The following is a 144179-nucleotide window of genomic DNA, read 5'->3' as shown; positions in this document are numbered from 1 at the left end:
GGTTAGGACCTAGGACCCGTGCATGTTCTTCCGATGAAAAGGGGAATAGTACCCGAGTTTCATTAGAAGAACAATAACCAAAGGGGTTCTTTTGCTCTAGGCCTAGAACTTCATAATTTTGCTCTGTTTGTTTTAAGGCATGATCCTTATAGATATCTGGGTAAGGGTTATGGTTACAATCGGGGAAGGTATTAGGTACCCCTCTTGCCCGGACGAATCCGGTCTCTTAACTTAGTTTGGCATTTTTCAAAGAATATTAACTAGGATTACTTATCTTTTTATCCTTTATTCGGATTATGCTTAATTCCAGGATGTAAATAAAATGAATTTACAAAAAGACCGAAAATAAGCGATAGTTATCCTTATTGAGATCGTATGTTGTTGTATGAGTCCCGGAAGATCTCACAACTGATCACAATTAGGTTAACTTAAATCTAACGGAAAAGACAATGCGGAAAGGAAAAGAAAGGTAGAGGGATTTATATCATAAGTTCTGAGGGCAATGTGAGCTGGAGATCTTATGATGTCACCACCTTGTACCTTACTTTTAAAGAAAATTACATAAAGCTTGGTAAATAAATGTAAATTTACCAAAGTCTGAAGAGAAATAGGCAGAGTAACTGCGCTATTCTGAAAAAAGTATCCGTGATTGCGAAGATTTCGGCGGTGAAACGACATTATTCGGAAAAGGGTTTCTGAAGTTGACGAGAAATTGGCGGCGTAACGGCGCTAGTTGGAAAGGAAGGCTCCGATGTTGCAGATAAATCGACAGCGTAACGGCGCTAATTTGACAAAAGGATGCTCCGAAGTCGCCAAGAAATCGGTGGCGTAACGGCGCTGTTTTGGAAAGGGGCTCCGGAGTTGCCGAAATTTCGGCAGAACAACGACGCTATTATCAAAAAATAGCTCGTTGTTGTGCGAAGTTTGACAGAACAACGACGCTATTTAAAGGATGTCGCTTTCAACTTTCAAAATTTCGGCAGAATGCCGACGCCCAGTGTGAGCTACCTAGAGTTTCTCTACTTTCTCTCTTCTAAAAGCAAAGTAGGGTTTTTTTTGGAAATTTAGAGGGTTTGGATTGGAAATGGCCAGAGGGGAAGAAAACCAGGGTTTTCACTTCAAAACAGAGGAGAGAGGAGGGGAACATAACCACCAAAAACACTATCCTTTTAGCTTACCCACTATTTATAGTTTTGGGGTGGGGGTATAATTTGGTAATTTCGACCAAATTTCGCTGGGGACGAAATTGAATTTCCCCCCAGTGAAATTTGGTGTCATCTGGATGATGTCATCTAGATTACATCATTTTTTGAGGGATGCGATGCTTCGTCTCTTCTTCGTCTCGACAAATGTGATTTTTCATCATTTATCGGTGAGTTTCGAATGTTCGTAACTTCTCTGATTGAATTCTGAATCACGCGCGGTCAGATCCATTTGATTCCTCATTCTGTGGACTTTCCAATGAATCTAATATCGCTTGCTTTCGGAAAACGAAGTGTCCTTTGCGTAAAACCAGAAGTTTTTGACTCAAAGTTAACTTACCGATTGAAATGCAGTGTGAAAAATGGCTTACCTGTTTATGTCGTAAAAGGCGGGTGCTGTGTAAAAACAGGCTTTTGGTTTGCCGGAAAGGTAGGTGCTGTGTAAAAATAGGTTTTCCGGTTGTAAAAATGATTTTTGAAAATCATTTTCTTCTGAAAGTACCCTAATAGAGAGATTGAGAGAAACCGAATTGGTGCTCTGGGACTCGTCATAAGGTTCTTCCTTGTGACACCTATCATTAGTACCACCTTGACAAAATTGGGTGTCTACAGATGCCCCTCTTTGGTAAGGGTGCAAGGCACCTGAATGCCAAAGTAAGGAGACAAAAATTTTTTGTCACTGGAGACTAATGATAAGTTTGCAAGACTCACATCGGATCCTAAGGCGTACAGTCCTCACCGAGGAATCTTACTGTCAAGTCATCGAGTGGAAACCTCTCACCCCCAATTTTTGAGGTTTTGAAAATACGACTATTAGAACGAGTCTTGGGTGAACATCGTTACTAACAGCCAGGTTGGTCATCGGAAGTCAGGTTTAGGGCCTGACTTGGAGAGGGACCTCGAGGGATGCCGTTCTGACATCTAGTACAGACACTGATAATAAAAATACCGAAGTGGTACCTGGTGATTGGATGTGATGCGATATTGTATTTTAATAGTATTGATTTTGAAAAGATGTTCCTTTGACATCTAGAGTTGTTGGTCTTTAGGGTTGGCCAAAAGACTGGCATTTGTACCGATACGAACACTTACAAGGGTTATGAGTTTTGACGAGTTACCGTGTATAAATAGACTTACTCGGGTTTCGAGGGTTATGCCTGAACATTGATTGGTTGCGAATGAACCAAAACATCGGGAGTTGGCCTGACGAGGGAGTGAGTCAGGGCCAACCGAATCAAGCAGGTGAGCGAGTGGACCTGTGTTGATCAAGGATTGGCCTGGCAAGCGAATGAGCAAGGGCCAATGGAATCAACCAGGAGAGCGAGTGAGCCTGGGTTGATCAGGGATTGGCCTGGCGAGCGAGTGAGCCATGGCCAATGGATTCGACCAGGTGAGCGAGTGAGCCTGGGTCGATCAGGGATTGGCCTGGCGAGCGAGTGAACCAAGGCCAATGGAGTCGACTAGGCGAACGAGTGAGCCTGGGTTGATCAGGGATTAGCCTAGCGAGCGAGTGAGCTAGGGACAATGGATTCGACCAGGCGAGCGAGTGAGCCTGGGTCGATCAGGGATTGGCCTGATGAGCGAGTGAGCCAGGGCCAATGAATTCGACCAGGCGAGTGAGTGAGCCTGGGTCGATCAAAGATTGGCCTGGCGAGCGAGTGCGCCAAGGCCAATGGATTCGATTAGGTTAACGAGTGAGCCTGGGTCGATCAGGGATTGTCCTGGCGAATGAGTGTGCCAGGGCCAATGGATTCGACCAGGCGAGTGAGTGAGCCTGTATCGATCAGGGATTGGCCTGGCGAGCGACTGAGCCAGGGCCAATGGATTCGACAAGGCGAGCGAGTGAGCCTGGGTCGATCAGGGATTGGCCTGGCGAGCGACTGAGCTAGGGCCAATGGAATCGACCGGGCTAGTGAGTGAGCCTGGGTCGATCGACGATTGGCCTGGCGAGCGAATGAGCCAAGGCCAATCTAGGCCGACAAGATTGAATCTGGACAGGATGTAATAGTCATGCAATCAGGCCAGTAAAAGGGAATTTTTACTTAGACGAAATAGTTATCCATCTAAGATAAAAAACTTGAATCTGATAAGGAACTTGGGTGACGAATTTAATAGATTCCTCTGGGGATTGATTATCTTTTATTTGCAATTGTTTGCGTTGTTTTGAAATAAAGTGCATTTTGTGTAAATGGTCGCCATTCTAGGTGAGTATTTACACAAATTGCCCCTAGTCTAATTCTTTTGACAACTTGATTTGAGCATTTTGCATTATTATTGAGAGCTAATCTTGACTTTGAGCATTTCGCATTATCATATGCAAAATGCCCCTTGCATGGTTTCTTTAATGATTTAATCATGCATTTGGTATTATTAGTCATATTCTTATGACTAATAATACAAAATGCCCCTAGTGTATCTATTCCCATAGACAAGAGAAAGTTAATACAAGGTAAGAAACAAGAGTAGCAATCTTATTGCAATGAAAGGGAGTGTAGACACCCTCATTTTGCTACACTTTAACCAACAATAACCTAATATATTGATCCGTGGAATTTCATTGGTAAAGTATGCATCCTCAAATTTTCTGAAAACCGAAATGATAAAGAGATCTACCTGGTGAGATGATTAGATCCGAAAAATTGAAAAATACCCTGATTGGTGAATTTAGTGTGTTAAATCCATGTGAGAGCCCCTCTATCATGGATTTATATGTTTTCGGTCATTAATATCTCGATCTGACTTTACGGATCATCAATCGGGACAAAATAAGCTAGGGTACTTCACAGCCCGGGACCTGATTCCATTCCGAGACCCGATTTCCGTAAATCGTTAGATCAAGGGCAGATCTTAACCTGGGTGTCTTTCCTTACTAAGAATTTGTGATCATTTAGTCAAAATAGGATCGATCAAGGTTAATCTCAAATTCAGATTAAACATTGTGTCACTTAATTGAGCAAAAACCCAGTGAAAAATCACGGATCAATGTGGGTGAACGAGAGCCGTCGAAATAATTTAACCAAATTATCAACAACAGTGCTTTCAGTACTTTAATTGTTGTCAAAATTCATATTTCAAAGGTTAGGATCATTCATAAAAAATTGATTAAGTTGGTTGGATCAATCGGATCGTCAATTTGATCAACGGTTGGAAAAACGATTCGCTGTTAAAAACCGACGGCTCGCATTGGTCAAAAATTCTGAAAATAATATTTCTATGGTAACATTGGGCTTAAATGAAAGAGGAAAAATCAACGATTTTAATGGCGAAAGAATTATCGAAATCGGACTTCAACATCTCCTGAAAACCGCATTTTTCGATTTTTACATTCAAAATATTTGAAAAATCTTTTACAAGATTCTAGGAGATTTTGAGGCATCATCTCATCCATTCTTTCGATCGAAATTGATCTCAACCACCCAATCTTATTCCATATCATTGCAAAGATTTCAGAATAGTTGGAGACCCTATCTCGCCCGTTCTTTCGATCACATGGAAATTGCAGTTAATCGCAACCATCCAAATCGTTGCCATTCTCTACAAAGGCAACCAAATTGGACATTTCCCTTACCTTGAAATTTGCTTCCAAAATCTACAAAGATTCGAAGGACAAATGGCATCATCTTGGACCTTGAATTGTTCCTAAATCTTTAGTACTTGATCCTGTCCGCATAAGTGCCTGCCATTTTTAACATAGCCATGGCTTAAATGGAAGATGCCAAAGAAGAGGGAGAATATTCTAGAAAAATCCGATCTTGGCCATTCTTTCCCCTTCCTTTTTCCATCACTCAATCTCCACCTTACACCTCTAGGCCCTAAAGATGGCAACCTGGCCCATCCCTCACCTATAAATACCCATGCTCTCTTCTTTCAGAAAAAGAGAAAAGAAGAGGAAGAAGACTAAAAAAAAACTACGAGAGAAATCCTCCATATCCCCGCCTTCAAATCTTGTCATATTCAAAGGATACTATTCTCAGATTTTTCCAGGATTATTTGATATTTTTTTATGTATTTTGGCACGATTTTTAGCATTTAATTGAATTTAATTCAATATTATATGTGTGTGCTCAAAATCACGATCTACATGAGTGTTTCAATTCCGATTCGTCCCGAAATTTAATACACTGATCTATTTAAATAGACTAAAACAACCATCGGATTGGATCGGACATTGAATCAAAGGATTTCGAAAATTTGAGTGATGAGTGGAATTTTATTTAAAATAATGGCTGAGAAATTACAAAATTCGAAAAAATAGCCATCTTAGGATGATCTATTTTTTGGAATTTTAAATTTTTCTTGTGTTCATCATATCAGAACAAGATTAAAGGACATTTTCCGGAATCGTAATTTTCTCGAAAATCGTGTTTTAAAAATGGAAAACTCTTCAAAAATATTTTTTCGACGAAGAAAAATAAAATATATACTAAATGGATTTTTAAATTAATGAAATTTCGTGGAAAAATAATATGGTACTGATACATTCTACCATGAATTTGTAAGAATTTTTGGATTCTGTTTGATATATTATTTAATGCTTTCTTTGAAAATTATCAGATTTTGTGAGAATTTTTACTGATATCCGATCACCATTACAATTCACAAAATTATTACAGTAGTCTTATATTTTATATTGCTTGCTTTTGTAAAAGTTTCAATTTATTTCGATCTTGTTTCCTATGGGATGTAGTGTTAATTCATAATCTGGTCTGAAAATTGAAAAATCCGAAACTGATAGTAAATAATTTCTACAATTCATCCAAACCTCACAGCATGCTATGTTTACCTATATCTTACTACTGTATAAATTTTAATGAATTTAGATTTCTATTTCTAGTAGTTTCTGTCTTATTTTTACAATCTGGTTTCGTTATTGTTAAATCAAAATTAAATATGAGCTGAATGTAAAAATCTGTAAAAATCTGCCAGTAAGCTACATCCCATCATGTCTTGCTTCTGTAGAAGTTTCAATTCATTTCGAAATCATTTGCAATAATTTCACTTGTAAAATCACTCATATGGTTTAAAATTGATAAAATCCATTGAAAATTCGAAATTAATTAAAAATCATCATAAAGTTTCTAAAGAACCTTGAATTTTTGTCATATATTAATTCCTAAATCCATTGAAACAAAGATTTTAGGATCTTTAGATTTCCCTGGAAAAATGGCCAGTGCATCCATAATCGTATCCCTATTGCACTCGATCTTTGACAATTTGAACATTTAAGCTATAGCATGTTGTTGGCTCCGAGGTTACTGTCCACGGAAATCCGGAGATATGCCAGGCAATAAGATGCTATAACTTAAGTATTAAATTGCACAAGGAAAGAGCGCACGATTCCCTTCCTTGGATGTTATTCTAGGCCGAAATTGGTGAACCCTAGAGCCATTGGTAATCCTTAAATGTCCAGAAACTGAAAATCCTTGAAATCTGAAATTCATTAACTTCAAGAACTTGAATCGATTTGTCTCGAGTCTTTCGGAACCATTGGATTATGGTTTCCGATATAAGAACCATTAGAGCCCAATTTAGGAACACTGGTGTCAGGTCGTGTCCTAGGTTTTAGGGAGTCTTAGGTTTTAGGGAGTCCTAGAGTTAGGAGTCCAGCCTCATCACGGACGCTTGCTATGGATAGCAACCGTACCATAGGTCTAGTTACACTAGTCGCCCAATCTTTCCCTAGGACAAGCCTAGTAAACTAGGATGTAGGCTAACCTGCATTAGTCTAAGGAATAACTTGCATTTAGATAAGAATCATATAGCATCTTAGATGAAATCCTAAAACTGCTCCTAAAACTGTTGAAACAGTCAATTCCGTCTAGGTCGGTGTCTTAGTCGAGTTAGGCATAAGTAGCTTAGCTTAAGTGCACCGAACTACGTCGACTCTGATCCCAGTGAGGCTTGGGTACGTAGGCAGCTTTGATGTCTAATGGCATATCAACCGCGAGTCGGCTCCACAACAAATTGTGGGGTTTTGTATATTAATTTTCTTGTAAATGCTTAATTAAATCACTTAGGATTTTTTCCATTAAATTAGAATTTTAGGAGAACTCTCACTTAGATTGAATTCAAACAAATAAAGAAATCAAGTTACACACTTAGGATCTACATTGAAATTAGATTTTAGGATGCATGTCACTTAGTTCGCACATTAACAGAGAATTGAATGAGCCATTTAAAATGAATTTAAAAGAGTTAGCTTTTGGAATTGAAGACCGATTATCGGGCAGGAATGGTGCATGTGGTGGATAAATCCCCATACCTTCCATTCTTGTAACCAGGTAGCGAGTCTAGATTTCTGGTTAATTTTGGGTCCTAGATCCCACATCTAGGTGGCGACTCTGTCAGTCTCTTTTGTGTGGAATTCGGATTGCCTTAGTAATCCCAAGTTCACATAAAAGATGAATTAAAATCAATACTAAAAAGCGCACGCCAATCGCGTGGGTACGAGAGACCAAGAGAAGGCGTGGCGGCTCGCCCTACCCCTCTCATGGGAACGGGTCCCACAGTTTGGCGACTCTGCTAGGGATCACCTAACTTCATCAAAGCTTCAAAGGACAACTCATTTGAATTTAATTTAACTGGCTCATAAAAACTCTATACTTGTTAGATTAGTTTGTCTTGTTTTATCTTCTCATCACATTTTACTTGAACTTAATTTAACAAAACCTGAAGGCATCATAGATTGCGCGAACTATTTGCACACACTTAAATCACTTGCATCTAAACCCCTGCATCTCACATGCACACACGTCCTATTTTAGGAACTCGGAGTGTTATCTAGCATGGTTGATTGGGATTTCATCACATGGTGCCTCTGTGCTAGAGAAGCATTCCACCCTTAGCCTAGCACCTTATGGTGCGTAAACGGATCTCTTGTTCACATACTGATACGCCGGACACTGGTACAGTATATCGAACACGGATTCGCGCTAAGGGAACTCTTGGCCTTATCCCTAGATTAACCCACACATGCATGTAGTATACGATCACATGTGCATCACATGTGTGAGGCAGGAGCAGAATCTCACAATCTTTCGATTATGCAATCTCACGATCTGATCATGCCTGGTCCAGATGATCCAATCTTGCTTGTACCCTTGGTCTCTTCCTCCTCTAGGGGCTACCTTTTTCAAAATTATTTTGCTAAGTCCTTCAGAGTTCACTCTCAGAATCCTTGAGCTAGGGGCATTCCCCACGTGCTATCATGTCATCATTGTTGTGTTTATTTGTTTTGAGGAACCATCACTTTACTTCCCATTCCTTGTCTAGTCGTATCATAATTATCATGTCAATCATAGAAAGGAAAAATTCCCTGAATGTCAAGCTTACATCTCGTGTTTATTGTTTCTATGTCAGGATTGTTCACTGCTGAAAATTCAGGAAAGCTTCTTGGGTTTGAATCTATTCATGGCCAGTGAAGAAGCTAATTCCCCATTTTCTTTGGAAGTCTCTCTATCCACTTTTTCCTACCTATGGCAGATTCTAGGGAAAATTTTCAACTCTTTCATGTCACAGAAACCCTGGCCCAGCTCGTCCAACAGATGAAGGAATTGAAGGAAGAAAATCAATTCGTCAAAGCTCAACGTACTGAGAAATTTGGTCCAACCACTGTTGTTTCTAAGGGCAAAAATCCGAGCCTCTCCATGGTTATGGGTTCGGAAGAACTAATTGTGAACCTCTCTAGACAAATGGCTGCGCTAACAGAAGAAGTTCATCAGATGAAGTAACAAATGCAAACCTGGTATTGTCAGTCCCAAGGCTCTGAACATTTCGCTGACAAAAATACCAAAGCCCAAGATGTTGTTACCAGAAACTCTGTCTCTCTGCACCAGCAGGATTCTGTTGGGCCCTTAATTCTTGATTATGACCAAGAGCCACCATCTGAAACTCCTAAAAGAGAATTCACTGATTTGCCTATCCCACGATCTGGTATCCTGAAAGGGTTTAAGAAAAGGGAAAAGGGGATTAACTGGTCACAGGAGCCTATGGTAATCGAATATGATCAACCAAGACCTATACCTCAGAAAAAGCCAGGTAGGCAATTCGCCCCTCTCCCGCTTCCACCATCTGTTATATTGCAACAAGGGTTGGCTTCAGGTGATGTCTATTTACCTCGCATTAGGGATCCTCCCAATCCACTCCCCAGGACGTGGAAGGCAGATGAACACTGCGACTTTCACCAAGGATCAGGGCACACCACCGATCGGTGTATAACTTTGAGGCCTGTGATCCAAAAATTGATTGATGAGCGCAAGCTATCATTCCAGCAAACGCCAAATGTTATGTGGAACCATGCCGCACCATTGCCGGATAAGGCTTAGGCGCATCGAAGTTTGAGAAGCTCAGGTCTAGCTGCAGTAGAACAGGAAGAATCCAAAATTGAAAGTATCAGCCATGATGATGATTCAGAACGAACCAGCCTTCGCCGAGCCTTCAACGCCAAACAGTTGCAGCAGTTAAAGTTTTAGTCACTTATTATTTTATGTTGAGTCAGTCATCATGGTCAGTACAATTGTTGAGTTCGGTCTTACAGTTCAAGGTCAATGCCTAGTCCAGGCAAGTTATCTTCTGCTTCTCTTTTTATTTAGAGTTGTGAATCCTGAGCATGTTCAGGATAAGTCGTCAGATGTAATAGCTTTTTCTTTAAATAAAAATTTCAATTCCAATAGTTCACTTGTGTCTGTTTCTTAAGTATGCTTCTGATCTTAAAGTAAGACTTCCTCCTCAAATGAGGACAAAATTGACGAAACTCCACTTGAGTCACAGCAATTACTTGAACAAGAGGAGGAGCGCTAATCCCAGCCTTTCAAAGATGAAATTGAAGTGGTAAACACTGGCACTGAAACTTTGATTCAGTGAATGCCGATTGAAAATACATTACCCTCTGAAGAATATGAGGAATTAATAAACCTATTTCGAGAATAAAAGAGATGGTCCAGTAAACGCTACCATTAATGCCAGGGGAAAGACCCAGATAGAAGGTTCAAGAAAGAATGAAGTGAATATCACATGCTATACAAGGGGCATAGAGTGGAAACAACTTTCATATTTCCAATCAATGACCTTAGTTCTCAAACTCATAACATGAAGCCAACAAATTCAAGATAACAAGTTCAAGAGCAAGCATTGAAAAGTGATCATCAGATATCAAGAGTTACAAATACATAGATGGAGGATGTCAAAGAACAAGTTTTGCTCTATGAAAGTCGAAAGCACATATTAGAATCTTGAAAGAAGAAGATCCATTATCTCTTACCTGGAAATACCGTCAAACTCCGAAAAAAAAAAGAAGAAGAAATAAATAATCAGTACCAGATGGACTCTAGTAACCTAGATCGATTCCCAATCCGAACATCGGAAGGCCTCCTTTGGCCGATTAAATCCCAAAATCAGAACCCAATGTCAAAAGAATACCGGTTTGCAAACCCTTCGAGCCTGAATCAAATTTTCTTGAAAACCCATCAAACTAGGGGCATTTGCCCCGAACTACGCGAGACCTGATCCCTATACTGGGGTACGTAGGCAGCTCGGTTAAACCGAGTTCGGTCGATTCAAAAAAACAAAAAAGAAAAGAAATCCAATCCTTTCAGAAAAAAAGAGGGGGACAAGTTCCAAAAGAAGAGAACTCAATTATTCCACAAAGAAAAGAAAAAAGAAAAAAAATCAATTAACCTTCAAACAATTTATCTTCAAACTAAGGGGCATTCGCCCTGAACTACACGCGACCTGATTCCTATCTTGGGATATGTAGGCAACCTGTTCACAGGTTCGGTCGAAATCTTTGTTAAACCTTAAGCCATTCTTTGAAAAGCCCTATCCTACCTATAAAGTCCTTCTGGTGTTCAGAACTAATGATCTAGGTCCCGAGACACAATAAGTAATAAAAAAAAATGATGAAAAAAAAAGAACGGAGTTTGAAAATCTGCTAGACTGAAAACCTGAAAGGGCGGTCTAGGCAAAATTTAAGATCATTCCCCTGCTAAGTTGAAAACCCGAAAGGGCGGCTTAGGCAAAAGCTAAGGGGATAGCCTGCTGGATCGAAAACCTAGAAAGGTGGTTCAGGCAAAAGTTAAGGCTAGCACGGTCCGCCAAGTTAAAAACCCCGAAGAGGTGACTTGGTCACGGTAAGAGAACCATTATAAGAAGGCTACAGTCGGTATCAAGACTGAAGATCAATTGAAGTTCAAGCAAATTCAAGTGACATCCTCAAAATTGGGGGCATTGAAGCTAAGCAATCTTAGGGGTTGTAATTAAATCCTTGAGGCATTACTGTTTTAAGGAAAAAGTCCAGTGTTTACCAATTGAAAAGGAAAAAAAAAACATTCCTCGAAAGGATAGACTTACCAAATAAAACGTTAACTAAGTCAGAAGCATTACTGTGTCTGTAAGTGTAGTTAGTCAATCTTTGTCATTCTATGTTCACTCCTTCAGAGCTGCTCAATCCTTTGAGTAGTGCCTTTTATCTAAGTTTTCTCTTTAGAAAGAGTTAATCGTCGTTCTTATGCCCAAATGATGCAACTGTCTTGGTGAAGGAGGCCCGGCCTCGGCAACTCCCCGCGATCGTATGAAAGAGCTCGGTAATCTAGTCAAGCAACTTCATTTCAAAGAAGATCAACTCAGAAAAATTCAGAAGTAGAAACATCAGAAAGCCCAGCTTCCGTAAAAATATCATACCCCAGGAAGGCACCTTAAGCTTGGAAGAGCCTCAGATGCAATGGTGGTTGAGCCAATTTCTCAAAGAGATGAACCATTAAAATTCTGAATCTCCTTCCAGTTAGTTAAATACTATCCTTGTCACGAAATGTTTATCTAAACACCTGTCAAGAGGCAAATCTCACTTTTCCATGATTATATCCAAGAGAGCCGTTGTTCTAGATTACCAATTTCAAGTATCATGTTCAAGGTTTCAGTTATCAAAATCCCCAAAAGACAAGACCAGCAGTCTCTTTGAGAAAAATCTTGTTGAAGTTTCATAAAAGTGTTCCTAATCCATTCTTGTTAGTAATGGTTCTTTGTTCCTAAGGTTTGCCGTTTCATCATTTGTCAAAAGTCCTAGTTTCCAATATCTTCATCGGGCACGATCTATAATGTCCTCGATTTCATTGAATTCCAAAAAATCTAAAATTCATCAAATCCAATCTTACGTCAAATTCAAATTCATGAAAAATCTCTAAATTCTTCGTTGTTGAATTCATCAATCGAAGCTATCTCGTTTCTTTGAACCCGTCTGTGAATGGTGTCTCATCTTCCGGGTTCATTTGGGAATGGCCTGTTAACTTCTTCTAACCCGTTTGGGAGCGGTGCATCATTTTTTTAAATCCATTTGGGAATAGTTTCTTATATTCTTCGAGCCCGTTTGTGAACGGTGTCTCATTTTCTGAGTCCAGTTGTGAATGGTCTCGTGGTCTCTTTGAACCCGTTTGTGAACGGTGTCTCATTTTCTGAGTCCATTCGTGAATGGTCTCATGTCCTCCTTGAGCCCGTTTGTGAACGGTGCCTCATTTCTCAAAAATCAAAAATTCATCAAATCCAATCCCCGATTAAAAAAAAAATCCAATCCAACGTCAAATTCAAGTTCATGAAAAATCTTTAAATTCTTCGTTGTTGAATTCATCAATCAAAGCTATCTTATTTCTTTGAGCCCGTTTGTGAACGGTGCCTCTTTTCTCGAATCCATTTGTGAATGGTCTCGTCTTCTCCTTGAGCCCGTTTGTGAATGGTGGCTCATTTCTCGAGTCCATTTGTGAATGGTCTTATCTTCTCCTTGAGCCCCTTTTGTGAACGGTGCCTCATTTCTCGAATCCATTTGTGCATGGTCTCGTCTTCTCCTTGAGCCCGTTTGTGAACGGTGCCTCATTTCTCGAGTCCATTTCTGAATGGTCTCGTCTTCTCCTTGAGCCCGTTTGTGACCGGTGCCTCATTTTTCGAGTCCATTTGTGAATGGTCTTGTCTTCTCCTTGAGCCCGTTCGTGAACGGTGCCTCATTTCTCGAGTCCATTTGTGAATGGTCTCGTCTTCTCCTTGAGCCCATTTGTGAACGGTGCCTCATTTCTCGAGTCCATTTATGAATGGTCTTATCTTCTCCTTGAGCCCGTTTGTGAACGGTGCCTCATTTCTCGAATCCATTTGTGAATGGTCTCGTCTTCTCCTTGAGCCCGTTTGTGAACGGTGCCTCATTTCTCGAGTCCATTTGTGAATGGTCTCGTCTTCTCCTTGAGCCCGTTTGTGAACGGTGCCTCATTTCTCGAGTCCATTTGTGAATGTTCTTGTCTTCTCCTTGAGCCCGTTTGTGAACGGTGCCTCATTTCTCGAGTCCATTTGTGAAGGGTCTCGTCTTCTCCTTGAGCCCGTTTGTGAACGGTGCCTCATTTCTCGAGTCCATTTGTGAATGGTCTTGTCTTCTCCTTGAGCCCGTTTGTGAACGGTGCCTCATTTCTCGAATCCATTTGTGAATGGTCTCGTTTTCTCCCTGAGCCCGTTTGTGAACGGTGCCTCATTTCTCGAGTCCATTTGTGAATGGTCTTGTCTTCTCCTTGAGCCCGTTTGTGAACGGTGCCTCATTTCTCGAATCCATTTGTGAATGGTCTCGTCTTCTCCTTGAGCCCGTTTGTGAACGGTGCCTCATTTCTCGAGTCCGTTTGTGAATGGTCTCGTCTTCTCCTTGAGCCCGTTTGTGAACGGTGCCTCATTTCTCGAGTCCATTTGTGAATGGTCTTGTCTTTTCCTTGAGCCCGTTTATGAACGGTGCCTCTTTTCTCGAGTCCATTTTTGAATGGTTTTCTATCCTCCTTGAGGCCGTTTGTGAACGGTGCCTCATTGTCCAAGTCCATTTGGGAATGCTTCTTATCCTTGTTGAACCCGCTTGTGAGCGGCGTCTCATCTCCCTCTAAAAACCGTTTGAGAACGATCTTTGTCCTTTCCCTTCAGAATCCATTCGAAAATGATATCTCATTCTCTAATTGCCCGTTTGTGAACGGCGCCGCATCGAGTTTTTTTTTTATTATTCCAATTCTAGGATTTCATCTAGGGTCTTGCATTATAGTAGGTTGCATTGTGTCTAGGGAGTCCTTTGTCGATTAAAGCTACGCAAAATGGCTCTGTCACTTTTACTTTGGTATTCGATGACTACGTCAGCTCTACCAAAGATGGGCATCTGTAGACACCCTCATTTTGCTATACTTTAACCAACAATAACCTAATATATTGATCCGTGGAATTTCATTGGTAAAGTATGCATCCTCAAATTTTCTGAAAACCGAAATGATAAAGAGATCTACCTGGTGAGATGATTAGATCCGAAAAATTGAAAAAATACCCTGATTGGTGAATTTAGTGTGTTAAATCCATGTGAGAGCCCCTCTATCAGGGATTTATATGTTTTAGGTCATTAATATCTCGATCTGACTTTACGGATCATCAATCGGGACAAAATGAGCTAGGGTCACTTCACAGCCCGGGACCTGATTCCATTCCGAGATCCGATTTCCGTAAATCGTTAGATCAAGGGCAGATCTTAACTTGGGTGTCTTTCCTTACTAAGAATTTGTGATCATTTAGTCAAAATAGGATCGATCAAGGTTAATCTCAAATTCAGATTAAACATTGTGTCACTTAATTGAGCAAAAACCCAGTGAAAAATCACGGATCAATGTGGGTGAACGAGAGCCGTCGAAATAATTTAACCAAATTATCAACAACAGTGCTTTCAGTACTTTAATTGTTGTCAAAATTCATATTTCAAAGGTTAGGATCATTCATAAAAAATTGATTAAGTTGGTTGGATCAATCGAATCGTCAATTTGATCAACGGTTGGAAAAACGATACGCTGTTAAAAACCGACGGCTCGCATTGGTCAAAAATTCTGAAAATAATATTTATATGGCAACATTGGGCTTAAATGAAAGAGGAAAAATCAACGATTTTAATGGTGAAAGAATTATCGAAATCGGACTTCAACATCTCCTGAAAACCGCGTTTTTCGATTTTTACATTCAAAATATTTGAAAAATCTTTTACAAGATTCTAGGAGATTTTGAGGCATCATCTCGTCCATTCTTTCGATCGAAATTGATCTCAACCACCCAATCTTATTCCATATCATTGCAAAGATTTCAGAATAGTTGGAGACCCGATCTCGCCCGTTCTTTCGATCACATGGAGATTGCAGTTAATCGCAACCATCCAAATCGTTGCCATTCTCTACAAAGGCAACCAAATTGGACATTTCCCTTACCTTGAAATTTGCTTCCAAAATCTACAAAGATTCGAAGGACAAATGACATCATCTTGGACCTTGAATTGTTCCTAAATCTTTAGTACTTGATCCTGTCCGCATAAGTGCCTGCCATTTTTAACATAGCCATGGCTTAAATGGAAGATGCCAAAGAAGAGGGAGAATATTCTAGAAAAATCCGATCTTGGCCATTCTTTCCCCTTCCTTTTTCCATCACTCATCTCCACCTTACACCTCTAGGCCCTAAAGATGGCAACCTGGCTCATCCCTCACCTATAAATCCCCGCCTTCAAATCTTGGCCTATTCAAAGGATACTCAAAATCTCCATCACAGGTAGGTGCACTATTCTCAGATTTTTCCAGGATTATTTCGATGTCAATTTAATTTTAAATATACTCAATTGGTACACTTAGTCCTCTTACACAGTAAGATGGAGAGTATACCCTCACCTTCTAACTAAGACATCTAATCATTTGGCTTCATGCCTCATCAAGACCATGAACATGTCTATTTGCTTGATTAGTACTATATTTACTTAGGCATGTATTCTATAAAACAGGGGGAGAAAAGATTTTCTACAAAATGTTTCTTTTTACAAACAAAAAAAGGGGGGATTTTCACTTGTTTTATCTTTCCCCATTCTTTTTTATGTGACGAAAGGGGGCGAAGAATAGTAAATTGATTGTGTTTGCATGTGTGCTCTCTTGTTTCATTGGTATGTTCCATGCATATAATTTCCTTTGTCACCATGTTAGCCACTATGTTAGCTCTACCTATGCTCATCCTGTGCTCATTGTCCTGTTATCCAAATGAATATATAAATATCTTAATTTTCACACTTATGATGAGCATATATTGACGGGGAGGCACAATGTGCAGAATTGTTTTGTTAAGAGGGAGCCTTCAACCCCATAATCAATTTAGGTTTGTCATCATCAAAAAGGGGGAGAATGTAAGCCCAAGGGTACATACCTCTCTTTTTTTGCTAATGGTTGCTCTAGTGTTGTGATTAAGACAGGTCTCATTCATATCAACACTTGGAGCAAGAAGAACAAGGGCTAGTCTTGGAGAAAGTCAAGTCTTGGTGGGTATCTTTCAAGCCGTATGGTGTATTGAAGAATCAAGGGATCCACAAGTGCAAGAACATGTTCGAAGACTATCTCAAGACAAGAAGAAGCTCATGCAAGCACCCAAGAAGATTGAAGATCAAGAAGACTCAATGTTCATATGTTTAGAATGAATAGGAGTCCTCTTGGCATTAAATGTTTGCATGTTTTGATATTTTCAAATCATCTTTAAAACCGTTTTTCTAAGTGCATTAATGTATTTCAAAACACATGTTTAAAGCCTAAAGACCAAGGCCCTAAGTCCCTCTCACAAACATTTTAAATCAAGTTTTTAAAGCAGGGCCGGTCGACCGGGATAGTCCGGGCGACCGCGGGATGCTACTTGGAATGCCAGGGCATCTCGAATTTTATCGGGCCGGTCGACCGGGCCAATACTGGTCGACCGCAGAATGATTTCTCAAAATTGAGAAATCATCCAGGTTAGTCTCGGAGGTAGACCGCGGCACCCTCGGTCAACCGCTTAATGTTTTTGAACTTAAACTTTCAAATCTTGAATTAGTCCTGGGCGGACGACCGTGAGGGTCCGGTCGATCGCGATATTGTTTTTGAGCCAAAATATTTTTCGAACAGGTAGCCCTCGGCGGGCGACCACGGTGACCCCGGTCAACCGCGACAGTTTAGAATTTGAAAATAAAAAAGAGGTGGCCGATAAGGGCGGGCGACCACGGTGGCTAGGTCGACCGCGCCGGTATCGCGAAAGAGTCATTGGGGTCTGCAGAGGGTAGGTGAAACCATTCGGTTTTATTACAGTTTTGCCCTTGATTCTTCTCAAATGAACTAGGGCTATTTAAACCCCATCAAAGACCCTCATTTATACCTTTTGAATCATTATCAAACCCTAGAGCTTCTCTTTCAAAATTAAAAGAATTTTTCATCAAATCTCTTGAGCATTCAAACTTGCATTCATTTCTTGCCAAGTGGTACTCCCCTAAGCATTTAGTTTCAATCATTGGGAGTCTTGTGAGCTTTGAGAGTTGTATTTGCCTTAAAGAGGCTTGAGAGCTTTTCATTTTCTTTCTTCCTTCTTCTATTTGTATTTGGAATCACAAAGAGGAGTTTCTTGCTTCATGACCGTGGTGCAACGAAGAAGAACGTCCTTGGAGGCGGAGTTGTAATACAAGGGTGTGTCCCCTTGTGGAGGCGGTGATCGCTTGTATACGCTTTGTGAGGCGGCGTTGAGGAGCCTTGCCATAGTGGAGAAATTCCAAGGATAGACCAAGTACTTGGGTAGTGGAGTAGGTCAAGTTGTGACCGAACCACTATAAAATCATTGTGTGGTCTCCTTGCTTCCTCTCCTCCCTCTTGTGGTGTGATTGGTAATCTCTTTTCTTTTTCTATTTGAATATAATCTTGAACAAGGGTTAGAACTAATTAGGTAAATTTCACAAGCCCTAATCTTGTAAGTAGAAATTTTTCAAAACACCCAATTCACCCCCTCTCATGTGTTGCCCTTCGAAATTTCAATGAGAGATGTCAGGCTGAAACGTGTCACGCTGAATTATCTTATAGAACAAGGAATTATCACTTTGGTTTATGTGCGATCAAAGGATAATATGGCGGATGCTCTCACAAAGGGACTAACCAAAGATCGAATATTCAAAACTGTGGGGGAGATGGGGTTAAAGTTTGTATAGACAGGACTTAACCTACTTCCATATTATTTTGAATCTTCGAATCTCCCTTTTGGCCAAGATAGACACTTTATATGTTTCGATGATGTTTACAGTTGTTGTGTGTCATTCCACATTTGATGACATGTCATTTTTGGGAAAGGTTGTACATTCCAAACTTGATGATACAGTTTAACTCAAATATGGATAAGATGACTGTAACATTCCAAAAAGAAACATGAAATGGTTCTTTGCAAATTAAACTATTTGGTCTTGTTCTTTATTGAAACTTGACAATTAGGAATGGTTCTTTGCAAAAGAAGTTATTTAGGTCTTGTTCTTAATTGAAACTTGAGAATAATGCTTATGGAGAGTTATATTTTCAGCCATTATGGAATTGTACTCAGTTCTTCTTCAGGTAGAACTAGATACTTTCGTATTTTACACAAATGATTGGATTCATGTTTCATGAAATTCATATTTGGTAATTTACAGGGATTGGTGAAAATTAGGAGCTTGCCTCGATCTGGATTTTGATGAGGATGACTTACTTGATGAGTGAATCCTTATAGAGCTGTGAGGGACTGTTATATTCTTTTTAGTTGAATAAATAGTTCATTGACATGTGAAACCTCTTTGTTTGAGTTTAGATTATTTCTAAAACTCTTGGTTATTCTTAGAAGTATTCGTGTTTACAGTTGGATTGCAGTTCTTCTTTGATATGGTGATATGGATGATTCAATGTTTTGTTTGGACATCACATTATCTATCTATTGGATTGTGCTATATGTAGAACATAGGAGGAGATTGTTGGGTATATAATATAACCCATGTATGTTCTAATGTAAGCCCAATAAGATAATGGACCGGTGTAGTGGGCCTACATGAGCTAGAGTCCATTAACCAGCCATTAACCCTAGTGTATCTCTATATATAAGGGGCTGGAGGCAACAAACTTGGTATTCAAAACTAGATACCTTGGGTGTAATGCTTTAAGCATGCTTAAACCCTAATTCTCTAACAATTAATTCTAGTTACTTAATCCACCCTACTTGCCTAATATATCGTACAAGCAATCCAATAAACAGATCTTCAAAGATCTGACATATCCTAAATCCAACTAATTTATTCTACTATAGTGGGACCCATCTAGGCACATAACATTCCACCCACCATGAAATCAACCCTGTCCTCAAGGTTGGAGATTATACATTTGGAAGTTAGTGAAAAAAGAGATTTTGCGCAGGACTTTCCAAAAAACTTGTCTCTTCTCTTCTTTTTTCTTGCTCTCTTTCTTCTTCTCTTGGTCTTGCCATTGGTCACCATTTCGTATGTCGTCATCAATGGTTTAGGTAGCTGCATTTTGAAACCGATCTTATCATATTGTTCATCAAAACTACTTCGGTGTGCTTTTTCAGAATGATTTGGATGTTGACGTACGGATGGCTACGGATGTGAATCTTTTCGATGGCGTTGGACAGCTTGAGAAGAACGATGGACTCTTCGGCGACACCCTTTCTTTTGTGGCTTTTTTGCCTTTTTTCTATCTTATTTTTTTCTCTCTTCTTCTTTTCTCCCATTTTCCTGTTTCTTCTTTTCTTTTTCGTCACACAAGCCTTCACGACGTTGCTCCCGTTGAACTCTTCATTCAACTTCTGTTGGGTATATAATATAACCCATATATGTTCTAATATAAGCCCAATAAGATAATGGACCGGTGTAGTGGGCCTATTTGGGCTAGAGCCCACTAACCTATTAAAACCCTAGTGTATCTCTATATATAGGGGCTGGTGTGGACCCCGATCTGAGAGAGACGGGGGACGGGTCCCCACACGAACAGTCTCAGGATCATCCACGTGAATGGAGAGCTCTACCAAGGAACTCTCAAAAGAAGAATGCCTCTCACAGCATGAGTGGCGATACAAAGAGATATACCTCTCGATTCGGGGACTAGCCCAGATTCGAGGCGTACCTTAAACAAAGAAGAGTCGTCATCCAAGGAAGTGGGCCAAGGATCCCATACTATGCACTGTTGCAATGGATAACCAGAGATATAAAAAGAAGGTTCGTTCCTGGTTACGAATTTGGAAGGTCCGAAGAGCACCTCGTCTGCCCAAGTGCAACCACCTGGTCTCTTATGCCATTTGTTATTGATTTTGAAGAGTTTTGAGCGAAAGTCATATGAAATGGGAACATATATATCTCCGAGAAGACATCTACCTAGTCATACATGTCTCAGAGATGAATAATAAACACACACAAAATAAATGAAAAAGAAGTGTCGCCTAAGAATATCTAAGTTATGAGTGTCATATCTAATTGGTGTCTGAGTTCTGGTATGCAAACACATGCATGCTACAGCTAAAGGTATAGGATCTGTACATGAAAATAAGAAAACACAGCAAAACACACAACTCAAATCAATTCTATTCATGACTAGACAAGACAAATCCTAAAACTCTAATGCAGGACTTGACTCGGACCAGAATGGCCATCCACCCTGGCTGCACTACGTATCCCGGCCTTGGGAAGAATCGGAGTCAACGTAGTTCGATGACCTATTCTAAACTACGATGCCTAACCATCTAGAACCGCTATCCTAGACTTGATCCACTAGACTCGACTAATTTTTAGAGCTTTTTGTGTGATGGATTAAATTCAAGTGAATTGTAATTTTTAGGACTCTCTATGTGCCCTAACTAATGCAAGTTGATTAGCCTTAAGCTAATGCAGGTGGGCCCTACATCCTATGTGTAACTAGGCTGTGCATTCTAATGAAAACCATGGGCTGACTATATGCTTCCTAGTCTAGCCACCGGTTCGACTAAATGTCTAACCGATCAACTCGAGGCCTCCTAACTCTAGGGACACTCACACGACAGGACACACCATATCAAAACAAACAGGACAGACTCCTAACTCTAAAACACCCCAAACAGCTAGGACAGACTCCTAACTCTAGGGGAAGATCTTTTGAAAAGGTTTTGAAGAATTTTTGTATTTCTTGAGAATTTGAAATGTTTATTTTTAAAGGTTTGGCTGGACTTGGGATGTGGATCCCAAGCTGCACTACGTACCCTATGGAAAGGGATCAAGCCAACGTAGTTCGGAATAGAATTCCTAACTACTCCTAATGACTCAAGATTTTTGAGAATTTTTTATTTTTCAGATGTTTTTAATGCAAGAGGACAAATTCTTATCATCATAAGAGTATGACAGACTCCTGAATACCCCGCAAAGGTTGGACAACATCCTATGCTTTGCGGGGGAAAAGAACAGAATCACAGCTCTGCAAGGGTTGGACAGCATCCTATACCTTGCAAGGAACTGGATAAAATCATATGACTTGACGAGAGGTTGGACAGAATCCTAACCCCTACGATGATAGGACTGACTCCTGAAAGATTGACTCTCTAACTAAAGACAGACTCTCTAGCTAAAGACTGACTCAAATACGAAAGGACTGACTCCTAGTGCACAACCCTAAGAGGGGAGTGCTAATGAGACTAGGTTAGTCTCCTAAAAGAAATGGAGATGACAACTGATGCTTATGAGACATGGTCTGTCTCCTATGAAAGAGAAAACAAATAAGGGTGCTAGTGAGACTAGGTAAGTCTACTAAACACAGAGAACATTATGATCAATGAGACAAAGCCTGTCTCCAAAAGATTCGACTATGCATTCGTGAGACATAGCTTGTCTCCCTAAAAGGAGTAGGCTCCAGCTAGCACTATCATTACCCTTGCAATGAGAGGGGATTCTAATGTTTAAGGGATGCACATCTAAAAGACTTGGGCAAGTCTTTTAAATAAGAGAGAGGAGTGCTACTTGGACTAAGCAAGTCCCCTAATAATGGGCTTGGGCTAACGCCTTCATCGCCCTTGCGATGAAGAAGGCTAATGAATAACAAGGGAAAACATCTAAAAGACTAAATTAATCTCTATACAAAGGAAGAAAGAGGAGGGAATAGGGGTCACTATTTGGACTAAGCAAACCCCCTAAAAGATGGGCTTGGGATGACTCCTTCATCGCCCTTTTTCATATGCTTTTGATGTTCTTTGCCTTTAAACCCAACGGATGCTCATTACTGTATTTATTAAAGGCACAAGCTCAACTTCATTTGTAACCTTTGCTATGGTCCTCATCATTTTTATAACTACGAACTCAAATCAGAATTCAAAACCCAGGTTGATGAAAGACACTTCTGGTAGGTATAGAATAAGAGACTACATATAACCATGGATAGCTAACTCTAAAAACAAAGAAGACATCACACATTTGGATTGCTATCTTGAAATAGAATCATAGGCAATAAAGCAAACAATCCAAAAGGAGATGACTGATGATATATGAAGGAAATGAGGTCCATTAGTGAGCTCATATTTTTAAAGAGTGACAATTCAATTCAAATAGCATTTTCTAACCAATGGATCTCATCCCAACATACAAATTAGTTAAAACAAGCGACAAGATGGACTAGGCTTATGTATCCAAAAACAGAGGAGTAAGATTCAGATCAGCAATGCAACACAGTAGGAAATTATACATTACAGAAATACACTAGGCAAAAACCTGAATTTGAAAATAAATTGCATTCCCTGCACCATCATAATAAACATAATCTCTATCCAAATAATAAATAAAGGATTGGAAAAAAGATTACCTGAATTGGAAGAACTGACAATAACCAGATCAGATATGAAGATCCTAAACATGCTTTCTGGAGCTTCTCTTTCCAAAAAACAATTTCGATTGTAAGGAGAATGGAGCTTGCCCAAAAGATGAGCTTGAATTCGAGTTTTCCGCTTCGGAAAATTGCAGATCGAACAGGAGAAATGCCAGAAACGAGCTCAATCAGGATTTTTTAAAATCTCAAAAGTTCAAAAACATGCTCTTAGGCATTAACAAAAAGTGTGACTCGACCGCGAAATTTGACATTTTGCAGAAAAATCAACAGACAATAAGTTCAAAAGAACCGAAAGGTGCGAATCGAAAATCAAGAAGAGAAGTTGGAAGAATTGAAGAAGAACACCAGATCTCGCGCAGAAAACCAGTTCAAGAAGATCAAAGATGTACAAAATGAGATCAGAGAGTTTTGGATTTGATACCGGTAAAAACGGAGAAGAAATCGTACAAAATTCAAGATTACCGCTTCCAAATCGTCTCTCCCAAATCAAAATCATCAGATCGAATGATACCAGAGGAAAATCACAAAATCTCGGGGAAAGATTCAAGAAATCCTGATCGATGCTCCATTTTGACGAATTCAGAGCAAAAAATAGAGAAAGATCCAATAATAAAAAATCTCCTATCAAGAAGCAAAAGAGCGAGCAGCGTAAACAGAGATTTGCAACGGAGAAAAACAAAACAGAATACAAAAGGTGGAATGCATTCTCCGAAAACCGCTTCGAGAATCGAGATCTGCAAAATGAAAGCACTGGAGAAGCTAAAGAAGAAGACGAAAGAGAAGGAAATAGAGAAATGGAAAGGTTTTGATAGCTTAGCTGTGATGAAGCGCCCGTTTAACCCTCAGAAAGATTTCAGAGATTCGATGGTGGAGATAACAAAGACCAGGCACAGATCTGAAACTTTGAAGCAATGAATCCTTTATCTCTCTTAAATCCATATGAAAAACTACTCTGTAACTCCTCTTGGATCGAAGCTTGGCCGGAGCTCCGACAAGGTCGGTCGGAGAAGAAAGCAAGAATAGTGATAGGGTTTTACGAAATTTTTCTTTCCCTTTCTCGCTCTCCCTCTATGCTAGAGCTCTTTAGCAAATAAAAAAAAATGAGAGATCCCTCTTCACCGCTCTAGGTCGATGACATTTATAGGAGAAATGGTGGATGACGGCAGCAATGGAGTTAGGGTTTCTTCCCTTCTTCCCTCCGTCTCTCTGCTAGGATGTGTAGCCGGAGAAGAAGAAGCTCGTCGGAGATTAGATCCGCCGGAAAATGGAGATCTGCGGGAGAAGATAAGCAAGGGGATTAGGGTTTGGAAAATTAGGGATCAACGGCTGGATCTAATGGAAAAGAGTGTGGATCTAAAATGTATAGAGAAGGTAGATGTGGATAAGGCCGGCCAGAGCTCGGATCCGTCGGAAAATGGCGATCGGAGAAGAAGAAGAAGGGAGTGGGTTTTGTAATTTGGGGAAAATCTCTCTCTCTCTCTGCGAATTTTTTCCTCCCTCTTTTCTGATGATCTGAAATTGAAACCCAAGGCATTGACCGGTCGGAGCTTGCCGGAGCATGATCGAAACTCGATCGGAGAAGAAGAAATCGGAGTTAGGGTTTCGGGACTTTCTCTCGTTCTCCCTCTCTCTCTTTTCTCAGATCTGGAAATCAACCCTCTTCCTCGTTTACGAGCTTTGCTTCTTTTTTTATACTAAAAATGACAATTTTTTTATCTCCTATTGTTCCCAAGGACAGCCACTTCAAGTGAATTTTCAACTACTATTTACCCATCAGGGGGGTGTCTGGGTAAGGAACGAATCCTAGGGGAAATGATATATTCGGCCCCATTCCCTCTCTGGACAGCCCTTTCATGTGTATTTTGTTAGCTCTTTATGCACAAGAGGGTGTTCCGGGTAAAAACAGTGTGAATAACAAGGACTCCCATTTTCTTCTCCCGTACAACCCCATGAGGTATATTGATGACTATTTTTTTCTTTTTTTAGATTTTGGGGCATAAGGAAAGGAATCAAGGCAATTGAACGGGGGATACCGACGGGGTTCAGGATCATTCCAGCTCCACAAAAGTTTAAACAATGATCTACAAACGGGCATTTTCGGGTTCTTTTGCATTTTTGAGCTCAATTCTTTGGAGATTTCGGATATTTCGGAACTCAAATTTCGAGAATTTTATTGAATTTCGGGATTTTAGGGCCCGGTTAAAATGGGGTGTCTACAGCTGGAGGCAACAAACTTGGTATTCCAGATTAGATACCTTGGGTGTAATGCTTCAAGCAACCTCTTGCTTGACCTAATTACTCTAACAATCTTGAAGCAGTACATCTACGATTTTCCTCCACCGAACCAAAAAATTTTAATCATCTTTGTAGTGGGATTATTCCATCATTGGAATAAACTAGTGAAAAGAGAACCTATCAAAAGTTTTTTTTTTTGGGCAAGGGTTACTTCTTCCCCAAATCGAATTGGCCGTGGCTATCTCTCTCACCGTCTCACGGTATTGGTGGCCGTGTTTCACTCTCCAGCAGCAAGAACACTCTTTTGTTCCAAACATAAGGTTTGGATCTCACGTTTTGGAGAATATCCATAGTCATTCTTGGATTTCTTGAAGGTTCTCACAGCGAGTTGTGGTGGTTCACTCTCCAGCTTGGCCGAAGGTTCAGCCTATTACTCTCTCACGTTTTTTTGCAAGATCAGACAGAGAGGCATGTGTACCTCTCTCCATTGTGGGTTTATTTTTCCTCTTTCTAACGTGGGTTTCTTCGAATATTCCCACCATGGTCGACACTTTATGAGGGAAGAGGAATTCGTTTTGACTAACACCATTGATTTTTGCTTGTTAAGTCTGCAACAAGAACCGATTCTCACTTCTCTTAGTTGGGATCCAGATTTGAGCGTGGGTTTTGACTCCCTCAAAATCTCGTTTTGGGCGTGGGAGTATAGATTCCAACGTAGCCGAACCCCTTTTTTGGGTAGTTTTGGTTGGCGAAACCCATCTTGCAGACAACACCCCTTTTCTGCCGAAACTCATCCTCTCGTCTAAAATTGGAATTTGGAATTTTGTGTCCAAATCCCTGCTTGTCGTTGCTAATCTTGGTGGCCGGATTGCTTTGGTGGAGTACAAACCCTTGTTGCCGATTCTTGTTGGTGCAAATTGTTGAGGCCAAATTCTTGTGGAGCAGAATTTTGTGGACAAATTCTCTTTGGTCGAATTCTTCGTGGTTGAATTCTCTCCATTCAGGTGCACTCTTTCCAACTTTTATTTCATCTAAAATTATCAAATGGAAAAGAATTCTATGCCTTTTGAGATGGTCAAACTTCAATCCTTTGGTGGGTCTGAGTTTAACTCTTGGAAGCGAAAGACTCAATTCGGTCTAAAATATATGAATTGTTTTTACACCGTTTTGAGTACCTTTGCTGAGACGGATGAAGAAGTTGATGAATCTCAATGGCTTAGAGATGAGGATTTCTGCAAAGACTACTTGTTGAATTGTCTTTCAGATCGTCTTGCAGAAACCTATAGTAAATATAACCCTGCTAAAGCAATATGGGACAACTTAGATGCTCAATTCAAGAAGGAGGAGGAATTGTCCAAGACCTATCTGGTGGACAAATTCATGGATTTCAAGTTTCAAGAAGACAAGGAAATCACTCCTCAAGTCACTGATCTAGAGAATTTGAGATCTAAGTTGCATAATGAGAAAATAGTTGTCTGTGATTCATTTCTTGTGAGTGCAATTATATACAAGTTACCATCTGTATGGCACTCTTTCAAAACCGAGATGTATCAAAAAAAGGTGCAAGTGGGACTGGATGATCTCAAACGATTCATTCGAATCGAAGATGAGAATCGAGCTAGGAATAAGTTGGAGATGGTTAGACAACAACAGTCTGCTGCTAACGCGGTAACATATCCCAAGAAATTTCCTCGGAAATCTAAGTTACCTAAAAGTGAACATTCCAAGTTGGAGGCCAAAAAGACTATCTTTCAGAAAAAGAAGGGCAAGTGCCACAACTGTGGGAAATTGGGTCACTTTGCTGCAGAGTGTAAACAACCTAAGAAGGTTAAATCTGACACACCCCAAAAGGAAGCTCATATGATGGTGGACAGTGCTGCGCCTAAGAATTTTATTGCCATGTTAGGCAATGGTAAGGCCAGTACTTCTTCAGACTGGTGGTTAGATACAGGAGCCACCTGCCATGTTTGCAACTCAAAGAAACTACTTACGGATGCTGTTGGCGTGAAAGAGACCGTTACAGTGGCTAGTGGAGCTGAGGCAAAGGTGACTCACACTGGAACTGCGAACCTGGTACTTTCTTCAGGTAAAATACTAACTTTAAAAAATGTTAAAGTAGTTCCTGCTATTCAAAAGAATTTAATTTCTATTAGTCTTTTAGACAATGCTGGCATGTGTTCATCTTTTTTGGGTGGTAGAGTAACTTTAACTGTTAACTCTTATTATTTTGGTTGTGCTTTCTTAATCGATAGTATGTATAGATTGAGTTTAGCAAATGAAACCGTTAGTCAGGTTAGTTCCACTTTGATTGATCCTAAGTTGTTACACACTAGATTAGGACATGTGAACTATGGGAAAATGGTCACACTAAAACTCATACTATACCTTTAGATACATCGATTAGATTTGACAGATGTGAAGTGTGTGCACAAACCAAGATCACTAGAAAACCTTTTCGTTCAGTTTCTAGGAGCACACAACTTCTTGAGTTAATACATTCTGACCTCTGTGACTTTAAAAGTTTCACTACTCGAGGTGGTCGGAAGTATTTAATCACTTTTATAGATGATTTTTCTAGATATTGTCATATTTATCTCCTAAAATCGAAAGATGAAGCTTTTGATAAATTTAAAATTTTCAAGTATCGTGTTGAAAATCAATTGAACTTGAAAATTAAGCGATTTAGGAGTGATAGAGGAGGAGAATACACTTTGACAGAGTTCAAGGAATTCTGTGCCTCTCAGGGCATAATACTTGAAACTACTGCTCCTTACTCACCTCAATCTAATGGCATAGCTGAACGTAAGAACCGGACGTTAACTGAAATGTTAAACTCTATGTTATTGACAGCTGGCATACCTACTAGCTATTGGGGAGAAGCAGCTTTAACTGCAAATCACATCCTGAATAGAGTACCACACTCTAAGTTGACCACTACTCCTTATGATTTATGGCATAAACATCCTTATAGATATGACACTCTTAAGACTTGGGGCTGTATTGCTTATGTGAGGATACAAGACCCTAGGAGACCTAAGGTAGGACCTAGAATAAACACTTGTGTTTATCTAGGTGGTGCAGAAGATAGTGCTGCTAATCGATTTTTGGATCTATCTACCAATTTGGTTATAGAATCTAGAGATGCAGTATTCTTTGAGAATAAATTTCTCAGAGATCATGGTTTGAACCTACCTGGCGATACTGAGATGGTTACAGAATCTCATGTAGAGTTTGAAAAGAATATTTCTGACACCTGTCCTACACTGATTTCTACATCAGAATCTTTAAGAGTTTCTACAAGAGATAGAGTACCCAAGAACTTTGGTGAGGACTTTGTGACCTACCATGAAGAGATTGATCCGTCAACCTATAAGGAAGCGATGAGATCTAGGGACTCTTTGTTGTGGGCAGAAGCCATTGATGATTAAATGAGCTCTCTATTACAAAATCAAACTTGGCAGCTAGTCGATTTGCCAAAAGGGGCTAAGACTGTGGGCTGTAAGTGAATTTTGAAGAAGAAACTTAATCCTGACGGATCCATGGCTCGGTATAAAGCACGTTTAGTAGCTAAGGGCTATACTCAAGTCAGTGGGATAGACTACTTTGATGTTTACTCACCGGTCTGTCATTTGGCAACGATAAGAATTCTTCTTGCTTTGGCTTCTATTGAGAAGTATGTTGTGCATCAAATGGATGTAAAAACGGCTTTCCTTAATGGAGACCTAACAGAGGAAATCTACATGAACCAACCTGAAGGGTTTGTCATTGAGGGTTTCGAGAACAAAGTTTGTAAGTTACACAAATCTTTGTATGGTCTTAAACAAGCACCTAAATTGTGGCATCAAAAATTTGACAAGGTAGTAAAGAGCTTTGGTTTTCAGACCAGTTACTTAGATAAATGCCTTTACTTTCGTTCCGTGTCGAATAAGGTTGCGATTATTTGCTTGTATGTCGACGTTATGTTGATTCTTGGTTCCGATCTCTCTGTAGTGAGTGACGTGAAAACCACTTTGGCTCAAGAATTTGACATGAAAGATCTTGGTGTGGTTGACACCATTCTTGGTATGAAAGTAAGTTTTGAAAGGCAAGGGATTACTCTTAGCCAAGCCCATTATATTGAAAAACTACTTTCTACATGGGGATACAGTGAGTGTAAACCGATTGAGACACCATTTGATTATACCAAGAAGGTGATCTCTAATGAAAGAGACAGTGTGAATCAGTTAGATTATTCTAAATTGATTGGTAGTCTCATGTATGCTATGAGTTGCACTAGGCCAGACATAGCCTTTACAGTTGGCATGCTGAGTCGTTTCACTAGTAATCCTGGCCATGAGCACTGGGATGCCCTTATGAGGTTGATCAGATACCTTAAGGGTACTCAAGGATATGCTCTATGTTATAATGGTCATCCTCCTATCCTGGAAGGGTATTCTGATGCATCATGGGGCTCAGAATTAGGAGATAGTAAATCTACCAGTGGTTATGTTTTTACACTGGGTGGAGCCGTTGTTGCATGAAAGTCAAAGAGACAGACTTGTATTGCTCTGTCATCTATGGAATCAGAACTTTATGCTTTAGCTTCTACAGGAGATGAAGCAGAGACATTCCATTGACCCATTTAAAGATTAACTCTTTAAGTTTGTTCTGTGATAATCAAGCTACAATTACGATTGTGAAAAACTTACTCTTTAATGGTAAGAGGAGACATGTCAGGCTGAAACATGCCACGCTGAATTATCTTCTAGAATAAGGTATTATCACTTTGGTTGATGTGCGATCAAAGGATAATATGGCCGATACTCTTACGAAGGGACTGAACAAAGATTGAATATTCAAAACTGTGGGGGAGATGGGGTTAAAGACTGTGTAGACGTGTCCTAACCTACATTCATATTATTTTGAATTTTTTGAATCTCCCTATCATGGCCAAGATAAGCACTTGATATGTTTTAATGATGTTTACAGTTATCTTTATGTCATTCCACATTTGATGACATGTCCTTCTTGGGAAAGGTTGTTTCATTCCAAACTTGATGATACAGCTTAACTCAATTTGTATATGATGCCTGTAACATTTCAAATGGAAACATGGAATGGTTCTTTGTAAAGAAACTGTTTAGGTCTGGTTCTTGATTGAAACTTGACATTGATGCTTATTGATATTGATATTTATTTTTCAGCCATTATGAAATTGTACTAAGTTCTTTCTGTAGAACTAGATACTTTTAGTAAAATACATAAATGATTGGATTCATTTTAATGAAATTCATATTTGGTAATTTACAGGAATTGACGAAAATGGAGGAGATTGCCTCAATTTGGATCTTGATGAGGATGACTTACTTGATGAGTGAATCCTTATAGAGCAGTGTGAACTATTATTTTCTTTTCAGTTGATTAAATAGTTCACCTACATGTGAAACTGCTTATGTTTGAGTTTATATTATTTCTAAAACTCTTGGATATTCTTTAAAGTATTTTTGTTTTCAGTTGGATTACAAATCTTTATTGATATGGTGATATGGATGATTCAGTAATTTTGCTTGGACATCACATTAACTATCTATTGGATTGTGCTATATGTAGAACATATGAGGAGATTGTTGGGTATATAATATAACACATATATGTTCTAATATAAGCCCAATAAGATAATGGACCAGTGTAGTGGGCCTATTTGGGCTAGAGCCCACTAACCTATTAAAATCCTAGTGTATCTCTATATATAGGGGCTGGAGACAACAAACTTGGTATTCCAGATTAGATACCTTGGGTGTAATGGTTCAAGCAACCTCTTGCTTAACCTAATTACTCTAACAACTTCTTCAAACATGGGGGCTCTTCTATCTTCACACCGAGCGATAATGCCAACTTGTTGAAATTGGCATTCATATAAGCTAGATGCATTTTCATCTCTCTTATATCTTCATCCCATCAATCCATTATTTCTTCGATTTTCTTTGACATGATGACGGATCGTGCCGCTCTGATACCAAATGTTATGAACCCGAATAGTTCGTAACGTGATTGATCTTCTTAGAGGGAAGATCAGCCTCTTGATCCACTTCGAGGGAAGGATCAGTCCTCCTTTGTGCAAAAGACACAATTCTAAGATAATTTCTTCATTTCATTTTAGAAAAGCAAATGAGTGTTTAAATAAAACACTCAAGGGATAAACATAGAATGATCTAGAAAGATCTTATGATAACAATGAAAATAACTAAATAAAGACTAATCTAATCTTGGCTAGTATCCAAATTAATTCTAGTTACTTAATCCACCCTACTTGCCTAATCTACCGTACAAGCAATACAATAAACAGATATTCAAAGATCTAACATATCCTAAATCCAACTAATTTATTCTACTATAGTGGAACCCATCTAGGCACATAACAGTAGGTGACTCAACCCCATGGTTCATCGAAACTGTTTACGAAGGAGTGCCATAAAGAAAATGAGTAGTGCCATTATCAAAATAGGGTAGTGAAGATATCAGCTGCCTAGACGAAATCAATTTTGACAATTTCGAAAATTACTAATATTCTGAAAATTGCCCGATAAAAATACTCCATAGTCTAATATCAGAAAAAGGGCGATGATAAATTCGCACCCTGTCTAGGATAATTCACACCCCTCTAAGGCAAAAAAAGCATTAAAGTCTGCCCCATAATTCAGGTTTAAGGGGTGCGAATTATCCTACAGGGGGTGCTAATTTATCATCTCCCAGAAAAGATCCATCCTAAAAGAAATACTACATATCTATTATAGGGTGCACAAGCAAGCTAAAGATGAAGACAAATCAAATGAGACTAAAAGAAGGAAAAAACAGAGTGATGAGCCAAAGAAGAGGCAGCTCATCTCTCACCCATCTCCACCATACAAATTCCAAAGCCAACCTCCACCTCACATGCCATATCCCTCTTACATAGCCTCTTCTCACCTCACCCTCTTTAGCCTTAAATATACAGGCACACCCATATACCCCTCCAAAGAACACTCCAGTCTAATAGTGGGAGAGAGACACAGACAGTAAAAAAGCACAATCCTCCCTCTGCAATGGCTTCAACCACTCTCCTTAAGTCTTCTTTCCTCCCCAAAAGAACAGAATGGTTCGCTGGCCATTCGCTCCGCCAATCCCCCAATTCTCAGCCCACTGTTGTCACCTTCACTGTCCGCGCAGGTGCCTACTCCGAAGAGCTTGTCAAGACTGCGGTATGCCTCTCTCCCCTCATATCTACTGTTGTTCCTAGCAAACAAGTGTAGGTCATGCAAAGCCAATTCTTTGCAGCCAAAACTCAGTGAGTCTTGAAATTGAACATAGGAAATTCAGTCGACTCGGTGCCGAGTCAGCCAACTAGCCAATTTTCAATGTGTAGGACCAAAACTCAATCCTGAGTCAACTCGAATGACTTGTGAGGTTATCTCTGTGGTTTGACTTGCTATCCTCAAGTTGAGCAAGAGAAAATTTAGTATTACAAGTAGAGAGGAGGTTAGCTAATTATTTTGAAATATCATGTTAGAGCCTTAGAGTTGCACGACCACGTTTTGATAATGAGATGAACCCACCTTCCCTATTTAATTGGCTGCTGAGAGCTTTTGGGAATTGCAACAGCTTTTGACAACTGATTAAATAAGGGAGATGATAAATCCGCACCCCCAATAGGATAATTCGCATCCCTTTACTATGAATAGACATCAGAAGGCATAAAAAATGGAGGTTATGTGGCAAACTTTTTGATCTTTAAAGGGGTACCGTTTATACTAGAGGGGTGCGGTTTTATCATCTCCCTTAAATAATAAAAGACAAGTGACTTCGTGTCATTATAAAAACATGGTGGTGGGAATATCTGCAGCCAGAAGTATTTTAGCTACCATGAATCACATCAGTACATCACTAAGGTGCTTCCACCTTGGGTGTAGCTTTTGCCACCGAGTAATGTTTACATACTTCAGGATAAGGTTCCTGATACTTCTGGATAAGGTTCCTGATTTAGGTACACTAGGTGATGCTCGGTTTGTCACCTCTGCACGATACTATCTTTTCTTCTTTTCTTTGTTAAATAATATTTCCACCCAATTTCCCAGAATTTCAATTACCTTTTTTGTCTTATACTGAAAGTCAATATATTTTCAGGAAAAGACAAACAAAAAGGGGTGGAAGCGCTAGAAAAGTGGAAATTTTTCCAAACACACACGTATGAAATTGATATCCACAGTCCCTTTATTTCAATAATGCCATTGCTTTATATGTACCTTTCAAATCAGCTTTTAGAGGCTCCTACAAATTTCAAGATGCTCTCAACCCTCAACCATGGTTTTAAATTTCGACCGAAATCCGAAATTTCGGTGGAGACCGACACCGAAATCACCCTAAACAGAAACGGTCATTTATTTCGGCCGAAATTTTGGAATTTCGGTCGAAATTTTGGAATTTCGACCGAAATTTCAGTTTTTCCGAAATTTGACCCAAAAAATCTGTTTTCTTAAATATTAATTTAATATTTCACCGAAATTACATAAATTTCGGCCTAAATTACCGAAATTTCGGATAAAATATTGAATTTGGGTTTTGTACCAGATTTTGACCGAAATTTCAAAATTTCATGGTCCGAAACCGGTACCGAAACTGAAATTTTAAACCTTGCCCTCAACAACCAATCAGAAAAGTGGTTAATCAAGTTGAAAGTGTCATTATCAAAACAACGGAGTGCAGATATCAATTCCCTGTATGTAATACAGAAGGCTGATGATAAATGGGACACCTAATTTTAACCTTGGCCACGACCTTAGTCTTCTGTTGATTATTTTCTCTTGGTTATACAACAACCTGAAGAAGATAAGAGGGTGTACTAGGTTGCTAAAATTCCCTGTTTAGGTTGCTAAAATTTTCTGGAAAGCTTAGAAAGGAAAAATATTCGTAAAATTTCCTACTTTTTTACACGAATAAATATAACCTCGTTCAATTTCCACTTTAGGCTCCGTTTCTTTGACGTAAAATTTGTTTTATGTTGTAAAAATGAACATAAAACAAATTTTAAGTCCATTTTTACATCGAAAGAAAAGTTAGCCTTAGGGACCTTCGATTTATTATGCTATCCCTCAAAATTAACCATAACCTCATCATTTCCCTTCAAATCGTGCCAAGACAAATTTTCCCCAAAAAAATAACATTCCATCAGGAATGTTGTTCTTGCAAACCATACAGGGAATAAAGGGATGGATTTTCATTTCCCACGTTAGGAATTACAAAGATGTATGAAGCCTTGTAGAGAGAAAGGGAAATGAAGTAGGGACACCGGAAATGAAGTGTGTGTGAGAGAGAGAGAGAGAGAGAGAGAGCAAACTATATTCAGTTCATGGTATCACTTGCTTCTGACACTTCTTAGAAGGCACGACCAAAGTTAGTTTCTCATTTTATACACAAAATTATGGGTTAGGCCTGTAGCTCAATGGTTGAGGCTTTGTTTCTCAGCCTCGAGGTCTCTGGTTCGATCCCAGTTTACCTACCCAAACAAAATAAATTACCATCATAGTTGTTATCCCGGTTGTAGGGTGTGAGTTGATTGTTGGCATTGACCTTCCAGCACCCTAATTTAACAGTGTTTTAAGATGATGCCTGCCATCAAGAACAGGAGATTAACAGTCTACACACAAATAAGAAAGAATAGGAACTTATCAGAAAGACATTCATATGAAGATGTAGGCTGAATTGCAGAAAGAAATCACATCCTTCACAATACCATAATATTGATTCATAAAGTTTCTAGTGGTCAACAAATCAATAGAGTTAGACTTAAAATGTGTTCTTTCATGTTCTCAACAAAAGTGTTTATAGTGTTTTTATTGTCATATGTATGTACATTTACTGGCTCATAGTACATAAATTGGCTCCAATTTCCAATGTTGGATTTGCAGAAAAGCATTGCATCACCAGGTAGAGGTATATTGGCCATGGATGAATCTAATGCTACCTGTGGGAAGCGACTCGCGTCAATTGGGCTGGAAAACACAGAGGCTAACAGACAGGCCTACAGAACCCTCCTTGTCTCTGTCCCAGGCTTGGGTCAGTATATATCTGGTGCAATTCTTTTTGAGGAAACACTTTATCAGTCGACCATAGATGAGAAGAAAATGGTTGATGTTCTTGTCGAGCAGAATATAACACCTGGGATTAAGGTCGATAAGGTAAGCAATGTTCTTCATGTGACCAGCACATGTAGCTTTGCATGTTATTATCATGGATTTAAATTTCAGTTTCGGTCAATACAGAAACCGATTTTTTTTTTTCAAATTTCAGTCAATATCGACCAACATTTCTACAATTTTTGTCAAAACGACCAAATTTCGGCCGAAATTTAAAACCATGGTTATTACACAGAGAGATAAGCTTCTGATTTGACAAATGGGTGTTGATTTTCAGGGCCTCGTACCACTTGCAGGGTCGAATGATGAATCGTGGTGCCAAGGATTGGACGGCCTGGCATCACGTTGCGCAGCTTACTATCACCAAGGAGCACGTTTCGCAAAATGGTAAAATCAACCTGCAAGCCTCTGGGAGTGGTCTATTTAGTTTTGCTTCTTTTTTCTTTTTTTTTGTTAATGGTTCTATTTGGTTTTGCTAATACTTAATTCTCTACTTCGTTATCTGGTGACATAGGCGTACGGTGGTTAGTATCCCAAATGGGCCATCAGCTCTTGCGATGAAGGAAGCTGCTTGGGGACTGGCTCGATATGCTGCAATATCACAAGTAATATAGATATTCCTCTCTTCCTGATTTAACCTTCGTACTAAGTCAACATGCAAGGTAACTGAACTAGGAAAGCCCATAGTAAAATGGCACATAAAAATAAAATGACACATTTGTGGCGTGCATTTTTAGGTTTCTTGGTTTAGTAGAGAAACAGAGATGGCCGTCTCCCATCCTTTTTTTCTCATTTAGAAGATGAACGGTATGGAGTATAAACTCAGCACAACATTAACCAAAACATGATTGAAGATTACACACATAAGCAACTCAAACAATTGCATGAAAACAGAGTTGAATAGAAGATTATATCGGTTAAATTGAACAGTTCTTCAAAGATGAATACATTGTGGTAATATCTAGTAAACTTTAATTAATGATTTTAGAGAAAAAGTCAGAAGTAGCTTATTTAGTTAGTTATCTTCCATGTTATTGCAGGACAATGGTTTGGTTCCTATAGTTGAGCCTGAGATATTACTTGATGGAGAGCATGGCATAGACAGGACCTTTGAGGTTGCCCACAAAGTGTGGGCGGAGGTCTTCTTCTATCTGGCTGAGAACAACGTTATGTTTGAAGGTATCCTACTCAAACCCAGCATGGTCACCCCAGGTGCTGAGTCCAAAGAAAGAGCCACACCAGAGAAAGTAGCGGAATATACTCTCAAACTCCTCCAAAGAACAATCCCACCTGGCGTTCCTGGCATCATGGTAAGATCAAGGGTTGAAATTCGGTTTCGGCCTCAACCGAAAACAAAATTTCGGTGGAAATTTCAGTGGAAACCTTATAATTTCGGCCGAGATTTTTAAATTTCGAAATTTCGGTTTTGGCTTTAAATTTCGGTCCCGGCAGAAATTTAAAACCATGGGTAAGATTACGAACTATTTTACAAAATTCAGGGACATTAATAAGGTGAGTATTCTTTCCACAAGGTTACAGGGGATATTGAGTTCTGAAATCCAATCTTTGTCTGTGCCGAACAGTTCCTTTCTGGTGGCCAATCTGAAGTGGAGGCAACCTTGAACTTGAATGCCATGAACCAGGGATCAAACCCATGGCATGTCTCATTTTCATATGCAAGAGCTTTGCAGAACACATGCCTTAAGACGTGGGGAGGAAGGCCAGAAAATGTGAAAGCTGCTCAAGAATCCCTCCTGGTGAGGGCAAAGGCCAACTCACTTGCTCAACTTGGGAAATACACAGGTGAAGGCGAGTCAGAGGAGTCTAAGAAGGGAATGTTTGTCAAGGGCTACACGTACTGAGTGTCCCAAGCTAGTAAATCCTTTTTTATCTTACAGGCTTTGAAACACTGCTTTATTTTAGGGCACAAATGGAGAATGGGGTGCTTAATTTCAGGACCAATCTTGATTGAAGACCTAGTACGCGGGCAGAATAGGATCAGTAAATTGTATTCGTAATTGCTTGATAAGTTTAAGACGTTGTTGCCTGAGATGCTTGTAATGATGATTACTAGTAATGGACAGAGAGCTTCTAAATCCACTTTTTATCCATCATATGCCTTAAGGATGTATGTAAAAGGACATGCATAGACTGCTATCGAAGTAAAATATGAAAACTGGAAAGAGATATCGAGGAGTAACTAAATGACAAGAATGTACGCTCCGAATTGAGCTAGGGTCCTACTGAGGAAACCATGATCTAAAAGCTGGCTCGGACGTCATTGACTATAACGTTTATTTTGGGAAGAATGCATCAATCATTTCAATCATCAAAAAGTAAAATTTAACTCTGCCTCAAGTTCATTAAAAAAAATGTTCACTATAGGAAACCTAAGCAAGCAATGGGTAGGATATGTATGGTTTAGAGCAATAGGCATGCATTCACAATCTTAACAAAATTTCAGAGTAGAAAAGCATTCCAATCTTAACAAAATTTCAGAGTTTATCAGGAAAAAGTATGTGGGTAATGGTTTTTTTGATATGGACTATCATGAAAATCCCCAAATAATTCCAAAAGTTAAATGACTGATGAAAGGATCCTTTTCTTTTCTTGAAAAAAAGCTAAATGATGGCAACCCCAAACAAAATAGTTTCTGACAAAGATATTGAAATCATCTGACTTCACAAATCTATTGGGTAACAAACATATGAAATTTAGAATTTTGTTGAGTAAGACAGAATTTAATTATGAATTCAAGGAGTTTACTAGACCTGATACAATTAGAGAACATACTGCAAATGGATGAAACCAACAGTTACAACAGACGTTCTTCACATAACCAGAAAGATACCAGCCTGCGAGCATAGGTGAAAATGAAAATATCAAATAGAATATAGAATAACAATTTGGAGAAACATATTTCCAACAAAGCTTAGGCATGCATGAGCTTACATCTCTAACAGTAAATTTGTCCAAAAAGTTCAGTGGTGGAAGCACCCATTGAGATAAATAGATGGGAAAACTTCTATCCTTTCCATCAACAAAATTTTCATCTGCCAGACCAGCAACAACAAAGGAAGTTTATATAACATGTTGAATATTATGTACTAAGTCACTATCAGACAATTTAACTAATTAAAATCAATTTGGCTACGGTCCGTGGAACAAAGACAAAAGTGCACAAAACCTGAAACTTGTAGCACTATCCTGTGAGTAACAAACAACTGCAAGAAAAACAGAAATAAATGAGGATCTATGAAATTTTTCCAGAAATTGATGATCATGACCACGGATTTAAATTTTGGTTTCGGTCCCTACCAAAACTGAATTTTTTTTCAAATTTCGGTCATTTCAGCAGAAATTTTGACAATTTCGGTCAAAATGACCAAATTTCGGCTGAAATCCAAACTGAAATCCGAAATTCAGCCGAAATTTAAAACCATGATCATGACTACCATTAAAGACGGCTAGAAAATTATGGATACCTGAATTTAAACTGCAAACTCATATGCTCAAGTGACAACTCCCAACATAAACAAATCAAGAAAATAGTTATACAAGACAGCATATTTAACGTTCAATTTAGGTCTCATAAGATGATGTGGAGTGCCTAACGTCTCGTAGAAGTACTTCAGGAGGAAATGGTCAACAATTGCTCAAGAAAAATTTAGCAAATCATCTCCAAAACACACTTATTTTCATCTTAATCCTGTTAATCAACGGAAAGATTAAAAGCCTAGAAAATCTTGTACGACAGACCCATCACTACCAGTGGATACATAAACTAAGCATTCAAAGGTTCTTTTCTAGTGAATAATGTCGTCATAAAAGGATAAATTTTGAGGTTGTTTCTATTTAAAATATGGGTTTTGATACGAGTGCCCTTCGGTCACTCGTTTGAGAATTTTACAAATGTTTTGAGTCATTTTTATCAAAACATGTGAAATTCCTTTCCCAACGCACCTTAGCAAAGCCCTTAAACTATAACTTTGTACTACCAACAATGACAGCGTAACAAGAATAGATGAACTACCTGCCAGACAGAAGGCATATATTCATGATAGAAATGCTTTTCGGGTCGTCTACTTGTTCTTAAATCTGAGTTATCTGAAGAAGAAAACTTTGTGGAAGTCCTGATGCAAAGCATTAATTTCATTATTAGATACTCGATCAAATAGCACTAAAAATATGGTAAGTACCTAATCAACCTCTTCCAAGGTGTGCAATTAACCGTAGAAAGGTTTCTTGCCCCATATTACTATAATCCCTACACAGGATTGCAAAGAAGCACTAAGATTTCTACAGAACCAACTTCAGATGCACGTCAACTAGAGCTGTGATAAACCATTCATCTTTCTTAAAGAATGGTAACACCCAGAACTTGTATTAAGCCAAATAACAACAAAGGCCACCTTAAATGGAGCCTATGGTCCATTTATACATCAGTTTAGTGCCAGGAAGATATAGATAGCCACATCGAAATTCATAATTTAAACTAAAGTACCAGGCATAGTAGACAGGGACATTTAAGGTATGCTCCTAAAGTTTTAGTATGGGCTGTGGAATGATGAAACTTACGAAAATGCAACACCAAATTGGTCTTCATTACCCAAACGTAGGCATATCCATCATAAACCATTGTTTAAAAGGAATAAAAAGCATACGCTTCATAGTGAGCCACGGACTTGGTGCCCCAATTCCCAAAGGTGCACCCAAGAGAGAAGCAATGATCTGAGGTGAAAGCATGTGAGGGATAGATACTGAGGCAAGCATGCCCTCAAAACCCTAAGGTGCACACGGTGGTACTCTTTTTGGGTGATGGATGCACCTAACCCCTTAGGGGCACATTACTTCTTTTTTTACGTAAATAAAATATGAAATATGTCATACAAGGGGTTATACATTGAGTGTGTCTATTGAGATAAGAGTAGGCTTTTGAAAGATAGTCTAGAAGCAACACGAATCTAAGATCCATGAATGTGGGAAGCGACTTCATCCTCACTACAGTTCATAAAGAAAACGATTTTATTAGTAAAGAGCATGCATGGATTTATCTCTTGTCCCTAATACGGGAAGCGACTTCCTCCTCACTACATTTAATAAAAAATGATTTTATTAGTCAGGAGCATGCATGAATTTATCTTTTGTCCCTAACTAGGAAAAAAAAGACATCTTCTCTTGTTGATCTACTCCATGTTCATTTATTTTCAAGATTTCTACACCCCTCCATCATGACAATTCACAGTAAACATGTTTACAACTAATTTATGTAAGAAAACATAAACATGATAAACATGTTTACAACTAATTGTAGAAAGAAAAACATAAACATTATTGAGATCAAATTCTCCTCTCAATCTTGAAGAGAGGTGGATACTTTACACTTCCGGCTTCGAAGCCGTTAATTACCTTATTTAAATTTTAGAAGAAAATAAATGCCTATGAATGACAATAGGCTCGTCACAATTTAACCACTTTAAAAGAATATAATCAAAGACTTTCTTAAAGTCGACATTAAGGAGGAAATCATGCTACATAATATTCCACATCTTTATTCTGGTTGTAGTGTCTATATTATTTTATGTCTCGAAATTCTATCCTATGTATATTACTATGACCCCTATGATTGCAATACATGCCCAGAGGAGACACATCTGTGAGGGCTAAATGGGGGTTATTTTCGTCAAGGTTTTAAATTTTGGTTTCGGAGACCGTTTCCGTCCTCAACAAAATCGAAATGTTCGGCCGAAATCCAGAAATTTAGGGCAAAATCCTCAAAACGAGATAAAAGGTTATTTTATTACGTCTAAAATTTCGGCCGAAGTAATTTCGGTAATTTCGGCTGAAATTTCGGGATAGCAATAAACAATTTAAAAAATCTATATATTTGGCTGAAATCCCTTAAATTTGGATAAACGAAATTTCGATCGAAATTGTAAGTCCAATGGTTCCCACCTTGGCAATCTTCTATGTTTTGATGATTCCATACAAGTTGATTTGTGTTGTATTTCTAATGTGTTTGATGTTGAAGTGCATGTGTTGGAGATTCAAGTAATCAAACACAAAAGTCAAGGACATTGCATGGATCGTGGCATGAACCAAATGGAGAAGATCATTTGAAGCCAAAGGAAGATGAAGGCTTGGAGCATTTCATGAAGACCTTGTGAAGCCAAAAGAATGAAAGAGATGATCCATGGTGACAATGAAGGCTTGAAGAGATGAAGACATTGAAGAGATCAAGAGTTTGTCAAGTCTTAGAATGTATTCTCCTCTCCCTTGTTTTTAGAGATGTCAAAGGCACTTAACATAGGTTTAAAATGAACTTGAAAATCTATTTGAAAACTTAGAAAAATGTATTTGAAAATCTTAGGATTAAATCACAAAGACCATGGGCCAAAAGCCCCTGATCTTTTAAAGTAAAAATGAAATTTTATACAGGGCCGGTCGATCGAGGTGTCCCGGGCGACCGCGGAAGCAAGGCTGAAAATCCAACACTTGCGATCCAAAGGCGGGTTGGTCGACTGGGGTGATCCGGGCGACCGCGGATATGTTTCTGTTTCGACAGAAACAATCCAACATGGTTAGGGCGGACGACCGCCAAGGGTCGGTCAACCGCGATAGTGTTTTGAGCAGAATTTTAAAGCAAACAGGGAGACCTCGCCGGGCGACCGCCAATGGCTCGGTCGACCGCGACAGTTTAAAATTTGAAATTAAAAAGGTTTGCCAGATAGGGGCGAACGACCACCTTGGCTCGGTTGATCGCACCGGTCTGGCAAAAGAGCCGTTGAGGACTGCGAGGCTTGACTTTTTCAACCCAGATTATTACAGTTTTACCTCCAAACGGTCATATTTTCAAATGGGCTATATATACACTATCCAAACCTTTCAAAAGCATCTCTTTGCAATAACTTGAATATCCAAAAGAGAAAATCAAACTTGTTTGAGGGCCTCTCTCATCTCTAAGCAAGGAAGTGGATTAGGCTTATATTTGTACATCTTCTATGCATCTTTTGTAACCCTCTTGAAGATATTTTTGTTTTCTTTATTCAAAGAATATCTTTGTAATTCGGCGAGTGCAAAGGGAGTAGCCTTCCCAAGAGCGAGTGTTGGACACGCGGAGCTTTCTCCGATTCGTGGCGAGTCTTGCGAGGCGTAGCCGAACCAAGTTGTAATTGGGTTGATTCCCTGCCACTAAGGGAATCCATAGTGCAGCCATCAACGGATTATGTTGGTGGGGTGGAGTAGGTCCGAGGTTGGGACCGAACCACTTAAAAATCTGTGTGCACTCTCTCTTTACCCTTGCTCTTTATTTTGTGGTGTGCAATTTTATTTTTATTTCATTTGTGCTTAAGGGTTTAATTTGCCGTTGTTTTTAGCTGGCAAAAAGATTTAAAAGCCAATTCACCCCCCCTCTTGGGTTGCCATCACCCCTGGGATTTCAGAAATAATGTAACGTTTCGAATATGTGGTATTTCGGTTTTGCTCTCGCCCGAAATCCGAAATTTTGGACCAAAATTTCGGATTTCGGTTGAAATTTAAAACCTTAATTTTCGTAATGCAAAATTTACATATTTTTGTCCGGTGAAACTATTGTAATGGAGTTAGGGTTGTGGTATTAATATTATATAAAGTCTTGGTTGTAGACCTATGATGTAACTTTGTAATCTTCGAATAGTGGAAGCAATTGTGCCAAATGGACGTAGGCACCATTTTCGAACCACTTAAATTTCATGTGTTTTAGAGCGTGCTTGCTTTATTTTTCTGTTTAGGGTCTCCATCAAACCGTGCTTGATTTATTTCTCCATTATTTTGTGTTTCCATCAAACCTTAGATCAATGTTTTCACAACAGTTTCGAAATAAGGTTCCATCTCATGTCCTTGGAAGAATGTCCCTTGTCTCTAATGGGAAATTTTTGAGAAAGACTGTTTCTAAAAGAATAATTCCACAAAGAATACCCTTGAAATGGAACTTTTCAATTCATATATTTTCATTGTGGAATTTCAAAGAAAGGGTCCTCCTAGAAAACGACTTTTAGTTCACGGCATTGAAGATCACCATAGGCTTGACATTTGATTTTAGAATATCAAATGAAGATCACCATAGGTTCAACATTTGATTTTGGACGGTCAATTTACTTTCTAATCAGGGCATTTCATGATAGACTCTCTTGATAGAAGCCTTCTCGAAATGAAGGTCACCACTGGTTCAACATTTGATTTTAGATGATCTTGTAAAGAGCCCTTCTGGAAGACGGTCAATTTAATTCCAAACCTTTGCAACTCTTATAAGATGGTCTATTTGGTTTACAATCTAGGGAATCTTTGATGAGAGTCCTCTAAGAACAACATATCATTAGCTCATAATCATTGGAACCATTGTAAAGAAACCTCGGGGAGAGGGTGGTCTCTTTGGTTCATAATCTTTGGAACTTTTGAAATGAATCCTCTTGGAAGAGAGATTTTGTGTTTCCATCTAAACGTTCAAGAACAACTACTCGAAAAAGACTTCCAATGATGAAACAATACTCACTATTGGATGATCCAAAAAGAGCTCATGTGAATTAGAATTCTCAACAAAAGGCAAAACTCCATGTTGAAGCCTTAAGAGAATCCATACAAAGGAACACTCTTTTTTCTTTTTTTTGAAATGATAGAAAGGAACACTGTTTATCTCAAAAGTTTTGAAAAAGGCCATATGGATAAACACAATTTATCACAAAGGGCTATAAAGAGGAAACTCCACACAAAGCAAGTTTTTTTTTTGAATGGTAAGTGGTAACACAAAGCAAGTCTTTATTAGAAAGACATTGAAAGAGTCCACATAAAGTAAAAGCTTTTCTTTGCCGTCAGATGCTTTCGAAATAATGTCGCCTCGGGAGATTTTTTAGTAAGGATTTCAGAAGGAATCCTACCAAAAGAGGAACTCTTTGTTATGAAACTCTATGCAATGTAACAAGTTTATTTTTATTTTTTTGAAAATTAACAATTTCATTGATACTATGAAGATTACATTGGGGACCAAGGGTCCCTACTTGCATTGCATAGAATCAATTAAGGGTGGCCAGGAGCATACTCCTAGGCCAGTAAAAACCAAAAGAAAAGATCTTCTGGGTCACCGCTGCAGGTAGGTCCACACTTCCATACGCTGCCACCGTGCCGAATAACTACTTCACTTCGCTTCCAAATTCTTCATCTACTAAACAAGCCGAGAGTACCTTCACCATTCCCCCTTCCTTTCCTTTACACTGCCCAATGGTCTCAAATGATTCGAATCCAACAACAAGTGCCATATTTGTGGGCCCCATCAAGTCATGTGTGACCTGCCACGTCACACAAACTTCTCCACCACTTTCTAGCTGGCGAATTCGATTTTCAAAAATCCTGCTCAAAGGCCTGAAGCTGTTGTGCGCCCCTAACCATACACGATAGCCAACCCTAACCATAACTTGGGAGAGTCAGTCGAAGGAGTTTATTGACTATGAAGGGCAAAACGCAAAATGCGGATGTGGTGCAATGCGGAACGCGGCAAAGGCAAAAAGGAGTCGACCCGGGGGAGTTCCTTGTCGAGTCAAGGAGTTTTTAAACACTGCTAGAGACCACTATTGTTCACCCTAACATGCTTCCTCTTCACTTCCACCAAACCCTAAATCCTGACCTTACCCTACCTTCCACCTAATCCTAGTCTTACCTCCTCCCTCAACCACTACCTCTCTAGCCACCGCCTTCCACCACTCCAGCTAACTACCTGCAACCCAGTTACATATCCTAACCTAGGACCCCGGCCCTTCTAGCCCCAACCTTGCACCTCGACCAAACCCATCTTTTACCCCTAATTTCCAGACGGCAACCCCAACGCTATCTCTGGCTACCCGTCACCTCCGCCACTCAACACAGCCCCCAGATCGGCGACCCACGGCTTCCCAAAGTCCTTTGCCAGTCAATCGCCGGACCATTTCCGACATCCCACGTGCTTTCCGCGTTTCGCAATGGGGAGGAGGGTTTGGAATAACCGGCCGTCTCAATACCGCCGTCCACATCCTTCATCAAACTTTTTCTCCACCGCCACCAACACCTCCACATCCAATCTCCTTCTTCCCCCCCCCCCCCCCCCCCCCCCGAATCCGGACACCCTTTTTCATACTCCTCCTGCCACGTCCACCACTTTCGACGACTCACCGACCTACTTTCTCCGCCCAGCCTATCCAGTTCCGATCCTTTCCCCATTAAATCCGGTCCACTAGGACCCAGATCCGTCCATTCCGCACCTCCAGCCACCATTGCTGCATCCCCTACGAGATCTGCCCAAACCCGGGCATCATTCGGCCACCAACACCTCCCTTGCCCATCAAGGGAGAGAAAGGGAGAGATCAGAAAGTAGAATAGATAGACCTAAGAGAAAGATAGACCAAAGAGACAGAAAGAGTGGGGAACATAAAGAGCAGAAAGAGAGAGATCAGGAAAGGAAAAAGAAAGAGAGGGAGAGAGAGAGATCGGAGAGAGAGAGATCAGAGAGAGAGAAGATCGGAGAGAGAGATCGGAGAGAGAGACTAGCGAGAGAGGGGAATAACACTAAAAAGGAGAGAGAGAGAGAGAGAGAGAGAGAGAGAGAGAGAAGAAATTGCCTCCCTCCCTAGGGTTTCCATCGACCTAGGGAGGGGGGGAACAGACCCTTCCAAAATCGAACGTGCCCTTAGCCCCAGTCAAGGAATGTATGTGACAATGTTTGATGTTAGATCTCTAGAGAATTGAGTCCAGACGCAGCGTGGTGGTCAGTGGCAAAGGAGGTTGCCGGATCTTGATGACGGTTGTGATGGCTGAGACTCCCCGGCGGAGATGATTTTTGTGGAGGAAACGGAGGTGAGACTGGAGGTGGTGACGGCGGTGATTGGTGGTGGTGCGAGGTGGTGGTCGCCGAAGTTCCGACGATGTTCGGTGGTTGGCTATTGTACACAGTGAGGGCGCATGATTGCTCTAGGCTTTTGAGCGGGATTTTGAAAATCGAATTCGGAATGTGGTGAAGTCTGTGTGGCGTGGCAGGTCATGATCTCGACTTGGGCGGGGGGGGCACAATATGGCATTTTTTGTTTGATTCGATACATTTAAGGCAATTGGGTAATGTAAGGGTAATGGGTTTTCTTTTGGGCCAAGGAGAATGCTCCTGGGAAATTCATACTGTGTAAATCTGGTGGGACTACTGGTTCCCATTGTAAATTTTGCTGGTATGAATATATTTTTATTTTATTTATTAATGAAATGATTTTGATGGAGGAGGAAACGAGGGGAGAGCGGATGCATTATCCGGGGGACTGGCTCTGTCCCCTTTGTACCTATTGTAACTTCAGATGGAGAAGCAGATGCTGTCGATGAAAGCACAAAAAGAAGAAATCGCTCTCCATCCAATTCCCTACATGATAAAATTAGGTCAAATCCACGCGTGAGGGCGGTAAATCGCAAATGGGAAGTTAAGAATAGAGTGGGTAGGCGGCAGGAAGACAAGTTTTGCCCTCCATGTGAGTACGTTAATTTTAAATGGCGGGATAAATGCCGTTGGTGTTGGCAGCTTAGAAAACCCCCAAATCTGACAACCGTTGTTAGTCCACCAACCTCACTGGAGGCAGATAGTGAGGGCGAGAGGTGGCTTGATAGTGGTGATGTCCTATCACATGTGGAGGGGGGGGGGGGGTGTTCATCCTTATCTCTCTCAGGCGGCGAGGTGGACGTTCGAATGGATACTTTAAAGTCATGTTTGATAGGGAGAAAGAGAGATATCAAAGGGACCTTAGAGGATCTGTGGCTTTGGGCACGAAGGCACTGGAAAATTCCGTCGCTACACTGTCTCCGCACATTGGCTAAGGATGAGTTCCTCTCTACGTTTGAATCGGAGAAGCAGGCCCTTAAGATCCTTACTAGGGGCCCCGAGGCTCTGGGAGATCATCTCTTGTCTCTCTTAGCGTGCCATAGGGATTATATCTAGGGTGAGGAAGCTCTCTGGGTCAACTTTTATGGTATCCCTTTACATGGTTGGGCCACTTCAACAGTGGAGGCCTTAGGTAGTCTGTTCGGTACGGTTTTGGAGACAAAAATGGAAGGTAATCACCAACACTGTATGAATTTCGTATCGGCCAAAATCCTAACCCCCCGGTGGCGTCTATCAGGTTCTCTTGTTAATATCTGGATCTTTGATCATTGTTACCCTGTTGGAATCGAAATACAAGAGGAACTTGTGGAATGGTCGGTTAGTCTTGAGCCCCCCGGTCATAAGGGGTGGCAGGTTGCATGGATTGATCCCTCAAAGGATTCTCTTGGTTTGGGCAGGCTGACGGTGTCGCTGGGGGCCGGCATTCCGGTGAAGCAGGATAAGCTCCCCGGCGAACCGTTGGGCCCCTTGCCAAATTCAAATCTTGATTATGTCCAATCAAACATTAGCGTGTTGCCCAAGATTGGACTGTCGGTAAGTGGGTGGGGATCTGGGAAAAGGGTTCTTCGTCAAAAATACCTTTCACCTGTTGGCTCTAGCCTTAAGAAATTTGGCCTCCTTGCCCTTAAGAGAAAATTGAGAAAAATTGGACGGTTGGATTCTAAGAATAGGATATCTCATAAACCCTTCCTCCTTCTGTCCAGGATAGTTCGTGCCCTTGGATAAGTATCCGTTGGCCCTCACCTAGCTGTCCGGGGAGTGGGGGCCCTAGCCCAATTTTTGCTAGGTTTGGGTTTAAAGAAGTTTTTACTATTTTGTACAAGTTTCTTTGGTATCGTCAACTTATGGATGGTTGTGGGGTGTGCTATGTAACACCTATGTTAGTATTTCTCACCTCGCCTTTGCGCGTGGCGCATTTAGTGCAATGTTACCGGGGTAAGTGAGGATTACCTTTAGAAAGAAGCCTTCTTACACGCTAGTGGATAAGGGGTTTAATCCCTGGGGTTTAGAGAATCTAGTGAGACGTTTGGCATCCTTTGGTCTCTTGGGCGATTCATTTTCAACTTCGAGTAGGCAGAAATGGACAACCAAAATTCTCTGCAACAGGAATCTCACTCATGCCCTGGGGGTCCAAGCAGGAAGCTTTTCACGGAGATTTTGGTTTTGGAAAGAATCCTTCACAGGATGAGAATGATGACTTATGATGAAGAAAGGGCGTCCATTAACAATCCAACCCATAAAGAGCTCTCAGGGGATCTGCTTAGGAAGTAATGGAAAATACTTAAGCAAGACGCCAAAGATTGTCCTTTCACGTTCTACAGTCTTTGCAGTTTTGCTTCGGTGAAAGAGACCCACTCGCCTCTGTATAAACACCATTTTTTCAAGTTACTCATGAGTGAGGAAAGGGCGGCGAGGAAACGGATTTGGGAGCTCACCAGGGAGGTGGCTATTAGACACATGGAAGAAAGAATCTCTATCCGAAAAAGCCCTGGTTTTTTGGAGGGGAACCCGGAGGATTCTCTCAAAAGCTTGCCGGTTTTCCACCTCCAACACACTCTGGAGGAGATAGAGAAATGCGCTTCCTAGATGCGCATCTCCGTGTTGGGGCTGTCTTGGGATTCTGTGGCAACTAGGCGATCTTTGTGGAGTTAAGGACGGAAGAAAGAGAGATGTTACTGTATTTTGTTTTGCTTTAACGTTTTTCGCTACTTGGTCCTGGGTATACCCGGTCCATCCTCCATATGATATTTTGTAATACAGGACGAGACTCCTGGTCCCCAGTGTTATTCTAATATCAATGAAATATGTCACTTTTCAAAAAAAACCTCCATGCAGTGCATCTTCCAATGAAAATGCTCTCGGAGATGGACATCGGTTAGCACCTTCATTGTTCGCTTATTCTTCAATCATCTGGCTCACAATTTGATCCCCTCGCATGCCCATAGAGCTTGGAGAGTTAAAAGCCTCTTTGAGGGTGAATGCATGTTACCGGACAACTTGTATTGATAGAATCCTTACCGTGGATCACCACCAACATAGGCAAAAGATTATAGTTAATCATTGTGAGTTATGCTTAACTGATGTTGAGTTTGTTGATCTTCTATTACTCCACTGCAGCTTCGGACGCAAAGTTTGGCACCTTGTTTTTGGTTTCTTCGAAGTGAGTTGGGATCTCCCATTTCATATCGCAGATCATTGAGTCATGAGGTTTTGCCTCTTGGCCTTCCAGAGGTAAGGTTCTTTGGAGCCTTTTCTTTGGCATGTTTGGAAGAAGAAAAGGAACCGGAGGGTTTCAAACGTGCATCAAAAGGAGGGTCCACGACCCAGATGGCAACCACCTCCTCTAGGAAACTGAAACTTAACTTTGATTCCCAAGTCTTGGGAACCCAGTCCAGACTAGTATAGGAGGACTCCTAAGGAATGAAGAAAGAAAGCCGATTGACCAACTGCAATACAGATCTTCTCGCTCGTTCGGAAGTAGCCAAAGGGCCAACGTTATTGCTTGATCATCTTCCTCATTGAGGATGTGTCGGCTCCTAGACGATTGTATTTTATGCTGTATTTTCTTTTTGCTCTCTTTTGTTTTGTATCTTTTTTGCTTTGACCATCTCGGTCATTTGGGCGGCCCTTTAATAATATTTCAGCATCATTCAAAAAAAAAAATAGTTGAACCCCGTGTATCTATATGCATTAAAAACAAAATCATAGGTGTTGAATAATATGTAAGGATAGTTTAGGTACTACTGGTGGTGTTAGGGGACCAGGAGTCTCGTCATGCGTTACAAGATATCAAAGAGTGCTGGCACCGGCATTCCCAAGACCAATAATGGAGGTGCAATAAAACAAGGCAGAATACAGTAACCAATCACTTCTTCCTTTCTACACACCATTAGCAACCTTTCTTTACAAAGACAAAAAGATTCTTTCTACTCCTCCAAAACTCCCATTCAAAGTCCTACGAATAATTCTATTCACATGACAGAAGCCCAAATTGAAACTCTAAAATTATCGCCATCCTCCAAGAGAAAGTATAGCAAAGCAAGAGAATCCAGAAAAATAATTCTAAGCGAAAGACGGAGTCTCTCAAGCCAAACTTTTGGGAATTGTATACTTCTGGATACAGGCAAATATTTCTCTTTGCTAAATAATCGTAACAATCTTACTTGGATAATCATCATACCAATAAACAAGCTCTCAAAAATTTCCCCGAGCTTACAGCTAACATCCTCCAGAGAAACTTCAAGAAAACTGCACAACCATCTTCAGGCTATAAAACTAAGACTTAAACCCTAAGCGAAAGATACTAAGGTCTCTCAAGCCTAGGAGGATCAACTTCCTGCCGATTAACTCATTTCTTGCCATCTTTAAAATAGTTGACTCCATTTTTCTTCTTTTTTATCTCTTTTCTCCTGTAGGATATATAAGAGTTTTTTTTTAAATTAACTACTGAAGAGCTATGAGAACTTACCAACTATCTACCGGGGCCGAATGAACCTTCCTTTAGGGTTTACTACCCCCGGCCCCCAATTTTTCAACATGCTTCCCCACCTCCAGTTCCATATAAGCCTCCCTTCACTCCTTCAAGTCTGATCGCCATTGATAGAAACAGTTTCTTAGTAGCTTCTAAATCATCATCGAATCCTCTCCTAAACGCATCTCGTCCAATTCCTCAGAGGGCAGAGCATCATTTTCTTCCTCCCCCACTCTTTCCTCAACCAATTTACCTTTACCTTTATCTTCAACCTCCATTCCCATCCGATTCTGAACCTCCATACTTACTTCCCTATCTATTGTATCCCTTGAGTCTCGGGATTCCTCTAAGGAGATCGCGATCAATTTTTCTAACCTCTCTATTTTGGCTGCCTTCTCTTGTTCCCATCGTTGTCGACAGGCCTTTCTCTCCTCTTCCAGGGCCTCCTTAAAGAAAGGAAGTTTGTAAATCCGAACAAAGACATCTTTCGGTTCTACCGATCCAGAAACTTTCTTGAGCTCTGTTAACTAACCAACTTCTCCAAACGCTTAAGCTTTTGGAGAAGTTAGTAAGTTAACATGGTATCAAAGCCAAAGGTCTCGAGTTCAAACCTCCCGAATAGCAAAAATCCACATGCGATGATCAGCCCAAAGTTGGTTAGTTAACATGGTATCAAAGCCAAGAGGTCTCGAGTTCAAACCTCCCGGATAGAGCTTAAGCTTTTGGAGAAGTTGGTTAGTTAACAAGCTCTACTCTGATTTCCATGGCGTCCTTCTTAAATTGTTTCCACTGCCTCTTCCAAATCCCCATAGATATTTCTCTCGGACTAAGACACTCCTCAAACGCCATTTTCTCATCATATTCCAGCTCTTTTAGGAATTTGAGATCTTTAACTTCAAAAGAGACGGCCTTCCTCTTTCTGAGAGAGCAACCAGATGCATTTGACATTTTAGGGGAAAGGGGTTTATCAAAATTCTTCAGTAGAAGCCTGAATTTGGAGGCTAAAAAAGACTTTTTCTGGTTTCTTCCTTTCTATGACATCCCAAAAGCCTCCTTTTAAACAGGGAAAGACCCCCTTAATGGCTAATAAGTGATTTTCGGTTCGTGCACCTCGCCCACACTGGCTGACCTTCTCTACTCGGTTTAAATTACTTTTCCTTGGTGCGATGACACGAAACCCACTGATTTGACAGGAGCTATTTTCATGGACTCTTGACCTTCCTTCGTTCTTTTTGTTTCTATTAAAAAACGGTTTTTAATTTTTACCGCCCTTACTACTGAAGCCGACTGCAGATTTAGTTGTCAGAGAAATCTTTGCAGGAAGGCTGGCCCGTTCCTTTCCCAAGTCTGACATCCTTCCCTATCAATGATGGGTGGTTGCTTTTTGGTTTAACTGACAGCCCTGCCTTTCCCGATGAGGAAGATAAGTCAAATTCTACAGCAGGCCCATTCAACGGCTCATTAACCACGGAAATGATACGAATGCCCTCAGGGGTTCTTGGCAAAGGACCATCTAGGGACAAATCTTTCTCCGACGATTTCTCGCCGAAGGCTTTAAATTCAGGGGAAGAATCAGAAGAGATCCCTTTCGCCGGCCGATCCCTAAAGGGATTAAAATACTCAACTACCATCTTAACTCCCACCGGGTAGATAGTGGAATCTACCATAAGATTCATGAATGATGGTAGGCACTTCCATAATGAAGTTAAAACCTTAAAAGATGCAAATTCCAGACAATGATCATGACTGCCATTCATCCAAGTTTCTAGAACTTGTCCAAAATGCTGACCCAAAGTCTCCACCGTGGATTCTGACCAGGCATGCAAAGGTATATCATAAAATCTAAGCCACACTGACCTTGCACCAGTATTGAGAGCAGGAAACCATAGATGAAGGGAGACAAGATACCCTCCCAACGCATCCCCACCTTGCCTTCAAATGTTCGAGGCCTGATCCTGTGATTCAAAGCAAAAAAGTTACCATTGAAGGACTAATGCAAAACGGCTTATTAAGAAGGGGAAGAGCCCAATGTCTCTTAGCCCAACTCCAGACCTCTTCTGGCAAGGACTTATTGCTTAATGTGCCCACCAAAGAGCTTTTTAGGGTCCTCATCCTCTCAGCTATCAAGCTTGTTAGAATAGAAATCAAAGGGGCTCTGTCCTCCACTACAGATGGGGGATCCTCCTTAGGAGCTACCTTAGGAACCCAAAATTTTACCATCTCTACTTTTTTGTTGTTTTTTAGCCCAAAGCATTTTTTGCAAACAGTGCGCGTACCAAAATTCTTATAGTTGCAGTTCAAACACATCCAGTCACTTGCACTTTGGTTTGTAGTATTTCTTCTCCCACGAGGTCTTCCATTTCTGAACTCGATTCGTCTGATCAACAAATCCAAATCCTCATGGCTTCCGAAAGAACGAGGGCTAGATCTAGGAGGAACCTAGGTGATCCTTCCCGGAACCCCCCTTGGCTCATCAAGATCAGGGATCTCCGGCAGGAACTGATGAAAATTCCTAGACTGCGAAATGCCTCCTGTGCTGAGTATCCACTTTCTACTAAATCTAGAAAGGAGACAGCCAACTGATCAAGGTTGGAACCACAAACCCATCGAATAGGATTGCTGTTTTCCAAGCTCGGTGGAGGGTTTTCTGGCCGGCGAATAAAATATTCCCTAACTGTCATCCCATACCCGTTCCCTCCCGACCCCCAAATTCTCTCTGGTGTACCCCTCTTCTTCTCAATCCTAAATTGAATGTAACATGTGAACTATCTTCAAAGGATTATCCAAACCCTCAGAGGATCATTCCCCTCTTCTTCTTCCTCTTCTAACCCTAATCTCAATTCTAACATGGTATCAAAGCAAAAACCCATGGGAAAGAAGAAAGAAGAAGAGAGTCTATCTCTCCCACGCCATCTCGCTGCCATTTCTCGCCATCATTCCTTTTTTTCGTGTTTCCAATTACTTCTCTCTCTTTCTTTCCCGTCTTGCGCAAACCCTATCCCTATTTCTTCTCTACGCAAATCCCCTACAATCTCTACTCGCACGCATCTCTCCTTTCCTTTTTTTTGTGTGGTTGCTAGCAAAATCCCTAAAATACCTCTCGACTCCAAATCTCTCCTCATGCATCTCTCTATCCATCTCATTTATGTCACGCGCAAAGAGGGTTTGCCGTATTCTCCCCTCTTTTGTCTCCCTCAAATCTCTATCTCATGTATTTTCTCCACTACAGCACCCAAAATCCCTAAAATCTCTCTTGTAATCACACAGAATGTATCTTGTGATTCACTCTGTGCGATTACAACCATGGATTTCGGTGGGGACCGAAACCGAAATTTTCCGAAATTTCATTTTTCGCCATTTACCAAATTTCGGATTTCGGTCTGAAATTTTGATTAAATGACATTATTTATTAAAAAAAAACGTGTTACAAAATTTCGGAATTTCAGTCCGAAATTTCAGAAATTTGGACCGGAATTTCGGACCAAAATTTCGGATTTCGCTGAAATTTCAATTTTCGGTGGGGTCCGAAACGGTTACCGAAACCGGAATTGTAAACCATGATTACAACTCTCTCCTGAAATTACATTCAGGCCATGCGATTAGAACTCTCCTTCTCTTGATGTCTTGTTGTCCCCTCATGAGATTATTTCTTTTCTCCAGGTGTTACCACCAAATTGAGGTTTCGGACCAGGCGGTGAAGGCAGTAGAACAGGTTTAGAAGGGGGTCGACGGCGACAAGTAATAGCATCAACTGATTCCTCATGTAGCCCAGCTAACTCAATGACCTGATCAAGAGTTGTAGGTTTGTGCAATTGCACACCTGGTCGAATCTCATCTTTAAGTCCCGCAAGGAACACACTTACAAAAAATTGATCAGGAAGATCTTCAGTTTTACTTGATAAATTTCCAAAATGTTCCCGATATGCAGCAACCGTCCCAGTCTGTCGAAGCCTCATAATATCTCCAATGGGATCACCTCTCACTCTTGGTCCAAAATACTGACAAATAGCTTTTTTGAAGACCGGCCAATAAAGAATTCCATGGGCATGCTCAAACCATTGGAACCACTGAACAGCTTTCCCTTCCAAGTGAATCGAAGCTAGGGCCACCCTTTGCTCCGTATCAATTCCATTAACCCCAAAAGATTTGTCGCAACGATAAACCCAACCCTTTGGATCATCGCCTGCATATTTAGGAAAATCGATCTTTGCATAATGGGGTTGGAAAGTACCTGAAGGAGGGGCTGATATTTTTGGAAAAACGACCTCACTCTTATCGACAGTATTACCTCCAATTTCCAAATCAGCGGGCACATTCTGAATGATTGTCGATCCCAAGCATCGTAGAATTTCTGTAAACTGATTTGTAGTTGAAGCCTCTGTTCGAGCAAAAACATCCTGCAATTTCGTAAGCTCTTCCGAATGATGAGAGACAGATTCTTGCAATTTAGAAATTTCAGTAGAATGGAGTTTCAATTCCGCCTCAATTTGTTCAAGTCTGGTTCCATCTGCCATGATTATCGATACGCAAGTCGAAGATCGTCGGCTCTGATACCACTTAATACGGCGCTTGGAAGAGAGACTTAATTAATCTCGCGCCCGGGGAGATGGCCTCAAAAACAATGGAGAATAGTAGAGAATAAATGATTTCATTCATATGCCAATAGAAAGTTACAGATCATTGCTTAAAGCCAAAACAAACCTCTCACGTCACTTTCCTAAACATATTTAGAATCCTAACAAATCTAAATAAAGAAATAGCTAATGACAAAGATTCTTACTAAATCTCTAAATATTAAATAATTCTTAAATAGTAACTAATATATATTATTAGAGAATTAAATAGTAACTATTAGATTATTGCTAATTATCTCTTCGGATCCTATCAGGTTCAGGACATGAATGGGATTTGCACAATGAGAATTCATTATCCAAGGTTGTGCTAGGTTAGTAGCTATGGCTGAAATACTGCAGAGTGGAATGCACGGAGAAAAACAATGCAATATAATAACACTTCCATACGTTCTAATTAATGTTCTCTTTATCTAATATTTTATAATGTATAAGGCTTCACAGGCTGATTTTCCAACGCTTCCAATATGTAAATGGAGCACAAGCGTATGGTGATTGGGCAGTTGGTCAGGTAGGCCACCACTCATGCTGAACTCAAACTGATAGAAACTATTAGATGATTTTAGCCAACAGATCATGGCCTAAAAATGGATGTGTCAGCATATGAAGGGGAAGGCCCGAAAGGCCTCTTTGTGATTGAACGGTTGGAACTACTAAACAACCGCCACTCCCAGAAAGTCCAGCTCATGCAGTGGCCTACCAGATAAATGGCCCTGAATGCCATCCATGTGTTCCACAGTTCAGTGGGGGCTCCAAGTCATAGAAAATGTTAAGCCCCACAATACTTCTTAGCATTTTCCCTAATGTATTAGAATTCTTTATATATCTCTCCATAGCAATGACCTTGGTGTTTTAAAAGATCAGCAAGAGATCAAATCCAAGTCCAAAAAAAAATATATATATATATATATATATATATATATATATATATATATATATAGGAAAGGGTTCATGCTAACGTTAGCGTAAAACAAGGTGGTTATTAGACAAATTCAAATATATATATATATATATATTTGTCTACAGAATAATAGCTTAAGACAAATTCAAAGTTATTGCTCATTAGACGTTAATGGCTAACAGAGGCAACCAACAAAGGCGTAAGGGCAGAAGTAAAATACATAAAATCTTCAGCACCCTAAATGTATAATAATCTTATAAACTAACCTTTTTACCTCGTTTGTAATAGCTCCCATCCCCAAAATGGTTGCTTTTGTAGCTAACACCAGCATTGATTGCACCTGTAAAAGCTTACGGATTTCTTGGACAACCGATTCTGTTATACTTTGAAGAGATGGGATTTTCCTACAAATTCAAGTGATCGTGGAAGGAGGATGACAGTAAGTAGGCATGTTAAAAGAGTAATAAAAAAGAGACAACAGACGAACAAATGAGAAGCCAGAATTAGAAATGAGTATGGCATTGCAAATAAGCTCGCATTTGGGAATAAACAATTAAATGCAATGATCGAGTTATTGTATTAATGCACAAGAAGAAGTTTTTGTACAAACAGTAATTAACCAACCATCAGTTCTATTATTTTCCCTTACATTTGCAAACAAATTAGTCAATGGTTAACACAGCAATTTTTAGGTCCAATACTAAACAAAGGAGAGAATAAAGAAAAACGATATTGACTGTTAAATAGGGAGATTCCCTAATTACCAACAGAAAATTAATAAATTATTGGTTGTGAAGCAATATAAGGGGAGCCAAATCATGAACTACTGCCAGAATCCAAGGGTTGAAGGAGACAAACAAAAAGGGAAGCTCTCAGCAGCAAATCTGAAACCACAACATTTTTGGCAACAGCCCTGCAACGCCTGTCAAACCAGGTCAAATTCAAATTGAAGCTGGTGACAAGGAAACAAAAATGGGAACTGGATTGACATGGGAAGAGAAGGAAGTCTTGTCTGTCCCCAACACAAAAGGAAGTCAGCTGCAAAAGGCAGCAGTCACACTTTAATGAACGGCACAGATCTGGCCCAAAAAACCTCTACGGAAAAGGCTATCCCTGGGCTTGCTCATAAAGGAAGAACCCTGATGTCAAATGAAAACACAGCTGTTCGTCTAGAAAAACTCGCCTTGGAAAGACCCTCTGCAACTAAAGGAGGGAAGAACGAGACACCTGTAGTCCAGTGCAACCAAGACAAATCAGAGAAGGGACCAGATAAGGATCCACCGGCCATGACTACCAGCAGGCAATAACTCATACTGGAAGCAGCAAAAAGAACACAACAATGGAAAGCGAGAAAGGTGAGCTGGCGATCCAAGAATAAACCAAACAATGGAGCACACTATTCACCAAAGCACCCGAGTCGAGCTCCCAAACACAGCCCCACTTCCTACCTCCTCCTGAAGAAGATGAGGGCAACCAGAAGTTAATCTTTGAGGAGTACGAATTCGAGGAATCGGAAGAAAAATGGGCTAATAGTCTTATTGGTTATTTTTCTGGGCAGAAAGGCATACTTTATGACTTTAAAGGAGTTCCTCTTAGCGGGCAGATCTACACTCCATTTTCCAAAGATACAACCTCCATCACCCACCTTTTATTTGTTGATGATTTCACGATCTTTGTTACAACTTGCATGGATGTGGCCCAAGGACCAAATAGCCAAGAAGCTCGATATGGAGGGATCCTCCCACTCACCCACCGCTTTTCTCGTCTAGACTAACAGCAAAAGAATGCGCCCCCCTCATTGGAAAAAGTGCGAAAGAGAATATCAATGTGGAACAAAAAGCATCTATCTAGAGCGGGGAGAGTGGAGTTGGTAAGGACTATTCTAAACTCATAAGAACTCTACTGGACATCAGCCTTCAGTATTCCCAAAGGAGTGTTGGCATATATAGAAAAACAATTCAGAGATTTTATATGGGCAGGATGTGATATGAAGAAAAAGAACCACCCAGTATCTTGGGAGAACATATGTAGACCAGAAACGGAGGGAGGTCTTGGAATTCAGCGCCTGGAGGACATCAATAAACCATCCCAGCTCAAACAATTTTGGCACGTCATCAACAAAAGAAACACCCCGTGGTGCAACTCGATTCACACAAAGTTTGGAATATAGGTTGGAGAAACCCTATGTACGATTGTAAATCCGTGTTCTTTAATGCACTGGTAGAGGTCCTGCCAAACCTCAGCTTGCCCATCAAAAATAAAAAGAAAAATATTTGTTCGATCAGAAATTTGGATTCTATACTGCAATTCAAAGAAGTAACCAGAAATCTGCAAGAAAATAGATACCCGATGCTAACAGATTAAGAAACTCTGAAAAAAGAGAAGTAAAATTGGAGCAACAGTATAGCATTTAGTTCTAAGCATAGTTGTAAATTCCGTTTCGGTTGCCATTTCGTTTTGGCCACCGAAACGGAATTTCGGTGGGATTTCGGTCATTTCGGTGCATTTCGGTCGAAACTTTTCGTTCACACAAAAAATATATTAAAAAATATGAGAAAAATCCAAAAAAATAAAAAATCAATAGAAAAGGATGAAAAACTAATAAATAGTCCAAAATATGTGTCCCAAAAGGCATATTCATTACTTAAACACATAAAGTCTTGCACAAGTCCAACTGATAGTCTGATACATAGAAAAACATTAAAAAAAAAGATACATGAAAGTGAAACATAGACAATGGCTAGTAACAACAATTCTCAGTCATCATAACCCGGATGATCATACTCAAATGTCTTCTTCGTCGTCGTCGTCGTCGTCGCCGCCGTGATCACCACCTGAACCACCAGTAGGGACATCTTCTTCAAGAGGCATGAGAAAGTCGTCGTCGTTGTCCCTGGCCCCAACTACAGCAGTAGGTGCTTCAAGATTTTCCCACCCAATGTCTTCCGGCGTGAATATGACATCTTCTTCTTCTGCAACCCAATCCATCATGACATCCATATGGTCTATGCTCAAAGGGTCACTAGTGGTAGATGATTTCCTCAACAAGTCCCTCAAAAGGAAAACATTAAGTTTAATGTCAAAGGTTAAACTTAAAAGCTTAAAGTGATGAGGTGAGAGTTGAAAACATTATATTACGTTGTATACCTTTCTCGAAACTTAAGATTGTAATGGACAAACACCAAGTCATCTAATCTCTGGTGCTCCAACCTATTTCTCTTTGCAGAGTGAATGTGTTCGAAGGTGCTCCAATTCCTTTCACACCCAGTCGCACTGCAGGTCTGACTGAGGATTCTGATCGCAAAGGTTTGTAATTCTTCCACGTCACCTCCGAATTGATTCCACCATGCAACTGTGAAGTAACAAATAGTAAAGCATTATTTGTTGAGAAACTGAAAGTTAAAATGAATTATACTTAATTAAACAAAAAACTCAAATACCAAGTCCCAACTTCGTTCGGTTGCGGATTGCAAGTTTCATTCCAAACATACCTTTAGCCTCTGGTTACTTCATTGTGCCTAGAGAAGGTAGGAGTGAAAAAGATAGCAGGGTTAAGAAAATATCCTGCTGCATGGAGGGGACTGTGGAGTTGCCTATCCCATCTTTGGTCGTTGATCCTCCAGATGGGATTGTAATCTGATTTCTCTTCAACCTCTCCTTGATGTTCTCTTTGGCCTTATCCATGGCCTCATATAGGTAACCCATCACAGGTTTGTCCTGCCGATCTACCAAGCGCAGCACTCTCACTAAAGGCTCGCTGATGTTTAGAATGTACTTGCATTGGTCCCAAAAAGATTTATCCAACACAGTACTAACTACCCCTTCACTCAGTGGGTGTTGGACAAACCTACTAATACTATACTCATCAGACACAAACATCTGCTGAAGTGCTTTCCGATTCAACACCAGACTTTGTATGCTAATGAAATTTGTAGCAAATCTGGTTGCAGCAGGGCGGCACAACTCCTTCCCACCTGTGAACTTCTTCCTCATCAAATTCAAGAGGCTTCCATGGTTGTAGATGAACTTTGTAATCGTTCGAGCCCTCTCAATTGTGGTTGCTATGTGAGGAAATACAGTCGGTTTGCACAGATGCTCCAAGATGAGATCTAAGCAATGAGCTGCGCACGGAGTCCAGAAGAATGTACCAAACACGGCTTCTAGTCTTTTCCCAGCAGCTTTGTAACTTGGCTCACTGTCAGTTACAAATTGCACCACATATTCCGGATTCACCTCTCCGACAATCTTTGCAAAGATATTGTATAATTCATCAGCATTCTTCACTATGCCAGATGCATCAACGGATTTGAGGAATATGACTCCTTTAGGGCAGTACACCAAAAAGTTGATTAGGGAACGTTGTTTGGTGTCTGTCCATCCATCTGCCATAATGCTACAGCCAGTGTATCTCCATGACATCTTAATCTCCTCCAAGCAGTTGTTTACCTCATCCACTGTATTCTTCAAAATGGGACCCCTTAAAGCATGATAAGTAGGTGCCTTATAACACGAACCCACGTCATTCACAGCATCAAACATAGGTTGCCAGAAAGGTGAATTGGCAACGTTGAAAGGGAGATTGGCATCATAGCAAAGCATGCCAACCGCCATGTCTGCTCTATCCATATCCATTGTTTCTTTAGTAGCCAAAGCACTTTTAATGCTTGGCTGGGCTCCAGGGGTTGTTCGTGCTGCAAAGAAATTCCTGATCCCTCCTGTGATTCCCTTCTTCTTCCTTTTTGTACCACTCGGTTCTACAAGAACTTCCTTACCTCTTCGTTGAGGAAATTATGTGCCAATGTCTTCTTCATCCCGCTCTTCTTCTTCATCTGGTGTGCCATAAAAATCTCCAACCTCTGCTCTGGATAGGCTCATCCTAGCCCTTTCTTTTCTCTTTGCATCTAAAAGTTGCTTCATTCGATATTTTACATCTTCAGTCACTTTTTTGCATGATGCTACTTCACCAGGAACAGCCGCTAAATGTTCTTTCAAGCGGGTTATACCTCCACCCGATATGACTTTACCACAGAATATGCAAGTTACTTTATTTTTTTGACCCGGAACCAATGTACTGTAAGCCCATGCCGGGTCATCCGATCTAGCGGGTGCCGAACCAATAGAGGATGCTCCTGCAGAAGGTCCCGAGCCCGACCCACTCATTCTGAAATGAAGTAGAAGAAGAGGAAAAATGAATTAGAAGAAAAAAAATTGAAACAAATTACAAAAAAAATGAAGTAGAAGGGGACAAATGAAGTAAGAAATAAAAGAAAAGAAATGGAAAGAAATAAAGAGAACCTTGAGGTTGAACTTGAGTTGAAGAGAAGAAGAAAAAATTAGCCTTCACTCACTTGAAATAAGCCTTTGGAAATAGTTCTTGACTTCTTGTAGTGGTAAGTTGAATGTATGCCTTCCCTTTGCTTCAAAATAGACTTGGATTGAGTTGAAGAAGAGGGTAGACTTGTAGGAAATTTAGTAGAATAGAGAATGTAAGTGAAAGTAGAGAAAGAAGGAGAGAAAGAAAGAAAATCACTTATGTGAAGGTGGAGGATAAGAAGATAGGGAAAAGGCTATTTATAGAGTTTTTAATTGATTGTGCATTTAAAAATGACTAAAATACCCTTCCCAACAGCTATAAACAGTCACATTTTGAGGTTAAAATGGTCAAAAACCAAAAAGAGCCGTTCTAGGGGCATTGTCGTAAATTCTGCAAAATCCAGTCAAACTAGCAGTTATTTTGAATTTCGGACAAAATTCAAAATTTCGTCCATTTCGTTCGAAATCCGGAATTTCGGTCAATTTCGACCGAAATGACCAAAATTTCGGACAAAACGAAATTTTGTAGATTTCGTTTCGTTTTCGGAACGAAAACGAAATGTTTCGTCCATTTCGGACGAAACAAAACGAAATTTATAACTATTTCTAAGACTTATGACATCAAAATATAGAAAAAAATATTAAAGAAAGAAAGGCCCTAAATGTTGCAACATAAGGAACTTAGGGAACTAGAGAGAAGATGGGAGGGTTTAGGAAGAAAGTGAAATTCTAATGTTAGGCCCGAGTATGATGATTGGCAACTTAAGAGGAGGGAGATTAGGTTTTTATAAAAACAAGATTTATCCTTTTGAAAACTTTAACCCAATTATTTAAACTCTCCAATTAAGAGATCAAAAACAATTTAAGCAAGTTAAATCTAAAGTGCAATGCAAATGAAAAGAGCAAGAGTCAAGAAAGAGTGCACCCGAGATTTAAAGTGGTTCGGTCCTCAAACACGAGGCCTACTCCACTCCACCAACCAAACACGTTGATGGCTTCACTATGTTGATCTTCTTAACCTTGGCGAAGACCGGTGCCAATTACAATCTCCAATTGCTTTAACCTTGGTGGCAATCCTCACCACGGAGAGAGGGCTTCGCTTCTCCGAACACTTGCCCAAATACAATGATTTATCAAGAAAGAAAGAACACAAAAAAATCCCTTCCAAAAGGTTACAATCTTGAAGAGGATGTACAAATGAGAGCCTATGATCCAAATCCTTAATCTAGAGGATGAGAGGCATAAAACAAGCTTGAGTCACTCTTAGGATGCTCTAATATAGTTTTAGAGTGTTAGAATGTTGTATGGTGAAGTTTAGATCTCATCAAGGTTTTAAATCTCGGTTTCGGTTTCGGTTTCGGTCATCACCGAAACCGAAACGTTTCGGTTTCGGTACGAAATTTCGGACGAAATCTTGTAAAAATTTCACCGAAATTTCGGTGAAATTTTGGAAATTTCCAAAACGTTTCATCGAAATTTCCGAAATTTTCGAAATTTCACCGAAATTTTGTACTTCACCGAAACGTTTCACCGAAATTTCCGAAACGTTTCGGCGAAGTTTGGTACTTTTCCAACTCACAGTGAATTTCATTTCGGTTTCCACCGAAACCGAAATATTTCGGCCTCGTTTCGGCCGAAATTTAAAACCATGGATCTCATATATAGAGAGAAACCCAAAAATGACCATTTGAGGGGCATAGTCGTAATTCTGCGAAAAACCCCAACGGATATATTTTTTTCCCGACATAGTGTTCTCGGAGTTCCGAGAGACTTTCTCAGAATTCCAAGAATTACTCTCGGAGTTCCGGGAATTCAAACAGAGATTGGAATATTAGTTCCTTGACCATTTCTCGGAGCTCCGAGAAGCCTATTTCAGCAGGTTTGAAGTCTGTTTTGTTGATTTGTTTTGGGCTTCATGGACTTCCAATTTTATACATAGTTGGGATTGTTATGACGGTTCCAAAGTCTTGGCACACCATAAGGACAATCACTTAATCATTTAGTCCATTTAGGAGTGTGTTATTACTTCATTTATGCTTCTCAAAACCTAAACTAGGATTGGATCTTTACAATCTAAAAAGACTTCAAAAAACAAAAAATGATCTCCACTTTGCATTGTTTCAAGTCTTCTTACTTCTTGGACCTCCAATGACTTTGGCCTTCCGAATACAGTCCAATAAGAGCTTCTTGGACTTGATCCGAGCAACCTTGATATCACACTATTATGATCTACAACTAAGACAATCAAACACATTAGTGAAATAAAATCACTTGAGTTTGGAATCATCAAAAGAAGATGGGAATGCCAAGGTGGGAACCATTGGGCTTACAGAAAGAGTATGGCACCTAAAACTCGAACAGACTTTTGGCAAACTTCTTTTGTCATCGAAACTCAATGTGCTGCAGACCCGGAAGACCAATCCAAGATCTATTAGATTAAGGAATTTTTAGAAACTTGGGCTCCAACACCATCCTTGCATACATATACAACAAAATGTGGCTGTGCAATCAAAGAAATCAATGTTTAGCACACCCATCAATAAAAAAGTTGTTCTCAACCTATAGTCCTATACTGACAAAAATCTCCTCACTCTCTCCGACAGTAAAGAGTGGTGAGAAAGATCTTTCAAAGCTTTTCCTCCATAGAAAAGAGAGCAACCTCCTCACTATTTATTCAAGCTTTCAATGACATCAACAAGCATCTGCTTTTCTCATCCAACAAGACAACAAAACTTTTTCATTCCATTCATCATTTAACCATAGGTTTGAGTTTTTCTTTTTTTAGAAAATAGATAAAAAAAACAGTCCCCTCTAACGAATAAGCACCAACATCCCAACCAACCAGAAATATAAGCTTGAAACATATATAAGTGAGTTTTTATAGATGGCAATGGGATTTCCACCGAAACCCAAACTTTTCTAGATCCATTTTTCCCGGCCGATCCTTCTTCTCTGGCGAACCTTGCCGGAATCCTGTCACTTTGCAAGAAGCGTAAGTCCCAAAACCTTAGATCTGAAGCCTTTTGTCTTTTAAATCCTAGATCTATCTTCCTAAAACCCTAACTCAAGCTTAGAAACCATAGATACAAGCTCCATGCTTTCAGATATGAACTTTCGAAGAAAGAAGAAAGAGAGAAACAATTTACATGTGTATTGATTGTTTTGCTCGGGATTTTTGAAGATAACAACAAGGATCAGACCTGTGATTTGATTCTTATCAAGGTTTGAGAACTTTATTTCAGGAGAAGGAAATGGTTGGAGGAGGAGATGAAGGGTGGTCGGAGGATTGGAAGTGCTACTACTGCTCCTACCACAATTTTAAATGGAGGCAAAAATGTAGAAGGTGCTCGCAGGTTAAAGCAGAACTGAAACCTCCTCTGTAACACTTTCCGGGGAGGGGAAGAGTTCCAATAGGAATATTAAACTAAGGAATAGTCCTGGTTGGCTTTGTTCCCCCTGTAACTATTTTAATTTCCGGTGGCGGGATAAGTGTCGTTGGTGTCAGCGGTCTGAAAATCCCCCAAAATGGATTGCCCGTGTTAATTCAGAGCCTAGCATGGAGGCTAACTGTGAGGTGGACGGTCGATGGCCTGATTCGGGTAAAATTCACCTTCTTGAGGGTAAAGGGAGCCCAGCTATTTCCATTTCCGAGAAGGAAGTGCTTACACGTATGGACACCCTAAAAGCTTGTCTTATAGGAAAAAAGAAAGACATATACGTGTCTCTGGAGGACCTCTGGTTTTGGGCACAAAAAGTTTGGGATTTTCCATCCTTACATTGCCCTTGTATCTTAGCGGAAGACAAGATCCTCTTTATGTTTGAATCTGAAGCCCAGGCATCAAAGATTCTTGCTATGGGATCTGAAGCCCTGGGTAATCATTTGGTTTCTCTCTCACCATAGAATAGGGAGTTCCTTCAAGGTGAGGAAGCTCTTTGGGTTAATTTTTATGGCATCCCTCTGCATGCATGGGCTGTTTCAACGGTGGAAGCTATAGGGAATTTATTTGGTAAAGTATTGGAAACCAAAACGGAAGCAACCACCAGCATTGTATGAGTTTTGTCTCGGCCAAAATTCTGGCCCCCCGGTGGCTTTTCCATGGTTCTTGTGTTAGAATTAGAATCCTTGATAAGGATTACTCCATTAGAATTAGAAAAAACACAATAATAAAAGTGGTGTTTCTGAGTACTCCAGTCCCTTGGATGTGCCGGTATGGGCATTATACCACCGATTGGGGGTTCCCCGCTAATTGAGGACCGGTCTCCTGGGGAGCCATTGGTTCCCCTGTCTAATTCAAATTTCAAATCCAAGGATGGCGATGAGAAAGAGCTTGACAAAGGTGTGAAAGGGCCTACAGTTAGGAGCGTTGGTCAGTCTTGTCTGCCCCTGGTGGGGCTAGAGAAGAATAAGCCCTTTTGACTCTGTTGCCCCTAGAAGGAAAGTTACTTGGTCGGATCTTCCCCATAAGGATAGGAATAAAGGTGCCCTCCCTCCAAAAGTAAGGAACACCTTCGCTCCCCGAGCGTCTGACGGCTTTAATCATCGCCTAAATCTTAATGGTAGAATGGCAAGATCAGGAAATAACCTCGCACGCATTATTGAGAAATTTTTGGATGCATCTTTGGTAGGGTCAAGAAAGAAAAACAGTAGACTCTCAAATCTCTTCAAATTTTATTCCCGGTCACCCAGGGTAGGTTTTGTTTCGGGCTGAATTATTACTACTTGTTTTTCCAGTTAGTAGTTAGTAGTCTTTGGGTATGGGGGGCCTCCTTTTTGTTTTTTAGTCTTGAGGCCTTGGAAGCTAAAATTTTAGCTGGAATGGATATTCAGAGTGATTTTTGCGAATTTTCCGCCTATTCTGGTGATCGAAGTATTGGTTTACCTTTGAGGTTTTTGGTGCTAGAGAATGTCATGTAGCAGCTAAGAAAGATGACTGTTGATGAAGAGATGGTCTTCTTGGGAGAACGCCTTCGGAAGCAATGGAAAGATTTCATCTTTGAGTCTTGAGCTAGGAATCTTACATGGCTTAGCCTCTGTGGGGCATTAGGGTGGTGGGTATCCGGATTCGGAGGAATTGCTCATAATCATGCTGGGTTTCTTAATCCTTCATGATTATGGCGAAGGGGAGTGCACATTTTAGGCTTGTCATACAAAGATATTGATGACAAGCCTGTTTTGATGAATGCCCCAGACCATTGGGTAATGTAAAGGAAAGGAAGGAGTATGGTGAAGGTTTCTTTTGGATGCGGTAGTAGATGAAGATCTCGAAAGGGAAGTGATATAGCAATCTGGCATGGTGGGAGTGCATGGAAGTATTCACCTATCTGCAGCGGTTTGACACGGAAGATTTTGTTTGGTTTTACTGGCCAAGGAGTATGCTCCTAGCCACCCATAATTGATTCTATGTAATGCAAGTTGGGACCCCTGGTCCCCATTGTAATCTTCATAGCATCAATGAAATTGTCAATTTCAAAAAAAACAAAAAAAGCTTGAAACACTAGGAGTGGCAGCAACTTATGGACAGTATAGTTAGAGACTTAGAGCTGCTACGAGGCCCATCTCAATATCAAGAGTCGGTTTATAGTCTTATCTACCTATCTATTTACCGACCAGATAGAATGTATATTGTTTTTGCCCCTCATTCAGTTTAGCTTAAAGCAATTCTTCAGACTAAGAGACAATTAAGAGGCACTGCTTCACTGTCATTTTTACCACCTTCATACTGCCATTTTAGATTAGGCAGGTGACTTCGATAACCAAAATCTACGATATTCTGTTATGATATCTAGGATATTCTTTTATCCCCCTAGAGAATCAAAAATCAAGAAGTGGTTGCAACTTGCAAGTTCAAGTTTTGATGCGAATCCGAAGTTCACAGATTACTTCTCTGGGAAGAGAAAGATAAGAAAGTAGAGGGAAAGAAAGGGAACAAGGAGGCATTAATGATACCCCTAGAGAGAGAGAGAGAGAGCAATGGTTGGCAACCAAGCATGAGAGTATAAGCCCAATTTTATTCACTCGTACCATGGTAGCTAAGGCCATAGGCCTTTACAATTTACAAATACTTCAAACCCCACGAAAATCATGATTAGGGAAGGATTAGGAATTTAGGACTCATAAAGCTTGATCAAATCAAGATGAAACCCCCAATTCCCACCCCTATTAGGAATCCTATCAATTTAAGACTCTTTTTTCCGGTGTTTAAAAATGCGGATTTGACGCAGATGAAGAAAATCCTGGTAGACTCGGCGCGGCCAATAACGCGGTTGACGCGGCCAAGTCAGATGAGTCATTATTTTTACAAAAAATAAATTAAAAATACAAAAATCCAAACCCATTTTAGTAGGGCCCAACAAATGAATGGTTTAGATCACTTAATCATAAGGGAGCCCACTAACTTTTTGAAAAATATATGCAATAAGACAAGAATACCTACAACTGCCTATGTTCCTTGATATGCATTTAAGTAAATGTTGAATAGGTTTAGTTTTTCTTGGGAAAACATTTCTGATAGGAAAATTTTTCTTCGGAAAATTTAGAGGATAGTGATATGATTATGATTAAATTGGAGCCATATTATCATAAATTGAAGGTCATTCCAAGTAAATGTTGAGTAGGTTTAGTTTAAGTTATCTTTTTTTCAAGTTGTAAAAATGTAAGAAAATTTATAAATATTTTTAATTTCCAAATGTTTCCAGAAAACTCATCCAACCAAAATGGGCCATGGATTTAGGAATGAGATCAGCACAACCATGACTTAATAATTGCACAAATTCAGTTTGTCTTTTCTTGTTAATTGACTTATGAGAGCTTTTTGGGAACTGTAAATACTAAAAAGGCAAAATGAGTTAATGAAAATATCGAACTAGGTTGTGCCAATATCATTTCCATAGATTTAAAATATTAATTGTTTAGATATTAATCGTTTGATACTTTTGCTATGTTATCCCCACTACCATTCTTTAATAACGTGACAAATCCAACCGTCTTTTATTATTTAACCAGCTGCCAAAAGCTATTACAATTTTCAAGAAGCTCTCAACAGCCAGATGATTATAGAATAAGACAAGGTGAGTTTGTGTTGAACAATAGTGCAAGCGTAATAGCCTTTCGAAATAATGAAAGGAGAGGGTAGTATCTATCAAACTAAAGAGTTGCGTCATTGTCTTCATAAATGTTCTACATGCAGCCAAAACGTGGCACACTTTACATTGTAACTGATTCATTTGTGTACAACAGTAAATAAAAAATTTCAAACAAGATGCTGTTAAATGTAATATACCCATAGAGGGGTACACTTGTCCAAAGATATAACATATATATATAAATATATATATTGGGTCGTATGGGAGAGCTAGTTTTTTAACGCAACTCTAAACCATACGACCAGTTCTCCCCTCCATCCTCTCTCTCTCTCTCTCTCTCTCTCTCTCTCTCTCTCTCTCTCTCTCTCATGGTGTCAGAGCCGATGGTGTGAGAGATCTCCTTCTTTAGGTTTTTTATTTCAGCCCTAACCGTTTAGAAACTTTGCACACATCTCCCATACCCTAGCCTCTTGATTTTCGTCCAACCCTTCCTCCCAATTTTTTTCGTTTTTTGTCTTATTCACAAAACCCTAGTTTTTGTCCTATTCAAAAATCAGCACCTTCGATCCCCTTTCTCCATACCCTAAACCCATCTTTTCTTGTCTTTCTTCCTTGATTGTGATTCCAATCCTTCGGTACCTTTTACCCATGATCTAAATCATTCTTTTTCCCTTATTGCGAAACTTGTGCTTCGTGTCGTGGTAGTTTACTTGAGGATGGTTGGCTACATGTGTTATAGCCTCTCCTTGGTTGTTTTATCTTAGGGATGCTGTTGTGGTTATTGTTGGCGGTGATCTTCTTACGTTTGTTGGCTGAGGTGTTACTTCGTGGTGGTTGTTGTTAGTGCTACCGTGGTTTTGCAGTAGGTTGTTGAGTGCCTTGTGGAATTTTCTGTTTTATTTTTCAGTGGTGATTGTGGTATTCTTGGTGGTTGTTCATGGAGTCTGTGGAGCTATCTGCCCGGCAACTTTCTACTCTCAAGGTTGATGAGGGTCGTTCTTCGTCGTCTCCTGCTCAGTCTATCTATTCCCATGTTGAGCCTCCTCTTTAGATGATTTCAATAAAATTGGATGGCATGAAATTATCCCCGTGGAAGATGGCAGTTTATACTTATCTACTTGACCGTAGGAAAATCAGTTTTCTTGAGTGCTCTCCTCCGAGTAGCACTGATCCGACATATGATCAGTGGCGTGAGGATAATGCTGTGGTTCGCTCCTTTCTCTGGAGCTGTATAAATTCTCATATTGCTACATCCATGATGTATCTACAGTCCTCGAAGGAAATCTAAGAGCATGTAGATACGAAGTATTCATGGGTGGATAATTTGACTCGTATCTGTGATCATTTTTCAGATTGGTTTAGTCTTGAGCGAGAAGACAAATTAATGCGGATGAAAATCATAAAGATTGCTCCAGTCATTGGCGTTGAGCAAGTTTTTTATATTTTAACTATTATTTTCGTCATTTTATTTGTAGGCTACTTTTTAGGCATCAAATCTCATCCCTTTGAAGTGTTTTTGGTGTCTTTAGAAAGGTTTTTCGATTACCTATCTAACGAGCCCAAGATCATATGATTTGGATGTGTTTTGAGCAAGTTATGACTGTTTTTAGGAAGGGGTATAGGTCAAATACGGGTTTACTATTTTTGGTAAGTTTTTATCTTTATTTAGCTTTGCTTTAGATTAGATGAGTGGTTAAGATTAGTTTTTACTTTAGGTTATCTTCTAGGGTTTCTTTTCTTATATATACATCTTATGAAAACAATGAAAGGGACTTTTGAATATTGAATAGAATTGAGATTTTCTTTTGTGAGAGCTATTGTGGCTTGGACTTCTTCTTCTCTTCTCCTCTGGTGGTTTGGAACCATCTTCTCTCATCTCCTCTCCTCTATGATCTTCTATTTCTTCAATCAAATCAGCACAAAGAAGGTTAGTAAATCAAATTTTCTTTTTTTCTTTGTTCTTGAACCCTAACATACAAAAATCCAAAATCCATAGATCTCTCTCGTTCTTCAAGATCTCGTTTCGAGACTTTGAAGGATTGTTTTTATGATTAAACCTCAGCCTAAACACCCAAGAACCATAGCTTTAAATCCCTTTTGCAGCCAATTGAAAATTCGCACCCTTTTCAAGCCCGGAAACCCTTTTTGACATCCCTAGTCTAAACCTACCATCAAATCAGAGCCTAAACCCTAGATAAACCTCTCTTTTACCTTATTAACCTTAACCTAAAATTTGGACAGCAGTATTAAACCAAAATCTCAGATCTGCCAAATTACCAAAATACCCCTACAACCCAAAACTGGACCGTTTTGAGCCGTTTACTGCTGCTGGACATTTTTTCTGTTTTTCTTCATTGGATATTATTATTTCCATGCTTGTGTGACATCTATTTCATTAGTACTTGCATTAGCTTTTAGTTCTTTTAATTGGTTGCTTGCGTAGGCCTAGTTTCAGACTAATCTTTCTATTATCAATTCATCTAACTAATCTTTATCACTTTGATTGATTTGTATAAGGTTTAGTTCATGCTTAGTTACAATCGTTACAATTATTTATGCTAATTAAGTCTCATTATTGCTGCTGCCCATAGATTAATTAGGAGTTAATTCGGCCAAAGGTAAGTTGTTAAGTGTTCTTTTAATTTTCCGCGTAAGCCCTAAATTGTCCTAAAGCCTTAAATCCCATTAGGAGTGTAGGATTTTCCCTAAATTAGGTATTGTCCTGCATCACAAATCTGTAGGATCCCATTACAGTGATTATCTTGCCCTCTGTCAGGAGCTTGACTTGTTGTTGCCCTTTACTGTCGATCCTGAGGTTCTCAAAAAGCGTCAGGAAGAGATGCTGGTGGTTCGGTTTCTTGATTCTTTGGACCCTGACTATCTCTAGATCCGTCAACAGATTGTTAGTTCTAGTTCGCTTCCCACACTCGCAGAGGCCTTATCCCGTGTCCAGCGTATGCGAGTACCTCAATCTGGTGAACCTCTTGTTGATGTATCTGCTCATATCTCATATGGTGGGGGTGATCGTGGCCGTGGGGGTGGTCGCTTTGGACGCGGCCGATGTAGATGGTGGTTGGCGTGGTCGTGGTGGTGGTCGTGAGTCATGGGGAGGCAGAGATGGTGGTGGACGAGGCCGTGGGGGCCGTTATTGCAGACACTGTTGTTTGGATGGTCATACTGTTGACTATTGCTACGACTTACATCCTGAGCTTCGTCCACACAGGCCTGCGAATGCTTCTATTGCTACTTCTGATGGTATTTCTTCTTCTGTGGCTCCATCTACATCTGAGTCCCTGACTATCCCTCGTGCTGAATATGAGGAGCTTCTCCATATTAGGGACAAGGGAAAAGAGCCAGCTGCCACGTTTGCACATAAAGGTAATCCCTCCTGTTTTCTCTCTGGTACTTCTTCTGGGACATGGCTCATTGATTCAGGAGCATCCTACCATATGACCGGTAACCCTACAATTCTTTCCTCTTTCCAGTCTATTCCTTCTATTGGACCTCGTACTGTTACATTGGCAGATGGGACTACATCCACTGTTTCTAGCATGGGTGTAGTCTCAATCTCCACAGAACTTCAATTGTCTTCTGTTCTTTATCTTCCGTCCTTTCCTGTTAACTTATTATCTGTTCACCAATTAACGAAATTGTTTCCTTTTTTTCTTCCTAATGTGTTTTTCACGACATGAAAACTGGGACGAGGATTGGCATGGGCCGTGAGATTGATGGTCTTTATTAACTTGACCAGGCCGGTGCTGGTGTCGCTCTTCGTTCCACTGTGGATGCCTATCAATGGCATTGTCGTTTGGGACATCCACCTGCAGATATGCTTAGGAAGTCTTCTTTTATTTCAGATCATGTTCCGTCTTTTCATTGCGAGTCGTGTGTGTTAGGGAAACACCATCGTGTGTTCCCTCCTCGAGTTAGTAGTAGAGTGTCTCGTCCAATTGAACTTATTCATTATGATGTTTGGGGTACAACAAGAACTACTTCATTAAATGTATCTCGATATTTTATCATTTTCGTTGATGATTATTCGAGGGCAACATGGTTGTTTTTACTTAAAGATAGATCTCAAGTGTTTAATGCATTTCGTCATTTTTATTTTGAGGTAACCAACCAGTTTCAATGTTCTATTAATTGCTTACGTACTGATAACGCTAAGGAATATTTCTTTGTATCTAATGGTTTTCATGATTTTCTATCCTCTCGTGGTATTATTCATCAGTCATCCTGTGCACACACTTCACAACAGAATGGCGTGGCTGAAAGAAAATTTCGGTATTTGCTGGATATGACTCATACACTTATGTTTCAGATGAAGGTTCCCAAAGTTCATTGGGGCGATGCTGCTCTCACGGCATGCTTCCTCAATAACCGTCTTCCTTCTTCAGTTCTACCTGGGAAAACACCTTTTCGGTTTTGTATCCTCTAGGTGATCCATTTCCATTACTACCACGTGTCTTTGGTTGTACATGCTTTGTCCATCACCTGTCTCCAGGACTTGACAAGTTGAACCCTAGGGCAGAAAAGTGTCTTTTCTTGGGTTACTCGTGTACCCAAAAAGGTTATAAATATTATAGTCCTCGTCTTAGGAAGACATGTCTCCGCAGATGTCACGTTCTTTGAGGATCAGCCTTCCTTCTCTACCTCAGGTTCCCAGCTTCATGTTGATATCCCTAGCGTGGATGCCCCTACCATGATGGGTCAACCTGTGCTAGCGCCTATCATGATGGATCCTGCTAGTCTGCTACGCCAGCCCCTGTGGCTGCCACTGAACCTCAAAATGATACCACTATGACTTCTAAGGATTCTGAACTGAGGACTTATACTCGGGGACCTCACCAGGTTGTTCATTCTATGACTGAAGATGCATCATCTTCGCCCACTAATCCTCTTCCACAGTCAGATTGTCTGCCCTCAGGTATTTGTCCTACACCTCATGATTCACCTATTGGCTCTCATACTAGATCTCGTACTGTTACTCATCCTATATCGAATTTTGTCTCTTATGGCCATCTCTTACCTTCCTTTTGGTCCTTTGTGTCAAGCATGTCTTCGATTACTTCATCTAAGTCTGTTGCAGATGCCCTACATCATCCGGGATGGCGAGCTGCTATGGAAGCTGAGATGGGTGCTCTTCACTCGAATAAAACGTGGTGGCTGGTTCTCCTCCCTTCTGGTGCCCAACCAGTTGGTTGTCGTTGGGTGTTTGCCATTAAGTACCTTCCAGATGGGTCTGTTGAGCATCTCAAAGCCCGCCCTGTTGCTAAGGGGTACACTCAAACATTTGGTGTTGATTATCAGGAGACGTTCTCGCCGATTGCTAAGATTCCATCGGTTCGTGTGTTGATCTCGTTGGCTGTTAATCATGGTTGGCCTCTCTATCAATTGGATGTCAAGAATGCCTTTCTTCACGGCGATCTGTCTGAGGAAGTGTATATGGGGCAACCTCTTGGGTATGTTGCTCAGGGGGAGATGTGCTCATCAGTATGCCGTCTTCAGAAGGCAATTTATGAACTCAAACAATCGCCCAGGGCTTGGTTTGGACGAATTAGTGTTGTGGTTCTGCGTTTTGGGTTCAAGCAAGGTGTTGTTAATCATTCTATGTTTAGTCACAAATCTAGTTCTGGATATATTCTTCTCATTGTAGATGTTGATGATATTGTAATTACAGGAGATGACAAGTCTGGCATACATAATCTTAAGTCTTTTCTCCAAGGAGAATTTTCTATGAAAGATCTGGGTCAACTTACATATTTCCTTGGTATTGAGGTTGCTCGCTCTCGTCATGGTCTCTCCTTGTCTCAAAGGAAATATGTGTTGGACATCTTAGAGGAGACAGGCTCAATGGGGGTAAAACCTGCTGTTATTCCTATGGATCCAAATGTTAAACTTCTTCCTGATCAAGGAGAGTTGCTGGATGATTCTGGTCGATATAGAAGATTGGTAGGGAAAATAATCTATTTGACTGTCACCCGTCCAGACATATCATTTGCAATTTGTATGGTTAGTCACTTTATGAGTGCTCCACGTACTTCCCACTGTGCGGCTGTCATCCAGATCATCAAATATTTAAAAGGTACACCATGTAAAGGTGTATGCTTCAGAAAACATGGACATGAAAAGGTAGAAGGATTCAGTGATGCAGATTGGGCAGGATCTCCAGCTGACAGGAGATCAACGCCAGATGTCGTGTCTAAGGGGTATTGCACGTTTGTCGGAGGTAATTTGGTGTCGTGGAGAAGTAAAAAGCCAGATGTCGTGTCTAAGTCAAGTGCAGAGGCCGAGTATAGAGCTATGTCATATACCAGTGGGGAGCTAATATGGCTTCGCTCATTCTTATCAGAAATTGGGTTCACATCAACATCTCCAGCACAGTTGTATTGTGACAATAGAGCAGCAATCCATATTGCAATGAATCCAGTATTCCATGAGTGAACCAAGCATATTGAAGTTGATTGTCAATTCGTTCGTCATCGGATTCAGAGTGGTGAGATTCGCACAGTGTTTACTCGATCCGCAGATCAACTTGCAGATATGTTTACCAAACCATTAGGATGTGCAAAATTGAAAGATTCTTATACCAAGCTTGGAATGTATGATATATACATTCCAGCTTGAGGGGGAGTGTTAAATGTAATATACCCATAGAGGGGTACACTTGTCCAAAGATATAATATTATATATATATATATATATATATATTGGGTCGTATGGGAGAGAGTTTTTTAACGCAACTCTCAACCATACGACCAGTTCTCCCCTCCATCGACTCTCTCTCTCTCTCTCTCTCTCTCTCTCTCTCTCTCTCACACACACACACACACACCATCATGTAGCTCTCTAACATATGCGAAAGTAGAGAAGATGACAAAGCAAAAAGGTGGCTGGAATTGACATTACACTGCCCCCCCCCCCCCCCAAAAAAAAAAAAAAAAATTCAAATAATGTATTTTTGGGGTAAGTGATGTATTCTCCCCTATCTTTTACTCGGGACACCCCTTTGTTCTACTCAGGACAGCCCCCCATAGTGTATTTATGGCTACTATTTTATACTAGAGGGGTTGTCCCAAGTAAAAAAGAAAGGCGAATATATCATTTCCCTTTTTTCGTCCTTACTTTCAAGAGGGAAATGGGCTCTGAGTACGTGTGGGAAGCTTTTACTTTTTTGAAAACAAAAAACATATTATCAAAGCAGAGACAAAACACGCGTGGTTTAGCTACGGTTTAGAGGGGTTTTCGGTACGAAAACATATTATCAGAGCAGAGACAAAAACATATTCGGCACCCATCTTCTTCTTGGTTGAGCTAGGGTTTAGAGGGGTCTTCCATACTAAAACGGGCGGCGGTAATACAGGATTCAAGTATGACTTTGCCTTAAAATCTTATCTTTTTTTCCTTTTTTGAATGGTTGAAGATAAGATATGATGAAATAAGAGTTTAGGAGTCACGAACTCGGCGAGATTTGTTGCCATTCGCCACATCTAAGTAGAAACTTAGATTGGTGTTTAAAATGACCCAGACTCGCCGAGTTTGGGACTCCAAAATGTGGCCACTGCAAATCCGCGTCGACTCGGCTAAGTTCCAAGCCAAGTCACCGAATTTTAAAACACTGCTTTTTTCATGTACGCACTTTCTTAAAACAAAATTCATAACACTCCAAGGACTCCTATTTTCTAAAAATCTTAGTTATGAATTTCGTTTCGTTTCGTCCGAAACAGACAAAACATTTCGTTCTGGACTAAAATCCAGAACGAAAACACAGTATTTACCGTATTGTTCTGTTAATCTTTCTGGACTAAACGGGGTGTTTCAGCCTTTTTTTCTTCTGTTCTTCTTGCTCTTTTTAGTTCTCTTCTTTCTACTTCTTAGTATTTGCATATAAGGTCATTATTTAAGTAAATGTCATTTAATGTCCATTTACTTAAGATTTACATATAAATAAGGGAATACCCCCCATTTTGATTTATTAAAAATAGTTTCAAGACCAAATTCTAAAAGGATAAAAATTATAGTACAAAATTCAAAAAAATCGAGCTGGGTCAAATCTCAACTTCGAAACGATGTGGTATTTTTCTAATTTTAAAAATTCATAAATTCTATCATGTACAAATATTATTAAATCCCAAAAGTCCAGTAAAAAATCTCATAATTTGGTCTCTAAAAATTTTTCATCCACTCAAGCATTGATCAACACAGGCATTTCACCTGATAGTGATTTTCCTTTAAGTAAACGTTGGATATTTACAACCTTGATGATATGGTTGATTGGGTTGTAAAGCATGACCTGTTGATCCAATTTTTAACAATTTCTTTTTTTTTTTTATCTTTTCATATTTTCAACGATTAAAAAAAAATCGGTCATCGTAGCATAGAAAAATGAAACGGCCAAAAAGCAGAACGAAAAGGCTGAAACACCGAAGCGTTCCGTTCCAATGATTAAAATGAAACGGTGAACGAAACATTATTCATAAGTTCTTTAGGCTTTTTGGGGAAATTTCGGGTATATGGGGAGACTAACTTAGGCTACACAGGTAGATAGCAATCCCGATCGTTAAAAATTATATAAGGTAAGGGAGAGGGATAGTAGAGATAAGGATCCCCCTTGGAATCATTGCTCGCCTTCCAAGAAGTGAAGTGAGAGCACGGTGAGTAGCATTTAGGGTGGAAGGCTGAATATTGTATCCAAGTCCAGTATGAACTTTGTAGTAACAGCAGAAGTAGCTCCCTTATAAATTGTCTGTATCCAGATGGGCTAAGTTTCAACCAATCTTGGCTTGAGAGACTATGTCTTTCGCTCAGATTGGCTTTTGTCTGGATCTTTTGCTATGCGATTCTATTTACTGGGAGGAGTGGTTATAATAGAGGTGTTGGAATCCTGGTGTTTGTTAGGAATGGTGTTAACAGGATAAGTTGGAGGTTAGTTTGTAAAAGAAGGACCGAGGGAAGAACATGGTACTAAGAAGCTCTCTCGGGGCTTCAGGCATGTAGCTCGCCATAGGCAAGATGAAGGAAGATATGTCCCAGTTATTTTGCATGGTTTTATCTTAATACTTCCTGGTCCAAGGTATGCCTTGGCCAGTTCACCTGATACTTTGTAATACAGGATGGGACTCCTAGTCCCCAATGTAATCTTAGTATCAATGAAAATATGTCACTTTTCAAACAAAAAAAAACTATGCTACCAATAGTAACAAGACAAGTGTCAAATGACTTAGTCAACTCCTAATGACTTGAGGACCCATTACATATGCTCTGTCTAATCCTACAACAAATAAATTAGGACTCTTCAAACCCATCAGGACTCCTAACTCATCATGAAAACTAACCTACTTCAAGTTCCACAAATTTAAGGACCCGCTCATGTTGCACTGTGGGCGCTTATGACCACTTAATAACTTAAGTGATTAGTTATAAATGACTTAAATGCCCCTATTACTTATATATTTTGAAATAAACATGCAAGCCCTGATTAATTACAAGTGACTTAAACACCCCTATCACTTACGAGTTTCGCAATAAGCATGTGGGCCCCATTTTAAGGACCTACACCTTAAAGAAGCCAAGTGATATTGGCGTGAAAAGACCACGATACCCCTCCTATAACTTAAGAGACTTAAATAGACTCCTAAAGGACACTTAAAAATTAGAATATGGGCCCTAGGATGGTCTCCATTAAATTTGGAGGCGGATTCCAAGGCTACAACATGGACTAAGTCTGAAATTTTTCGGCCATTGATTGCAGTCCGATAAGGGAACTGACTTGTCTACTCCTAACCACTCTAATGTCAAAATAAAAGTAGTATTCAGATTGTCAGTAAAACAATATTTCATGAATGAACCAACACATCGAGATTGACAGCTATTTTGTGCATCATCATACTAGACTGGGATGCTCTTGCTACCTTATTTATTTTCTGAACTCCAGATAAATGCTTCTTTATGAAGTATTGAACAATGGAGCAGTTGCAATTCAACCTTGGCAAAGATATTATCAATTAATACTTAATGAGTTTGAGAGGTGGTTTCAGGAAAAAGAACATTTACAGGAAACTAATTCACCTTATAAAAGTACACGAAGAAATCAGGTAAAAGATTAGATTCAAAATTGACAAGTTCACAGCATCATTGTTTGCAGAAAAGATGGGGGAAATCAAACTGAAATATTACCTATTATCCCCTTCCAGTGGCAAGGGATTGGAAGCTCGATCTCCCCAATAAAATGCATTAATGCTGGGGAAAAATCAAATTAGAAAACATACATTCTAACAAATCAGTACATTAGCTGTTTCTGAGTGATAAAGTTAAATCTTATTGCAACTTAAATACAATTAATTGTGCAACAATGTACAATATCCAGCAGCTATTTAACAGCCAAATAAATCTAAGCAACAAAAAGAAAAACAGGGTAATACAATTAATTGTACAATAATGTAAACCACCCATCAACTAGTTAACAGGCCTATTCATTTAAGCAACAAAAAGAAAAACAAGAGCTACAGATTTCAGAACGTTACATTGAAACAAAACATTCACAGAGAAAATGTATGGCTTGTTGACTATCTCTAGTTATTAATTTGCACCAGAAGGGAGTAAAAATTGCTTTTAGATAAACACAAATATTAATTAGAAAATAGACAAATAGAGGAGGAGAAAGATGAATCTGGAACAAGGTTACCTGGAAAGCGGTTCGTTTTGGTACGCGGTATGGAACGGGTGCTGGGTACGATGGTAGCCCAGTACGCGGTAAGATGAGGGTAGGCTAAGTTGGTTTGCTATATGGGGTCGCGGGTCGATTTGGAGCACTAATTCGGGTCGCTCCGGTGCTCTCTCTAGTTTAATGTTATGCTACAAGATGCTAAAGCATTGTTAGGCATTATCTTAAATATGACGATCAAGCATATCAACTAGTGGCTGCTCACAGTTTTTGGGAAAGGTAATCACATTTGATAGCTATTTAAAAAAGAGATTAAAACTTGTAGTACCAATATCAGTCTTTGAGAAAGGTATTAATGTTTGACAACTGTTTAAAAAAGAGGTTAAAACTTGTAGTGCCAATATCAGTAGGCTTGTGGTTTGAAGTCGGATTTTTTTGTTTAGGCTTTTTAAGTGGCTGCATGCCTTCCACAGTTTCCCTTTTCCCTCCTCTCTTATGCCATTTACAAACCTCTCCCTCCCTCTCTCTCTCCCTCTCTCTCTCTCTCTCTCTCTCTCTCTCTCTCTCTCTCTCTCTCTCTCTCTCTCTCTCTCTCTCTCCAGAAGTAAGGAAGCAAGGAAGGAGGTTTTACAATATTGTACATAGATTGTATTTCGATTGGTGATCTTTAGTGAAAGTTTGGTAGGAACAACATTTATTTCAAGTTAGTCTCTTTACCTCTTCTCAGTTACTTCTTTTTTTCGGCCTCCAATGAGGTATGACTAGATTAAAGCGGAGAAGGAGAGTTTTTTTTGTTCTCCTTCCCGCTCTCTATGCATCTCTCCCTTTCCTGTGGGTCGTCCGGGTCGCCATTTTTGGTGATCCAAGTCAAAAACTACCCAAGTTTGGGATCCGGCGACCCCAGATCGCAGGTCGGAGGGCAGGAGGGTGATCCCAGTAACATTTATCTGGAACAGTTGTCTATTTTATTAATTAGAAAAATAATGATTGCATTGTCTTTTATACATATTGTGGTGAAGAAAATACCCCCTTCTTAGGCAAATTCATCTATTTTCAACATTCTCCTCAAGCTGATGTATACTGTAGAACATGTTTAGCCTGTCAGCCAGATAGTGATGGCGATCTACTATGAGGCACGTTGTGAATACATAAGCTATTGTTCTTTACTCAACATAATTGAGGTAGAACTCATCATCCTTCACCTTTTCACGAATGAAATGTTAGTCTATCTCAACAAGTTTTGTCCTAGCATAAAAGACTGGTTCAGAGATAGTTTAGTAGCACTCTAGTTATCACATTAAAGCATGTGTACTCCTGGTCTCAAGTGCAGCTCCTGTAGAAAGTGTTTCAATCATGTAAGTTCGACTATAGTGGATGCCATGGAACTGTACTCCGCCACTACACTTGACCTCAGTATATACCTTCGATTTTTCTTGATCCAAGAGATTAGACAACCATTAAGAAAAATGCTATATCCTGGCATTGATATGGGTGTATCTGGGTCACCTGCCACTCCAATTGTTTTATGTAGCCGAGTCCTATAGAGTAGTCCATGATATACGGTAACTCTGAGGTACCTTAGAATCCTCTTGGTCACCTGTAAATGCTCCTCTATGGGATCGTGTTGATAATGACAAACTAATTCACTGCATAGGTTATTTTGGTCTAGTGAGTCAAACACTAAAGTGGTCCTACCATACTCATATGGGTGTGAGGATCATCAACCTTTGTCCTCTTCCATTAACTTTCTTGTTGCATACTGCATATGAACTAACTGGCTGGCAATTCATCATTTTAAATCTGTTGAGGAGGTACACAACATACTTCTTATCAAAATGGGCACACCCCTCCCTTCAATCTCTCTGTCTCTACTCCAAGAGAGTACTCTAGCTCACCTTCCTTCATATCAAAGGTACCCATTAGGTCGTGCTTGAGGCTCTTAGATCAAAGATATATCACTCATTATAATGATGTCTTCAACGTAAACCAACACTAAAACCATGTCTGACTGAGAATGCTTAGTGTAAATAGAATTAAATGAATTATCTTGTATCCACTACAATTAAGTGCCTAATGAAGCTTGGCAAACCATGCCCTGGAAGCCTTCTTCAATTCATAAAATGCCTTCTTGAGTCTACAAACAAATTAATCTCTGTCTGCAGCCTCAAAACCTTCTGGCTACTCCATATATACTTCTTCGTTTAGTGACCCATGCAGAAAAGAATTCTTCACATTTATCTGGCCAAGAGTCCTCCCAAAGGGATTGGCCAAAGAAATAACATGCCCAATTATTGCACTCTAGATTAATGGGTTGAACGTCGCAACATAGTCAGGTCCCTATCGTCAGTTATATCCCTTAGGAACCAGCTTTACTCTGTAACAATATATGGTTCAAAGGCCCTTTGTTTCACCTTGAATACCCACCTGCAGCCTACCCCATTATCAATAGCCTCTGTGATTATTTTTCTAAAAAAGTAAGAAATAAAAAAAGGTTTGTAGTCTGACTAGGCCTCCCAGCCCTCCACTTTAGGCAGGTTGCACAAGGTCCACCACACTTGGCTCAAGTCCCAACTATTGAGTGTAAGATACCACAAACTGGGTCGAATCACTCTTAATCCCATTGTTAACAAGGTATTAACCTTCCACTTCATGCCGGTTGCTCAAGATCCCCCACACTTGGCTCAAGCCCCAACTATTCAGTGTGATAAAAAAATAATAAAAATCAACCAAAATACATTAAATGGTAAGAATATATGATACACACGGAGAGGTTTTTCAATCTACATATTGGTATGATTTCATTTTTTTTTTCTTAAAAATAATTTTTCATTTAATTTTTATATTAAAATTTTAAATATAATAAACAATTGTTAAAATTAAAAGAAAAAATACACAAGGAAATTATAAAGGAGCATATAGATTACTGCAGTGTTTTAAAACTTGGTGACTCGGCTCAGAACTCGGCGAGTCTTGGCCAAGTCTTGGCCATTTCGAACACCAATCTAAGTTTCTACTTAGATGTGGCGAATGGCAACAAATCTCGCCGAGGTCGTGACTCCTAAACTCTTATTCCATCCTATCTTATCTTCAACCATTCACAAAAAGGAAAAAAAATAGATTTAAGGGAAAAATTAAACCTGAAGCAGTAGATCTGTATTATCGCCGCCCGTTTTTGCACAAAAGACCTCTCTTAAACCCTAGCTCAACGAAGAAGAAGATGGGGTGCCGAATATGTTTTTTGTCTCTGCTATGATAATATGTTTTCGTACAGAAAACCCCTCTAAACCCTAGCTAAACGATGCGTGTTTTGTTCTACTCTGATAATGTGTTTTTTGTTTTCAAAAAAGTAAAAGCTGACCACACGTACTCAGAACCCATTTCCCTCTTAAAAGTAAGGACGAAAAAAGGGAAATGATATATTCGCCCCTCTTTTTTACTTGGGACAGCCCCTCTAGTATAAAGTAGTAGCCATAAATACACTACAGGGGGCTGTCCTGAGTAAAACAAAGGGGTGTCCCGAGTAAAAGATAGGGGAGAATACATCACTTACCCCAAAAATACATTATTTAAATTGTTGGATATAGTTAGATATATGTAATAAGCCTGAGGGCATAGATGTAATTATGCTTCTTCATTATTAATAAATAAATTAGTGAGGGGGAGATCATCTCTCTAACTCACTTTCTCTTCTCTAATTCTTTCTCTTAGCATAAATTTTTGGGGGGTAGTGTAATGTGCAGTGAAATGTCGATTCCAGCCACCTTTTTGCTTTTGTCATCTTCTCTACTTTCCCATTGTAAGCCCAATGGTTCCATCATTGGCATTACCTTCTTGTTTTGATGATTCCATACACAAGTGATTTTATATCACTAATGTGTTTTTGATTGTCTAAGTTGTAGATCTCATTAGTATGCAATCAAGGAAGCTTGGATCAAGGCATTGAAGCTAAATTGGAATGCATTTGGAGTGCCAAAGCTAGGATGATCCAAGAAGCATGGTGGACTTGAAGCCTTGAAGATCAAGAGAAGAATTTAGTGCTTTTCAAGTCAATAGAGTTTGTACTCCTCTCCTTGTTTTCAGAGATGTCAAAGGCACTAAACATAGGTTAAAAATGCATTTGAAAATGTAGGAATAAATCCTAAAGACCATGGCCCAAAAGCCCCTAAGTTTTTAAAGTAAAAAAGGAATTTCATACAGGGCCGGTAGACAGGGTTATGTCGGCGACCGCGAGATGTAACCTGGAATTCCAGGCATCTCGAAACTTATCAGGTCGGTCGACCGGGGTAGTCCCGGGCGACCGCGGATGTGTTGTTGTTTCATACAGAAACAATCTAGCATGGTTGGGGTGGACGACCGCCAAGGGTCGGTCGACCGCGTAAAGGTTTTGAGCCAAAAAATTTTGAGCGAACAGGTAGTCCTCGCCGGACGACCGTCATTGGGTCAGTCGACCACGACGGTAGAGATTTTGAAAATAAAAAAGGCACCCGATAAGGGTGGGCGACCGTTGTGGCCCAATCGACCACCGCGGCCAGGCAAAAGAGCCGTTGGGGCTTTTTCTCGTTGACTTTTTCAACTCCCTTTTTTTACAGTTGTACCCCCAAACGGTCATATTTTCAAATGGGCTATATATACACTATCTAAACCTTTCTAAACTATCTTTGAACATTATTTTGAACATTCTAAAAGATCAAACCAAAGTGTTATAGTGCATCTCTCATCTCTAAGCAAGGAAGTGGAATTAGGCCTATATTTGTACATCTTCATCCATCCTTTGTAACCCTTGTAAAGGGATTTTTAGTTTTCTTTCTATGAAGAACATTGTATTTTGGCGAGTGCGAAGAGATGCGTAGCCATCTCAAGAGCGAGTGTTGGAGACGCAGAGCTTTCTCCGGTTCGTGGCGAGTCTTGCGAGGCGGAGCCGAACCTTTGTAATTGGGTTGATTCCCCGCCATTAAGGGAATCCTAGTGAAATCACCAAGAGTTCTTGGTGGAGTGGAGTAGGTCTTTGAGTGACCGAACCACTATAAATCTCGAATGCACTCTCTCTATTTCTCTCACTCTCTTTATTTTGTGATTGTGCATTTGTGGTTTATTTTCATTTGTGTTTAAAGTTTTAATTTGTCATTTAGTTTTTCATTTCCGCAATATTTTTGGCAAAGTTTTTAAAATCCAATTCACCCCCCCTCTTGGGTTGCCATCTACCCTGGGATTTTACTCATCTTGTTTGAAATTTTTTATTTACAGCTGTACACAAATGAATCAACTAGAATGTAAATTGTGCCACGCTTAGGCTGCCTGTACAACATTTATGAAGATAATGATGCAACTCTATAGTTTGATAGATACAACCCTCTCTTTTCATTATTTCGAAAGACTATTACGCTTGCACTATTCTTCAACACAAACTCACCTTGTCTTATTCTATAATCATCTGGTTGTTGAGAACTTCTTAGAAATTGTAATAGCTTTTGACAGCTGTTAAATAATAAAAGACAGTGTTGGGTTTGTCACGTTATTAAATAATGGTAGTGGGACTAACATAGCCAAAGTATCAAACGATTAATATCTAAATAATTAATATTTAAACCTATGGAAATGATATTAGCACAACCCTAGTTTGATATATATTTTTTTTTGAAAATTGACAAATATATTCATACCAGAAAAATTACAAGGGGACTAATAGTCCCACTAGATTTACATAGTATGAATTGCCCAGGAGCATTCTCCTTGGCCCAAAAGAAAAACCCATTACCCCTCTGGGGCTCATCTTTTGCCAAAAATGGGAGAGAGGGTAAAAAGAGGGTCAGCGATGGGGAAAGAGAGGGAAACGAGCGAGAGAGAGAGAGAGAGAGGGAGAACGAGCGAGAGAGAAAGGGAGAGAGGGAGATGAGAGAGAGGAAGACGAGTGGAGAAACCGCCTCCCTCCCTAGGTTGACGCCCTAGGGAGGGAGCTTTTTGAACTGCTACTTTTTAATGGATTCTCTGTAATTACCAACCAAAGGAAGCCTCTTAAGATACACCCTAGTTTAATATTTTCATTAACTCATTTTGTCATTTAGTATTTAAATAGATGTCAAATGTTATTACAGTTCCCAAAAAGCTCTTGTTGGGAAAGTTGCCTTATTTCCCACCACTCGGTGGGATGGTTGTGACGTAAAATTAGAAATTGCTTTTAATTTAGGTTTGGGAAAACCAAAATTTAAAAGTGGGATGACTCATACGGTAATCGTGTGGGAGACAAGTTTCTCTTGGTGTGTTGTCTGCCAAGTGAAAGTGAGAGGCAAAAAAGAGAGAAAGAGAGAGAGGGAGAGAGAAAGAGAGAGAAATTGGATTTTTCTCGGGTATTTCTCTTATAGGTTTTCCCTTGGGTTACTCTCGGTTTACGATCTCAGGTTTGAGAAGCAAGGAAAGGGTTGCAGGTTTGTGGGTTTGTTATTAATCCATTGTAATCCTTGTCTTTTGTTTTTCTCAGAGTGGAAGATCGTGTTTCTTGCCCGTGGAGTAGGCTTGGCCGAACCACGTAAATCTTGGTGTTAATCTTGTGGCTTGGTTTATTTTACTTTTTGTTTAATTTGTGCACGATCGGATCGGATTGCCCTGCAGATTTTCCCAACAGATCTCACAAGTCAATTAAAAAGAAAAGACAAATTGGATTTGTAAAATTATTAAATCATGGTTGTGCTAATATCATTCCCCAAATCCATGGCCCATTTTGGATTGCATGAATCTTCTAGAAACTTTGGAAAGAAAAACTATTTCTAAATTTTCTTACATTTTTACCGCTTGAAAAAAAAAGATAACTTAAACTAAACCTATTCAACATTTACTTGGATTGACCTTCAATTTATAATAATATGCCTCCAATCTAAGAAGCACGGGTACTCTCCGGAGGCCCACGCACCCGTATCGAGTACGTATCGGGTGCGGGTACTCTTTGGATGAATACTGGGTACGCACCCAAGTAGCAAACAAAATGGAAATCCAATTTGGGGGTTTGGGTACGTATCAGGTGCGCCCACCCGGTTCGAATTAAATCAAAAATTATAGATTTACAATAGAGGGGTTGTCTCAATTAACAAGAGGGGGAAGGGTGAATATATCAAAATATCTAAAATATATATAAATATATATCTCGTAATTAAAAACCTAACAACTTGGAAGTAATATGAGATTTTGGTGAATTAATATTAGATTTTGGTTGTCACGGGTTCGAGTCACAGAAACAGCCTCTTTGCAAAGTAGGGGTAAGGCTGCGTACATCTAGCCCTCCCCAGACCCCGCAATGACTGGAGCCTCGTGCACTAGGCCGCCCTTTTTATAATAAAATATATTATATTCAGCAGACCCGAAACTTACCCGTATCCTTTTTTTTTTTTAAATCACATATCCACGTACCCATATCATATCGTACCCGCACCCTGTACCCGTATCCGCGCTTCATTGCCTCCAATTTAATCATAATCATATCACTATCCTCTAAATTTTCCGAAGAACAATTTTCCTATCAGAAATTGTTTCCCAAGTAAAACTAAACCGATTCAACATTTACTTAAATGCATATCAAGGAACATAGACAGTTGTAGGTATTCTTGTCTTCTTGCATATATTTTTCAAAAAATTAGTGGGCTCCAACACAGTTAAGTGATCTAAACCAGTCATTTGTTGGCCCTACTAAAATGGGTTTAGATTTTTGTATTTTTTTAATTTATTTTTTATAAAAATAACAACTCATCTAACTTGGCCACGTCCGGGTTCTTGGCCACATCTGTGCCGAGTCGACAAGGATTTTCTTCATCCGTGTTCCGCATCAAATCCGCATTTTAAGCACTAGTATGAAGCACACCATTGTATTTTTATATACTGTATTTTAATTATTTCTTAATGAAAATAAAAAAAATCTTTACATTTAAAATAATAAAATCAAGGCTTATGGAGATTTAGCCATGCCTTATTATAAATAAAATTAATAATACTTTCTTACTGTTAGAAGTGTGTGGGTGTGTACTGTAGCCATAAGGGCATACTAGTTTTTTGTATGTTCTCTTTCCTATAAATACATAAATATGGGGGAGGATCCCTAACTCACTCTTTCTCTTCTTCCTCTTTCTTTCTCCCTCTTTGGTGGCTTCTAACATGGTATCAGAGCCCTAGGGTTTGAGGCCCTAGGGACCACTTTGCAAGCCCCCTTCCTCCTCCCATCTCCTCTCCTCCATTCCCTGCTACAATAACCCTCTACAGTACCCGCTATAGTTCCACCACTACCACCACCACCCTCCACCTCCTTCCCCACCACCACCACCACCACCACCATCACCACCTCATCCACCCCAACCTCCACCATTTGAAGCCCTACATATTCTAAAACCCTAGTCCTCTTCTCCTTTTCTTCCATTTTCCTTTATTTTTGTCCCTTTCCTTCATGGCCTAAACATTGTAGTCCCCATAACTCTTTCCGCAGCTCTGATTCCATCATAAATTTATGTCTTTCTCTCTTTGAGGCCTTATCATGCCTCCCGTCTCTCTCAGTTGTAGTGGTTGTCATCAGAGCCGCGATATTCTCTCTTGGCTCATCTAGTGGCCCCTCTTCCTTTCGGGCTCTACAGTTGTAGTGCTTAAGCTCCTTCTTCTGTCTTTCTCTTCATGGATCCTCTAGTTATTGCGAATCCCTCTCTTAGCCTGACCTTTTTGGTTCGTCCATCTACATTATCTTCAGCTTCCTCTTTACCTAGCTCTTCTTCATTGGTGGATGGTTCATTCCCACCTCATTATGCGCCCTCTCTCATGGAGGACTATTCGAACATTGAGCGGTGTCTCGTTAGCGCCTCTACTCATTCTGATTCCTTTGATGGCTCTACTATTGCTGCCTATAGCACTAGTGATCGTGCTACCCGTGGTGGCAGTACCTTTGGCCATGGTCGTCGCCGTAGTGTACGTGTTAGTGGCCGGGATGTTACTGGCCGCCGTGATACTGGTGGTCGTCCCCATCCATATTGCTCTCATTGTCGGTGAGAGGGACCTTATCTTGACACTTGTTATGCTCTTCATCCCGAGCTCCATCCGCCTCCTGAGCCTCGCATCGTTCACTTTGTACACCATTTGGCTTCGGCTCCTTCAGCTATATTGGCTTCCTCTTCATAGCACAGTATAGCCGCCCCTTCTGAAGGCTTCTTTATCTCTCGCGCTGACTATGATGAGTGCCAGCGCCTTCGATTATCCCGTTGCCCGCAGAGTGCCGTCTTTGCCCAGCCAGGTAGTTTCCCTGCCTCTTTCTTTCTAGCTCCAACTTCTGGATCATTGATTCCGGGGCATCGAACCATATGACAGGAACTTCTTCATCTCTAAGTTCCTTTCGGCCCCTATTCTCGCAGTCTATTACTCTTGCTGATGGGAGTACTACTCCTATCTCTAGTATTTGTAGTATTTCTCCACGCCCTGGCCTTACCTTATCCTCTGTCTTATGTGTTCCCAAGTCCCATTTTAGCCTACTTTCAGTTACTCAGCTTACCAAACATCTTCATTGCTCTGTCTCATTTTATCCATCTTATTGTTTGTTTCAAGATCTCTCGACTGGGAAAACAATTGGTTCGAGACGTGAGGTGGATGGGTTTTATCTTCTCGACTGTGGCCCTTCCAATATTATTTTGCACAACTCCATCGATGCCTATCGGTGGCACTGTCGCCTTGGTCATCCTTGCCTCGAGCGTCTACAGTAGACCTCCATTGTTCCTACCCCCGTTCAGCCGTTTCAGTGCGAGGTCTGTGAGCTTGGCAAACACCATCGTGTGTCGTTTCCTCCTAGACTTGTTAGTAGAGTCTCGCACCCTTTCAAGTTAGTACACTCTGATGTGTGGGGTCCCGCCCGGACTACCTCTCTTTTTGGATACCAATATTTCATTGTCTTCATTGATGACTTTTCTCGCATAACTTGGCTTTATTTGCTTAAAGACCGCTCGGCGGTTTTCTCTGTCTTTCGCACCTTTCATGCCAAGGTTACAAATCAGTTTGGTCGTTCAATCAAATGTTTGCGCACTGATAACGCTCGAGAGTACTTTTCACAATCTAATGGCTTCCAAGAATTCCTCTCTACTCGTGGCATCATCCACCAATCTTCATGTGCTCACACCTCCCAACAAAATGGTGGGCAGAACGTAGGTTGAGATCTTTACTGGATGGGACCCTCACTCTTCTCATTCAAATGCAGGTCCCTAAGACCTATTAGGGTGATGCCCTCCTTACAGCCTGCTTCCTTGCCAAAAGGCTTCCTTCCTCTGTCCTTGGTGGTTCATCCCCATTCGCCTTGTTACATCCCCAGCATGACCCTTTTCCTCTCACCCCTCGGGTCTTTGGTTGTGTGTGCTTTGTCCATAACCACGGCCCTCGATTAGATAAATTGGACCCTCGCGCTGAGCGATGTATCTTTCTTAGGTATTCTCGAGCCCACAAAGGTTATCGGTGTTACAGTCCTCGCTTACGTAGGTCATTTGTCTCTGCCAATGTCACATTTTTTTAGTCTGAGTCTTACTTTATCACTCCTCATGAGGATCGTCCTGCAGTTCTTGATTCGGACATTCCGCTTCCTCGTCTAGCTCTTCCAGACCGCATACCTTCTTCCTCGTCTCCTCCTTTGCCGGTCCCTGAGTCTTCCATACCTTCTCCTTCCTCGGCTCCTCCTTCGCCGGTTCCTCTGTCTAGCACTGTTTATGAGCCCTCCTCTTCCTTACAAGCTCCAGAGGCTCCTCCTCCAGCTCTTACGAAGACATATCAACGCAAGTCGAAGTCTACAGCCCATCAGCCTCCTCCTGCGCCATCAACATCTGAGCCGGAGATCACGACTACCTCTTCTCAGGTACCTGCAGATTCTCCCATTGCCTCGCGTACTCGTTCTCATAGTACTGCTCATCCTATTTCCTCAGTTGTTTCCTATGACTCTCTGACCCCTATGTTTCGAAGTTTTGTATCTTCTTTGTCTTCTGTTTCTGTGCCACAGTCCTTGCCAGCAGCTCTTGATCATCCTGGTTGGCGTGTGGCTATGGACCTTAAGATGGAGGCCCTTCAGGCCAATCATACATGGGATTTAGTTCCCCTTCCGCCTGGAGTCAGCCTGTCGGTTGCCGCTGGGTTTATGCTGTCAAACACTTACCTGATGGGACAGTTGAGCGCCTTAAGGCGCGCCTAGTTACCAAAGGTTATACTCAAAACTTTGGAGCATCATGGGACCAGCAATCTTTGGTTCCATTCAGACTCAACACAAGAGATTCAAAGATAATAGGGAAGGAAAATCTCGCCGGAAAACTCTGCTCCGAGATCGGAGGAAGAAAAAAGAGGGTTTGAATTAATTCTTATTTCTTAAAATGACTATCTGAGACGTTTTCAGATGTCGTCGGTCTCCTCCTACAGAGGGCGTGGTATCTGGGTTTCCGGTGGAACCTTTAATATGCCCTTGCGGTTTCAACTTGGAACTCACTGTGGTTCATTTCCAAAATTTTCTAGAAGCAGAATATTCTACTCTGGAAGTTTTTGAATCCTTGGGGATCCTTAATATTTGCTGTCGGAGAACTCTTAGCTTGTTCAGGCAAGGTGGCGACCTTAATAGATCTCATTAGGTTCCTCCCAGATCACATTCAAGGTCACTGGGAAGTATTGAGGACAGAGAGACTCGAACAAGACGTCTGGAGTTTGGGGCCAAAAGAGTTCCTGGCCGACGAGCCTCTGAATTTAATCGCCGACTGCCTTCCAATTGTAGTGACTGGATGTGTCCGAAATGCCAATATAGAAATTTCGGAACACATAATGTCTGTAGAAAATGTTTAGATCTTAAATCCAAATTTGTCCCAGCCATGGTTTGGAGACCTAAAATTGTTCCCCCCCAAGCTGACACTCATGCCGACCCCTTACCCCTGGAGGTCCCAGTTACTGCGGTCGAGGAACGAAAGCAGTATTTAAAGAGTTGTCTCATTGGGACTTAAAAATCTGCACCCTGGTTGTTGGAAGACGTTTAGGAGTGGGCTAAAAGTTGCTGGGGTTTTGCCGGAACTACAGAAGCCCTTCTCTATTAATTCTGTTGACATTCTCTTCCACTTTGAGTCAGAATTCCAAGCGAATGCAATCCTCAGGCGTTGAGGTGATTTTTTGGGAGGATTTCTCTCTTCTCTTCAACCTTGGTTCCCAACTTATAACACAGGAGCTAGAAGTGTTAGGATAAGATTCTATGATATCCCTATTCACGCCTGGTCATCGTCAACTGTGGAATACCTTGGGCAGCATCTGGGTCAGGTGATTCAAACCCAGCTCTTTGGTAACCAGGATCATTGCATGTCTTTTGCTTCAGCATTGGTATTAACCCCCTTATGGAAATCTATACCGTCATCCATCGATTTAAGAAAGGAATCCAGTATTTATTCCATTGGAGTTAAGATGATCTCTAAGGATAGCATTAATAGTATGGCGGTATCGGTTATGGGAGAATCAAGCAGTAAAGATAATTTGGACGTTTGTGAGGGTCCTGATCAGGTCTCTGGTGCCCAGTTAACGGCGATTGTTGACTCACCGGAAAGGGCGAAGAGCACTAATCCCGATACCTGCGATCTTGACAGGGAGCCATTGGTGGGAGCCGGTTTGAATTTTGAATCTCCAACGCTTACCGCCATTGTCCCATCTGGAATGTCAGAGAGTAGAAAAGCTGTCGTGACTGGAAAGTGGGGTCAAGCTAAAAGTGGTTCGACACGAAAATCATTAAATGCAGGGTCCCGTGGTGAGAAAGGAGAGGCTTCTCGAAAAGATGTTGCAGATAGCTGTATTTTGACCTCGGTAAAGGACAAAAAGGTGCTAAAGATTAAAACTAGATTCCATAATGACAAGAATTCCAAAGTAAAGCGCCTGCGTACAGGGAAAGCTAAAGTACATCGGAGAAATACTAACTTGGAAATACAGGTATTAGCCACTTGAGGGGGCCTTTCAGTCTTTACAAGGAAATTAAAAGCTATTGTTAGGAAAGAAAATCACAGGAGAAGGAGACTAATTGTCAAATCTCATAAGCCTCTCCAAAACTTTGATGCCATCGATTCGCCAGCTATGTCAGGAAAAGAATTGGTCCAGGATGGAGGTTCTCCGCCCATCTAGAGGTTCTCGTTTGAGGACGACGATATCGAATTGCTAAAAGGCCTTCGCTACAATGAAAAGCTTGCTAGGAAGGAATTTCCAACCCCATGCGAGATTTCTCTTAGCCCGCTAAAAAAGTGTTGGGCTCAGCTAAAGAAAAACTCTTCCTCCATCAATAATCTGGATCCTACTTCGGATTCGAATAGTGATAAGGAACTCCATGTACCTCTCCTTGACCTCCCCATATTCAGTAAAGTTCTAGAAAAGGAAAGACGTACCGGCGATGTCTTTGGGAGGAGGAAAGAAAAACTGTTATCAGAAACCTGGAAACTAATCGATCCAGCTCGACTTCGGGGGAAGCTGTTGCATCGGGCAACTCAGGGCAGATTGAAGCTTTGCGAGTTGGGGAGCCCTAGGTTCCCAAGGACTCTAGAGAAAAGGCAAAGCAGGTTGATAATAGTTCTAACGGCTCAAGGAGTAGGGGATCATTCTCAGAAGAGTTTAATGACCTATTGTCGGTAGGGGATGTTTTTGGGATTACGTATAAGGAAGATTTGGGGGCTACCAAAAATATGTTCCTTGCAATGAAGGAAAGAGATAAGGAAGATCAAAAGGCATGACTTAAAGAAATTTAAAGCAAGCCTGGAGTAGATGTTTAATTCAGTCAAATTGAGAGTCGGGCGTGGGCGTCTCCCTTTGGTAAAGTATTTGAGTAAGTGCAGAATTGCATTAGTTTGGTGGCTCTGGTACAAACTACAGGATCTGGGCTGCTGGATGATAGGGAGTAACCCCTCAATAGCTCTCGGGGTTTGATTTGTTTAAAATTACTGTGATTGTTGGTTGTCAACCAAGATTTTGGACCTCCAATAACCAAAGCTCGACAGATTCGTTCTTCGCTTAGGTTATCCAGTTTGAATGCGCCAAATCAGCTGTCTCCCTTGAAACTCTATGATAAATCTTGAGCCTCAGAATTTCAGAAGGTTCGACTACTGGTTAAGAGTCTTGTAGCATTGCTGGTTTTCATGAATTCCGACTTCATAAAATCTCAGGAAGTACTTTCTTAGGAAACTAGTGCAATCCGAGAAGGTACAGGTGAAAGGGTTGAGGAAAGGAATGAACAACGTATTAAGGAAAGGTTACATATACAATAGAATCATGTACAGATACAAGGATACGGGCATTATAATAGATAAAAGGTATAGATGAGTTTTGTAGTATTTTCTGATCGCTTTTGAATTGGCTTCGGGTATGCCCGTGCTAATTCACCTTAATATTTTGTAATTGTAGTATGGGACCCTTGGTCCCGACTGCTATTTGAATATTAATGAAATTTGTCATCTTTCAAAAAAAAACCTTTGGAGTTGATTACCAGGAGACATTTTCCCCGGTTGCCAAAATACCATCTGTCAGGGTTCTCCTCTCACTTGCAGTTAACAACGGCTGGCCCCTACATCAGTTAGATGTGAAGAATGCCTTCTTACATGGTGAGCATAATGAGGAGGTGTATATGGAGCAACCTCCTGGGTATGTTGCTCAAGGGGAGATGTCCTCTATATATGGCCTGAAGCAGTCTCCTAGAGCTTGGTTTGGCCAGTTTAGTGATGCTATCATGCGCTTTGGCATGAAGCAATGTGTTGTTGATCACTCTGTCTTCAGTTATCAGTCGGGTGCCGGTTGTGTTCTATTGATAGTGTATGTTGACGACATTATCATTACAGGCAGTGATTCAGTGTGGATACACAAACTGAAGACATTCTTGCAGAAAGAGTTCTCAACCAAAGATCTGGGACATCATAGATACTTTCTTGGCATTGAGGTTGCCCATTCTACTAGAGGTATCCCTCTCTCGCAGCGGAAATGTGTTGGATCTTCTTGAGGAGACAGGTTACCTTGGAGTGAAACCTGTCTCAGTTCCTATGGACCCAAATGTGAAACTTCTTCCAGAAGAAGGGGATTTGTTAGATGATCCTGGCAAATACAGGAGGCTAGTGGGTAAGCTCATATAGCTTACAACAGTCACTCGTCCAGATATATCATATGTTGTTGGTGTTGTTAGCCAACATATGAGCTCATCCTGTACTTCCCACCTTGCAGCAGTGATTCAGATTATTCGCTACTTGAAAGGGGCACCAGGGAAAGGCCTCCTATTCAAGAAGCATGGGCATATCAGGTTGGAAGGATTTTGTGATGCAGACTGGGCAAGATCTCCTGTAGATAGGAGATCCACCACCGGATATTGTACTTTTGTTGGCGGCAATTTAGTGTCATGGAAGAGTAAGAAATAGGACATTGTTTCCAAGGCTAGTGCCGAGGCAGAGTACCGAGCTATGTCCCATACTAGTGGAGAACTCCTTTGGTTACGTTCACTCCTATCTGAGATTGGTTTCTCCCCATCTTCTCCAGCTTAGCTTTATTGTGACAATAAGGCTGCGATTCATATAGCTACCAATCCTATCTTCCATGAGAGAATCAAGCACATAGAGGTTGATTGTCACTTCATTCGCCAGCGAATTCATAGAGGCGAGATTCATGTTTCCTTCACTCGGTTTGTACACCAACTAGCGGATGTTTTCACTAAATCCCTTAGTAATGCAAAATTAAATGACATCTGTAACAAGCTGGGAATGTATAATATATACATTCCAGCTTGAGGGGGAGTGTTAAAAGTGTGTGTGGGTGTGTATTGAAGCCATAAGGGCACAGTAGTCTTTTGTATGCTCTCTTTCCTATAAATACATAAGTGAGGGGGAGGATCCCTAATTCACTCTTTCTCTTCTTCCTCTTTCTTTCTCCCTCTTTGGTGGCTTCTAACACTTACTATTTTCCAATTTTTTTAAATAGTGGGTTTATGCGTTTACATTATTTGTAATGATGAGATATACATTAGCATGTGTCTATGAATTACGAATTACTTAATATATATGACTTTATTAATTAATGAAAGAAGTGGACTTTTTCTCACACTTTTGTTTATTTGAAGCATATATTTATGTGGTTGTATAACATTTTGTGTTTAGAATGAATCTTAGTAGCCCAAACATGTGTGACGACGCATGTCAGTAGGTGTTTGATGCTGTTAAACCATTATCGACGGTTGCCTATTTTTGTGATAGTTCCCAAGTATATTTGTGTTTATTCTAGCATTTCTTGGAGTTTCATCTTAAATTTCCAGCATTTGCATGGACTTCAATGACCGGAGTCGACATACTTTGACTTCTATATGGCCCCAAGTCCACACCAAAACTGACATTAGAAACTGTGTCATCACTTCGTAGATGTAGAATACATGTCATAATGCCCATTAACGTGTATGAAAAGTAAAAGTTGAGAAAAAATAGGATTAGTGACGAAGAAAATAAATCCAAGTATAATGGGAATGATCATGAACAAAGATAACATAATAATGGGAACCAGATTTACAAAATACTAGGGAAAGACCCCAAACAACAAAATGAATAATCCCAAATTGAAATAATGTATTTATAATATTATAGGAAATGAAAGTTCACAATGCTTACAGAGTTGAAAACTATGATACAGTTGCAAATCAAAAATGTTATTGCAAAAAGAAATAACTGACCTAGAGACTAGAAAAGAAAAAGTACTGGACTTGGTGTGGGCAAAACGATGATGTCACACCAATAATGAGGGTGAGGAAACTGGTGTAGAAACGGCTTCGACGCCCTAACACAAATGTGAAGGCAACAACTCTACTCAAGACAAGTTTCCATAAACAACACCTTTATCGAGGAGCTTCCACTTTCGCAGATCCTTCAAAAGAAGTGATGCGGGGGTAAAGATAAAGCAGCAAGCAAGTTGAAATATTAATTGGGAACCAGAAAGTAGTTTGTATTGATTTCTTGGAACAATGTACACATAGAGAACACTATATGAACCTAAAGAAGTGGAAGTAGAAGCGGTACCAACATGGGTGATGGGAATCATCCAACCCCCATTATGATATGGAAAGAACTGGAATAAATACGGATGGACATGCTACTTGAATCATCTGCCATGTGATGTGTGACACCCGTATCTATGACCCACGAAATGTCCGATAGAGAAGTGAAGGATAAGTCTCCCATAAGGGAGCTCTTTGTTGAAACAGAAGTAAATGAACCACTAGCTATTTTGACGGTATCCTTATGCGGACACGAAAGAAAAGAAATAAAACTATCTATCTTGCATCATATGATTTGAGGCTCTTGAATCAACTATTCAATCAACTATTCGGGAGGCAGAAGGAAATCACATAGAAGCATGACGAGTAAAAGCATGAGTAAATAACTGTTCCATGGAGGTTTTTGGAACTTAAAAAAGCTTCCTAGGCTGAAGACACTCACAAACGTCATCAATAACTTGGTCCTTGGGATCCGTAGATGAATTACCAAAGGTCAATTATGGATGGGCTTCATGGGTACGATTATAATCATAAATCAAGCTCCTCCTAAAATGTAGCAGCATGAGAACGTGATCCTCTCATCCACTATTGTAGATGGAGATGAATGTCCCAAGACATATCTCTTGTGTGCCTTCTCTTCCCGCAGTGACTGCCATTCAACCAGTCTTCTTCAGTTGAGGCCACACTCACACAATTAGTGCCTCATCCAGCACCACTGACATATTTGTTTTCAAGCAATCCAGCTCTAGTATTTTTCTCTTTCTATGTTCTCAATAAAATATTATCTTTTTGATAAAAATAAACAAATTAACATCTATGATTAATCAATCGATGCATAACAGATACCTGAAAAATTAAAAAGAAATGGAAATGATGAAAATATGAAGATGAAGTAATGCATAATACAAACAAGTTACTATATCATGTCCAAACAAATCGGAATTTCAGTGGAATAAGGCAGACCAACAATATATTATCAATAAAGTTTGTCCAAGAGAATTAGAATTTCAGGGGAATAAGGCAGACCTATCAATCATAAGGAAACCAACACTAGTACCATGTGCTTCATTTTCCTTTTGAAGTCGATAGCGTGTCGTCTACAAAATTCAAGTAGAATTATACAGAATGGAAATGAATGGTTGCTCTCATTTTTCAAATTAGGACAGATAGTGCATTATCTACCAAATCCAAGTAGAATACACATAAGAGAAATAGAAATGAGTTGATACTCTAACTATTGAAATTATAACAAAGTATAAAGGTACAAATCATATACTGCTCTTTATCTAATAAGCAGCAACTAAAACTCCACATCTGCATGTAGTTTAGATGGTTTACAGTGTATGGACAACCAGTTACCATTATTATCAAATGGGCCAAATGGCCAATCAGAAGATCCGTACCAGGTTAAAACCAGAGACAACCCAGCATTCAATATAACTAGAGTGCAATTTAACCAGATAGATGTTGACTCTATGAGCTCTAGCTATAATAGGAAAAGAACCTGTGAAAGATTTAAAAAACTAGAGGTTTCAGGTTTTTCTTCTACAAGTTCGACTAGTAATTTTACCAGTCATCATTTCAGAAATCCTTCTGCAATAGAGACAACTACTGCTGAATCCTAAGGATGATATATTTTACTGCCTATTGAATGTTTATATAAGTATACAGTTCAAAATTTCAGCATTCTAGCAAGACTTTCTCCTTCCACACCCATCACATAAGATGGTTACAAGATAGTGGAAGAAATCTAATTGATCTTCCCATTGACAATTGATTGGCCAAACTGGCATATGCCTACAATGGCCCCAGTTAAAAGAGCAAAAAGGGAATCTGCCAGTAAGAAAGTGTCTCACAGAATTAAAGAACTAGACAAGGGAAAGTGTACTAGCAAGAGTAAGGCCTCTAGCAGATAGAAGGATTTTTATAACGGTAAAACATTATTAATCAAGGAAAAAGGAGCAATGCAACCGAGATGGTCGAAAAATACAGAAGAACAGGAGCAAGGAAAAAACAAAATAAGAGCACAACTGAAATCCTCAGGGCAAAAGAGGGTAAAAAAAGTGAGCTATTCTGTTGAGAAAATCCGCCAGGCAAATCAGATCAGATCATGCACAAATTAACGGAAAGTAAAAATAAACACAAGCCACAAGATGAACACCAAGATTTACGTGGTTCGGACAAGCCAACATCCACGGGCGAGAAACACGATCTTCCACTATAAGAAAAAGAATATACAAGGATTACAATGGATTAAACCCAAAACATCCAAACCCGCAACCCTTTCCTTGCTTCTCTCACCGAAGACCGTACACCAAGAGTAAACAGAGAGAAAACCCAAGAGAACGCCCAAGAGAAAAAAAAAAACCCAAGAAGAAGACGCAAAGACAAAACCTCTCTCTCTCTCTCTCTCTCTCCAAGAGAAGAACCCACGCTCGGATATCTCTTTCTCTGCTCACCACTCTTTGTTCGTGTGAGCAAAACGAGCTCTTATACCCTAGGTTTTCTAAAATCCCAGAAAAGAAGGCACCACCCACCATAATCGGTGATGGGAAATAAGGCAGCTTGCCCAACATATTCTTGCAGCACCCTAAAAGCCCAACAAAAATCTTTAAGGCAGAAGAGGGTAAAAAAAATGAGCTATTCTTGCAGCACACCGGAAAGAGCGAACCGGTGAGCATCAGAGTTGACCGCAAGCCAGATATGTTGAAACACTATTGAATGCCCCTCAATCATGTCTTTATTCACCTTAATCGCATCTGCTGGATGCCATGGGTAGTTAGCCCCATCCTTAATCGTGTCTGCTATATGGAAGGAATTTGCTGTGAAGAAAAATTATCTAGATGATCTTTGCCTCGACCATTTTTCACTACATTAGAAAATGTGAATCACGTAAAGAATTCATATAGCGTTGCATCTATCACATTTTAAGAAATGCAACAGCATTGCAGACTATTCAAAGTCACGTTAGAGTGGAAGGATTTAACTTATAATCCAGTAAGACTTAAAAGGAATTTAAATAACATTAAGTAGCCAGAAACAATTCTAAAGACCCAAACCTCGGTCAAATGTTTTATTTATTCCTTCTTCCCACAGCCATCTTTGTTGCCAAACTTCTCAAAGGGGCTAGCACCACTTAGTAACAACATCCTAATGAGGGAGATCCTGTATCAAGTTCTATCAGGTTATTTTGTAGGGTTTTGCTAACGCTTGCCCTTAGGGCACCCGTTAAGGTGCATTGGAAAAGAAAATTTGCAATCATTTCACATAGTTTCATAACTTTACACAGGTTTTGAGATTTTATTATCAAAATGCTTGCATTTTTTTCTTTTCCAATGCACCTTAACGAGTGCCCCCGTAAGCAAAACCCTATTTTGTAACAGGATGTATGACAACCAACCTAATAAATAGTAATATGAGTCATCTGTTATCTTTCCATCAAGTAGATTCATTTTAGTGATATTTGCATGGTAACGCAAACAAAAAGGATAAAAAGAAACCCTAAAACCATAAGAGGTCATCACAACACCAGTTGGATGGACCATCATAGGGCCATGTGTCAGCCGTCAAGTGGATCAGGACTGCAAATTTAATTTGTTCCATGAACCTAAGCATTAGTTAAAGCAGCATATCTTTGAAAAAAAGTAAAAAATAAAAAATAACACGTTTCATCACTAAAGTTAGAAGAGAGAGCTTTAAGACCATAACAGCAGGTTATAGGAATATAGAATTATGTAAGCCCCACTCACATAGTTTTAATAGCATCTAAATCAACATTTGTATGTTGCTCAGGTAGATATATTAAACCAAATGTTCTAGCATGTGTTTCAATTATAAACTTCCAAGTATATAATAAGTGTAGGATGTACCTGCCTTAAGAGCAGCCAAAAATTCGCAACTGCGGTAACAACGGATATACAAGAAGCGTCGCATGCAAGCTCCAAATAATTCCTCATCAAAATGGTTTGTTCGGGCCATCATAGCATCATAATCCCTTGGGGACTCATGTGGTACCAAACAGACATTGTTTCTTGGTTCTGCAAAAATTTAAATTATACTTTAACATGTTTATCTAACACTTTAAAGATTTCTACAAGATAGATAAACAAATGAAGTTTGTTTAATCTAACTGCCTTGATATGATCATCAATGCTTCTAAAAATGTTACATTTTGTGCATAAGGCATGAACTAGGTGACAAACATTGAGAGACATTTATGTTTATAAGAAAATAAGCAAATCTTAATATCAATCCAGCTAACTATGTTCGGTCAAGACTAAGCTTAATGAATGGGATAAAAACAGAAGAGTGGCAAAGGCTGTTAAGGGTGGGGAGGTTCTCAAGTGTCTTGCCAAGTTGGAAGGGAAAGAGGAAGGGTCGCCTAAAAAATCACCTCTTTTCTTGACTCCCCTTTTTTTTGAAAGTTAACATAAGAGTACTTGTACAAACTAATATTTTATATCGCAGGATGGGACTACTGGTCCCGAATGCTTTATGGATATTAATGAAACTTGTCATCTTTCAACAAAAAAAAAAGGTTGCATGTTCCACATATTTCGACCGAAACATTAACGAAATCCCTAAACTACTGGTCCTGAATGCCCAAAGATGAGCTGAATTCTACGCAAGGTCTCAAGGAAGTGAATGCTAAGTTGGAGATCCAATAAGAAATAAAGTGAAGGCAACGTGCTAGAGACAGATAGTTGTAACCATGGTTTTAAATTTCGGCCGAAGCATTTCGTTTCCGCCGAAATAATCGATTTCAGCTGCTGCCAAAATGAAATTCACTTGCATTCAGAAAAAAACCATATTCCCTCGATATTTTGGGAATTCACCCAAAGTTTAGGGATTTCGTTAATGTTTCGGTCGAAATATGTGGAACATGCAACTTTTTTTTTTTTTTAAAAGATGACAAGTTTCATTAATATCCATAAAGCATTCGGACCAGTAGTCCCATCCTGCGATACAAAATATTAGTTTGTACAAGTACTCTTATGTTAACTTTCAAAAAAAGAGGGGAGTCAAGAAAAGAGGTGATTTTTTAGGCGATTTTGGAGCTCCCTCCCTAGGTCGATGGAAACCCTAGGGAGGGAGGCGTTTTCTTCCCTCTCTCTCTCTCTCTCTCTCTCTCTTCCCTATTTTGTCCCTCTCTCTCTCTCTCTCTCTCTCTCTCTCTCTCTCTCTCTCTCTCTCTCTCTCTCTCTTCTCTTCTGTCTTTCCCTCTCTCTTCATTTTCTCCCCCATCTCTCGCTGATCTTTCTCTCTTCGATCGATCTCCCTCTCTCCTTTCCTGATATCTCTTTCTCCCCCTATCTTCTTTTCTTTCACTTTTCTGATCTCTTCTTGTTCTCTCTCTTTCTGCTTTTTCTACTCCCCCCTCTTTCTTCCTCTCTGATCTTTCTTTCTCTTAGATCTATCTTTCCTATTTTTTTATCTTTCCCTTTCTCTCCGTTCATGGGCAAGGGAGGTGTTAGTGGCCGGATGGTGCCCGGAGTTGGGCAGATCTCGCAGGGGATGCAGCAATGGTGGCTAGAGGTGCGAAATGGCCAGATCTGGATCCGAGTGGGCCGGATTTATTGGGGAAAGGATCGGATCTGGGTTGGGTGGATGGAGAAAGTGGGCTGATGAGTTGTCGGAAGTGGTGGACGCGGGAGGAGTGTGAAAAAGGGTGGCCAGATTCAAGGGAAAAAAGGAAGAGATTGGTTGTGGAGGGTAAGGATGGGGTTTGATCGAGGTGTAAGGTTGGGGCTAGAAGGGTAGGATTATGGTGAACAATGGTGGGCTCTAGGATTAGGTGAAAATAAGGGTAGGATTAGGATTTTAGGTCCTGGTGAAGCTGAAAGGGAAGAAGTTAGGGTAAAAATGGTGGTCTCTAGGGTTAGATTAGGATTTTGGCTTGGTGGTTTAATGGGGATCCCCCGGAACGGGCGGTGGCGCAAGGTGGAGGCCGCCGATGATCGGATTCAATGGATTGGCTGTCGTGCACGGTTAGAGGCGCACAATAGCTTTAGGCCTTTGAACGGGATCTTTAAATTTTAAATTAGCCGGCTAGAAAGTGGTGGAGCAGTTTGACTAACGTGACAGGTCACAGCTATGATTTGATGGGGTCTACAAATATGGCACTTTCATATGAGACCATTGTGCAATGTAAAGGAAAGGAAGGGGAAATGGTGAAGGCATTTTCAGCTGGTAGATGAAGAATTCGAAAGGGAAGTGAAATAGGTATTCGGCAGGGTGGCAGCGCATGGAAGTGTAGAACTCGTTGTAGTGGTTGACCCAGAAGATCATTTTTGGCTTTTTACTGGTCTAGGAGCATGCACCCTTAATTGATTCTACGTAATGCAAGTAGGGACCCCTGGTCCCCAATGTAATCTTCATAGTATCAATGAAATTGTCAATTTTCAAAAAAAAATATTAGTTTGTACTTGGCTGGGCATACCCAGACCCAGTATAGAAAATGAAAACGAAACTTTTATTAAAACTAGTAAAATATCCATCATCAAATAACTTCGAAACTGAAATTAAATTCCTTCTTATTGAAGGTACAGAGAGACAATCCTTAAATATTAGATAACTGCCTGAGAACGTCAAAATGTAGTCTCCTACCGCTTGGACCACAACTCTTGCTTCAGTTCCAACCTATAGGGGAGAAAGACAAATGACATGAAACACAACAAAGAGAAGGAGAAAAACAAAGATGAGGATGAAGGACAACGACACAACACTCCATAGTCCATACGACAACCCATATGAGAGAGTAAATACGGCAAAAGAAAAGAGACAATGCGAGCTAAGAGAGAGAAAGAGAGAGAGAGAGATATTCCAAGGAGATTTGGGGTTTATTGTAAACCCAAATGGGTTTTGCACACAAGAAAGAGTAGAGATAACGAGAGTTGGGCAAGTGAAGAGAAACGTGAATGAGGGAGTTTGAGGGAGATATTTGAGGGAGAGCTAGAGAGATTTTAGGGTTTTGACAAAAGAATTAAAGGGTTTGCCGAGAAACCCAAACTAAAAAAGGAGGGAGAGAAATAGACGCGCGAGAATGAGATGGCATGAATGATAGAGGAACTCTTCTTCTTCTTTCCACCTTCCCTAGGATCTTTGCTCAATTGCTCTGATACTATGTTAGAAATGGAGTATAGGGTTAGAAGAGTGAAGAAGATGGGAAGTCTCCACTCGGGAGCTCCTCATGTAAATGATATATATATAGGCCCCAAATAGGGCAACCAATGTACAATGACTACAATACCCCTAAGACTACAGGTAATACCTAAATTACCCTTTCATGTTATTCAACAACCTGGTATAGAAAGAAACATAGTGGTTGCCATGGATTTAAATTTCGGTTTTGGTCCTAATTCAGCCTTGGCCGAAACGAAAATTTTGGCTGAAATACCGAAATTTTGGCTGAAATCCGGTAAAAGAAAAAATAATTAATTAAATCATTTCATAAATTTCAGCCGAAATTTGGTAAAAAAATTGAATTTCTCGAAATTTCGGATTTCGCGAAATTTCAGTTTCGGTCCCATCCGAAATTTCCGACTTCTGACGAAATTTAAAACTATGGTGGTTGCACAATTCAATCCAGAGGCAAACTATGATAACATCGACTAATCAAACCAACACTAAAAGATCTAGGTACCAAAAACCCCACATTTCCAGCTCTTTGGGACTAAAAACTTCCACACCACTTCAAGAACCAAAAGCACCATTCGAAACCACAATAAAGAAATCCCTCTAGATTTTTTTCAAGCATGTCAAAAAAAACCCAACAAGCATCCAATAAACATAGTGCAATGTAAAGAATAGGCGAGATAGCTTTGCACTATGTAATTTTCTTGGGATGAAAAAAGGGTGATTACTTCCAATGTGTTAGTTGCCCTAAATCTATCTGAAACACTTCCAAAATTATGCTTTTGAGTGAACCCAAATTGAACTGTATAAGAAGCAAGCATGAACAGTGTACTTAGGTTGGGCTAGTTGGTGAGAGTTATTCATGTTGGACCATCTCTCCGCCATTTTATGAGTTCCAATACACTCCAACCCAACTAAACGTATTCTTTTGGCAGGAGAACCACGTGAAGAGCACAACTCAAAGAATATGTTGAACAAAATACAGTGCATAAGGCCATTTAAAAGTGTTATAAAGTGTAAGATACATCTTTTGGTAGGAGAAGCACGTGAAGAGCACAACTCGAAGAATAAGTTGAACAAAATACAGTGCATAAGGCCATTTAAAAGTGTTATCCTCACATTAATTCAAATATTATTCTGTAATTAAAATCTAAATACAGCATTCAACATAATAGTTACTACTGGATCCTTATTAACCCAACTTCATGAACCTAACCACCAAATGATGATGACTATATAAGACTAATCAAAAGAAAAATGTCGAAAGAAAAAGGCGAAGAACCATACCATGAGCCTCTATTATACGGTGCTTTAACGATTGAGATAGGCGCAAGACGTCAAAGCAGCAATCCAAGTCAAAGTACATTACTAAACGTTCCAACCCACCAAAATGGACACCATTCCACTCTTTGGGTAGAACACAATTAATTGCAGCCTTCATGAAAGCAGCAGAACAATTTTCAGTGTCATATTTATGAATATGGAGAAAGAAGTTACCAAATATAAATTGCGAATTCAAATGATGTTACATGCTACTAATAGTGGACAGTGGCCACCAATGATATCCAATAATGATAGTAATGTAGATAAATTTCCAAAACATGGGCACTCAACTGATTTAATCCTTTTGTCTATCACTTGAATAACAGGTGTCTTACAATCATTAGCTTTATCAAGTGTTGTAATAAAATTGCCAAGACAACAATGGATAACCATCACACTCTTGGCATCAACTTAGGAATTTTGCTGAAACTAGGAGTTGTGGGAGGATCAAAAGATTGACAAGCGAGAAGTCATGTTGGATTATGCTCAAAAGAGGATATCGTTGAAGGGCTCCTTCAAGATATTGCCAGCATCACTATAACCCATAGCTATTATCTTTTTGACAGATATAACAGACAACTTCGAAGATTACATCCAGTGATGTTGAAAGCCTTTCAACTCTGGGAAGAAGGTGACTACAGTCAAGCTGTTTAGTACCATTCAATAGATGAAAAACTCCGCAAGGAGCATTCACAATAACCTCTTCATTCAGCTTCCCATTTCATAGCTACTTTCATATGTATAGCTTCATCTTTGCAACTTGTTTCAATTGATATAAAATTAAAAAGTGAAAGAAATAGAAATGCTCAGGACCATCAAGAATCCACCATGTATTAAATTTATTGTGGATGTCTCACTGTTTTCGAAAACCCCTAACCTACCTTTGAAACTCCAACTTAGATTAGCATCAGTACACTTACCAACAAAAAGAGGCCAGATTGCCTAGGACGAATTTTTTCACACTCAAGTGATAAGATTTCAACAACTGCAAAAATTGGTCACATTTTTCTGCAATTTCTGGTAGCTGTCCCTAACTGTTAAACAATCTTTATCTTCAATATGATACATAAGCCTTGACACTGGCTCAACCAAAGCAACATTTTACCAAACTGTGTCCCACGTAGTCCCATACATCTGTGGTGGCTTTCACTTTGGTCTTTTTATCCAGGCAGCCATTTCCATAAATCGCCCCTACCGCAGCTGCCCACTCTGTGGCAACTTCACTCTGCTGGCTCTCACTCTAGCTTTTTTTACCAGGTAGTCCTCTCAACGGGTCGCCCCTTCCGTGACTCGAACAAATGATGTGGTGATTGCACTGATACCAAACTTAACTCATGACAGCTATCACACTAGGTTTTTCTTCCATGTAACCCTTTTCAAGTAGTCCTCTCCAAAGTTCGCCCCTTCCGTGACTCGAACAAGTAACGTATTTGTGCTCTGATACCAATTATAATTACCTAACCAATATGCAAAAAGCCTCAGACCTATGGAGCACGTTAGGCTAGCTCTTTAAACCTGTCCCATACCAGCTGGATCGCCCAAGTCCCATACCTAGGCAGGTGGTAGGCCCCGACCGTAACAAGAGATGAGCAAACATACAAATTTTGGTTAATAGACATCGGAAAACTAGAGATTATGAAAATAACCAATTTAAAGCACTCGAGCGACGAAAAACCCTAGAAAGGAGTTTTTCTCCCCGACTCTCCTATCCCTCCGAACCTTCAAAGAAAATCGGATAGGAGCTAATTTGCAGAAGAAATGGCTATCGAGGAAGAGGGTTCTTAGGTTGTTGCTTTGGGTGAGCCTATGGAAATCTCTTACACATGATGGACTTGCACGTAGCTTGCATGAAGGTGTTGGGATAATTCTTGACCATTGATGTGGCCATGCAAGATCAATGGCCAATGTCACTTGTTGGATGGGTGGAAGTTGGAATAGAAATTTGGTTGGGAGTTGACATAGTGAGGCAACTAAGGGTGCGTTCGGCAACCATTCTTTTGATTCCAAAATCCGGCAACCATTCTCTTGATTCTCATTTTGGAATCAAGAATCAGAATGAATGTTTTTTAATGCTCTTGGCAACAGAATCGTGTTCGGCAAACTCATTCAGAATCAATTTTTCTGTTTTTTTTTACCAGAATGATGTTCGGCATTGGCAAACAAATGGATTATGGTATTTTTTCGGTTGGGTCTAACTAGCAGGGCATGGGCGTAGATTGTGATGGTTCCAACAGGCGGAGATTAAGAGGATTCTGATGACAACGCCTTTCCGACGTAGCAGTTTTGAGAAGCAAATTTGGCAAACATCCCCTCCTTTTCCCTATAAAATTTCTTTTAATTTCTCCATCCCTCCACCTCTTCCGCTTCAACCCAACATCTTTGAGCTTTCTGAAACCCTGAAATCGGCCTCCATATCAAGACACCGTCTCTCATCTCATCAGAAGAAGAATTTTACAAAGAAAATTTTCTCCTTTTGCAAGCCAAGGAGTAAAATGCCAATGGAGTTGCAGAGACCTATCTAATTTTGGAAACGAAGTGTCGTTTCAAGAGAGACCAGCTGATTTTGCATTTGGATGGCGTTTACTTAAAGCAATCACCATCTTCAACACTGTTAAGGAGAAAAAGAGATTTGTCTTCAAATCTGAGGAATAGAACTTGAGAGCAGAGCGGCAGCCGGAGAATCCGTCAACGAGGAAGCTTCAGTCATGGCGGAAGGATTAGGCGTGAGATAGTTAGGTAGAGATATTTGACAGGTCGCTTGAGATGATTGGAAGAGGAAGAAGGGTTTGGAGGTTTGGAGGAGGAAGAAGGATCTGGAGGTTTGGAGGAGGAAGAGGGATTTGCAAAACACGGGAGAAAGACCTTTGAGAGATTAGCCCGATAAACTCATTTTTCCGTTTCCTCGAAGCGACAAAAAGTCGCTCCAGATAAACGTGGTTAAGGACCTTAAAACACATTAAAGTGATACTTCTAAATTAAAAACGAACAAGTTTTTTTCAATGTCTTTCGATTTTGAAAGAATCCCTTCTCTGGAGGGTTGCTGAACACGCCCTAAGGCAATTGTTGCCAATAGTGAGATTGGTGGTGTCTAGGTAATAGACATGATGAGGGGTCTCATCCCCTCCCCTCCCCCTTCTCTGGAGGGTTGCTGAACACGCCCTAAGGCATTTGTTGCCAATAGTGAGATTGGTGGTGTCTAGGGAATAGACATGATGAGGGGTCTCATCACCTCCCTCCCCCCCCCCCACATCTCCTCTACAAATTGAGCTTTCTTGGTCCATTCTACTCATGTACACTCCAAGAGCTTCGGTTAGGTTGTGCAATCCATGGGGAAGCTTTGGTCCCCATCACCGGCGAGTGTGAAGTGAGGAGAGAGGGCCAAAGGGAGGTCCTCGGTTTCAGTTTCCCATAGCGCATATTCGCATCAAGTCAAGCCTTTGTTGTTAATGGCATCCGGTACGTGTTTTTACCTGTTTAGTTTCAAAACCCAAAGATACTAACTAATTGAACCGATTTTCTCTAAGTTTGATCGCCCAAGATCTAATCAAGATGTCCTGGCTCTCTGCGCCGATCACAATGTAAGCTTGATATTCGTGCCAAGTGCAAAAACATTGGACGAGTGGGCAGGGCTATGTAAGATTGAGTCTGAGGGAAGGATTTTCTTTAAATAAATTGTACGCTGCCTTTTTTAGATCAATGAAGAAAACTTGTTTGAGAAAGTGTGTTTTGTGCACAAAGGAGGATTGATCCTTCCCTCGAAGTGGATCAAGAGGTTGATCTTCCCTCTAAGGAGATCAAATCCGTCTGAATCGGTTCGTAACGGATTTGATCTCCTTAGAGGGAAGATCAACATCTTGATCCACTTCTAGGGAAGGATCAATCCTCCTTTGTGCACAAAATACACTTTCTCAAACAAGGTTTCTTCATTGATCTAAAAAAGGCAGCGTACTATTTATTTAAAGAAAATCCCTACTCTAGATAATCCTTATCTCTAAGAATCCTAGCAATACCAAACAACTAAGAAAGCAAACTACAAAACCATCAAAATCTAAACTAATTTATTTAATCCAAGTGGGACCCATCTATGTACGTAACATTCCATCCCCCTTGAATCAACCTTGTCCCCAAGGTTGAATTATTGTTCCACCAGGATCCCAAATCCTATTGGGCATAGTTGATATTGGCTTTTCATGTTCTTCAAAAATAGAGACCGTGATCATTCGAACCCCGCCTTCAAAATCTGATGTGATCCAAGTTGGAAAGAAATCTGATTTTTCATGGTGTGGCAATGAAATGACAGGACGAGCGAATAGTTGAACAAACTCAATATGCTCTTCGGCAGTGTGTTCAACTAACTCATCCTTGTCTCCATCTACTCGAACTTCAACGTTTTCAAGATTCTGCACTTCTTCACCTTTGCGAATTTCCTTGATTAGTATAATGATTTTGTTCAAGCATTCTGCAAATCGCCATTGCTCTTCTATCATTTTCGAAAAAGATGCTTTGATCTTTTGAAAATCTTCACGTACGGAATCCAAAATCTCGCGGGATGTAGCCTTGGCGTAGGACCGACTGCTCTGATACCACTTGTTACAAACCTAAATCAGTCCGCAGCGGATTTGATCTTCTTATAGGGAAGATCAGCCTCTTGATCCACTTCGAGGGAAGGATCGATCCTCCTTTGTGCATAAGACACACTTTCTCAAACAAGTTTCTTCATTCCTTTAATGAAAGACTGCATACATGTTATTTATAGAAAAAACCCTAATCTAGATAATCCTTATCTCTAAGACTCATATGAAAACTAAACAACTAGAGAGCAAATCTAAAAATAAGAAATATCTCAAATAATTTATTTCAGCCAAGTGGGGCCCAGGCAAGCACGTAACATTCCTCCCCTCTTGAAATGAACCTTATCCTCAAAGTTAAATTATTGTAGAAAATAATTTATTCCACGCGGGTCCCAAATCTTGTTGTCCATAAATTTGTTGAACAACATTGGCCTTCCACAATCTTCGAAAATAGCGATCGCGATCATTCGAACCCAGCTTTCAAAATCTGATGTGATCCAAGTAGGAAAGAAATATGATTTTTCATGGTGTCGCATTGAAATGACAGGACGATCAAATAGTTGAACAGACTCAATATGCTCTTCGGCGATGTGTTCAACTAACTCATCCTTGTCTCCATCTACTCGAACTCCAACATTTTCAAGATTCTGCTATTCTTCATCTTTGCAAATTTCCTTGATTAGGATGCTGATTTTGTTTAAGCATTCTGCAAATCGCCATTGCTCTTCTATCCTTTTCGAAAAAGATGCTTTGAGCTTCTGAAAATCTTCACGTACGGAATCCAAAATCTCGTGGGATGTAGCCTTAGCGCAGGACCGACTGCTCTGATACCACTTGTTATAAAACTAAATCGGTCCGCAACGGATTTTATCTTCTTAGAGGGAAGATCAGCCTCTTGATCAACTTTGAGGGAAGGACCGATCCTCCTTTGTGCACAAGACACACTTTCTCAAACAAGTTTCTTCATTCCTTTAATGAAAGACTACGTACATGTTATTGATAGAAAAACCCCTAATCTAGATAATCCTTATCTCTAAGACTCCTACAAACTAAACAACTGGAGAGCAAATCTAAAAATAAGAAATATCTCAAATAATTTATTTCAGCCAAGTGGGGCCCAGGTAAGCACGTAACATTCCTCCCCTCTTGAAATGAACCTTGTCCTCAAGGTTGAATTATTGTAGAAAATAATTTATTCCACCCGGGTCCCAAATCTTTTTCTGCATAAATTTGTTGAACAACATTGGCCTTTCACAATATTCAAAAATAGTGATCGCGATCATTCGAACCCCACCTTCAAAATCTGATGTGATCCAAGTTGGAAAGAAATATGATTTTTCATGGTGTGCATTGAAATGACAGGACGATCGAATAGTTGAACAAACTCAATATGCTCTTCGGCGATTTTGTTCAAGCATTCTTCAAATCATCGTTCCTCTTCTATCATTTTCCAAAAAGATGCTTTGAGCTTCTGGAAAACTTCATGTGCAGAATCCAAAATCTCGCGGGATATAGCCATGGCGCAGGACCGACTGCTCTAATACCAATTGTTACGAATCCGAATCGGTTCGTAATGGATTTAATCTTCCTAGAGGGAAGATCAACCTCTTGATCCACTTCGAGGGAAGGATCAATCCTCCTTTGTGCACAATACACACTTTCTCAAACAAGTTTTCTTCATTGATCTAAAAAAGGCAACGTACAATTTATTTAAAGAAAATCCCTACTCTAGATAATCCTTATCTCTAAGCCGTCTGGATACGCGGATTTTAGAATCCAGTTTTTAGTTTGAAAACAGTGTAAAGGAGGGTTCATGGGGTTCATGATCTGGCCGCTGCATGCTGTCCTAGCAGCGTTTCTTGGATTTTAAGTAAGAAAACCAGGTTTTAGAAATCTCATGACGGGGGAGAGGTTTCTAAAACCTGGTTTTCTTACTTAAAATCCAAGAAACGTGCCAGGACAGCATGCAGCAGCCAGATCGTGAACCATCTTTTACACTGTTTTTAAACTAAAAACCTGGACTCAAAAATCCGCTTATCCAAACGCCCCCTAAGAATCCTAGCAATACCAAACAACTAAGAAAGCAAACTACAAAACCAGCAAAATCTAAACTAATTTATTTAATCCAAGTGGGACCCATCTATGCACGTAACAGGGAAAGGCCAGAAAGGTTGTGGGTTGTCCTTGTGTAGTTATCAAGGATTAAAGAGAGGAATCAGAGGGACTTCACATTGTTCAGAAGTATGTAAAATCTCATTAAAGTTTTTCATTTATATTCACTTAGATACAGTGCCTGCAGTAAGCATTCTTGGAGACTTAAGAGGTGTGGTGTCAGAATCTATCGTTGCATCATGTTAAATCTCTTCCGGTTTTGGGAAAAAAAAAACTAGAACGACCAAACACTGAAGCGAATTATCCAATTCCCAAACGCATCAAGAGATTCGTTGCTGAGAAAATCAGATCAAGCAAAAAATAGAAAATGGAGAAAGAGAGGCAGAAGACCTGTATCAAGATCTCCGATTTAGCAGAAGGAGATGGGCCCACGATCTCGACGACATTACCGAAGCGGAGAGGAAGACGATGAAGAGGAGGGAGAAGCAAAAAGGGGCGCTCTGTCAAAACCCTAGCCAGCATTTCTTTGGCGCTCTCATCGCCTTTAATCCAACCATCTACTGCTGCCATTGAAGGGCTTGGCTTTGCTCAACAGTCGTGAGGGCTTTTCATCTTCGCGGTGGCGCGTAAATACTAAATAGTTGTTTTTAGACCACCTGCGAATTCTTAAATAACCACTTTCTCTACGCTGTTCGGATTGCATAATTATATTTAGGCTCCGTTCACTTGTTTTTCCGGTTCAGCAAAAGAGAAGAAACGGAAGGAAACTGACGTGGCAAGATGGAAAGGAAAGGAAAGGAAACTGTAATGGGAGACATGTTTTCTCGCTGTTCACTTGCCTAGAAAGCGAGGAAAAATATGGAAGAAAAAGAACGAAGAATAGTTCATATCATAACCCTAGCAACGTTTTACCATGAAAAAACACAAAAAAATCTCGAAGAAAATGAAAAAAACAAAGGGAATGGGGAGATTGGGCGAAAAAAAATAATCAAATGAGAGTCAGGGAGGGGAGCACAAACCTTTCTAGTGTTTGCCGGAGGTGGAGCTCACCGGAGAAGGTGATGTAGCCGGCGGGTTTGTCAAGGGTTTCGCCCAGGTAGGGTTTGGAGAGGATAGAGACAGGCGATAGTTTTGACCAATATTTTCCCGTGGGCTTGTGAATATCGTTTTCCCACCGATTTAGCAGGATTTTGCAGAAAAGGAAAATCACGATTCTGTCGGAAAGTATATTTTCCACGTATTTGTTTCAATTTTCCACATCCGTAATTCGACATTCCCAGGAAATGAATTGAACGGCGGAATGTAAGGGTTCCCGAGAAAATTTTGCCTACTTTCCTTCCCTTTCATTTCCCGGGACAACAAGTGAACAGAGCCTTAGGGAAATGATTTCAACACAAACATTTTTTATACAAGAAGCTCGAGGAAAACACCGCCACTTTATTGTCTGAACTTCCATAGGCGGTGAGTTGTCAACTTTACGCCCTGACACACTCAAAGTACATGTGTCAAACGAAATATAGACCATTTTGCCCTTCCCTGCAGCTTCCCAGTACAAGTCAATCATTCTTTCTTTAAGCAGCCCATATGTAATATTTTATGAATTGAGAAGGTTTCTTTCAGCTTACATTTAATAGTCATCATGTAGACCATAAATGCAGTGCTACGATCGAGACAATTCCAAATCCACAAACTATACGATTTACCTACTTGCAGCAGTTAAAGAATTTATGGTATTAAGGTCCCCGTAAAAGAAAATAGTGTATTAAACTCCACTTAAATGAATTAGCGTATGTCCTAATCAAGAGTTGCTAATTGTAAGAATCATGAAAATAGGCCATTTTCATACCTTTTTTTATTGAAACCAAATTATTATTCAACAATATTGAAAAAGCTAATTGTTTCATGTCAAAGGTAAGTAGATTTGTGTAAAGGTAATTAGTTCTTGTAATTGTAATGGTTAGCCGTAACTGATCTGTTCCGTCAAAGTTAATGTCGATGTTATTATAGACGTTAGCGTCGACGTTAACAATTTAAGCTGGCGGGAAACAATATGTGATATGGACTGTTGTTATTTTGTCAGGTTTGCCTTGTATTTTTCTTCTTCTTGTAGCAGAGAAGGGAGAAATGGAAATGTAATTGAGGGATACCCACTGGCATAAAAACCATAAATTTTGTGAAACTTATTTTATTTTTTTTACATCCTTGGGGCTTATAGATGGTGAAGAGTCCCTTCTCTCATGGTTGTTTTGTAGGTGAACTCGTGAAGCTAAAGGATGGACAGTCAATGTAGGGTTTGGATATGAACAAGTATATAAGTAATGCTTTTTCATGGATTGCATCTTGATGGTATACGGACTCTTATATTTTTTGCATGGAATTTAATGCAAAGTGTAGTTGTAAATGATTGATTTCAGTGTAAGGTTGTAATTAGTTATATGTATTAATTGCAACTATTAGAAATTGAGGCAAGAGCATGGAGGTGTACATTTATGGTATACTATGATGGATATCTTAGGGAGGATTCATCATTTGATTATGTTGGAGGGAGGCTTAAAGCTGTAAAGGTAAACCGGAGAGTTAACTACTCTCAATTTATATCTGTAATTCGTAATACCATTGGAATTACTAAAAATGATGTGTCATACTCCATCCGGTGTCGCTACATAGTTGATCCATCGAAGTCCGTTGTTTATGAAATTAACGATGAGCACGACCTTTCTGTTTCAATGGGGATGCTTGATAATCCCAGGGTTAATGCTGTCATCATTTATTTAACCAAACATGTGAATTTGGGAGCCAGGGTGTATCTGGAATACCTTGTTAAATGTGCAAGATGTGAAAGATGTTCTGGTCCTAACACAATCCACCCAAATTCAAGTTGGCTGATTGTGCCATTGTCGGATGGCGATCCGCAATATGTGAATGTAGAAAATTTTCCGGTTGAAAATTGTAAGCCAAAGGGTTCCCCATGGGTTCATTCAATGATCTTGTTTTGATGATTAACAAACGCAAATTGATTAGTCTTTTATGGACTAATTGTTTGCCTTGAGTGTTGTGCTATACACAGGGAATTCACATGTTAATCCATGCTAGCACACACCATTGATGGCCTATGCTTGAAGATGAACCAAACAAAGGACAAAGGAGCTAGATCATATTTGGACAAATCATATCTTAGAGGATCAACCAAGGAGAAGTTCCACACAACCATCTCAAAGCATTGAACAAACAAAGGAAGATCAATGAAGGCCAAAGCTTGTGGATCAACAACTTGCAAAGGAGCTTGAACCAAATGGTGGCATCATCCTTTGAAGGTGTCAAGCAAAGAAGCTCAACCTTGAAGATCCCAAAGCAAGCTAAGCACACCATTGAAGATCAAATGAAGATTGGCTCAAGAGAACAAGAGAGTACTTAGAATGGTAGTATGTATCACATTTCTCTCTTGTGTTTTCTCTTATCAAGGCACATCTTAAAACCCCTAAAAATATATTTTTCAAAGAGACTAACACACCCTTTAAAGACTTAAATGGATAAGTGAATGGCCATGGTAGTGTACCAACATGTTGGGACCCATATGGCATTCAACACAACATTGAACAAAATAGAGTTCCGAAGCAACAACCTGGACCAGCCACTAAATCCTATCAAAACTTGTTTAAAAAATTTTCAAATATTTTTAAAAATATTTTTAACAGATAGCTCTCATTTTTCTCATATCCGTAGAGTATAAGAACGTCGAAATCCGATGAGAAACGAAGGAGATATGAATTTTTCAAATGGTACACTGTTTGCTGGAAATCCAGTCTCAGAACTCCGAGAACATTCTCGGAGCTCCGAGAAATGGTCCAGGTTCTAAAATTAAAAGCTCTGTTTGAATTCTCGGAACTCCGAGAATTTGCTCTGAACTCTGAGAATTTGCTCGGAACTCCGAGAAATGACTTGATATTTTCATTTCAAGTCATACATTGAATCTAGATTCACGTTTCAATTGGTATCAGAGCTTGGGCACTTGATTAAGACCCTAACCGGTTAAGAGTTAAGCGATCTAGTTTTTTTTTTTTTTTTTTTTTTTTGGCAACTTAAAAAATGGGATCTAGACTACCTATTTCGGATGGTTCAGATTATGGATCATGGTTGATCCATATGAAGACATACTTAAAAGGTCTAGATAAAGATATCGTAAAGATAATTGAAAATGGATTTATTTTAAATGCTAAATCTCAAGGATTAAATGAATATAACAAAAAATTATCTTTACTAAATATAAAAGCCCTAATTGCAACATGTTGTGCATTACCACCACACATTTATGAGAAGGTATCATCATGTACTAATGCTAAAGAGATTTTAAATAAACTTAAAAAATCTTGTCAAAGTGAAATCCTATGCTTAAATGGAATAATTGAGAAATCTAATGAAAATGCTTTGAAAAATATTGATTTCACATTTGAAGAACTACATTGTGCTTTTCAAGATTTGAATAAGAAACTTGAGGATCAACTAGCTAAGAATTCAAACTTGAAAAATAATTTAGCTAGTATTCACAAGGAGTTTAGGTCACTAGAAATAGACCATGCACATCTTAGTGAAGAAAATGAGATGTTTAAAAATAATTTTATCGAACTAAGTGAAACCATTACATCACTAAGAGAAGAAAATCAACTCCTTAAAGAAGAAGAAGATAAAATCAAGATTTCCTCATCTCTTGAAACTGAAATAAACAAGAGGGGTGGTGAATTGAATTTTAACACTAAATTATCCCTTTTAAAAATTACTTGTGAACCTAATTGAAATTTTCTTCACTTAATTAAATATTTGGTTAGTGCAAATAATTAGAAACAAAATGAAATGCCAAACCAAGAATTAATAATGGAAATGCAAGACAAGAAAGAACACACCGATGTATAGTGGTTCGGGCAAAGCCCTACTCCATTCTTCTTAAGATCGTCCTTAAGGATTTCCACTATTGGAGACCTTCACGATGCCCGGCTCCGAGGCGGTTACACTTCCAAGGGATATTAAATGAGGATGCCCTTACACCTTTACAAAGACTCTCCTTCTCCGCCGAGTTCTAAGCGGTTGCTCTCTAGGGAATTAAAATAAGGAATGCCCTAGCCACCTATACAAGAAGTGAAGATTGAATAGCTTGGCTTCTTCTTGAAAGCTTGATGCTCTTTGTAGATCCTTGATTGCTCTTCAATGATGGTAGTTGCAAGTGAAAGCTCTAAGAATCCCAACTCAATAAATTTGCAAGTGCAAGGCAAGTTTGGGAAAAATCAAATCTTAAGCACAAAAATGGGTTGCAAGTTTTCTTCAATGCTTAAGGAGGTTTTCAAATCATCAAGAGAGAGGAAATGAATCCTCTAGATGTTGTATATATAGCCTCACCAAAGAATATGACCGTTTGGGGGTGTTGATATAAAAAGTCACAAGTTAATTTAAATCCCAACGACTAGTTTTTGGTCTGTCGCGAGGTTCTCGGAGTTCCGAGAAATTTCTCGGAGTTCCGAGAAAATGTCCAGACGCTACTGGACCTTTTCTCGGAGTTCCGAGCTCGGAGCTCCGAGAAAAATCTCGGAGTTCCGAGAAAAATCTCGGAGTTCCGAGAAGCCTAAAAATCAGCATATTTTGAGTTTTTATTGCTTGTTTGATTTTTGGCTTTTGGAACTCAAGTCCTATGATTATTTTGGAATGTTTATGAGGGTCCCAACATGTTGGTCCACCACATAACCATTCACTAATCCATTTTAAGTTCTTAAGTGTTCTTTGAAAAAATAATTTGAAAACACTTTGCCTTGACTTGAAAATCTAAAGAGACAGGATGTACAATGATACCTATGTAGCTTTCAACTTCTCTTTAGTTTAGGTCTTCAATTGATCTTACATCTTGTGTATGCTTGCTTGAGAGATAATGTGAGCTCCACTTAGCTCCTTTGACTCTTGTGTTGGTACATCTTCAAGCATGACCATGTTGTGTGTTGGTTTCTTCAATGATCAATCCTATCTTAAACACAACACATCAAAGCAAATTGATTAGTATTCAAAAAACACAATCAATTATGTTTAGAATCATCAAAACAAGATTGGAGAGTAGACCCTTGGGCTTACAATCTCCTCCTTTTTTATGATGACAAACAAAATTGATTATGAGGTGTGTGTGGAGTGACATAGTAGGCAAGTGAATACTGGAACTCCCCCTCAATATATGCACATAGATAAATGATACAAATTATAAGCATGTGGTGCATATAGTCAATTGAATAGATAATCAATTTCAAACCTTCTCCCCCTTTTGTCATCGACAGAAAGGGTGTAAAAAAAAAATTTAGGAGTAGATAACTCCCCCTAAATCAATGCTTATGGTATAGAAATATATAGCCAAGTAATGCACATATACCTGTTCATGATCAAGATGTTGACAAATGTCAAATTGTTAGGTATTTTTAATTAAAGTGAAGATACCTCTCCAACTTAGAAAACTAAGAAGGCTAAGAGTATCAATTGAGTGATTTTTAAGATTAATATTTGACATCTCATTCATGCAGATACTACCAAACAACGATGATATGTATAAATACTATATAGATAAGCTGGTGAAAGGCATAAAGTATTTATTTGGCAATTTCTTTGACTTGATCTGCACTCTAAATGTTTAAGGCACTTCGGATATAACAAATTCTATCATCACTAAGGGGTTTTATAAAGATATCCGCTAATTGATCTTCAGTGTTGATATATTTTAAGCAAATATCCTTTTTTTGTGAGTGATCTCTGATGAAGTGGTGCCTAATCTCAATGTGTTTTGTTCTTGAGTGTTGTATGGGGTTCTTTGTTAAGCTTATAGCACTAGTATTGTCACATTTGATGAGAATATTTTCCATTTTGATTGCATAGTCCATCAATGTGCTTTTCATCCATAGGACTTGAGCACAGCAAGCTCCAGCTGCCACATATTCTGCTTCTGTTGTGGACAGAGCTACTGAATTTTGCTTCTTGCTAAACCATGAAACAAGTGATTTACCCAAGAATTGGCAAGTCCCACTAGTGCTTTTCTTATCTACTCTACATCCAGCAAAGTCTGCATCTGAATATCCGATGAGAGTGAAGGAAGATGATCTTTCATACCACAGTCCTAGACTTTGGGTTCCTCTTAGGTACTTGAAGATCTTCTTAACTGCTGATTGGTGAGACTCTTTAGGATCCGATTGAAATCGAGCACAGAGACAGACAGTAAACATAATGCCTGGTCTGCTGGCTGTCAAATAGAGCAAACTACCTATCATACCCCTATACAATTTCTGATCCACAGATTTGCCAAATTCATCCTTTTCTAGCTTAGCAGTAGTACTCATGGGAATTATTGATGTCTTACTGCTATCCATGCCATACTTCTTTAATAACTCCTTTGTATATTTTTCTTGATTTAAAAATATTCCATTTTTAAATTGTTTAATTTGGAGTCCTAAGAAATAGGTTAACTCGCCCATCATGCTCATTTCAAATTCATTTTTCATTAAAGTTGCAAATTCATCACATAATTTTTGATTGGTTGAGCCACATATGGTATCATCTACATATATCTGGACAAGGAGGATATCTTGATTTTCTCTTTTGATAAATAATGTTTTATCCACCTTTCCCATCTCAAATCATTTTTCAACCAAGAAAGTGGAAAGCCTCTCATACTAAGCTCTAGGAGCTTGCTTTAACCCATACAAGGCTTTATCAAGTCTGAAGACATGATTTGGATGTTTGAAGTCTTCAAAACCTGGAGATTGCTCAACATACACTTCCTCTTGGATATAGCCATTTAGGAAGGCACTTTTGACATCCATTTGATATAATTTAAATCCTTTATGAGATGCATATGCCAAGAGTATCCTAATAGCATCCATACGGGCAACAGGAGCAAATGTCTCATCATAGTCTATTCCCTCCTCCTGATTGTACCCTTGGGCTACCAACCTAGCTTTATTTCTAATGATAATTCCATTTTCATCCAATTTATTTCTATACACCCATCTCGTGCCAATGATTGGATGATCACTAGGTCTAGGCACTAGCCTCCACACCTTGTTCCTTTCGAATTGACTTAACTATTCTTGCATGGCCATCAACCAATATTCATCCTTTTCAGCTTCCTTGATGGATTTTGGTTCTAATTCGGATAGGAACGCCAAATTGTTACTCACACTACAATAGTATGATCTAGTTCTCACTGGCGATGTGGCATCACCTAAAATTTGGGATTAAGGATGATCTACCAATGTTCTCCTATCCCTAGGCAATGAGTCATCATTTTCATTTTCTACTTCCTCACTAGGTAATGTATGACTTGTAGATGCATGAGGAGGAGCACTCAATTTTGGAAAAAGATGTTCAATGGTTTCATCCTCATCATGTGGCATTTCTTGAGATGTTGGCTCTCTTTCATCAAATGTCACATGCATGGATTCTTCTACAACTAGGGTTCTTCGATTAAATACTCTATATGCCTTGCTATGTGATGAATACCCTAAGAATACTCCATCATCCGACTTCTTATCAAATTTGTGTAAATTTTCTTTAATGTTCAAAATGAAGCATTTACATCCAAACACTCTAAACTAGCTTATATTTGGTTTCAAGTTTTTCCAAAGCTCATAAGGTGTCTTCTTAGAAATTGGCCTTAAATATACCCTGTTTATGATATAGCAAGCGGTGCTAACCGCTTCCGCCCAAAAATATCTAGGGAGATCATTTTCATGCAACATAGTTCTAGCCATTTCTTGGAGAGTTCGATTCTTTCTTTCTACTACTCCATTTTGTTGAGGTGTTCTAGGTGCGGAAAAATTATGTTTTATGCCATGCTCATTACAGTAAGTGTCAAAATGTACATTTTCAAATTCCGTTCCATGATCACTTCTAATGTAAGAGATAGCAACACCTTTTTCATTTTGTATTTGATTGCACAATGTAAGGAAGTTTCCATAAGTTTCATCTTTGTGTGCTAGAAATATGACCCAAGTAAACCGTGAGTAGTCATCCACAACTACGAACACGTACCTCTTTCCACCTAGGCTACTTGTCTTCATTGGTTCAAAAAGATCCATATGAAGTAGCTCCAAGGGGTAGGAAGTTGCAATCATATTTTTAGGTGCAAATGAGCTTTTCAATTGTTTTCCTAATTGACAAGTTCTACAAATGTGATATTTGATGTATTTGAACTTAGGCAATCCTCTAACACTTTCTTTTGAGGAGAGGGTCGAAATGAGATCCATTCCGGCGTGACCCAACCTCCTATGCCATAGCCAAGAATCCTCACTAATGGCATTAAGACAAGTCACATTTTGGAGTCTAAGATCATCTAGTCCAATTGTGTAAATGTTATTGTCTCTAGAACCTATGAATTTTACTTCTCCATCTATCTTATTTTTAACAATGCATTTATCGGGATTGAAGACAACTTCAAAACCATTATCACATAATTGACTAATGCTAATAAGATTATGGGATAAGCCATCAACAAATAGTACATCATGTATGTGAGAGGTAGAGTTACCTATGGTGCCTTCACCTTTGACTTTTCCTTTCTTATCATCTCCAAAGGTAACGTCTCCACCATCCTTGAGTGATAGGGATGCGAATTGAGTAAGGTCTCCGGTCATATGTCTAGAGCATCCACTATCAAGGTACCATGTGTTCTTCTTGTTATGGCTTTTAAGGCATACCTACATATGAATAGGCAAGTGAGATCCTTTGGGTACCCAAATCTTCCTAATCTTACTAAGTTCATTTATTTTTACTTTAGAGTTCAATTTAATTTTATCTTGTTTAGCATGCATGCAAGCAACTTTATAATGACCTTCTAAACCACAATAAAAGCAAGTTTTGGTACTATTAGAAGAAGCCTTTAAAAGTTTATTTTTATAGTTGGAAATTGTAGTATTCCATTTAAGACCAAGTCCACTTTTATCATGTGGCATTCTTTGAATGTTAACAAGCCTATCCAATTTCAATGAACTATGTTCAAATTTTTCAAATAGTTTCTTTAGTTCATCATATTCAAAAGATATTTTACCATTTTCATGCTTTAGCTTGTTGTTTTCAATCGAAAGCTCTTGTCGATTTTCATTCAAAATGGTGATAGAAGCATTTAACTCATGAATTTCTACTTTGTATTTTTCATTTTTATCATCTAAAAATTCATGATCTTTCTTTAACCAACCAAATTCTTTTGTCATGTTAGCAAGAGAGTTTTCAAGTGAAGCAATTTTATCAAATTGAATTTCAAGTTCATCATTTGCACTTTGTAAGGAATCAAGAACTTCTTTCAAAACAACGACATCATTTAAAGTGTTTACCTCGTTGTTGTCGTTTGTTGAGGCCATGAAGCACACGTTCTTTGCTATCAAGCAATCTTCGCCATCATTTTGTTCGCCTACGCTTTCAATTTCTTCATCCCACGTGGCGGTCATTCCTTTCTTGCCTTCTCTTCTCTTGAAGCGGTTGTTTGAAGTAGGTTCATTGTTGAGTGGACAATCCGGGCGAATGTGTCCAAGCTTCTTGCAACCGTAGCATCGGGGTTGAGAAGACCCATCACCAAGTTCTTCTTTCTTCTTGAATGGGGGATTAGTTCTTCTATTTCTCATGCCTCCCATGTTCCTTTGTAAGAATTTGATCCTTCTTGTTAGGAGAGCAACTTCATCTTCCATGTCTTCACCTACATTGCAAGCAAAAGCAACACCTTTTTCTTTTTCACTTTTAGTTTCAATTTCGGTGCTTTTGTTTTGAAAATCATCTCATGAGTGATCAAGGACCCTATTAGTTCATCTAGGTTCAATGTGTTCATGTCCTTGGCTTCGGTGATTGCGGAGGTTTTGAATTCCCATGACAAAGGTAGGGACCTAAGAATCTTGGTCACTAAGTTTCTATTTGAAAATTGTTTTCCAAGTCCCCTTAGTCCATTTACAATATTGGTGAACCTAGTGTACATGTCGGCAATTGTTTCATCAGGTGTCATTTGAAAGAGTTCATATTGCCGAAAGAGATGGTTCATTTTAGATTCTTTGACTTGATTGGTTCCCTCATGGGTGACTTCCAAAGTGTTCCAAATTTCCTTAGCCGAATTCAAATTTGATACTCTATTGAATTCTCCGGGAGATAGAGCACAAATAAGGGAATTCATGGCTTTGGCATTATAATTCGAAGCTTGTTGTTCGGCTTCGGTCCAATCATTTAGGTTTCTTGTGGGTAATATGTATTCATTATTAATGGCTCTCCACATTTGATAATCTTGAGTTAAAAAGATTTTCATTTTAGTTTTTCAAAAACCATAGTTTGTTCCATCAAAATAGGGTGGCCTAGTGTTTGAATAACCTTCATGGTGTTGAGGGTAGTTTGCCATTTTAGAATCTTTACTCTAGACCGGTTACGGTTTTCTAAAAATTAGAGACGAGGCTTTGATACCAATTGAAATAAACAAGAGGGGGGTGAATTGAATTTTAACACTAAATCATCCCTTTTGAAAATTACTTGTGAACGTAATTGGAATTTTCTTCACTTAATTAAATATTTGGTTAGTGCAAATAATTAGAAACAAAATTAAATGCCAAACCAAGAATTAATAATGGAAATGCAAGACAAGAAAGAACACACCGATGTATAGTGGTTCGGGCAAAGCCCTACTCCATTCTTCTTAAGATCGTCCTTAAGGATTTCCACTATTGGAGACCTTCACGATGCCCGGCTCCAAGGCAGTTACACTTCCAAGGGATATTAAATGAGGATGCCCTTACACCTTTACAAAGACTCTCCTTCTCCGCCGAGTTCTAAGCGGTTGCTCTCTAGGGAATTAAAATAAGGAATGCCCTAGCCACCTATATAAGAAGTGAAGATTGAATAGCTTGGCTTCTTCTTGAAAGCTTGATGCTCTTTGTAGATCCTTGATTGCTCTTCAATGATGGTAGTTGCAAGTGAAGCTCTAAGAATCCCAACTCAATAAATTTGCAAGTGCAAGGCAAGTTTGGGAAAAATCAAATCTTAAGCACAAAAATGGGTTGCAAGTTTTCTTCAATGCTTAAGGAGGTTTTCAAATCATCAAGAGAGAGGAAATGAATCCTCTAGATGTTGTATATATAGCCTCACCAAAGAATATGACCGTTTGGGGGTGTTGATATCAAAAATCACAAGTTAATTTAAATCTCAACGGCTAGTTTTTGGTCTGTCTTCTCGGAGTTCCGAGAAATGTTCTCGGAGTTCCGAGACAATGGCCTGAAGAAATCAAATTTCTACTGGACCATTTCTCGGAGTTCCGAGAAAATGTCCAGACGCTACTGGACCTTTTCTCGGAGTTCCGAGCTCGGAGCTCCGAGAAGCCTAAAAATCAGCATATTTTGAGTTTTTATTGCTTGTTTGATTTTTGGCTTTTGGAACTCAAGTCCTATGATTATTTTGGAATGTTTATGAGGGTCCCAACATGTTGGTCCACCACATAACCATTGACTAATCCATTTTAAGTTCTTAAGTGTTCTTTGAAAAAACAATTTGAAAACACTTTGCCTTGACTTGGAAATCTAAAGAGACAGGATGTACAATGATACTTATGTAGCTTTCAACTTCTCTTTAGTCTAGGTCTTCAATTGATCTTCCATCTTGTGTATGCTTGCTTGAGAGATAATGTGAGCTCCACTTAGCTCCTTTGACTCTTGTGTTGGTACATCTTCAAGCATGACCATGTTGTGTGTTGGTTTCTTCAATGATCAATCCTATCTTAAACACAACACATCAAAGCAAATTGATTAGTATTCAAAAAATACAATCAATTATGTTTAGAATCATCAAAACAAGATTGGAGAGTAGACCCTTGGGCTTACAGAAACAAATAACTTCAAAATGGAAATCAATGATTTGAAAATCAAGAATGAGAAACTTGAGTTGGAAAATTACAAACTACAAGAAAGTGTAAAACATAATTGCCATCATGACCATTCTTGTAGATCATCATGTCCATTCCGTCCATCTACCTACTCATATATGTCTTGTGATTTTTGTGGTAGATTTGGACATTACAAATCTAAATGCATGTTTAGATTTGTAACAAATATTAAGTTTGTTTGGGTTAGAAAAGATACATCAACTAGAACAAACTTGCTTCGAACCAACATGGTTTGGGTTCCAAAATCCCCTACTTAAATCACATCATATGATTAGTAGATTAGGGGATGTGCTTAAATGTTAGGTCATTTTAAAATGTTGTTTGGATACCATATGCTATTCTTGTTTGATTCACATGTATCCATGTTTGTGCTTTAATGAGAAATCATTTTGTTATAATTCAAAGTCTTTTATCCTTGAAACTTAGTTTTTTCAAGGCTCTGATATCTTGCACTAAAATGTTATATCTATTGGAAAATGTTCCCTAGATATTTTATTTTTGGATATCTAGTTGATATGTGCTTCATGATCACATCATTTGTGACGAAACAACCTATAGATACAATATACTTATATTGTTTGACTTGTATGTATCTATATGTATTTTTGCTAAGTGCACACAATATGACTTAAATCTTATCGCACTTAGAATATGTCATTCATCCACATGACAACCACAATAGAGCATTCAATGTGAAAACCATAAATTGATCCTTATAGAATATACAACAACATCTCTTGCCCATGTGTTCAAATTAAAGCTTCAAGTACATCTTTAAAATTTGAACCTGTTTTGGTAGTTGCTAGGAGTTAGGTTAATTGATCACATAATTCTAGAAAAACCAAAAGAAAAGAAACCCATAAGTTTAAAGAGTTGAACTTAAATGAAAATTTTTTGGCAATCAAATAGTATTTGAGTGAAAGTTGTGAATATACTAAAATATTATTCTTTAAACTCTATTTTCCTTGGATCTTTCCCTAGAAACACAAAATGATATAATATGTAGGGAAGTTGAAACGTGAATCTAGATTCAATGTATGACTTGAAATGAAAATATCATAGAAATCTAGAATCATATTTGGGCATTTACTCACTTGAGTAAAATTAAAATTCACTAAGGTGGTTGTATAGATTAGATTGTGATGGGAACATGTGTCTCCCACACATTTTTGGTTTTCAATGGGCTTATGCACTTTGTGCCTAATGCCTTGTCATTTTACATGTGGTTGTGGATGTAGATGTAATGTTTGGACCATACACATTATGTGTCATGTCCTTTGTGTCCAAACATGGTAGATTATTCATGGAAACCTTGATCATCATATCTTTCTCATAAGGTATACTCTCACCTTCATGAATCATGGATGTCTCTCTAGGACATGGTATTTTATTGACCATTCTCACTATGTCTTAGTCCTATAGAATTGAACTCAAATTGGTATATACATATTCTATAGTTATCACCCCTTGTTTGATAATATCTACACATATGAGATGTTAAATCTTAATCTTAAAAGTCACTCAATTGGTGCCCTTAGCCTTCTTAGATTCTAAGAGGGAGATGGTACATTCACATTAATTAAAATATCTAACAAATTGGCCTTGTGCCAACATCTCAAACATGAATAGGTATACATTTATATGTGATCTCCCTCGTTAGTTATGTATGTTACATACTTAGGGAAGTAAAGCTTGAATTTAAAAAATATTATATCACATTTAGGTGGAGCATGAGCCAAAGATTGAAAATATTTTGTGCTATGCTTGTTTATCATGATGAGCTAGACTATGGCTATCATTTTATCATGATAAACTGACACTTGGAGAATAAGTGTCATTGTAGCCTAAGGGTTGAGTTTAACTTGGCATCTTTTGGAAAATATATCCAAAAACCTTTGGAGTTTATGCAAGGACATCCCTTTGGATTCATGCATAGCATGATTCATTTTCAAAGGGGGAGCTTAAAGGTAAATTTGTCCTTAGTTACTTATCATATGATTCCTAATGTGGTTATCACCTCACATATGATAAGTACACTCATTTGGAGCATGATTGCTCCACATGGGTTGTTCGGGCTTGTTTTGTGCTTTTATGTGTGTTTTAGAGTTTAAGACAAGGAGCCCATATCCTAAGTCTTAGTGACATATTCTTCTAGGCTTTTTGACTTATCTTGGATGATTTAATATGATGTCATCTATTCCGAGAATAAGTTTTGGTGGCCAAGTATTCAATTGTCATATCTTTGGCCTATTATGTCATGTCATGCCTTAAATCTTAAGTTTATCTAAGGCCAATGACAAATACTAAGGGGGCTAATCATGCTAAACTATACACTTGCTTGTTTTCTTTCATGATAAGTAAAATATAAGCTTTAACTTGCTAATATATTATTATATTACGGGTCATAGGGTAGATTTATATTAGATTTATATATATATACTAAGATACACCCTAACAATTTGTGCTAAAATTGAAATGTCTCTTTGTTTTGCCAACATAGGCTTGATTTGTTTTGTGATTATTCATTTCCTATGTTGATTGTCTCTTATCATGCCATATATATATATATATATATATATATACTTTGGATTATACTTTGATTGTAATTGGTAACTCATGATAAGAAGTTAGGGGGAGCATCATATTCTCATTGAATATCTTTGATGCTTTATGTAATTGTGCTTAAATGCTTAATCATTCATTTTTGCTAATGCCAAAAGGGGGAGAATTTGTATAATTGATTAGATCCATTATCATATGCATTCTTGTATTATAACTTGTTAAATATAACTCATGCATATGTTGAGGGGGAGCAGTAATGATTAAATTGTCCATCTAATCCTCATAAGAGGTTCCTCCCACCTATCTAATCAATTTGGTTTGTCATCATAAAAAAGGGGGAGATTGTAAGCCCAAGGGTTCCCCATGGGTTCATTCAATGATCTTGTTTTGATGATTAACAAACGCAAATTGATTAGTCTTTTATGGACTAATTGTTTACCTTGAGTGTTGCGCTATACGCAGGGAATTCACATGTCAATCCATGCTAGCACACACCATTGATGGCCTATGCTTGAAGATGAACCAAACAAAGGACAAATGAGCTAGAGCATATTTGGACAAATCATACCTTGGAGGATCAACCAAGGAAAAGTTCCACACAACCATCTCAAAGCATTGAACAAACAAAGGAAGATCAATGAAAGCCAAAGCTTGTGGATCAACAACTTGCAAAGGAGCTTGAACCAAATGGTGGCATCATCCTTTGAAGGTGTCAAGCAAAGAAGCTCAACCTTGAAGATCCCAAAGCAAGCCAAGCACACCATTAAAGATCAAATGAAGATTGGCTCAAGAGAACAAGAGAGTACTTAGAATGGTAGTATGTATCACCTTTCTCTCTTGTGTTTTATCTTATCAAGGCACATCTTAAAACCCCTAAAAATATGTTTTTCAAAGAGACTAATACACCTTTTAAAGACTTAAATGGATAAGTGAATGGCCATGGTGGTGTACCAACATGTTGGGACCCATATGGCATTCAACACAACATTGAACAAAACAGAGTTCCGAAGCAACAACCTGGACCAGCAACTAAATCCTATCAAAACTTGTTTAAGAGATTTTCAAATATTTTTGAAAATATTTTTAACAGATATCTCTCATTTTGTTCATATCCGTAGAGTATAAGAACATCGAAATCCGATGATAAACGAAGGAGATATGAATTTTTCAAATGGTACACTGTTTGCTGGAAATCCAGTCTCGGAACTCCGAGAATTATTCTCGGAGCTCCGAGAAATGGTCCAGGTTCTAAAATTAAAAGCTCTGTTTGAATTCTCGAAACTCCGAGAATTTGCTCGGAACTCCGAGAAATGTTTTTCTTCAAAAAAATATAGCCGTTGTGGTGCAACGGCTAGTTGAATTTTTGACCCAGTTTTGACTGTTTTACCCCCCAAACGGTCACATGGAGTTGGGACTTTATATATACCCATTCAAGGGTCCATAATAGATTATGAACATTGTCCAACTTCAACAAACCCTAGAAAATCATTTGTGAACTATTTTTGGGTTAAATTCTCTCACAAACCAAACTTTTTGTGTCTTGATTTGAGAAAATCATTTGAGATTGGTTTAGGCTTAAACTTGTTTATTCTTGAGAGCATCCTTGGAGCTTCAACTTACATTGTAGCCTACATAGAGGCAAAGCTTTATCTTCTTCTTTATTCAATCGGTGGCAAGGGCATCCGTTATTTTTAATTCCTTTGGGTGAAGCGCTTAGAACTCAGCGGAGAAGGAGAGTCATTGTAAAGGTGGAAGGGTATCCTCATTTAATTCCCTTGGAGTGTAGAAGCCTTAGAGCCGGGCGTCGTAGAAGTTTCAATAGTGGAAATCCTCAAGTGCGACCTTGAGTAGAGTGGAGTAGACCGTTTGCCGAACCACTATAAATCTTTGTGCACCTGTGTTGATATTTCTCTATCTCTCTCTCCCTCTCACTCTCTTATTTATTTGTGCTTGCATTTTTACATATTTGGAATTGAGTGAGTAGTTAACATTTTGGTTTTGAATGAATATTTGTACCTTGCTAACTAAGCTATAAATCACCTAATTAAGTTTGCTAATCAACAAGGGTTTTTGAACTAATATTAATTTATTATATTGTTTAAAGTTCAAATATTTCAAACTTAATTAAACAAGGGATAAGTCTTGGGTGAAATCTTAGGAAAAGTTTTTAAAAGGTAAGGGTTTTATAAACATCCTATTCACCCCCCTCTAGGTTGCCAAACCAAGTGAAATCCAAGTAGTGACTTGGTTTGGCAACCTAGAGGGGGGGGTGAATAGGATGTTTATAAAATCTTTACCTTTTAAAAACTTTTGCTAAGATTTCTCCCAAGACTTATCCCTTGTTTAATTAAGTTTGAAATAGTTGAACTTAAACAATATTACAAATTAATATAAGTTCAAAACCCTTGTTGATTAGCAAACTTAATTAGGTAATTTTAATAGCCTAGTTAGCAAGGTTAAGATATTTAGGTTGATTATCAATGCTAACTACTCACTCAATTCTAAGCACAAATAATCAAATAAGAGAGTGAGAGGGAGTGAGAGAAATACCAATCACACAAGTGACACAAAGATTTATAGTGGTTCGGCACACGGTCTACTCCACTCTTCTCAAGGTCGCACTTGAGGATTTCCACTATTGAGACCTCCACGACGCCGGCTCCGAGGCTTTTACACTCCAAGGGAATTAAATAAGGATGCCCTTCCACCTTTACAATGACTCTCCTTCTCCGCCGAGTTCTAAGCGGTTCACCCAAGGAAATTAAAAACAACGGATGCCCTTGCCACCGATCGAATAAAGAAGAAGATAAAAGCTTTGCCTCTATGTAGGCTACAATGCAAGTTGAAGCTCCAAGGATGCTCTCAAGAATAAATAAGTTTAAGCCTAAACCAATCTCAAAAGATTTTCTCAAATCAAGGCACAAAGAGTTTGGTTGGTGAGAGAATTTAACCCAAAAATCGTTCACAAATGATTTTCTATGGTTTGTTGAAGTTGGACAATGTTCATCTCGTGTTTTGGACCCTTGCATGGGTATATATAAAGTCCCAACTCCATGTGACCGTTTGGGGGGTAAAACAGTCAAAACTGGGTCAAAAAATCAACTAGCCGTTGCACCCCAACGGCTATAATTTTTTGAGAAAATACACTTCTCGGAGTTCCGAGAATTTTCTCGGAGTTCCGAGAAACCAAACAGAGATTTAAGTTTAAGAACCTGGTGCATTTCTCGGAGGTCCGAGAATTTTCTTGGAGCTCCGAGAATTTTCTCGGAGTTCCGAGAATAATTCTTGGAGTTCCGAGACTGGTTTCCAGCAAACAGTGTCGAACTTGTAAAATTCATATCTCCCTCATTTCTTGTCGGATTTTGACGTTCCTATACTCTACGGATATGAGAAAAATGAGAGATATCTGTTAAAAATATTTTCAAAAATATTTGAAAATATTTTAAATAAGTTTTGATAGGATTTAGTTGCTGGTCCAGGTTGTTGCTTCGGAACTCTGTTTTGTTCATTCTTGTGTTGAATGCCATATGGGTCCCAACATGTTGGTACACCACCATGGCCATTCACTTATCCATTTAAGTCCTTAAAGGGTGTGTTAGTCTCTTTGAAAAATATATTTTTAGGGGTTTTAAGATGTGCCTTGATAAGAGAAAACACAAGAGAGATAGGTGATACAATCTACCATTTTTACCACTCTCTTGAATGAACTCTTGAAGTAGCCATTGCTTGATCTTCTCTTTGAGTGCATGGCTTGCTTTGGGATCTTCAAGGTTGAGCTTCTTTACTTGACACCTTCCAAGGATAATGCCACCATTTGGTTTAAGCTCCTCTGAAAGTTGTTGATTCACAAGGTTTGGCCTTCATTGATCTTCCTTTGTTTGTTCAATGCTTTGAGATGGTTGTGTGGAACTTCTCCTTGGTTGATCCTCCAAGGTATGGTTTGTCCAAATATGCTCTAGTTCCTTTGTCCTTTGTTTGGTTCATCTTCAAGCATAGGCCATCAATGTGTGTGCTAGTATGATTTGACTTGTGTAGGACCTGTCTAAAGCACAACACTCAAGGCAAATGATCAGTCCATAAACGACTAATCAATTTGCGTTTGTTAATCATCAAAACAAGATGATTGAATGAACCCATGGGGAACCCTTGGGCTTACAATCTCCCCCTTTTTGATGATGTCAAATCAAATTGATTAGATAGGTGGGAGGAACCTCTTATGAGGATTAGATAGATAATTTAATCATTATTTCTCCCCCTCAACATATGCATGAGTTATATTTAACAAGTTATAATACAAGAATGCATATGATAATGGATCTAATCAATTATACAAATTCTCCCCCTTTTGGCATTAGCAAAAAGGAAGGATTAAGCATTTAAGCACAATTACATAAAGCATCAAAGATATTCAATGAGAATATGTTGCTCCCCCTAACTACTTATCATGAGTTACCAATTAAAATTAAAGTATAATCCAAAGTATAGTTACATGATAAGAGCTTATCAACATAAGAAATGAATAAACTAATATAAATCAAGCCTATGTTACAAAAACAAAGAGACATTCCAATTTTAGCACAAATTCTTAGGGTATATCTTTGTATATATATAAATCCAATATAATTCTACCCTATGACCCGTAATATAATAATAGATTAGCAAGTTAAAGCTTATATTTTACTTATCATGAAAAAAACAAGTTTAAAGTTTAGCATGATAAGCCCCCCCTTTTTTTTAAATCCAATGATATGCAATTTTTAGCATAATTAGTGAGGAAATGTTTGAATGGATAGTGTTAGCATCTTACAATGATCCATATAAACATAAAGATAGCAAAAATTAGCTCTCCCCCTTAGTATTTGTCATTGGCCTTAGATAAACCTAAGATTTTAGGCATGACATGACATAATAGGCCAAAGATATGACAATGGAATACTTGGCCACCAAAACTTATTCTTGCAATAGATGATATCATATTTGATCATCCAAGATAAGTCAATAAGCCTAGAAGAATATGTCACTCAGACCTAGGCTATGGGCTTCTTGTCTTAAACTCTAAAACACACATAAAAGCACAAGACAAGCCCGAGTGGAGCAATCATGCTCCAAAAGAGTGTACTTATCATATGTGAGGTGATAACCACATTAGAAATCATATGATAAGTAAGTAAGGACAAATTTACCTTTAAGCTCCCCCTTTGAAAATGAATCATGCAATGCATGAATCCAAAGGGATGTCATTGCATAGACTCCAAAGGTTTTTGCATATATTTTCCAAAAGATACCAAGTTAAACTCAACCCTTGGGCTACAATGACACTTACTCTCCAAGTGTCAGTTTATCATGATAAAATGATAGCCATAGTCTAGCTCATCATGATAAACAAGCATAGCACAAAAGATTTTCAATCTTTGGCTCATGCTCCCCCTAAATGTGATATTATATATATATATATATATATTTTTTTTAAATTCAAGCTTTACTTCCTTAAGTATGTAACATACATAACTAGCTAGGGAGATCACATATATATGTATACCTATTCATGTTTGAGATGTTGGCACAAGGCCAATTTTTTAGATATTTTAATTAATGTGAATGTACCATCTCCCTCTTAGAATCTAAGAAGGCTAAGGGCACCAATTGAGTGACTTTTAAGATTAAAGTTTAACATCTCATACGTGTAGATATTATCAAACAAGGGGTGATACCTATAGAATATATATAAACCAATTTGAGTTCAATTTTATAGGACTAAGACATAATGAGAATGGTCAATAAAGTACCATGTCTTAGAGAGACATCCATGAATCATGAAGGTGAGAGTATACCTTACAAGAAGGATATGATCCATATCAAGGCCTTCATGGATAGTCTACTATGTTTGGACAAAGTGAACATGACAAATGAAGTACAAGGTCCAAACATTACATCTACATCCACAACCACATGTAAAATGACAATGCATTAGGCACAAAAGTGCATAAGCCCATTGAAAACAAAAAATGTGTGGAAGGCACATGTTCCCATCACAATCTAATGTATACAACCACCTTAGTGAATTTTAATTTTACTCAAGTGAGTAAATGCCAAAATATGATTCTAGATTTATATGATATTTTCATTTGAAGTCATACATTGAATCTAGATTCATGATTTGACTTTCCTATATAATATATATCCTTTTATGAACTTACGGAAAGATCCAAGGATTTTATAATATATATGTATCAAATGATGCAAACTACCTTGGACACATGTATTCCATTTATGAACTTTCATGACTACTTGAACAAAATACATATAACATATCTATACATATTAAGGTTCATCTTAGTCATGAGATTATCCAATTAAAGCTCTTTGGAAATACACTAATTTTTAACCCATCTATGATTCTTATTAGATTTGATGAAAATCATTAAGCATGTAATAGAATGGATTTTGATAGGACAACTAGGTGCATGTTCGTTCACCTAGGGCACAAAAAGTTATCTAAGAAAGGATTTGAAGTGAATTCTTAGACATAGCATCTAATACCTTAGTTTTGCTAGAAATGATATATTAAAACAATTAAATACTCAATTGTCTAGCAAGTGCCAGGTTTGTCCAAAATAAAGTTCAAAGAATAGTACTTTGGCATTTTCTCAATTTTTGCTCAGATACTATTTGATTGCCACAAATAATTTCATTTAAGTTCAAGCCTTAAAACCTATGTGTTTCTTTTCTTTTGGTTTTTCTAGAATGATGTGATCAATTAGCCTAACTCATAGCAACTACCAAAACGGGTTCAAATTTTAAAGATGTACTTGAAGCTTTTAATTTGAACACATGGGCAAGAGATGTTGTTGTATATTCTATAAAGATCAATTTATGGTTTTCACATTGAATGCTCTATTGTGGTTGTCATGTGGATGAATGACATATTTTAAGTGCATGATGATTTTTAAGTATATGTGGGCACTTAAACTAGGAAACTCAAAATGATATTCAATTAGGCTCATCATATCAAAGTCTCAAATTAATTACATTCAAGCATATAGACTTTGAATTTTAAGGTGATATATATAGATATATGTTAAGCAAATATGAGCATATGATATCTATATACACATGTTTTGAAAGGATTTTCAATTTTAGGCACAACATGTATTGATACAAAAAAAATTAAACAAGAACAAGCACATTGTATCAACAAATATATTTTCAAATGATATTCAATTAAAGCACATCCCCTAATCTAAAATAAACCCAATATAGATCATGTTAGGGGTTTTGGAACCCAAACCATCTTGGTTCCAAGCAAGTTTTGTCCTAGGTGATAAGTCTTTTTTAACCCAAACAAACTTACTACTTTTTACAAATCTAAACATACATTTAGATTTGTAATGTCCAAATCTACCACAAAAATCACAAGACATATATGAGTCGGTAGATGGACGGGATGAACAAGATGATTTACAAGAGTGACTATGATGAAAACTATGTTTTGCACTTTCTTGAAAAAAATGATTTTCCAACATTAATGTTTCATTCTTGATGTTTAAGTCATTGATTTCCATTTTAAAATTTATTAATTCAAAAGATGAAAGCATTTTAATTTTCTCTTCTTCTTCTTTAAGGAGTAGATTTTCCTCTCTTAGTGAAGCAATAGTATCACTTTGTTCAATAAAATCTTTTTTAAAAATTTTATTTTCTTCACTAAGATGTGCATGATCTATTTCTAGGGACCTAAACTCCTTGTGAATACTAGCTAAATTGTTTTTCAAGTTTGAATTCTTAGCTAGTTGATCCTCAAGTTTCTTTTGTAATTCTTGGACATTTTCAACAAGTTCTTCAAATGTGAATTCGGCATTATCCAATGGGTCTTCATTAGATAATCCCATTAAGCACATGTTTTGATTTTGAAGATTTTCAATAGAGTCCAAAATATTTTTAGCATTTTTACAAGAGGATACTTTTTCATAAATGTTAGGTGGTAATGCACAACATATTGTAATTAGAGCTTTTGTATTTAGTAAAGATAATTTTTTATCATAATCATTTGATCTTTTAGATTTAACATTTAAATCAAAACCATTTTCAATTATCTTTATCATATCTTTATCTAGACCTTTTAAGTATGTCTTCATATGTATCAACCATGATCCATAATCCGAACCATCCAAAATAGGTAGTCTAGATCCCATCTTTTAAGTTACCAAAAAGTTTGATCTTTTAACTCTTAACCGGTTAGGGTCTTAATCAAGAGCCCAAGCTTTGATACCAATTGAAATCCAAGTAGTGACTTGGTTTGGCAACCTAGAGGGGGGGTGAATAGGATGTTTATAAAATCTTTATCTTTTAAAAACTTTTCCTAAGATTTCTCCCAAGACTTATCCCTTGTTTAATTAAGTTTGAAATAGTTGAACTTAAACAATATTACAAATTAATATAAGTTCAAAACCCTTGTTGATTAGCAAACTTAATTAGGTAATTTTAATAGCCTAGTTAGCAAGGTTAAGATATTTAGGTTGATTATCAATGCTAACTACTCACTCAATTCTAAGCACAAATAATCAAATAAGAGAGTGAGAGGGAGTGAGAGAAATACCAATCACACAAGTGACACAAAGATTTATAGTGGTTCGGCACACGGTCTACTCCACTCTTCTCAAGGTCGCACTTGAGGATTTCCACTATTGAGACCTCCACGACGCCGGCTCCGAGGCTTTTACACTCCAAGGGAATTAAATAAGGATGCCCTTCCACCTTTACAATGACTCTCCTTCTCCGTCGAGTTCTAAGCGGTTCACCCAAGGGAATTAAAAACAACGGATGCCCTTGCCACCGATCGAATAAAGAAGAAGATAAAAGCTTTGCCTCTATGTAGGCTATAATGCAAGTTGAAGCTCCAAGGATGCTCTCAAGAATAAATAAGTTTAAGCCTAAACCAATCTCAAAAGATTTTCTCAAATCAAGGCACAAAGAGTTTGGTTGGTGAGAGAATTTAACCCAAAAATCGTTCACAAATGATTTTCTATGGTTTGTTGAAGTTGGACAATGTTCATCTCGTGTTTTGGACCCTTGCATGGGTATATATAAAGTCCCAACTCCATGTGACCGTTTGGGGGGTAAAACAGTTAAAATTGGGTCAAAAAATCAACTAGCCGTTGCACCCCAACGGCTATAATTTTTTGAGAAAATACACTTCTCGGAGTTCCGAGCTCGGAGCTCCGAGAAACCAAACAGAGATTTAAGTTTAAGAACCTGGTGCATTTCTCGGAGTTCCGAGCTCGGAGCTCCGAGAATAATTCTCGAAGTTCCGAGACTGGTTTCCAGCAAACAGTGTCGAACTTGTAAAATTCATATCTCCCTCATTTCTCGTCGGATTTTGACGTTCCTATACTCTACGGATATGAGAAAAATAAGAGATATCTGTTAAAAATATTTTTAAAAATATTTGAAAATGTTTTAAATAAGTTTTGATAGGATTTAGTTGCTGGTCCAGGTTGTTGCTTCGGAACTCTGTTTTGTTCATTCTTGTGTTGAATGCCATATGGGTCCCAACATGTTGGTACACCACCATGGCCATTCACTTATCCATTTAAGTCCTTAAAGGGTGTGTTAGTATATTTGAAAAACATATTTTTAGGGATTTTAAGATGTGCCTTGATAAGAGAAAACACAAGAGAGATAGGTGATACAATCTACCATTTTTACCACTCTCTTGAATGAACTCTTGAAGTAGCCATTGCTTGATCTTCTCTTTGAGTGCATGGCTTGCTTTGGGATCTTCAAGGTTGAGCTTCTTTACTTGACACCTTCCAAGGATAATGCCACCATTTGGTTCAAGCTCCTCTGAAAGTTGTTGATCCACAAGGTTTGGCCTTCATTGATCTTCCTTTGTTTGTTCAATGTTTTGAGATGGTTGTGTGGAACTTCTCCTTGGTTGATCCTCCAAGGTATGGTTTGTCCAAATATGCTCTAGTTCCTTTGTCCTTTGTTTGGTTCATCTTCAAGCATAGGCCATCAATGTGTGTGCTAGTATGATTTGACTTGTGTAGGACCTGTCTAAAGCACAACACTCAAGGCAAATGATCAGTCCATAAGCGACTAATCAATTTGCGTTTGTTAATCATCAAAATAAGATGATTGAATGAACCCATGGGGAACCCTTGGGCTTACACCAAGTCACTACTTGGATTTCAGAAATGATCCTCCATCTCACTGGTGAATTTGCTGAATCATTTGAAATTTGTCCTTCATTAGAATATGTTTGCTTTATATGTGCTAATCCAATATACCTTTGCAGATATAATGAAAGTGTTATCGGTTTCGTCCGCAAAACAGTATACCCAAGCTCAAGTTGCCCGACTATTCCATTATCAGATGGCGGTCTGGAATATCCTTATCCCCCATCTCCCAGGTAGTAATTGGGAATCACTTACGTTACTTGTTTGTCTGTGGATATGTTATTTTCAAAACAATGCGTGGTAATCATTTATCATAATTTTTAGTTCTCGGCACAGGTTTGACTTATCATTTCTTTGTCTTCTCGGCTCAGGTTTAACTTAAATGAATGCGTAGAGGAAGAACCTGTGCCTTTGGGTACTAGTACCCCATATGTTGAAGTTTATGACTTAGGTAAGGACAATATTGAGACATGCATGATTGAGCCGTATGGGATGGATGAGGACAATATTGAGCCATGCATGATTGAGCCATGTAGGATGGATGAGGAGAATATTGAGCGCCGCATTGAGCCCTATAGGATTGAGCCATTAATGAATATGAATTGGAGGGAGGACATGAACATGAATGATGATAACATCAATGTAAATGGGGTTGAACCTGGCGAAGATGATAGTGGAGGTAATATACCTGATGTCAATCATGCTGCTAATGTAGAGATCGATCCCGAGATGATCAATTACGAAGGGGATGCTTTATATGGGAAAGATGATGAGGAATTGAAGGTAGGACCAGTGTTTCAAAGTTTGTCATATTTTAAAAGGGTAGTTCGTGAATACGCATTAAGGCGGCGATTTCTTTTTGTTGCAATTACTATGAATAATAACTATTCAGTCAGATGTAAGTCACCTTGATGTGAGTGGCGAATAAGTGCTATTAAATTTAAGGAATTTGCCAAGGTGAAAAGATTTGTAGTAGAACACACCTGTACTCCTCAACTAAATGGAAATGATCATCCACATGCTAAAGCAAGGTAGGCAGCTGAGACTTGCAGAAGTAAATTTGGTCGGCCGATTGATGCAAATATTATTATTGATTACATGAATTCAGAATGGGGTATAAAGCTCAGTTATCGAAAGGGACTAATTGCAAAGGGAATAATGCTCGATCATTTCCATGAAAATTACGAGGACCCATACCGTATATTACCTGCGTATGCATTAGAATTCTGTGGTGCAAACCCTGGGCGTCATATGTATGTGTACAGGCTATCCGATCCATGTGATGAACCAGATAATTCCTTCTGCCATCTATTATAGGTAATCGGTCCATGTTTTAGTGCTTATAATCGGTCCATGTTTTCGTGCTTATAATCGGTCATTGAGGCCCGTTGTGACCGTCGACGGTACACATCTAAGGGGAAAGTACGACGGTATATTGTTGATTGCATGTGGTGTAGATGGAGACAATCGGGTACTTCCGCTGGCGTATGCTGTTGTTGAGGGGGAGATGTTCGAGACATGGAATTGGTTTCTAAGTCATCTTCGCCTGTACGTTATGGCATCGAACCGAAGATTAGGCAAAACTTTTTGCTCAGATCGGTAGAAAGGTTTAATGAAAGCAGTTCGTCATATTTTTCCCAAGTCGGTTCACATGTATTGCATAAGACACCTATAGACCAACCTGTACGATAAATTTAAGGATCAAGTTGCAAAGGATTTACTTTGGGTAGCCGCAACTACGTTGAGGAAAAGTGAATCTAGTGACACCAGGCAGAAGATTGAAGAGAAGAATAAAGTCGTGTATGAATGGTTGATGAAGATTCCAAAGGAGCATTGGGTAGGTGTGTATTTCAGGGGAAGAGATACAATGTTTATACATCTAATGCGGCTGAGGTAATGAATTATGTTCCTTGAGATGCGAGGACACTCCCCATCGCCACTTTGGTTCAGCACACACGGCGGAAGGCGTCTGAAACATTTGATAAATATAGGAATAAAAGTAACGATTGGAATAATAGGTTGACTTCCTACGCCCTAAAGGTTATTCATCAAGGGGGTGAACAGGGAAGGAGGATGCTTGTATTGGGATGCGATCTATTTTTGTTTGAGGTGAAATCAAAGGACCACCAGGATAGTGTCGACTTACAAGCACTGACATGTTCGTGTGGTGAGTATCAAAACCTCGGCATACCTTGTGCTCATGCTATGACCGCTATTGGTTGTAGGAGCGCAGATCCCTATGACTTCACTGACCATTATTACCATACTGAGACTTTGCGTAAGAAGTATGAAGAAGTGGTGCGGCCAACATTGGATAGGTCACAGTGGCCTGAACCTACATAACCTTTGCCTGTAGTGGAGCCATCCTTAAACAAAAGAGTCCCGGGAAGGCCACGAACTGTTAGAATTCAGAGAGAGTTGGTGTCTGGAGTACATCACAAATGTAGTGCGTGTGGGATATTGAGGCACAACAAATGAAGCTGCAGAAACCCCCCATTACCAAAGCAACCAGTTGTTGGAAACCAAATGAAACCATACAGGTACATCTTTTGATAAATACTTATTGGCCCTAGTGATGTTATTTACCCCAATTTCAATTTAGCTAATTTACATTATTTGTTGCTTGCATATCAACTCTGACCGGGGAACCCCCTTTCTTCTTCTAAACCGATGTCACTATATAACCGTCGATGCATGTAACCATGAGAAACGTTTTGTAGGGGAGCCTTTATTTACGTACTGACCTTTATTTACGTACTGATGTAACCTTTTGTTTTTTGTCATTGTGATTGACAAAATAAATGGCATTTTGCATATGTTAAATACATGTTCGGATTCATTAAGAACTCGAGTACTGGTAAAACAAAATAGTAAATCGTTATACTTATTCGAGTACTTTGTAGACAGAAAATAACAAGAATATACAAAACATGAGTAAATCGTTATACACGTCCACCAAACATGAGTTATACAAAACATATTCAACTGCTTTGTAAAATGAACTCTAGTAGACATGATTTATATCAAGTCCACCAAACATAATAAAAAAAAATCGAAAGTGTTCCTTATAAAGACTAAGATGACGTCCAACTTCACACACTATACATAGGTTTCTTTGATTAGATATTCCAACTAAGTAAAACAATGGCTCCTATTCTGAATTATCAGAATCGTATACCTCGGTCGTGTCTCCCTCGTCAACTCCACCATCTCCATAGTCTCCGTCATCTTCTCTTTATCCATCCTCATCTTCTCCTCCGTCTTGATAGTTCGAGTCTTCTTCATCACATTCTATGGGTTCCTCCTCCTCCTCTTCGTCCTCGTGTGAGACCCGATCCCACGAGAGGGGCGCGACCCGCCTCTCTTGGTCTCTCGTACCCACGCGAGTGGCGTGTGCTTTTGATTATTGATACGTATCATCTTTTTCGTGAACTTGGGATCCCTGAAGAAATCTGAATTTCACGCAAAAGAGAATGACCATAGTCGCCACCTAGTTAAGGGACCTATGACCCATAAGTGACATTGTAATGATCTGCGATTCCAGAAGTCTAAATCCATTACCTGATTACGTGAATGGAAGGTATGATTGATTACCACCATATGCACCATTCTCGCCCGGTAATCCGGTCTTCAATTCTAAAGGTTAACTTACTTAAATCTCTTTTAAAAGGCTCATTTAAACTCCCTTGATGTGATCTACATGACATGCATCCCAAAAATCTAATCTCGATGTGGTTCCTAGATGTATCTTTTGATTCTCTTAAATTGGTTTGATTCAATCTCTGTGAAAGTTCTCCTAAAATCTAATTTTGGAAAATCCTAAGTAATTTAATTTTAATTTAGGCTTGAAAAATGATCAAGAAATAAACAAAATAACCCTAAAACCCTACTGAAATGTGTGTAGGGTCGACTTGAGCTTGGAATACCATCCAAGTTGCCTACGTACCCAAGCCTCACTAGGATCAAAGTCGATGTAGTTTGGTGACCTAAACTAAGCTACATGCCTAACTCGTTTAGGACACCGATCTAGACTGGACTCACTATTTCAACAGTTATAAGAGATTATTTAATTCAAGTTGATTATGTTTTATTATCCTAGGATTCCATCTAAGATGCTATATGATCCTATTTAAATACAAGACACTCCATAGACTAATGCAGGTGGGCCCTACATCTTAGGTTAACTAGGCACGTCCTATAGGAAAAAGGGGTTAACTAGTGAAACATAATCTAAGGCTCAGTTGCTAATAATATCAGCCAGCCGTGATGAGGCTAACCAGACTCCTAACTCTAAGACTCCCTAAGACCTAGAACTCGACGTGACGTAAGTGTTCCTAAAAAGAGGGTTTAAAGGCTCATACGAAGTGGGACCGTGATCCAACGGCTCCAGAATTGATTTGAGTTTGGGTTTGACCAACCCAAATGATTAGGTTAGTAATTTTTAGTCTTTTAAGGGTTCCTAACCCCTAAAATCTAGGAAATTCTAAGGCTCCAAGCGTAAATTCACCTAGGCTAGGGTTTTGACCAAATTAGCAAGTTGTGAAGACTTTCAGTGAGTTTTAACAATTTTTATCTAAGAAACTTAAAGATTATGAATTTTCTGAACAATTGTGATGTTCTGGAATTTTTCATGATTTTACGAATTTTATGTGATTTTTAACGATATTTATAAATTTAAGATATTTATTAAAATTCTAAAGAAACTTATAGCAAAAATCCTCCAATTCAAACCAAATTAATACGGAAACATATTCATAATAATAGTAAATCACAGTATAAATTTCACAAATTATTTCTAGAATTTACTATTTTTAATAGATTTATTTACGTTTAGGCAGATTCCAATACAAATCACTAAAAATATCAAAACATGCACAAAAAACCTAAAAAATTCATAATATGATATTATTGGACCAATCTATCTTATTACAGAATTTCAGCTCCGAGGAGTTCGTTTGGTAACAATTCCTTAATACATGTGCAAAATAATTGTTTTTCTTTAAAAAATCCAATAAAAATAACAAATAAATACAAAATCCTTTCAAATTGTTTTTATGATCTTCAAATATTAAAAGGTTACTGGAAATAAAATTTCATCAAATTTTAAATTATTTTGACATGCAAAAGAATTTTTATTCGCCAAATATCATTTTTCTAGGTATTTTTTAAATGGATTTTTAAATCACCTAGATGAATGAATTCTACTAGAATCTTTGGATTTCTAATGTTCTTTTGACTCAATTAAAACTCAAAAAATATAACCTTAAACACAGTCCTTGGTTTTGATCTAATTGCTTTGAAAAACGAATGAAAAACCAATTGAAACCCTATTTCATTGTACATCCTTTTTTCTTCATGTAAAACAACTTTTCTTTCACCAAAATCAGCAATAATTTGGATTAGCCCACTACATATCATCTTATATTTATGCAAAATAATATCTTATGAATTTTCTACAAAAACAATCATGGAAAAACAAGAACAGAGCACCCCTAAATATGTTACTAGTTCTACTCTAAAAAAGGGTTTGAGTACTAACCTTTGATCGCTAATCCGATGGCTCGAAATCCTCGCTGAAGAAAACCTTTTGATGATGCTACGAGATGAAATCCAACCCAACTAAAGAATAAAATTCGGATAAAAGAGAACTCGGTTTTCAGAGTTTCCCCACCAAAGAGGTTTGGGCACACAAGAATGCGGTTAACGGAGTAGAGGTAAGAGAGAACGAGAGCAGGGAGAGAGAGAGAGAGAGTCGGGAGAGAGAGATGGTTACCAAGGTTCGTTTGTAGAATATGTGGAACAAGAAATAATAAACAAAGAAGATGGTTTTCTTGAAGGAAATCCCACTACTCTTTTATTATTTCTTCCAATCTCCAACAAATAACACAACAGCCCTTTAAATAGGCTTGCTACTAACTATACATGTCCACCAATTGCAAAAGAGTCACACGATTCTACATTCTAAAAGAGAAGGTCGGTTACTACTTTTCTATAGTGATTGGGTCTATCCACATCTTAACGCATCAAGAGGAGTCCACCAAAAAATAACCGAATGTTCTTTTTGAGATTCTTTTGTAAATATTGTTTTTAGAATCCTTCTCTTCGTAAACTTCCTGATGAAGAATAAGAATTCAAAAAAGAAATATGGACCGCCCCAAATTTGTATTCACTTATGATATATGCTAAGTAGGACCCACATGAGGGTGCATGAGAGAATCGGACGAACATGGAAGCTGCCAATTTCAACAAATATGGGATCTGATGAGGTAGACTATAAAGGCTGATGTGGATCCAAATTAAAAAGGAAGTTACTATGGCCTTTACCTTTTATCAAGAGAGTTCTAGGATAATTTAATGTGGGTCCCACTAGATATTAACCGAACTCCCTTTGTGAATAAAATTCGCAAGATTGCAAGCTCCATCAAATATTGGTCGAGTATGTATCCCATTTAAAAATGAATTCCATTCATTCGAAAATTAAAACTTGGAAACACTTGGCAGGCCCACTTGAATTGACCGAATTCCCTTAGAAACAAAACTTGATTTTACTTAACACGGCGGACTCCACTATTAATTAATCGGACTCCACTATTAATTAATCACTCCCCACACCCTTAAATCCTCTCCATTAGATGATCCAAACCATGCAATTAGTGGGTCACAACATAATTAAATTGGTTATATCCCTCAAATGGCCTCTATAGGGTGATCCAAACTGTTGAATAGATGGGTCACACTATGTAAATATGTTGCGCCGCCAAAATAATTCCTATTGGATGATCCAAACCACTTAATTGGATGGGCTATAATGTACATAGGATGTGAAACCAAATCATTTCATTTCCGTGGATGATGCAAACCGTTCAATTGATGGACTATTCTGCAAATTGGTCGCACCTCGCGCCATCGCCATAGGATAATCCGAAATCTCCAATCGGTTGCACCTGGTGATATGCCGAAGAATATTATGTCCCTTAGATAAACAACAAGGAAAAGGAGTTGTTTGATATGTATGAAAAGATGGCTCGTGACATTGAGAGCATGAAAGTTCAGGGTTCCAAGGGGTTTGATATTTCTGAATTCCTGATATCGCCTGGTGCTATATTCCCGCCTAAGTTCAAGGCACCTGACTACGAGAAGTATGATGGAACTGGGTG

At 39.2% G+C, this 144179-nt stretch overlaps 2 protein-coding genes across 6 annotated transcripts; one reads left to right on the top strand and one right to left on the bottom strand.

The window, feature by feature from the left end:
* Positions 1-31920: 31920 nt before the first annotated feature.
* Positions 31921-37358, top strand: LOC143876653 (fructose-bisphosphate aldolase 1, chloroplastic-like). The gene is made up of 6 exons (XM_077378371.1): positions 31921-32316; positions 35020-35289; positions 35525-35634; positions 35762-35852; positions 36288-36557; positions 36831-37358. Exons 1-6 carry the CDS (start codon positions 32161-32163, stop codon positions 37107-37109), a joined length of 1176 nt encoding a protein of 391 aa, XP_077234486.1. The 5' UTR covers positions 31921-32160; the 3' UTR covers positions 37110-37358.
* On the bottom strand, positions 34204-112046 carry XRCC2 (homolog of X-ray repair cross complementing 2 (XRCC2)). Of its 5 annotated transcripts, none has more exons than XR_013250475.1 (11): positions 111760-112046; positions 104651-104798; positions 100103-100266; positions 97256-97326; positions 78741-78803; positions 56435-56572; positions 39281-39380; positions 38435-38471; positions 38200-38300; positions 38019-38102; positions 34204-34720 (listed from the first exon to the last, which is right to left on the bottom strand). XR_013250475.1 is itself a non-coding variant. In XM_077378511.1 (11 exons), the coding sequence occupies exons 1-10, from the start codon at positions 111937-111939 to the stop codon at positions 38079-38081; spliced, it is 1026 nt and encodes a 341-aa protein (XP_077234626.1). In that variant the 5' UTR covers positions 111940-112046; the 3' UTR covers positions 34204-34720; positions 38041-38078. The 5 variants fall into 5 exon arrangements, 1 of the variants encoding a protein (XP_077234626.1); XM_077378511.1 differs by having other exon boundaries at positions 38041-38102; XR_013250491.1 differs by lacking the exon at positions 39281-39380 and having other exon boundaries at positions 56443-56572; positions 111760-112045.
* Positions 112047-144179: the final 32133 nt, after the last annotated feature.

Source organism: Tasmannia lanceolata, unplaced genomic scaffold (genome assembly GCF_043159265.1).
Source record: "Tasmannia lanceolata isolate RefF3 unplaced genomic scaffold, GAP_Taslan_0.1 ptg000002l, whole genome shotgun sequence".
NCBI classification, from domain to species: Eukaryota; Viridiplantae; Streptophyta; class Magnoliopsida; order Canellales; family Winteraceae; genus Tasmannia; species Tasmannia lanceolata.
Note: the sequence above shows the minus strand (reverse complement) of the source record. Positions and strands in the feature narration are given on the sequence as shown.

Bases quoted from the DNA above. Each gene is read 5' to 3' on its own strand.
- LOC143876653 (XM_077378371.1), top strand. From the start codon at position 32,161: ATGGCTTCAACCACTCTCCTTAAGTCTTCTTTCCTCCCCAAAAGAACA. The intron at 35,290-35,524 runs GTAAGCAATGTT...GTTGATTTTCAG, and splicing joins CTGGGATTAAGGTCGATAAG to GGCCTCGTACCACTTGCAGG. The intron at 35,635-35,761 runs GTAAAATCAACC...CTGGTGACATAG, and splicing joins GGAGCACGTTTCGCAAAATG to GCGTACGGTGGTTAGTATCC.
- XRCC2 (XM_077378511.1), bottom strand. From the start codon at position 111,939: ATGGCAGCAGTAGATGGTTGGATTAAAGGCGATGAGAGCGCCAAAGAA. The intron at 38,472-39,280 runs GTAGTTCATCTA...TTTTTCTTGCAG, and splicing joins ATATGCCTTCTGTCTGGCAG to TTGTTTGTTACTCACAGGAT. The intron at 38,301-38,434 runs GTTTTGTGCACT...CTGGTCTGGCAG, and splicing joins GATAGTGCTACAAGTTTCAG to ATGAAAATTTTGTTGATGGA.